The sequence below is a fragment of the Macaca fascicularis genome, chromosome X (genome assembly GCF_037993035.2).
Source record: "Macaca fascicularis isolate 582-1 chromosome X, T2T-MFA8v1.1".
NCBI classification, from domain to species: domain Eukaryota; kingdom Metazoa; phylum Chordata; class Mammalia; order Primates; family Cercopithecidae; genus Macaca; species Macaca fascicularis.
In genome coordinates this window covers 116,206,968-116,351,146 of record NC_088395.1, presented here as the reverse complement: position 1 = coordinate 116,351,146, position 144,179 = coordinate 116,206,968, and the positions used below count along the sequence as shown (strand labels likewise).

The 144,179-nt window shown below is 39.0% G+C and overlaps 2 protein-coding genes and 1 pseudogene across 14 annotated transcripts; 1 reads left to right on the top strand and 2 right to left on the bottom strand.

Moving 5' to 3' along the window:
• Positions 1 to 22,495: 22,495 nt before the first annotated feature.
• Positions 22,496 to 23,018, bottom strand: LOC102133287 (small nuclear ribonucleoprotein Sm D2 pseudogene; annotated as a pseudogene). Its single transcript, XR_012429970.1, has one exon. The product of XR_012429970.1 is annotated as a small nuclear ribonucleoprotein Sm D2 pseudogene (transcript).
• A 7,756-nt stretch (positions 23,019 to 30,774) lies between these two features.
• On the top strand, positions 30,775 to 141,474 carry ACSL4 (acyl-CoA synthetase long chain family member 4). 12 transcript variants are annotated; one of them, XM_065538127.2, is made up of 17 exons: positions 30,775 to 30,915; positions 94,740 to 94,792; positions 99,249 to 99,297; positions 107,290 to 107,818; positions 108,058 to 108,235; positions 109,594 to 109,703; positions 109,828 to 109,966; positions 112,603 to 112,753; positions 112,905 to 113,028; positions 116,803 to 116,874; positions 121,373 to 121,512; positions 122,221 to 122,393; positions 125,094 to 125,168; positions 127,195 to 127,386; positions 128,979 to 129,093; positions 131,064 to 131,221; positions 138,605 to 141,474. In XM_065538127.2, exons 4-17 carry the CDS (start codon positions 107,468 to 107,470, stop codon positions 138,760 to 138,762), a joined length of 2,136 nt encoding a protein of 711 aa, XP_065394199.1. In that variant the 5' UTR covers positions 30,775 to 30,915; positions 94,740 to 94,792; positions 99,249 to 99,297; positions 107,290 to 107,467; the 3' UTR covers positions 138,763 to 141,474. The 12 variants fall into 12 exon arrangements, with proteins under 12 accessions (XP_065394199.1, XP_065394201.1, XP_065394200.1 ...); XM_045384046.3 differs by lacking the exon at positions 30,775 to 30,915 and adding an exon at positions 57,798 to 57,957 and having other exon boundaries at positions 107,582 to 107,818; XM_045384045.3 differs by lacking the exon at positions 30,775 to 30,915 and adding an exon at positions 57,798 to 57,957 and having other exon boundaries at positions 107,579 to 107,818.
• Positions 56,121 to 58,582, bottom strand: LOC107128542 (uncharacterized). Its single transcript, XM_015444025.4, has one exon. It carries the CDS (start codon positions 58,077 to 58,079, stop codon positions 57,324 to 57,326), a length of 756 nt encoding a protein of 251 aa, XP_015299511.3. The 5' UTR covers positions 58,080 to 58,582; the 3' UTR covers positions 56,121 to 57,323.
• Positions 141,475 to 144,179: the final 2,705 nt, after the last annotated feature.

Below are 144,179 nucleotides of genomic sequence, written 5' to 3'. Positions count from 1 at the left end.
TGGGATTACAGGCATGCACCACCACGCCTGGCTAATTTTGTATTTTTAGTAGAGATGTGGTGTCTACATGTTGGTCAGGCTGGTCTCGAACTCCCCACCTCAGGTGATCCGCGTGTCTTGGCCTCCTAAAGTGCTGGGATTACAGGCATGAGCCACCATGCCCGGCAGCTTGTAGAATTCTTTTCCATATATTTATGTTATGTCAAGCCCTTAGGGTAGATAGAGAGGGCGTTACTATTCTAGCCCATAGGTGGATTCTGATGTACAGAATGGTTAAGTAACTTGCCCAAGGTCTACAACTCTGACTCTGGCAAAGCCTCTGCCTGGAAGGAGCCTGCACCTGTTAATCATGACTCTGATACAGATATAAAATAAACATGTGTTAAAGATTTTAATTAACTTATTATTAATGAGAGAGCTTGTAAGATGTTATAACCAGTTCAAAGGAGTAGTCAAAGGTACACATATTTATATGGGATAATGTTGAAGTGAATTTACAAATGGATGGGAAACTGGCTTTTTCCGTGGTGGGGAGAGGAAAGTCAGTTAATTGAACCCACACACCAGACAGAGTTTGTATGCATGTATATGGACAAGAATTATTTTGCGTTACTATCAGTTAACTACAACTTACAGAGTTTTAAAATAACTCAAAGAAAATAAAAGACTGGAATTGGATAACCCAGAAGAATCTGTTCTAAATAATGCATAGTTTCCATTGGGGACACTCAGTAATCTTTTTTGCTTTTTCCAAATTTCCCTATACACTTCAGTTAGACATAAACAGAATACAAATAAGGTAACAGCAAGTAGTACATAATCCCAGGGCTGGAGGTGGGGGTTAGGAATACGTGGCACCAAACTTTGTACTCCCAAGCTGGTCTGGAGCTTGTAAGGAACCTAATTAAGTGTGAGGAAAGCAGTTTAATGTGACAAAGGGTCATTCAGAGAAAACTGCTCTAAGCCAGGCCAGTTTTGAGTTCAAGGAAGGTTCAAAGAAAGGTGAGATTTCCAAGTTGCTAAGTGGTAGATGGTGGTGGGTGCATTTTAGGCTGGCCAATTATATGCCACCCAGATTCAGATCACCATTTAATTAAATTTATTTATAGCACAGCTTTAAAAAAAAAAAAAGAAAAGAAAAAGAAAAAAAAGAAAGGCCAGGCGTGGTGGCTCACACCTGTAATTCCAGCACTTTGGGAGGCTGAGGCAGGCAGATCACCTGAGGTCAGGAGTTCGAGACCAGCCTGACCAACATAGAGAAACCCCGTCTCTACTAAAAATACAAAATTAGCCGGACGTGGTGGTGCATACCTGTAATCCCAGCTACTCGGGAGACTGAGGCAGGAGAATTGCTTGAACCTGGGAGGTGGAGGTTGCAGTGAGCTGAGATCGTGCCACTGCACTCCAGCCTGGGCAACAAAAGTGAAACTCCATCTCAAAAAAAAAAAAAAAAAAAGAAAGTAGTAATTAATTTTATGAGATTAACATGGATACATTTTCCTTACTGCCAGAAACTATAAGTACTAGGTAAGCATAGAAGATGTTTTATTGAGGTCTTAATTAATGGTTTGTACAAACATACACTCATGAAAATTGAATTCATATCCATATATATGAATAGGTAGCTCATCTTTTTAAAGATAATTATGTACTTATATAAGGTGATACAAATATTAATATATAGACTTGGCCTTCCATATAGGTAGCCACCTACATGGTGTGATCGTTAGGGTGATCAAAAGCCTCCCTACTTTCAGATATTCCTTAGTGATCTGTTGTCATTTATGACATTCCCACCATTAATGTTACTTATTTGGGCTAAGAGTTAACTCCAGAAGGCATTTGTTAAAATGCAACAAGATTTTTTTTTAAGAAGATAACAAAAAAGTTGGGGGAAAATGTCTACAATGGGGGCAGAGAGGGCAGGCCTAAGAAGGATGCTATGTAGGCAGCTCTGGAAAGCCCTGGAGGTGCCATGGGAGCCTCTAGGCACCTGGAAGGACTATCAGTGACAGGGAAGGCAGGGAATGAATACTGGAAGCATAAGAAGAAAAACTTGAATGTTCCACAAAATTGTGATGTCCCTACCACAGTATCCAATAATACAAATACATTAAGAATTATTCCAGCCAGGCACCGTTGCTCACACCTATAATCCCAGCACTTTGGGTGACTGAGGCAGGAGGATTGCTTGAGCCCAGGAGCTCAAGACCAGCCTGGGCAAAATGACAAAACCCTGTCTCTACAAAGAATATGAAAATTAGCCAGGCCTGGTGACACGTGCCTGTAGTCCCAGCTACTTGGGAGGCTGAGGTGGGAGGATCTCTTTAGCCCAGGAGGTTGAGGCTGCAGTGAGGTGAGATTGCACGACTACACTGCAGACTGGGTGACAGAGTGAGACCATGTCAAAAAAGAAAAAAAAAATTACTTCATAGAATAACCGAGTTTCACAAAGCCAAGTCACATATTGTATAAGAGACATCTAATTTTCCTAATATTAGTATGTTGTTGAAAAGCATTTGGCTAAGAACTGATGCTCTTGAACCAAAGTTGCAAATCAGGTATTACCAGTAAACAAGAGTGAAAGTGGGAAAACTGGTTTATCACCCAGGGTTAAGGAGCTAAACGCAAATAGCCAAGAGAGATGTTTTTACTGCCATTTGCATCTTCATCATCCTTGGGATTAAAGCAGTCATCAAATACCCGCTGGTGCACTGAGCTGTAGCAAATGAGTAAACACGTGCATGATCTCCTGCCAACATGGGATTTATAATGGTGTTGGCAATTCTGTGGTGGAAGTAGAGTAAACCCATGTAGAATGTGAAAAATTAATAACTTACATTCATTTAGTAAATTACATATTTTAATTGAGTGCAAATAGGAGGGAAAGTGCATTTACCAGAGTTGAGCAAAGGAGCTAGAACAAGGAATTACTGCCACTTTTTCAAGGCTTGTCTTGTGATAGATTTCAAGAGCTGTTTAAATGATGGGAGAAAAAGCTAGTAGAATTGGGTTGGGTGTGCTTTTGTATAATATTCGGAGGTGGGAACTAAATAAATGGTTAAATGACAACTTAGGGGAACCAACATTCCCTTAGACTTGCATGTCCTTGAGGGAATGCACTAGAGGGACGTAGTCTCTCTCCTTGCCCCTCCGTTACATCCTACTGAGTGAAGAAAGACTTATCTGAGTAATGAGTTTTTGAGAATAAATTGAGAATGCTCTGCCATTTTCAAGTAGTCTTTCTAAGAATTTTATTGTGAGGCCGGGCGCAGTGGCTCAAGCCTGTAATCCCAGCACTTTGGGAGGCCGAGACGGGTGGATCATGAGGTCAGGAGATCGAGACCATCCTGGCTAACACGGTGAAACCCCGTCTCTACTAAAAAATACAAAAAAAACTAGCCGGGTGAGGTGGCGGGCGCCTGTAGTCCCAGCTACTCGGGAGGCTGAGGCAGGAGGACGGCGTGAACCCGGGAGGCGGAGCTTGCAGTGAGCTGAGATCCGGCCACTGCACTCCAGCCTGGGAGACAGAGCGAGACTCTTGTCTCAAAAAAAAAAAAAAAAATTTTATTGTGTTCCGCTGTTAGCTTGTGAGGCAGGCCTTAGCTTGTCCCTCTGTTTCCTAATTTTCTCAGAATCTTGTCCCAAATTTCTCAGAGATTAAATTTGGTGAATAGGTGTGTGAGGCTCCCTGATTCAGAGAGGTAAGGGAAGTATTAGAAAGACTGTTGGCTGGGCGCGGTGGCTCAAGCCTGTAATCCCAGCACTTTGGGAGGCCGAGACGGGCGGATGACGAGGTCAGGAGTTCGAGACCATCCTGGCTAACACGGTGAAACCCCGTCTCTACTAAAAAATACAAAAAACTAGCCGGGCGAGGTGGTGGGCGCCTGTAGTCCCAGCTACTCGGGAGGCTGAGGCAGGAGAATGGCGTAAAAACCCGGGAGGCGGAGCTTGCAGTGAGCTGAGATCCGGCCACTGCACTCCACCCTGGGCGACATAGCGAGACTCCGTCTCAAAAAAAAAAAAAAAAAAAAAAAAAAGACCGTTGAGGTTGCACATCTCAGCTACGTCCCCAGTTCAGTTTTATAACTGACATTTTGAGCTGCTATCTGATTCTGGTGTTCGTGTCTCAGTTGCTTTTAAATTAGAAAGAGGAAAGGGGACGTTACTGATCTCTTAAAACCCAACAGAGAAATGAGTAGATTTATCAGAAAGGAGTGGAGACGGCTGATAAGAAAGACAGAAACCCCCCATGAACCTCATGCAGAAGGCCAAATTTCACTATCTTCCATTTTCCTTTCTCCAGTGGTCATCACTAAGATATATTTAGTCCAGTGCTTCCCAAACTATTTTAGTAAAGGAACAGTTTTCCTTTCTTTAAAAGAAAATTCCAATCTGTCATAGACTGATACTTTATTTTAAAAATACAAATAGTTATAAAATGATATTTAATAAAAACCAAACTTGTAAAAATACAAGCTTAATTTTTTTTAATAATTAGGTTCAACAGACAAGAATATTCTGTTACATTGCTATACATTTTTTAAAAATTCTAACTCTCAGTTTCTGACTAATCTCGTCACAGACCAGCAATGGTCTGTAGCACACACTTTTAGTGTGATTGATTTAGTTAATTTAAGTTCACAGAATACTCATCATTGTCCTCTAAAAATGGGGCACAGTGGTTAAGAGTACAGGTTCTACCAACAGACTTTCAATTACCAGTGAATGAGTGGTGAAGTCAATACTTGCCTCATAGGGTTGGTACAAGGATTAAATAGGAATTTGTTTAAAGCACTTGTCTATGTTGAGCCTCTTGTAAGTGTCAATAACTTGTTATTATTCTGGACCAGTATACATGCTGGGAGGTACACTTCTGCTTAATGTTTGTACCTCAGTGGGTACAAATAAATATTTCCATACCCTGTTCTTTAAATGAATCAGATTGTATTATCTTCTAATAATTGGGGCAATTGATCTTTGTGTTTTCTTACACCCAGAAGCTGACCAAATCTGTACAAGTGAACCAAGCAGCTTGAAGACTTTTGCTTTCAAGGCTCTATTGGTTTATCCTTGAGATAGAAACATGACTTTTCCAGCTAAGTTCTAGATTCCACATAAGCTAAATAGTCATAGTCAAAGGTCTAGCCTCAGTAAGATCACTGTCTATGTCTCTGTGAACATTTGCAAAGCTAGTGTTGCTGAATACTGCCTCCTAAAATCTCGGTTATGTTTCCTATATAAGAGAAGAAGGCCTGGAAGGCATTCAAAGTACTGGAAAAACTTGGAGTTGGGAGGGGTGGGTTGAGGGTGCCCTGGAGGCCGGAATGTACCTGCTGAGTTGGATCAGGAAGCAAAGTGTGCCAAATGGCCTTGTAACAGGGTTAAGCAAAGATTTATACTTGTCAGAGACGTGGCTAACTGTTCTAACCTCCACCCCCATCTTGGCGTTTCCTATTATGCAATTTTCTAGTTCCAGCTAAATCCACTTCTTTTGATTGTAAAAAAGGTAATAATAAACCTACACCTGAATGGCATAGAACATTAACCGATTGTTTCCCCATATCAAGCAAACATACTGTTCATTAAGGCAGAGCTCATAAAAATCCAATTCACTCTCACTGTTCTGGTCTGTTCAGGATGTAGGGCCAAAACTGAGGCAGTTTGGGTCACGGGGGGCTGTTTAGATCATTGCCTCCGGCCTCACTAGGGTACTGAGTTTCCTTCTCTGTGGTGAACCGAACTGACTTCACTTTTTCCAGTTTAGTCTGGTAAAGCTACAAGTTTCATGTTCCAAATTTACTTCAAGTTGCTGCAAAGTCTATTCCTGTGTAGTTGTAAAGGGAATACCATGTATTGAGAAAGGCAAACCAAATTTCTCAGAGGTTCAATTTGGTTTTTAGCAGAAGGAGTAGGCTCAACCACATTTGCAGGGGAAGGGGCGGTTGTAAATTCAGAGCATCAACCGGTGATATATTATGTTCATCTCTGAATTTAACAATTATGAGGCCCCATGATTTCCCACCAATGGTGGGTGTGTGCGGGGCAGGGAAGAGGCCATAAAGGCTACTAGAACGGAAGGAAGTTCGTTAGATTGTTATATTAAAAAGTAAGCTGAGTGATGAGTAAGACATCCTTCCACCTCCAGAAACAAGGCCATCCGGCAGGTCCTTGGCAGAATTGAAAATGAAACAAAGTATTAATTCTCGAGTCCTTGTTCAAAGTTAAAAGCTATTTTGTTCCTCATCTAATGAGTAAAAATGATGCATATTTACCTGGAATATAAACTGCAAATGCTTGTCTCACTGTCTTTGGATTTTTTGAAATGAGTAGGGAGGGTTGCTATTTTAACAATTGAAATTCAATGACTCTGCTGCTGTCACCCTCTTGCTGTGTGGTTTATCAAGCATTCGCGTCGAAATGATCCACTTCTTGGTGGGAAGCCTCACCTGGAAAATTGTGCTCTCTGTAGTCACATAATCAAATGTAGTTACAGAGACAATGAGAAATCTTAGAAGATTCGTATGAGGAGGAAGTCAGTCTATTGATAAGACAGAACCAAAGAATTTTCCCCAGGAGGCATCACATTGCCTTGTGTCATTTTCTTTTCTTTTTTTTTTTTTTTGGAGACGGAGTCTCGCTCTGTCGCCCAGGCTGGAGTGCAGTGGCCGGATCTCAGCTCACTGCAAGCTCCGCCTCCCGGGTTCACGCCATTCTCCTGCCTCAGCCTCCCGAGTAGCTGGGACTACAGGCGCCCGCCACCTCGCCCGGCTAGTTTTTTGTATTTTTTTAGTAGAGACGGGGTTTCACCGTGTTAGCCAGGATGGTCTCGATCTCCTGACCTCGTGATCCGCCAGTCTCGGCCTCCCAAAGTGCTGGGATTACAGGCTTGAGCCACCGCGCCCGCCGCCTTGTGTCTTTTTCTAAAACAGCACAGCATAGCAAGCCACTAGTGAATGAGAATATCTTGGTTCTGATTCAGTAGTGTCCTTGGATAGTTTAGGCCGCAGTGAGAAAATACTTGGCTAAAATACTTTTGAAACCTAGAGCTGCTGAGTACACTGTCAAAATCACTAATGTTCCCATGGCATTTAGTCTCCACCTACACCCCAAATTCCATATGCCACAGTGATGCACCTGGCTTTGTTTCTCCCACAACTTAAGTTTTTTGTGGGGGAGATGGGGTTCATTCATTTATGCTTCCTGGTAAGTGGCATTTATTTGTGTGGGAATCCTTTTGGTTAACGTGTGACAATCCCCTGAAGTCTTTCTAGTCTTATTTATTTTTGGTTGTGTGAACGTTCTTAGTAAGGAAGAGTCAATGGTTTTAATACTCCTCTCTCTCTCTCCCTCCACCCCGCCCAGCCGCCCCCCACCCCCAACCGCCACTTCTCTTTTGGGTCTGGATATTCTGAAGTTCTCTGAGAATTAATCCAAAGCAAACTGCCTAGGTGCAGGGTGAGCCCTCTAGATAGGGTAACTATGGTAGAAAGTGTTCCTAAATCTAACTTGACTTCCAGAGGAAATTTAAGAATCTTTTTTTTTTTTTTTTTTTTTTGAGACGGAGTCTCGCTCTGTCGCCCAGGCTGGAGTGCAATGGCCAGATCTCAGCTCACTGCAAGTTCCGCCTCCCAGGTTTACGCCATTCTCAGCCTTTCGAGTAGCTGGGACTACAGGCGCCCGCCACCTCGCCCGGCTAGTTTTTTTTTTTTTTGTATTTTTTAGTAGAGACGAGGTTTCACTGTGTTAGCCAGGATGGTCTGGATCTCCTGACCTCGTGATCCGCCCGTCTCGGTCTCCCAAAGTGCTGGGATTACAGGCTTGAGCCACCGCGCCCGGCCTAAGAATCTTTTCAGCTGTTCTTGGGCCCAAGGATTTGGGATGAGTATATTTAGTGATCTAAAAATGATTGTTGGAAAACAGAGGCTAACCACTATGCTACTTGCATGTACAGAGAAAATATTTTTTGTATTCAACACTTGTATAATGATTTATAGTTTTCATTGTGTTTAAATATTGTATTACTAAATTCCTTCAACCTGTGTGGTGAGGGAGTTGATGATATTCTCACAAGGAAACTAAAGTCAGAAGATTAAATAAGTTCCTCAAATGTAGTATGCCAAACTCTTTCAACTAGAAGGGTGACTTTAGCACAAAATGGAATTTTTTCACATGACTACATGGTACCTGGCAGAACTGAACAGAGAAAGCATTGCCAGAAACCTGAGGTTCAGAGATTTTAATAAGGATTCAAAATTGCCAGAACATTCTCTCTACTCATCTTTATTTTTTCTTTCTCTGCTTGGATTCACTCTGTAGACAGTTTCCCTATATATGGTGAGAAAGATGGTGGGTGGTAGCCTACAGATGTACCCTTACGATTCATGATCAAAGTGAGGGCTACCCTTACTTCAGACACTTTTGGGTAAGACTCAATTTCACTTAGCTTAGATCATGAAATATCTCTCTTGGACCAATAACTGTTTCCTTGGAGGTGCAGTGCTACTGTCACCGGTGGAGGGTATCCAGGTTCTTGGTGTCTTGAACAAAAAATTGGACAAAATGCACAAAAAAACAAGGAAGGAATGAAGGGATTTATTGAAAATGAAAGTACACTCCACAGTACGGGAGCGGGCCTAAGCATAGGGGCTCAAGGGCCCTGTTGCAGAATTTGTAAGAGTTTAAATACCCTCTCGAGGATTCCATTGGTTACTTGGGATATGCCCTATGTAAATGAAGAGGATGAAGTAAAGTTACAAAGTTAACTTGGCCTACGCCCTATGGAGAGGATATTTCCTGTCATAGCTGAAGTGTGAATTGGCCTTATGTTCCCTGCCTCCAGACCCTATTTTCCTGCCTCACTATGGTAGGACCAGGCCTGGATCATGTGCCCACCCTTGTAGTCGGGTAAGGGTGGGTGCACCATGATTGCCAGCTTCACCTAGAAGACAAGGAATGGGGAAAGAGTTATTCAAAGGCAAAGGGATGATGTTACTGGACAAAGAAGAATGTGTGTGAGGTAGGCAAAAACAGCAAGTATTGCAGCCCACTATACCCAAATTCTGGAAAGTCCAGGTGGCTCTTTCTAAAACACCATGCTGAGAGAGAATGAGGTGAAACAAACTGGTCAAACACAAAGGATAGCATTTAAGGAGTTTTAGAAGTTTGTTTTAGAGGTCTTAGTCACTATTTTTGAGAAGTCATGAAGAATAGCTAGACCTAGTGAAATGAAAAGTCTGCATACAACCCGTGATTGAAAAGAGTGATGTTGGGAAAACTAAGAGAGCAGTAGTTCTCAAACATTTTGGTCTAAGGAGTCCTTAATACCCTTAAACATTATTAGGGACCCAAAAGATATTTTGTTTATGTGCTATCACTATCTATATTTATCAAGTTAGAAATTAAAACTAAGACATTTAAAAATATTTAGATTATTTAAAAATAAAAAACAACCCATTGTGTGTTAAATAGTATTTAATGAATAATAATTATAATTTCTTCTGCTTAATCAAGGACATTCTTAAGTGAAACGGCATTTCTTTTTCTGCCAATATGTGGTAATAAAGCACCCAATAACTAGTAGCATAGTTTGGTACCCCTGCCTTAATCCATGCCACAGCACCAGCAGTTTTACCCACCATTGCTTTTTCACCATCAATACAATTACCAACACTCTGGAAAGGCAAATAATATTTTAGCATTATTTTGAAAATAAGTTTGACATCTTCAGCTCCCTAAAAGGGTCATAAGAACCCCCAGGCATTTGTGTACAACATGTCGAGAACCAGAACTGCCGCAGTGGAGATCATCATGTAATTCATTTACCCATAGAGACTAGCATCAAGTACTGGATAGCAGTCAGCCCAGGTTCATATAAAGCAAATCATCCTATGACATTTTTTTTTTTTTTTTTTTTTTGAGATGGTTTTTCCCTCTTGTCGCCCAGGCTAGAGTGCAATGGCACGATCTCGGCTCACTGCAACCTCCGCCTCCCAGGTTCAAGCGTTTCTCTTGCCTCAGCCTCTCCAGTAGCTGGGATTACAGGCGCCTGCCACCACGCCCAGCTAATTTTTGTATTTTTGGTAGAGACGGGGTTTCACCATGTTGGCCAGGCTGGTCTCAAACTCATGACCTCAGGTGATCCGCCTGCCTTGGCCTCCCAAAGTGCTGGGATTACAGGCGTGAGCCACTGCACCCGGCCCATCCTATGACATTTTAATTTTCTTATTTGAAAGAAAAAAATGGACCATGGAGTTAAGAGTGAAATAGTATCATTGTAGTGAAATCACTTTGAAACTGTTTAAAAGTCTTGTTAGGTTTTCACAATCAACATGGAAAAACATTTGTTAATCTTGCAATTCCCTAGAAGTTTTCTGCCCCTTCTAAGAGTTTATAATGTAAGCTAGTCTATATCTACACAGTTCACCACAGGAATAAATCTGTCTAAAAAGCAGATAGCAAAATAAAAGAAAACACCCCAGATTTAAACAATTGAATTAGTATGTCAGATACTCAGATCTGGTTTATTGTCACAGTCCTGTCCATGATACCACCCTCAATAGCAAGTTATAAAGACTTCTCACTATGGACAGCATGAAAGGCCACATCTGTCTGGAAGCCCACATCCCAAAAAAGAGACTATCAGTGGCTCATTATTAATCTGGAATTGGATTGGGCATGGTGGCCCACACCTGTAATCCCAGCACTTTGCGAGGCCAAGGCAGGAGCATTGCTTGAGCCTAGGAGTTCGAGACCAGCCTGGGCAACAAAGTGAGACACTGTCTCTACCAAAAATAGAAAAAAATTAGCCAGGCATAGTGGCACATAGCTGTAGTCCCAGCTACTTGTGAGACTGAGGTGGGAGGATCACTTGATCCCTCAAGCGAGGCTCACTGAGGTTGCAGTGAGCTGTGATTGTGCCACTGCCCTCCGGCCTGGGCGACACGGCAACATCCAGTCTTAAAAAAAAAAAAAATAATAATAATAATCTGGCATGCTGTTTCACAGGCTGAGTTCTGGGGATCTCATATCAAATCCACTCATGATTGCCAAAAAGATATTGATAGAGTAATACACTTGAATGTAGTTTTTATTGTTTTGTTTTTGTTTGTTTGTTTATTTTTGAGACAGAGTTTCCCTCTCGTCACCCAGGCTGGAGTGCAAGGGTGTGATCTCAGCTCACTGCAACCTCCGCCTCCCAGGTTCAAGTGATTCTTCTGCCTCAGCACCCCCAGTAGCTGGGATTACAGGTGTGCGCCATCACACCTGGCTAATTTTTGTATTATTAGTAGAGATGGGGTTTCACCATGTTGGCCAGGCTGGTATCGAACTCCTGACCTCAGGTGATCCACCCACCTCAGCCTCCCAAAGTGCTGGGATTACAGGCATGAACCACTGTGCCCGGCCTGAATGTAGTTCTAACGTGGGTGCCTTGTTAAATTGGGACTGCATTGTGGGAACAGGCCAGGTAACTTTTTAAAAAACAAATCAAACCACTGGACAGAGTTTTGGGACATAAAACTTTTTTTTTTTTTTTAAACGGAGTCTTGCTCTGTCACCAGGCTGGAGTGCAGTGGTGCGATCTCGGCTCACTGCAACCTCTGCCCCCTGGGTTCAAGTGATTCTCCTGCCTCAGACTCCCGAGTAGCTGGGACTACAGGCGCCCACCACCACACCTAGCAGTTTTTTTGTATTTTTAATACAGACATGGTTTCACCTTGTTAGCCAGGATGGTCTCAATCTCCTGACCTCATGATCTGCCTGCCTCAGGCTCCCAAAATGTTGGGATTACAGGCGTAAGCTACCAACCCAGCCAGGACATAGAACTTCTAAAGGCATAACTTTGTAATTAAAGATTTGAGTGTTTATTTGTTCAATGTCTGCTTTTCTCATTCACCACAGTATCCACAGAGCCTGATGTAGAGTAGTGTTCAGTAAATATTTGCTGAATAAATAAAGCATTGATTGCTGCCATGGTCCTTGATAGTCTGACCTGTGCCTATCTTCCCAGCCCCATCTCTCACCATGCTCTGTCTGGACTCCAATCATAGTGACCTTATTTTCATCCCTTGAATGCACCATACTTTCTATTCGAAAAGAACTTATGCTGTTCCCTTTGCTCCAAATAGTTGTTTTATTGTCTAATAGAGCAACTCACTTGTCAGATCTCAGCTCAAGTTTTAGGTTCACGTTTCTCAGGGAAGCCAACCATGAGCTCCATGACTAGAGCCATCCTCCTCTTATAAGCTTTTGCAGGATCGGCCGGGCGCGGTGGCTCAAGCCTGTAATCCCAGCACTTTGGGAGGCCGAGACGGGCGGATCACGAGGTCAGGAGATCGAGACCATCCTGGCTAACACGGTGAAACCCCGTCTCTACTAAAAAATACAAAAAACTAGCCGGGCGCGGTGGCGGGCGCCTGTAGTCCCAACTACTCGGGAGGCTGAGGCAGGAGAATGGTGTGAACCCGGGAGGCGGAGCTTGCAGTGAGCTGAGATCCGGCCACTGCACTCCAGCCTGGGCGGCAGAGCGAGACTCCGTCTCAAAAAAAAAAAAAAAACTTTTGCAGGATCTAGCATAGATACAGGTTTAAGTTTGTTCCTGTGATTATTTGATGTTTATCCCCATCCCTGTCTGATTAGATTGTACGTTAAGTGAAGGCAGGGACTAGATCTGTTTTCACTCTGCCTCATAGATCACAACACAATGCCTGGGGCATAAGTGCTTCACAATTATATGTTAAATGAAGGAGACAATAAACGAAGTTCACTGTTCCCCTGTCATCTAAGGCATCTACTACTACTTGGGATGGGAGAGGAAAAGCATTAAATAACCCATTGTTTATTCTTACATTTCTTGAATTATCCTCATTCCTTATATTCTCCTCCCTAATGTATTTGCTTTCTGTGGTTACTGAGCTTAAGTGGCCATTAGAACCCTAATAGACTAGGATCATTATTTGGAGCAGAGGTGGGCAAACAATGACTCATGGGCCAGCCCATTGCCTGTTTTTGTAAATAAAGTTTCATTAGCTATTCCCATTCATTTACACATTGCTGATGAGTGTTTTCGCCCCATGGCAGCAGAGTTGAGTAGTCACAACAGACATTGTCTGGTCTGTAAAGCCTAAAATATCTCCCATAGGGTTCTTTATAGAAAAAGTTTGCCAACTCCTGATTTACAAAAATGTATGGGTTTTTTGAAAGCCTTGTATCCGTGTTTCCAATATATTTCTGGACTTCCTAGTTATAAACTTAAAATGATCACTGTGTATGAGGGCTTGACACAAAACGATAGTCATTCCATCATTTTCACAAAAGAAGATGTTCTTTGATTTGCAGCCAGAGTTGCCTTTTTTAGACTCTGCAAATTTTGAGTCCCTTGTGCAATAATAGCTAACATTTATTGAGCACTTTCAATTTACCAGGTTCAGTTCTAAGCACCTTACATGAATTACCTCATTTATTCCTCACAACTCCTCTGTGGTATACATTTATTATTATTGCTTTACACATGAAGACAGTAATGAACAGAGAGGTTGTACAGCATGCCAGTGTCACACAGCTTGTGGAAGTTCCTGTGCAGGAATTTGATTTGAGCACTCTGATTCCAGACAGGACCTATGCTCTTAACCATTCCACTATCCTGTTTGTATGAATCCTTTACTTCAAAAGCTCCATCTTATTTCTGATTTCTAAATACAAAAACAGTTTATGTGCTATTGTTTCCAAGTGAGACAACTTAAAGTTTTGGGGTTGGGGGTAAGATATAGAAAGGTTATTAAAATCTCAATGCTTGCCAGAGTGCCAGATACACACACAAAAAATCAATCAACAAATGTCTTTATTGTTGTTAGAAGTGAGTTGATGTCAAGGAGGAAGAGGATGAAGACAAAGAAATCTCTACTAGGAGTTTTGTCTCATCCTAGGTCATTGCCAATGAATGAGGACATAGTTGTAGGTACTGGTTATAGTACTTAGGGATCTGGCTCCCTCTAAGCATGGAAGAAGTAGTAGAAATATCTCAATATTTTAACTACTTATACCTTGTAAACAAAAGCCAGGCAGTAATTAATTAACTATAGAAATAAATAAGTTATACTCCATAGAGGTTAAAAAGAATAGACTGCAAAATCTGACCTATTTTATTCAGCTTTCTCATGTGATTTAACAGACTTCATCAGAACGGTTCTATCACAGCTACATCCACAACAATTGGTTAGCTCTATTTTTTTCTTTCTGTGTTTTTTTCATTGTTCTTATGAGCTCTGGCTAGTTCAGTAGTATACTTATGTTCCTCCATTCTTTTATTCAACAGCTGTTTATCATGTGCCTACTACGTGCCAGGCTATATTATAAGTGCTAAGTATACAGCAGTGGAACAAATCAAACAAAAATATCCTGTTCTTATAAAGCTTACATTCTTGTTGGGACGAAAACTGAAAAACAAATATTAGATGTCAGGTGGTGATTAGTGCTATGCAAAATAATAAAGCAAACCTAAGAGGAGGGAAACAGACACATGGCTGGCAAGTGTTAGGGGTATGTGCTACTTTCTTTAAGATAGGAGTATTTAGGGTAGTTAAATAGGGTAGTTAGAGAAGGCGTCTGCATCATATCTCAGGCCGCTGAGACTCAAATGAAATGAAGGATGTCAGGGGGAATTGATCGCATTCTGAGTGAATAGCAGCAGTACAAAGACATTTGGTTAAGACAGTGCTTGGGTTATTCAAGGAACAGCAAGAAGGCCAAAAAGGCTAAAGCAGAGTGAGGGAAGGTCAAAGATGAGGGCAAAGACATAGTTGGGAACTAGATAATGTAGGGCCCAGTGGGCTAAGTCAAGACCTTTGAATTCACATTACATAAAAAGAATTACATAAAAAGTAATCTTGGTTTTTACATTTTTTGTTGCAGAGCTTCCATTTGTAAACTGGAACACTGATTAATATAACTGCTTATTTAGATATTCTGATACTTACTTTGTAGTGGTAGAAGCAGCTAGCTGGAAAAATAGAACAGGAATTAATACATCAATGGTGTAACGAAGTTATATCAAGACAGACTAGCTCTTGGTGGACGGCTTCCTTTTTGGCATGATAATGTCTGACATTTAAAAAATGCTTTCAAATCTGTGATCTCATCACACTCTCATAACAAACCCAAGAGATAGGGGGGACATGTGGTATTACTGATATTGAAACAGAGAGAGTTTGTATGGCTTACCCAAAGGTCACTCAGCATATGAATCATTATCAGAGGCATAGACTCCTGACTCTGAATGTATTACCCCCTCATCGCCTGCTAAAAGGACTGTTGGGTAATTTTTTGACTCAGAGGTCAAAAGGTTGAATCAACCAAATTATTAGCTCATTCCTCCCTTCCACTTCCCAAGGGCATAAAAGTATGCATTACAGAATGAAGCGAACAAAGGTGGAGGGGAAGCCCTTGCTTTTTCTTTTTCTTTCTCTTTCTTCCAGACAGCCTTTATACTTAGAAAGCATAGCTGTATTCTTAGAGAATGACTGCGCATGTAGGACCACAACCCATCTTGAAGACCATAATAGTGGAGGGGCCATCCCTCTTCCCACCACTGTAGAAGGGTACAGCAGTCACTGTGAGTCCTACTTGTTTTGCTCAATATTCTAACAAGTTAAACCTCTGCTGCCGTATGCTCAATTTACAGTATATTTATGATCATCTTCCTAATGATATTTGGTAAAAAACTAAAGTACTCCTCAAAAATGACACAGTCCCCTTAGACAACTGGAATGCTGATTTAAACAGAGGATAGTTGTTTTTTGGGATGGTGCCAAGTAATTGAGTGACCAAACAAACAAACAAAAATTCAGGGTTTCTGAATTCCAGAAGTAGAGAAATAACCCATGTATTGTTGCAACTCCTTTCACATGAGAAATGCTGGCTTTTCCTAAGGCCAAGTCGTCAATTCTCTCCCATCTCACTCTATACTGTCTCCCTAGCAAGCTCACCCATAACCACAGCTTAATTACCACTGTCATACAGATGAGCCCAATCTATATTTCCATCTCGGACTGCTCCTCTGACCTTTAAGACTGTATATCCAACCATCTACTTGATTTCTCCTGTAGGATGTCTTAAAGCCCCCTCAAACTCAACTCACTCTCCAAACCTGGTACTCTTCCAGCCTTTCTTATATTAGTGGCTTGCCCTACCATTTTGTCTAGTTGTGCTTAGGAGTCTTTTGATACCTCCTGTTCCTCCCCTCAACTTGACACTTGTGTTTTTGCCAAATTCTGCTTATTCTACTTCCTAACAAAATTCATAATCTATCTACTTCTTTCCATCTCCATTATCACTATTGTACCATCACCTCTCACCCGGAGTACTGCAGCATTTCCTAATGTCTACACATATCTACTCTGGCTCCCCTCCAATCTATTCTGATTATAGTCAGAAAGGTCTTTTTGTAAGGAATGCTTTATCATCCTCATACTTAAAACCTGTATGACTTCCCACCACCCTTACAGTAAAACACAAAACTCTTTAATGTGGCCTACAAGGCCCTGTGTGATCTGGCACATGTTTTGTTTCCAACGTCACCTGAAACCCTATTACTATTCACACCACAGCTACATTTATCTCTAAGTTATTCATGTCACCATGCTTCCTCCTGATATGGGGACTTTGCATATTTTGAGCTTTCTTTTTTTCAGATGGAACCATTTCTCCTTTTTTTCTCACCTAACATTTATTCATGCTTCAGATCACATTTTGAGCAATCCCTTCAGGGTAGCTTTGATCCCCCTCACTAGGTCAATCCAGCTGTTATAAAGTATCATAGCACTATCCTATGTCCTTGGAGCACTTGTCACAGTTGCTTTTTACATTAGTTAGTATGATTACTTGATTATGTTTTTTCATTAAAAAAATATTTATTGATCAACACAGGGAGTGGCAGCCTGCATGGAAAGTGCCCTAGCCCTCTTGCTTGTCAGGGGCCACAACGCTAATTCCTTAGCAACCACCTGCCACCCCCACCGCTTATTTTATACAGTCAGGGTCTTGCTCTGTTGCTCACACTGTAATGCAGTGGTGCAAGCATGGCTCACTGAGACATGGCTCACTGCAGCCTCTAACTCTTGGGTTCAAGTGATCCTCCTACCTCCTGAGTAGCTGGAACCACAGGTGCACACCCGGCCCTTTTCTTTTCTTTTCTTTTCTTTTTTTGTAGAGGTCTCCCTATGTTGCTCAGGCTGGTCTCAAACTCCTGGCCTCAAATGATCCTCCCGCCTTAGCCTCCCAAATCACTGGAATTACAGCATGTACCACAATGCTCAGCTTGAAGCCCTTCTTTCTACGTGGCTTTGGGCTTACTCTCTGGAAACATCCAAAGAATAGAGCAATGGGGCTCCTCTGTTATGAGGACTCATTGCTGCCCCTCCAGCCTGCCTACCACTGAGCGCTTCTTGACTTCGGAGAATCAACCTTCCTTCAGAAGGGCTGACCTTCCAAGGGTATGCCAAGGAGCAGCTGACCTCGGAGACTAGCATCCCACTTCCTGATTATTTGATTATCATCTGTCACCTCTCACTAAATTGTGAGTTCCTTGAGAGCAAGAACTCACCATGGTATTCCTAGTGTTTATCACAGTGCTCAGCCCATAGTACACTCATTTCTTTTTTTTTTTTCTTTTTTTTTTTCTTTTTGAGATGGAGTCTCACTTTGTCGCCCAGGCTTGAGTGCAGTGGCACAATCTTGGCTCACTGCAACCTCCACCTCCTGGGTTTAAGCAATTCTCCTGCCTCAGCCTCCCGAGTAGCTGGGATTACAGGCACCTGCCACCTTGCCCGGCTAATGTTTGTATTTTTAGTAGAGACGGGGTTTTGCCATGTTGGCCAGGCTGGTCTCGAACTCCTGAGCTCAGCTTACCCACCCACCTAGGCCTCCCAAAGTGCTGGAATTACAGGCGTGAGCCACCTCACCCAGCCTGCACATAGTACACTCTTAATAGATATATGTTGCATGAATGACTGAACATGTTTAAGGACATTAGGTCAGTAATTGTTTTCTCTGGGAGCAAAGTACTAAAATTTTCAGTTTTCTCAACTTCTTTTTATTTTCCTTCCTTCCTTCCTTCCTTCCTTCCTTCCTTCCTTCCTTCCTTCCTTCCTTCCTTCCTTCCTTCCTTCCTTCCTTCCTCCCTCCCTCCCTCCCTCCCTCCCTCCCTCCCTCTTTTTTCTTTTCTTTCTTTTTTTTGACAGAGTCTTGCTCTGTCACCCAGGCTGGAGAGCAGTGGTGTGATCTCGGTTCACTGCAACTCCGCCTCCAGGGTTCAGGTGATTCTCCTGCCTCAGCCTCCCAAGTTGCTGGGATTCCAGATGCCCACTACCACACCTAGCTAATTGTTTGTATTTTTAGTAGAGATGGGTTTTTGCCATGTTGGCCCGGCTGGTCTTGAACTCCTGACCTCAAGTGATCCTCCCACGTGGGCCTCCCAAAGTGCTGGGATTCCAGGCGTGAGCCATCGCGCCCAGCTATTTTCTCACCTTCTTTAAACCACTGACTGGATTCCATATCCATGTTCAAATAGTTGTGTATATTTTATAACAGTATGTTCTATGATGGTAGAAAAATAGATCTAGTCATGGCTCCCATAAATTTAAATACCAGTTTAAAGAGAGGAATGAATAGAGTTTTGCAACTGGAATTTCTGATGTGAATCTTTGAAAAGAATGTCACCTTATAGTGCCATTAGAATAACTTAAATTTTAACATTTTTCCGTTGTGTTTTGTTTTTCCATTTTGGTTTTCTTTTTTTCTTTTTGAGAGTTTTGTTCTGTCTCCCAGGCCGGAGTGCAGTGGCTCAATCATGGCTCAATGCAGCCTGGACCTCCCAGGCTCGAGCAGTCCTCCCATCTCAGCCTCCTGAGTATCTGGGACCACAGGCGCATGCCACCACACCTGGCTAATATTTTTTTTGTAGAGATGAGGTCTCATTATGTTGTCTGGGCTAGGCTTAAACTCCTGGGCTCAAGCGATTCTCCTACTTCAGCCTCCCAAAATGCAGAGATTACAGGCATGAGCCACCACACCTGGCATTTTTTTTTCTATTTTAAATACATTTTATTGTTTAGGGCAATTTTAGGTTCACAGAAAAATTAAGCAAGAAATTCCAGAGAGTTTCCATATACCCCCTGACCACCCCCAACCCCAGTCTCTCACTATCAACATCATGCACCAGGGTGGTACATTCATTACAATTGATGAAGCTATGCTGACACATCATTATCACCCAGCGTCCATAGTTTACATTAAGGTTCACTCTTGGTTTTGTACGTTCTGTGAGTTTGGACAAAGGTATAATGACATGTACCCACCATTAGCACAGTATACAGAATAGCCTCACTGCCTAAAAATTCTCTGTGCTCTGCCTATTCTTTCCTTCCTCCTCACTATCCCCTGGCAACTATTGGTCTTTTTACTATGTCCATATTTTTTTATTTTCCAAAATGTCATATAGCTGAAATCACACAGAATGTAACCTTTTCAGATTGGCTTCTTTCACTTATCAATATGCATTTAAGTTTCCTCCATGCCTTTTCATGGCTTGATAGCTCATTAGTTTTTAGAGTCAAATAACATTTCATTGTCTAGATTTGCCACAATTCATTTATCCATTCACCTACTGAAGGACATCTTGGTTGCTTTCAAGTTTTAGCAATTGTGAATAAAGCTGCTATAAACATCCATGTGCAGGTTTTATGTGGACAGAAGTTTTCGATCATTTGGGTAAAAGTGAAAGAGCACAAGTGCTGGATTTTATGGTAAGAATATGTTTAGTTTTGTAAAGTGTCTTCCAAAGTGGCTGTACAATTTTGCATTTCCATCAGCAATGATTGAGGGTTCCTGTTGCTCCACATCCTCACCAGCATTTAATGTTGTCAGTGTTCTGGATTCTGGGGATTCCAATAGGAGTGTAGTAGTATCTCATTATTGTTTCAATTTGTATTTCCCTAATGATATAAGATGTGGAACATCTTTTCACATGCTTATTTGCCATCTGTATATCTTCTTTGACTAGGTGTCTGTTCAGGTGTTTTGCCCATTTTTCAGTTGAATTGTTTGTTTTCTTATTGCTCTGTTTTGACAGTTATTTGCATATTTTGGATTACAGTTTTTAAATCAGATACGTTTTTTAGAAATATTTTCTTATAGCCTGTGATGTGTCCTGTCATTCTCTTAACAGTATCTTTTGAGGAGCATACGTTTTTTTATTTTAATGAAATCTCATCTATCAATTATTTCTTTTTTTTTTTTTTTTTTTTTTGAGACGGAGTCTCGCTCTGTCACCCAGGCTGGAGTGCGGTGGCCGGATCTCAGCTCACTGCAAGCTCCGCCTCCCGGGTTCACGCCATTCTCCTGCCTCAGCCTCCCGAGTAGCTGGGACTACAGGCGCCTGCCACCTCGCCCGACTAAGTTTTTGTATTTTTAGTAGAGACGGGGTTTCACTGTGTTAGCCAGGATGGTCTCGATCTCCTGACCTCGTGATCCGCCCGTCTCGGCCTCCCAAAGTGCTGGGATTACAGGCTTGAGCCACCGCGCCCGGCCAATTTCTTTCGTGGACTCCACCTTTGGTGTTGTATCTAAAAGTCATCACCACACCCAAGGTCATCTTGATTTTCTCCTATGTTACCTTCTAGGAGTTTTACACTTTTGCATCTAACGTTTAGCTCTATGATTCATTTTGTGTTAATCTTTATGAAGGGTGTAAGTCTGTGACTAGATTCTGTTTTGTGCATGTGGATGTTCAGTTGTTCACACCATTTTTTTTCTTGTTTTTGTTTTTAAAGGTGGGATCTTGCTCTATTGCCCAGGCTCATCTCAAACTCTTGGGCTCAACCAATCCTCCCTGCCATAGTGCTGGGATTATGGATGTGAGCCACCATGCCCAGCTGAAGCACCATTTGTTGAAAAGACTTTCTTTGCTCAATTGTATTGTCCCTGCCCCTTTGTGAAAGATCAGTTGACCATACTTATGTGAGTCTATTTCTATGCTCTTTATTCTATTCAATTAATCTATTTGTCTTTCTTTTACCAATACCATACCATCGTTTTTTGGTTTTTTTTTTTTTGAGACAGAGTCTTGCTCTGTTGCCCAGGCTGCAGTGCAGTGGCCCGATCTCTGCTCACTGCAACCTCCACCTTCCCGGTTCATGCCATTCTCCTGCCTCAGCCTCCCAAGTAGCTGGGACTGCAGGCACCCGCCACCACGCCTGGCTAATTTTTTGTATTTTCAGTAGAGACAGGGTTTCACCATGTTAGCCAGGATGGTCTCAATCTCCTGACCTCATGATCCTCCCGCCTCAGCCTCCCAAAGTGCTGGGATTACAGGCCTGAGCCACCGCAACTGGCCTACCATACCATCTTAATTACCATAGCTTTATAGTAAGTCTTTTTTTTTTTTTGAGACGGAGTCTCGCTCTGTCGCCCAGGCTGGAGTGCAGTGGCCGGATCTCAGCTCACTGCAAGCTCTGCCTCCCGGGTTTACGCCATTCTCCTGCCTCAGCCTCCCGAGTAGCTGGGACTACAGGCACCCGCCACCTCGCCCGGCTAGTTTTTTTGTATTTTTAGTAGAGACGGGGTTTCACCATGTTAGCCAGGATGGTCTCGATCTCCTGACCTTGTGATCCGCCCGTCTCGGCCTCCCAAAGTGCTGGGATTACAGGCTTGAGCCACCGCACCCGGCCTTATAGTAAGTCTTGAAGTTGGGTAGTGTCAGTACTCCAACTTTGCTCTTCTTCAATACTACGTTGACTATTCTGGGACTTTTGCCTCTCTTTATAAACTTTAGAATCAATTTGCCAATATCTGCAACATAACTCTCCGGGATTTTGATTGGGATTGCATTGAATCTACTCATGAAGTTGTTGGGAAGAACTGATATCTTGACAATATTGAACATGGATTATCCCTCTTATTTAGTTATCTTTCTTTCATCAGAGTTTTTTTTTTATTTTTTTTTTAAGATGGAGTCTCCCTCTGTCTCCCAGGCAGGAGCGCAGTGGCGCGATCTCAGCTCACTGCAACCTCCACCTCCCGGGTTCAAGCAATTCCCTGCCCCAGCCTCCTGAGTAGCTGGGATTACAGGCACCGGCTACCACGCGCAGCGAATTTTTTTGTATTTTTGGTAGAGACGGGGTTTCACCATCTTGGCCAGGCTGGTCTGGAACTCCTGACCTCATGATCCACCTGCCTTGGACTCCCAAAGTGCTGGGGTTACAGGTGTGAGCCACCGCTCCTGGCCTCATCAGAGTTTAATAGCTTTCCTCATATAAATCTTGTACATATTTCACAAGATTTATACCTGCATATTTCATTTTTGAAAATGCTAATGTAAATGGTATTGTGTTTTTATTTCAAGCTCCACGTGTTTATTGCTGGTGTATGGGAAAATGATTGACTCATGTACATTAACCTCATATCCTACAACCTTTCTATAATTGTTTATTAGTTCGAGGACTTTGTTTTTGTTTTGTTTTGTTTTTGTAGTTTCTTTTTTTTTTTTTTTTTAGAAAAAAACCACAGAGCTTTATTATTCTCAACACCAATGGCAACGGTCTTCATAGGACAAGAGAGTGAGTTCTGTCGATGGATAGGCAGCCCCTACTTGCCGGCGATAAGCGGGTTCCGCAGGACCACGATGACTGAGTCCCTGCGCAGGAACATCTTGGAGATGTAGCGGTCTTTGTTGACTGGCTTGGATTTCTTCTTGCCCTTGCCGCTCTTAGGGACCTCAGTCCACATCTCCTTCACGTTCTCCAGCACCATGTTGCAGTGCCTATCGAAGGCCTTCACGCGGCCCAGGAGTTTCTTATTGTTGCGACAGTTGATGAGCACTTGGGTGTTGTTCTTGACTGACTGAGTGAGCACAGAGAGTGGACCCGTGTTAAATTCCTCCTCCTCTCGCTTCTGCAGCTCCTCTGGGGTCATCTCACTCTTGGGCTTGTTGAGGAGGCTCATGATGGTCACTAAGCTCTCCGTTCACCCCCGTTTCCCTGTTTTTGTAGTTTCTTAAGAATTTTCTACATAGATGATCATGTCATCTGCAAACAAAGTTTTATTTCTTCCTTTCCAACTTACATACCTTTTATTTCTTTTTCTTGTTTTATTGCATTAACTAGGACTTCTGATACAATGTTGGAAATAAGTGGTGAGAAAAGATGTCTTTGTTCCATATCTTTGCAAACAAGCTTCTAGTTTCTCATCATAAACTATGATGTTAGTTGTAGGTTTTTTGTTAGCTGTAGGTTTTTGTAGATGTCCTTTATCAAGCTGAGGAAGTTTTCCTCTATTCCTATTCTGCTGAGAGTTTTTTTTTAAATAATGAATGGGTGTTGGATTTTATTAATTGCTTTCTCTCCATTTGTTGATATAATTATGAGACTTTTCTTTTTTGCTTGTTGATGTAATGGATCACATTGATTGATTTTTCAAATGTTGAACCATCCCTGTACAGCTGGTATATCCCACTTGTTCGTGGTGCATAGTTTTTCAAAAATTCTTTGTTGGATTTGATTTGGTGAAATTTTGTTGAGGATTTTTGCATCTATGTTCATGAGAGATGTTGGTTGTTGTTTTATTTTCTTTTAATGGCTTTGTCTGATTCTGGTATTAGGGAAGAGCTGGCCTCATAGAATGAGTTAGGAAGTATTCCTTCTGCTTCTATATTCTGAAAGATATTGTAGATAATTTGTATAATTTCTTTCTTAAATGTTTGGTAGAATTCACCTTGATAGAATTTACCATCTGTGCCTGGTGCTTTCTGTTGTGGAAGGTTATTAATTATTGATTCAATTTCTTTAATAGATTAAGAAATTCTCTATTCTTATTTAGATTGTCTATTTCTTCTTGTGTGAGTTTCGGCAGATTGTATCTTTCAAGGGATTGCTCTATTTCACCAAGGTTCTCGAATAATTTTTTCATAGTATTTCTTTATTATCTTTTTTTTTGAGACAGCGTCTTACTGTCATTCAGGCCAGAGGGCAGTGGTGTGACCATAGCAGACTTGAAATCCTGGGCTCAAGTGATCCTCCTGTCTTAGCTTCCTAGGTAGCTGGGACTACAGATGCGTGCCACCACACCTGGCTTTTTTTTTTTTTTTTTTTTGGTAGAAACAAGGTCTCTATTGCCCAGGCTGATCTCAAACTCCTGGCTTCAAGTGATTCTTCTGCCTCAGCCTCCTAAATGCTGTGATTACAGGTGTAAGCTAAAATACTTGACCTCTCTTATTATCATTTTAATGTCCATGGGATCTTTAGTGATGGTTCCTCTTTCATTTCTGATCCTAGTAATTTGTGTCATCTTTTTTATCTTGGTTTACCTGCAAGGACGTTTATTAATTTTATTGGTCTTTTCAATGAGCCAGCTTTTTGGTTTTGTTGATTTTCTTTATTGATTTCCTGTTTTCAATGTTATTGATTTCTGGTCTGTCATTATTTCTTTTATTCTGTGTACTTTGGATTTAATTTGTTCTTCATTTTCTAGTTTCCTTAGGTGCAAGCTTGGATAATTGCTTTTAGATTATTCTTCTTTTCTAATATACATATGTAATGCAATAAACTTCCCTCTAAGTACATTGCTGGATTGTGCACATTTTAATAGTTGTATTTTCATTTCCATTTAGTTGACAATATTATTAAGTTTCTTTTGAGATTTCTTCTTTAGCCCATGTGTTATTTAGAAGTGTGTTGTTTGATCTCCAAATATTTTGAATATTCAGGTTATCTTTCAGTTATTGATGTTTAATTTCATTGTGGTCTGAGAGAACACGGTGAATGATTTCGATTTTTTAAAAAACGTAATGTGTGTTTTATAGCTAGAATGTGATGTATGTTTCAATTTAGCTTGAGAAGAATGTGTATTATGCTGTTGTTGGATGAAATCATTTATAGATGTCAGTTATAACCAATTGATTGATGGTGCTGTTGAGTTCAGCTATGTCCTTAATGATTTTTTGCCTGCTGCATGTGTCCATTTCTGATGGAGGGGTGTTGAAGTTTCCAACTATAATAGTGGGTTTCTCTGTTTATCCTTGTAATTCTATAAATTTTTGCCTCATTTATGTTAATACTCTGTTATTAGACAAATGCGCATTAAGGATTGTTATTCTTCCTGAAGATTGACCCCTTTTATCATTATGCAATGCCCCTTTGTATCCCTGATAATTTTTCTTGCTCTGTAGTCTGCTCGTCTGTAATTAAGATAGCTTCTCAAGACTTTTGATTAGTGTTAGCTTGGTATATCTTTCTCTATCCCTTCACTTTGAATCTATGTGTGTCTTTATATTTATAACCGACATATTGTAGAAATAATCTAACTGGGTCTTGTTTTTTTGACTCATTCTTACAATTTCTGTTATTTAATTGGTATACTTAGATAATTGACATTTAAAATCACTATTGATTAATCATCTGGGTTAATATCTGCCATATGTATTACTGTTTTCTCTTTGTTGCCCTTTTTATTTGTTTCTGGTTTTGTCCTCTATCCTTTTCCTGCCACTTTTGGTTTTAATTGAGTATTTTATATGATCCAATTTTCTTTCTTCTCTTGGCATATCAATTATACATTTTTTGGAGCTTTCTTAGTGGTTGCCTTAGAGTTTGCAATATACTTTTACAATTAATTCAAGTCACATTCAAATAACATTTCACTAATTCACATGTAGTGCAAGTACTTTACAATGAATTATCCCTATTTCTTCCCTCTTGTCCCTTGCATTATTACTATCATTTATTTCACTAATACACAAGTGTACGTAACTATATATCTATACACACATAAATGTGCATATGTAATCTAACCCTTGTTGCTCTTATTATTTTGAACAACTATTACCTGCTAAATCAATTAAAAATCAGTAAATAAAAGTTTTCCTTTACTTTTATTTATTTCATCTCTAATGCTTTTTATTTCCTTATATAGATCCAAGTTTCTGATGTATATACTTTTCTTTCCCTCTGAAGAACCTTTAAAACTTTATTTATTTATTTATTTTCTTTGAGACAGTATTGTGCTGTCACCCAGGCTGGAGTGCAGTGGTGCGAGCTTGGCTCACTGCAACCTCCACTTCCTGGGTTCAAGCAATTCTCGTGCCTCAGCCTCCCAAGTAACTGGGATTACAGCCATGTGCCACCACACGTGGCTAATTTTTGCATATATATAGACACATATTTATACACAAAAAATATATATATTGTGTGTGTGTCTATATATATATATATATATATATATGTATTTTAGTAGAAACAGTGTTATGCCATGTTGTCCAGGTTTGTTTTGAATTCCTGACCTCAGGTGATCTACCTGCTTTGGCCTCCTGAAGTACTGAGATTACAGCCACGAGCCACCATCCCCCAGCCTAAACCTTTTTTTTTTTTTTTTTTACAAATCACTTTCAACAAATTTTCCCAATGTTTTCTTGTCTGCAAAAGTCATTATTTATCCTGCACTTTTGAAGAAACTTTTTACAGGATACTTAATTCTAGGTTGGTTTTTTTTTTCCTCTCAACACTTTAAATATTTAACTCCACTCTTCTTGCTTGTATAGTTTCTTAGAAAATCAGGCAGCGGGGCACAGTGGCTCACACCTGTAATCCCAACACTTTGGGAGGCCGAGGCAGGTGGATCACGGGGTCAGGAGTTCGAGACCAGCCTGGCCAATATGGTGAAACCCCATCTCTACTAAAGAATATAAAAATTAGCCCAGCGTGGTGGTGTGTGCCTGTAGTCCCAGCTATTTAGGCGGCTGAGGCAGGAGAATCACTTGAACCCGGGAGGTGGAGGTTGCAGTGAGCTGAGATGGCGCCACTGCACTGCAGCCTGGGCACCAGAGTGAGACTCCATTGAAAAAAAAGAAAGAAAGAAAATCAGATGTCATTCTTATCTTCACTTCTCTATAGGTAAGATGTTTTTCCCTCTGTCTTCTTTTAAGCATTTTTCTTTATCTTTGATTTCCTGATAGTATATGCCTAGGTGTAGTTTTTTGTTGTTGTTGTTTTTGTTTTTAAATATTTATCCTGCCTGACATTCTCTGAGCTTCCTGGGTCTGTGGGATGGAGTTTGACATTAATTTAGGAAAATTCTTAGTCATTATTCCCTCAAATAGTTTCTGTTCCTTTCCCTTTTACTTCTCCTTGTTGTAGAAAGGGTCTTCTAAAAGTTCATGGAAAGTGTATATTATGAAAAACTATATATGACTTAAAAATTTTTGCACCAAACTAAAGTCATCCTAACTTGTTCTAACATGTCTGAACAGGTTCTAGTTTGAAGAACTAAGAAGAATAAGACGTCGGTTTGAAAACAGCCTCTATTAGAACATTATGAATTCTGCTCAAATTGAAGCAAGAACCAACATTAAATTTGTGATGAAACTCGGGTGGAATAATGGTGGTATCACTGATGTTTTATGAAAAGTTTACAGGGACAATGCCCCAAAGAAATCATCAGTTAACAAATGGATAACTCATTTTCAAAAGGGAGATTATATTGAAGATGATCATGCAGCAGCAGATTATCCACATCAATTTGTGAGGAAAAAATTCACTTTGTCGTGTCCTAATTGAAGAGGACCAACGATAAACAGCAGAAACAATAGCCAACACCATAGACATCTCAATTGGTTCAGCATACACAGTTCTGACTGAAAAATTAAAGGTGAGCAAACTTTCCACTTGACGAGTGTTGAAACCACTGCACCCAGATCAGCTTCAGCCAAGAGCAGAACTTTCGATGGAGATTGTATTATGTTTCTTAAAAATTATTTTTAATTATTGTAGGTACATAGTAGGTGTACATATTTATAGGGTACATGAGATATTTTGATACAGGCATATAATAAGTAATAATCACATCGTGGAGAATGGGGTATCCATCCTCTCAAGCTCAATTGAAATTTTTTTTTGACATTTTCATCATATACTTTAATCTCTTCATTTTACAAATGAGGAGAATGCATTGCCTATGGTCTCATAGCAAAGTGATGACTAGGTTGGGACTAGAATCAGTAAAGGTTGGGACTAGAACCAGGTGTTTCAACTAGTCTCGTATGTGTCCAAGTGCACCATACTTGGTGGTTTTGAATTCTTAGAGCTGAGTCTTGTGTGGTTAGGGGGTCATGTGCAACTTCGCTAGTAGGGAGTTCGCTTCTTAAAAACTTTTTTTTTTCAGCTCGCCACACATCTAAATATTTCGTGATGAGATACTTTGAAAGGGTAAGTCTGGCTCCATGAATGTCCCATCTGTATAGCTGCGAAGTATCCTGATTTAGAAGGGTCCTGGGCTCTGGCTCTGTTTACTTTTTTGTTTGTTTGTTTGTTTGTTTTTTTAATTATACTTTAAGTTCTGGGGTACATGTGCAGAACGCGCAGTTTTGTTACATAGGTATACATGTGTCATGTTGGTTTGCTGTACCCATCAACCCATCACCTACATTAGGTGTTTCTCCTAACGCTATCCCTGCCCTAGCCTCCCAGCCCCCGACAGGCCCTGGTGTGTGATGTTCCCCTCCCTGTGTCCATGTGTTCTCATTGTTCAACTCCCACTTATGAGTGAGAACATGCGTTGTTTGGTTTTCTGTTCTTGTGTCAATTTGCTGTGAAATTTTAAATAAGTGGGATCAAGATCCTGAAGCATGTCTTTGAAGAATTGTAACAGGAGATGAAACATGGCTTTACCAGTATGATCCTGAAGACAAAGCACAATCATAGCAACGTCTACCAAGAAGTGGAAGTGGTCCAGTCAAAGCAAAAGCAGACTAGTCAAGAGCAAAGGTCATGGCAACGGGTTTTGGAGATGGTAAAAGCGTTTTGCTTGTTGACTTTTTGGAGGGCCAAGAGACAATAACATCTACTTATTATGAGAGTGTTTTAAGAAAGTTAGCCTAAGCTTTGGCAGAAAAACTCCCGGGAAAACTTCACCAGAGAGTTTTTCTTCACCAGAACAATGCTCCTGCTCATTCCTCTCATCAAATAAGGGCAATTTTGTGAAGGCTTTGATGGGAAAACATTAGGCGTCCACCTTACAGCCCTGATTTGGCTCCCTCTGACTTCTTTTTGTTTCCTAATTTTACAAATTCTTTAAATGGCACCTATTTTTTTCTTCTGTTAGTTATATAAAAAAGACTACATTGACATAACCAAATTCCCAGGGCCCTCAGGGATAGACTAGATAGCTGGTATTATTGCTTATAAAAGTGTCTGGACATTGACAGAACTTGTATTGAGAAATAAAGTTTATGTATTTTTATTTTTATCTTAAAAATTGTTTTACACAGGGTCCTGCTTTGTTGCCTAGGCTGGCGTGCAGTCGTGCATTCAAAGCTCAATTAAGCTTCAAACCCTTGGGCTCAAGCAGTTCTCCTTCCTCAGCTTTCTGAGTAATTACTACTATACGCATGCACCATCACCCCTGGCTTTTTAAAAAAAATTTCTTTTGTAGATATGGGTCTTGCTATGCTGCCTATTTTTATCTCTTAATTCTATTTTTTCCACAAACTTGTTGAAGTCTTCTTGTATTTCTGTTATGCATATGCTATATCTTTGTTTCTTTTTTTTTTTTTTTTTTTTTTGAGACGGAGTCTGGCTCTGTCGCCCAGGCTGGAGTGCAGTGGCTGGATCTCAGCTCACTGCAAGCTCCGCCTCCCGGGTTTGCGCCATTCTCCTGCCTCAGCCTCCCGAGTAGCTGGGACTACAGGCGCCCGCCACCTCGCCCGGCTAGTTTTTTGTATTTTTTAGTAGAGACGGGGTTTCACTGTGTTAGCCAGGATGGTCTCGATCTCCTGACCTCGTGTTCCGCCCGTCTCGGCCTCCCAAAGTGCTGGGATTACAGGCTTGAGCCACCGCGCCCGGCCGCTATATCTTTGTTTCATAGTTCTTGGACATTCTGTTTCTTTTTTTCATTTTTTTTCTTTGCTTTTCAGTTTTGAAAGTTTCTATTGACATATACTCAAGCTCAGAGACTCTTTTCTCAGCTGTGTGCAGTCTACGAATGTGTCCAATAAAAATATTCTTCATTTCTGTTACAGTGTTTTGATCTTTACCATTTCTTTTTTTATTCTTTCTTAGAATTTCCATATCTCTGCTTACATTACTCAGCTGTTCTTGTGCATTATCTACTTTTTAAATTAGAGCCCTTATCACATTAATCATACATAGTTTCTTTGAATCTACCAACTGATAATTCCAACTTCCCTTCCATGTATGAGTCTGGTTCTAATGCTTGCTCTGTCTTTCAAAGTGTATTTTTTTTGTTTTTTAGTATGCCTTATAATTTTTTGTTGAAAACTGGTCATGATGTACAGGTACTGGGTGAAAGAAACTGTTCAATAGGCCTTTAGTGATATGGTGCTAAGGTTTTGGGAGAGGGGAAGCATTCTATAATTTTATAATTAGGTCTCACTATTTTAGTGATGCTGTGCCCCTGGACTCTAGACTTCAAAAGTGCCTCTCTGTGTCCTCCCTTCCCCCTACCTTAGATGGGACAGAATGGCTGGAGGGGACTGGAGCTGAAGTTGGGTATTTCCCTTCCTACAGGCAGAAGGCTAGAGCAGACTGGAGTTGGCCATTTCCCTTCAGCCAGGTCAGTTAGGCTCTGATGAAACCCCAATAGGTTAAGTTCCGGTAAAATAGATTCTCTTGATGGCAGGCCTTGTTAAGAACAGAATGCTCTGGCATATTTCAAAATAATTACTTTCCTCTGGCTACTTGAAACCCTAAGGAGTTCTTCTCTGATCTTTACTGTGAGAACCTGGTAGAACTCCCAGGAGGTAAAACAAAGAAGTTTTCAGCTCACAGGCTTGTCCACACTGAGCCTCCAACAATTCATCAATTACAGTCTAGGCTTTCCTACCCTGTGCTGGTTCCTGTGGATGTTTCTGCTCAGGTAAGTTGTGATTCTCTGGATTCCCCTGCCTGTCTCTCCAATTCTGGGGGCAGCAGTTTGCACTGTGACCTTACTTCCCTGACAGATGTAAGAAGAGTTGTTGATTTTTCAGTTTGTTCGGTTTTTTACTTATTTTTAGGATGGAATGGCAACTTCTAAGCTCCTTACATACTGGACAGGAAACCAGAAATGTCTGTTGGGTTTTTAATGGCACTTTTCAATGTAGATGTTATCTCTGCAACTCTTAGATAAACATTTAAAACACAAAAGAAAGTAATCTGATCTGTGTTAAAATGTGAATTGCTTACTGAAATATTGGCAAGGTAGAAAGGCACTTAATTGTGCACTAACTGTCAATAGATTAAATAGCTATTACTCTCCATAGGCAAAGGTTAAGTTTTTTTGTAAGAAAAGAATTTCAACATCAATGGGTGGAGCATATAATAGTGGTTTGCTTTCAGAATACAGAGACAAAACATTACTTTTTATGTTTACCCAAGTTTTACATCATCATCTGTTCCTTTTGTATTATTCAAAGAGACACTATGGGTAGAGACCTCCGCATGTGAAAGAGTGACTGAAGAGTCTCATTAGTGATGCAGCCCTCTCTATACCAGCGTGCGTAAAAACATCCAGTAATCATTTTTGTGGTTTTTCAGGGTTTAGAGCTCTGAAGTTCTGTTGCAACTTGCAGACTGTCTCTCCCAAACTTCCTTATCATTCTTCCCTGACAAGAATCCTCTGCTCCTTTTAGTCTAGTTTCTGGACTCTTCCCAATGTGCCCTCTTTATTCCCAGTCTCTACCCTTGCTCATATTGTTTTTTCTTCCAAGGATGCATTCTGCCCTGCTCTGTGCCATCCAGTTCAAATCCAGACTTCTCTGTGAAACCCTCCACTATTCTGGCCTTTTTGGACTTATCTTGACTCTTCTAGTCTGCTCCACAGCATTTAGCCTTTTTGTTTTGTTGTATGGCTTCCTTTGTCTTATGTATTCAGAGCCTGTCTCCTCAATAAGAGATTATATCTTGTCTCTTTCATATGCCCCACAGCATTTAGTACAGTGGAAGGCACATAGCAGCTTTTGCTTGTTGATGACTTGCTTAATTGTTGTCTGACACATTGGAGTGTTTACTGCTATGGATGTCTGAAATTCTATAGTTATGAAAAAATTGTCAAAACTTTGCTTTACTTTGACTGTATGGCATTTTCTTGGGGATAGGGGCTACCTGTATATAGTTACCCAACTTGTGCTTGCTATGTGAAAATTGTTGGAATGGGTATCAAAACTATTATAATTCCACTTACCTTCATTCAAAGACTTTTCCGGTTTGTCATTTGATTTTTTAAAATTATTTTTTATTTTTGTGAGGACATAGTAGGTGTATATACTTATGGGTTACATGAGATATTTTGATATAGGTATGCAATCCATAATAATCACATAAGGATAAATGGGGTATCCGTCACGTCAGGCATTTATCTTTTGTGTGACAAACAATCTAATTATATTCTTTTTTTTTTTCCTTTTGAGAGGGAGTTTCACTTTTTGATGCCGAAGCTGGAGTGCAGTAGTACAATCTCGGCTCACTGCAACCTCCACCTCCCAGGTTCAAGTGATTCTCCTGTCTCAGCCTCCCGAGTAGCTGGGATTACAGGTGCCAGCCACCATGCTCGGCAAATTTTTGTATTTTTAATAGAGACGGGTTTCACCATGTTGGCCAGGCTGGTCTTGAACTCCTGACCTCAAGAGATCCACCCGCCTCGGCCTCCCAAAGTGCTGGGATTACCAGTGTGAGCCACCGCACCCGGCCTATATTCTTTTACTTATTTTAAAATGTTCAATTAAATTATTATTGACTGTAGTCACCCTATTGTGCTGTCAAATACTAGTTCTTATTCATTCTTTCTAACTTTTTTTTGTACCCATTAGCTATCCCCACTTTGCACCCTCTAATCCCCCCACCACCTATCCCAGCCTTTGGTAACCACCCTCTTGTCTTTCTGAGCCTGGCTTATTTCACTTAACATAATGACCTCCAGTTCCATTCATGTTGTTGCAAATGGCAGAATCTCATTCCCCCTTTTTTTTTTTTTTTTTGACTGACTAGTACTCTATTGTGTATAGGTACCACATTTTCTTTATTCATTCATCTGTTGATGGATGCTTAGATTGCTTCCAAGTCTTGGCTATTGTGAACAGTATACCAACAAGCATAGGAGTGCAGGTATCTCTTTGATATACTGATGTCCTTTCTTTTGGATATATATCTAGCAGTGGGATTGCTGGATCTTGAGGAACTTCGAAACTATTCTCCATAGTGGTTATTTTAATTTACATTCCTACCAACAGTGCATGAGGGTTCCCTTTTCTCCACATCCTCGCCAAAATTTGTTATTGCCTGTCTTTTGGATTTAAGCCATTTTAACTGGGGGAGATAATATCTCATTGTAGTTCTGATTTGTATTTCTCTGATGATCAATGATATTGAGCACCTTTTCATATGCCTGTTTGCCATTTGTATGTCTTCTTTTGAGAAATGTCTACTCAAATCTTTTGCCAATTTTTTAATCGAATTATTAGATTTTTTCCTATAGAGATGTTTGAGCTCCTTATATATTCTGGTTATTAATCCCTCGTGAGATGGGTAGTTTACAAACATTTTCTACCATTCTGTGGGTTGTTTCTTTACTTTGTTGACTGTTTCTTTTACCATGCAGAAGCTTTTTAACTTGATGTGATTCCATTTGTCCATTTTTGCTTTGGTTGCCTGTGCTTGTGGGGTATTACTCAAGAAATCTTTGCCAACTCCAAATGTCCTGGAGATTTTCTTGTAGTAGTTTCATAATTTGAGGTCTTAGATTTAAGTCTTTAATTCATTTTGATTTGATTTTTGTATATGGTGATTTTTGTATATGGTGAGAGATGTGGTGAGAGTTTTTTTCTTTTGCATGTGGATATCCAGTTTTCACAACATCATTTATTGAAGAGACTGTCTATTCCTTAATGTATGTTCTTGTCACCTTTGTTGAAAATGAGTTCACTGTAGATGTACGGATTTGTTTCTGAGTTCTCTGTCCTGTTCCGTTAGTCTATGTGCCCATTTTTATGCCATTAGCATGCTGTTTTTGTTACTGTAGCTCTGTAGTATAATTAGAAGTCAGGTAATGTGATTCCTCTAGTTTTATTCTTCTTGCTCAGGATAGCTTTGGCTATTTTAGGTCTTTTGTGGTTCCATATACATTTTAAGATTTTTTTAAAAATTTCTGTTAAGAATGTAATTGGTATTTTGATCAAGATCCCATTGAATCTGTAGATTGCTTTGAGTAATATGGACATTTTAACAATATTGATTCTTCCAATCCGTGAACATGGAATATTTTTCCATTTTTTTGGTGTCCTCTTCAAAGGACATTTTAAAATGATGAAACATTTCTTTCATCAGCGTTTCATAGTTTTCATTGCAGAGATCTTTCACTTCTTTGGTTAAGTCCTAGATATCTTGTTTTATTTGTGGCTATTCCAAATGAGATTATTTTCTTGATGTCTTTTTCCAGCTGTTCACTGTTGGCATACAGAAATGCTACTGAGTTTTGTATGTTGATTTTGTATCATGCATCTCTTCTAAATTTATCAGTTCTAACAGTTTTTTTTTGTGTGTGGAGTCTTCAGTTTTTTCCAAATATAAGATCATATCATCTGCAAACAAATATAATTTGACTTCTTCCTCTCTCATTTGGATACCCTTTATTTCTTTCTCCTATGTAATTACTATAGCTAGGACTTTCAGTTCTGTGTTGAATAACAGTTGTAAAAGTAGGCATCCTTGCTTTGTTCCAGATCTTAGAGGAAAGGCTTTCATTTTTTTCCCCTATTCAATTTGATACGAGCAGTGGGTCTGTCATACATGGCTTTTATTGTGTTGAGGTATATTCCTTCTATACCCCATTTGTTGGGGGTTTTATCAAGAAGGAATGTTGAATTTTATCAAATGCTTTTTCACCATCAATTGAAACGATGGTATGGTTTTTGTCCTTCATTCTGTTGATATGATGTATCACATTGATTGATTTGCATATGATGAACCATCCTTGAATCCCAGGGATAAATCCTACTTGGTCCTGATGAATGATCTTCTTTATGCATTGTATTGTTAAATCTGATTTGCTAATATTTTGTTGAGGATTTTTGCATTAATATTCATCAGCTATTGGCCTGTAGTTTTATTTTTTGGATGTACTTTTGTCTGTTTTTGGTATCAGGGTAATACTGACTTCATAGAATGAGTTTAGAAGTATTCTCTCCTTTTCTATTTTTCAACATGGTTTGAGTAGGATTGGTGTTATTTCTTCTTTAAGTGTTTAGTAGAATTCAGCAGTGAAGCCATCACGTCCCAGGCTTTTCTTAAGTGGGAAACATTTTATTGCAGCGTCAATCTCTTTACTTGTTATTGGTCTACTCAGGTTTTGGATTTCTTCATGGTTCAATCTACGTAGGTTATGTGTGTCTAGGAGTTTATCCATTTCTTCTAGGTTTTATAATTTATTGCCATATAGATGCTCATAGTAGTCTCTAATGAGCATAGTAGTCATTAATGAATTTCTGCCGTATCAGTTGTACTGTCTACTTTTCAATTTAGGATTATATTGACTTGGGCCTCTGCTCTTTTTTTTCTCTCTTTTCTTCACTCTTTTTTAGTATGGCTAAAAGTTTGTCAGTTTTGTCTTTTCAAAAAACCAACTTTTCACTTCCTTGATTTTTTGTATTTTTTTGTTTTAATTTCATTTATTTATCTTCTGGTCTTTATTATTTTCTTCTAATGGGCTTGCTTTGCTCTTGCTTTTCTACTTCTTTGAGATGCACTGTTAGGTTGTTTATTTGAAGTTTTCCTATTTTTTTTTTTGATGTAGTTTATATTGCTATAAACTTTCCTCTTAGTACTGCTTTGGTTGTATCCCATAGGTGTTGGTATACTATGTCTCCATTATCATTTGTTTCAATACATTTTTGATTCCATTATTAACTTCCTCATTGACTCATTGGTAATTCAGTAACATATTATCTAATTTCCATATGTTTGTATAGTTTCCAAAGTTCCTCTCATTATTAATTGATTTCTAGTTTTATTCCATTGTGGCCAGAGAAGATGCTTGATATGCTTTCAATTTTCTTGAAATTTTAAAGACTTATTTTGTGGCCTAACATATGGCCTATCCTTGAGAATGTTCTATGTGGTGAGGAGAAAAATGTGTATTCTGCAGCCATTGGATGAAGCGTTCTGTAAATATCTATTAGGTTGGTTTGGCCTACTGTACAAATTAAGTTTGATCTTTCTTTGTTGATTTTCTGTCTGGATGATCTGTCCAATGCTGAAAGTGGGTTGTTGAAGTCTCCAGCTATTTATGTATTGGGGTCTGTCTTTCATTTTAGCTCTAATAAAATTTGCTTTGTATATCTGGGTGCTCTGGTGTTGAATGCATATGTATTTACAACTGTTATATCCTCTTGGTGAATTGACTTTTGTCATTAGACAATGACCCTCCTTGTCTCTTTTTATAGTTTTTTGTCTTGAAATCTATTTTATCTGGTATAAACAGAGTGACTCTTGCTCTTTCTTGGTTTCCATTTGCATGGAATATCTCTGTCCATCCCTTTATTTTCAGTTTATATGTGTCTTTATAGGTGAAGAGTATTCCTTGTAGGCAGCAGATAGTTGGTTCTTATTTTTTTTTTCATCCATTCAGCCACTCTATATGGTTTTGTTTTGTTTTGTTTTTTTGAGACTGTCACCCAGGCTGGAGTGCACTGGCACAATTTTGGCTCACTGCAGATTCAGCCTCCTGGGTTCAAGTGATTCTCCTGTCTCAGCCTCCCCAGTAACTGGGATTATAGGTAACCGCCACCACACCCAGCTAATTGTTTGTATTTTTACTAGAGATGGGGTTTCACCATGTTGACCAAACTGGTCTCGAACACCTGACCTCAAGTGATCTGCCCACCTTGGCCTCCAAAAGTGCTGGGATTACAGGCATGAGCCACCACACCCGGCAACTCTATGTGTTTTCATTGGAGGGTTTAGTCTATTTCCATTCAGTGTTATTATTGATAAGTAAGGACTTACTCCTGCCACTTTGTTATTTGTTTTCTGCTTGTGTGGTGGCATTATCTTCCTTCCTTCCTTCCCACCTTTCTTTTTTCTGAAAGTAATTTTCTCTGGTGGTATGTTTTAATTTATTGCTTTTTTATTTTTTATGTGTCCGTTATAGGTTTTTTGATATGAGGTTACCATGAGGCTTGAAAACAACATTTTAAAACCCATTATTTTAAACTGATGAGAACTTAACTCTGCAAAAACAAAGTAGCAAACAAAGAGAAAACTAACAAAAACTCTACACTTTAACATCGTCTCCCTCTCCTACTTTTTCAGTTTTTTTTTGTTTTTTGTTTTTATTTTGTGGTGATATTTGTTCAATTTGTTGTTCCTGTGGGAAAGACAATTGCTGGATAATTTTTTTTTTTTGAGATAGGGTCTTGGTCTGTCACCCAGGCTGCCGTGCAGTGGCACGACCATGGCTCTTTGCAACCTCCACCTCCCAGGCTCAAGTGATCCTCCCACCTCAGCCTCCTAAGCAGTTGGGACTACAGGTGCATGCCACCACGCTCAGCTAATTTTTGTATTTTTTTTTTTTTTTGTAGAGATGGGGTTTCACTATGTTGCCCAGGTTGGTATCGAACTCCTGAGCTCAAGCAATCCACCCACCTTGGCCTCCCAAAATGCTGGGATTACATGCATGAGCCATCACACCTGGCCTAATTGCTGGAGAATTCTATTCAGCCCTCTTGCTCTGCCTCCCAACAAGGATTTCTTAAAGGCAATGGTTGGCCAGGTGCAGTGGCTCACGCCTGTAATCCCAGCACTTTGGGAGGCCAAGGCAGGTAGATCACCTCAGGTCAGGAGTTTGAGACCAGCCTAGCCAACATGGCGAAACCCTGTCTCTACTAAAAATACAAAAAGAGTAGTTGGGTGTGATGGCACATGCCTGTAGTCCCAGCTACTCGAGAGGTTGAGGTGGGAGAATTGCTTGAGCCCGGGAGGCGGAGGTTGTGGTGAGCCGAGATTGCGCCATTGCACTCCAGCCTGGGCGACAAGAGCGAAACTCATTAAAAAAAAAAAAAAAAAAAAAAAAAGCAGTGGTCATGTAGCTATTAAAGAAACCTGACATTCAACTCTGATGACCTTTGGATTCATGTTGCTTTAACACTATTTCTGCTTACCTAAATCTCCTCACACATTGAGTCTATAACTTTGGTTTCCTGCTTTGTCTAGAAAGTAAGATTTGGCAATAGTGTTCCGTTGCCTATCTACAGGAATATCTTAGGGTGCTATTTTAAATTTCCATGATATGGACTGGTACATGACCTCAGTAGTAACTATATTTATTTTCTGGATCCTTTGCACATCATCTTGTGAATATTTTCCATGGCACATAGTCAGTCTACAAGAGTACTTAGATCTCATATAAACTCATTTTAATTGAAAGGCAGATTGGAAGCTTAGTCCAAAGACCAATTTGTAAGTTTCTTGTTGGGTTATTAGCTTTTGTAGCCAAAGATAAAACTGAACTTACTATGCAATCTTCTTTCACTTCCTTAGTAATGGGGAAAATGTTCAAGATGCCAACATCTGTGTCCTAACTAATCATGTTATTATGGAATATTAAGTGGATCTTAAATGAATCTTTAAATTCTTAGGCAACAAGACGTGGCTACAGTCCAAGAAATTTGTCTTTCTAAATCTTTTGTTAGTTGGTAATATAGTCTAAATGTCTTGGTGTTCATTGAATTTTTTTCTGTACTTGCCACATGCAGAGAACATGAGTGTCTATTTTTCCATATTAACTAAAGAGTACAAAGAAAAATAGAAAAGGAGCAAGATAATTATTGTAGTTATCTGGGATACAAAAGTCTGGATTTTCAGCAAAGAGTAATGGTCTGAAGAGACCTATTTTCTTTTTTTTTTTTTTTTTTTTTTTTTTTTTTTTGAGACGGAGTCTCGCTCTGTCGCCCAGGCTGGAGTGCAGTGGCGCGATCTCGGCTCACTGCAAGCTCCGCCTCCCGGGTTCACGCCATTCTCCTGCCTCAGCCTCCCGAGTAGCTGGGACTACAGGCGCCCACAACCGCGCCCGGCTAATTTTTTGTATTTTTAGTAGAGACGGGGTTTCACCATGGTCTCGATCTCCTGACCTTGTGATCCGCCCGCCTCGGCCTCCCAAAGTGCTGGGATTACAGGCGTGAGCCACCGCGCCCGGCCTAAGAGACCTATTTTCTTTCTTTTCTTTTGAGACGGAATCTTGCTCCGTTGCCCAGGCTGCAGTGCAGTGGCGTGATCTCGGCTCACTGAAAGCTCTGCCTCCCGGGTTCATGCCATTTTTTTTTTTTTTTTTTTTTTGTATTTTTAGTAGAGACAGGGTTTCACCGTGTTAGCTAGGATGGTCTCGATCTCCTGATCTCGTGATCCGCCCACCTCAGCCTCCCAAAGTGCTGGGATTATAGGCGTGAGCCACTGTGCCCAGCCGAAGAGGCCTATTTTCACAGAAAGAAACACTGGTTATTGAAAGGAGCATGTGGCTCCCTGTGGTAAGTGTTTTTAAAAGGATATTTAGAGGCTACCAAGGGGGATAAAGTAAAAATAAGCTACATTACTTTTCTGAAGGAGGAGTATCCTTGTTAACTTAGGGGTAACTAAGGAAGGCTAACTCTAGGGAACTTCCAGAGAATGAGCCTATAGCCACTTACTATGCTGTTAGACAAGATTGCTCAAAGGACTCTCAGTGGAAACTATAATAGTGTGTCTTTAGACCTGGGAGGTAAATGATGGCTTAGGTATGGAGTAGTATTCTTCTAAGATGGAGACAGGTTTAAGAAATCTCAGATCTTATTAGAATTGAATCCTAGAAAACAAAAATTATATAACCCAAATATTCCAGATTTTTCCTGCTGGTAAGATGAGATCACATGTACACTTGTATCCAAATTTCATCAGCTGCAAGCCCTCACCTGCTCACAGAGGAATTTAAAACCCTTCCAAGGACGCTCTAGTTATTTCTGGCTGTTTTCAGAAGAGTTGTTTGCCACATGTGTTTGTAACAAGTTCACTTACATTCTTTTTTTTTTTTTTTTTTTTTTTTTGAGACGGAGTCTCGCTTTGTTGCCCAGGCTGGAGTGCAGTGGCGCGGTCTCGGCTCACTGCAACCTCCGCCTCCCAGGTTCAAGCCATTCTCCTGGCTCAGCCTCCAAGTAGCTGGGACTACAGGCGCCCGCCACCTCGCCCGGCTAATTTTTTGTATTTTTGGTAGAGACGGGGTTTCACCGTGTTAGCCAGGATGGTCTCGATCTCCCGACCTCGTGATCCGCCCGCCTCGGCCTCCCAAAGTGCTGGGATTACAGGCGTGAGCCACCGCGCCCGGCCACTTATACTCCAGCCTGCTAGCCAAAGCACCTTATCACTGCCTCTGCTGCAGATGCCCTTTGTGCAAACAGCATTGTCTGTGTCAAGGGTACTGGCTCCCTATTTTCACAAAGTTTCCAGTCCTTGAGGTACTGGGATCTAGGCCTGTCACCCAACGCTACAATAATTTTCTAACTTTGTACTTAAACAGCATTATTTCAGCCCAGAACCACATAAAGTCCTTCAAGAAAAGACTCCCTCAGCTTTGGCCATATACCCTTCTCCCCCACCAGGCCTCAAATCCAAAGATTCAGCCATAGCACCAGCACTCTACCTTACCTTCTTTTCTTTCCAGCTTTCATTCTCTTTTTCTGTGTGCTCCAGCAAATAACAACAAATGAAAACCAAGTTATCACTCCTTCAGCCCAACCCCCAGTCTCCATGTATATGAACTTATGCAAATAGATAAAAGAAGGGATGGGGGAAGTGTCATCTAATTTCTCTCGGACAAGGTTCTGGCACTACCTTCCTTCAGCCCAGCCAAGACACTGCCACACATATAATAAAACATAGGCTGTGTTTCTATTAGAGCTGGGTGGGAATAGGAACAGCAATTCAGAGGAAGGAAATAGTGGTGTAAAAGGAACCATCACTTCAGAAAGAGGATTACACTTTGAAAACATTAGTGGCGGCCGGGCGCGGTGGCTCACGCCTATAATCCCCACACTTTGGGAGGCCAAGGTGGGTGGATCACAAGGTCAGGAGTTTGAGACCAGCCTCACCAACATGGTGAAACCCTGTCTCTGCTAAAAATACAAAAATTAGCTGGGGCGTGGTGGTGCGTGCCTGTAATCCCAGCTACTCAGGGGGCTGAGGCAGAAGAATCGCTTGAACTCGGGAGGTGGAGGTTGCAGTGAGCTGAGATGGTACCATTGCACTCTAGCCTGGGTGACAGAGCGAGACTCCGTCTCAAAATAAAAAAAAATTAAAATAAATTACGTTAGTGGCTCCACTTGTCTTTCTTTTTACTGGTATCTTTAATTTTTTCAGGTTTAATTTCAAGATTGGGTCAAATTCTTTTGTTCCTTCATATTTAGACCCAGAAGAAGGCAGAAATTGATATTCATGGCTGAACAACTACTAGGTAAAAATTTTTTAAATCACAAAATGCTATGGAAAGTGACTGACAGTGTTGGTTTTGGCAGACCATTTCTCCTTAAAATAATTATATTTCATATCTGCAGCTGAAGCCTCTGTTCCATATATTGGTGGAATATCTTTTCAGGGCAAAGCACTCTTAATATTAAGACAGTATCACTCTTGAACTGAAGTTTTTGCAACACTGATGAAGTGCAAGTAGCCCTTTTTATTGTAATCACAATATGCAGATTTTCAAGCTGAAAAAAGTAGTTGAACTATTACCTCATGTCTTGAAGTAGAAGAATTTACAGACTTGATTTGTTAGATAGCATTACCTATGAGGGAAATGACATTGAACTCCACTTCAGTTGGTATGTAGTGAATAGACAGATAAAAGTGGAGAGGAGGAAAGTTCTAGAAGCTGTGGGTGAGAACAAAGGAGATCTTAAAATCATAAGAATTCTTGAATATTAAGAGTTGCTGACAACATAGAGGAGAGCTGGGAGTTAGTAAAAATATTGTAAAAGGTGGAAAGTGTTATAATGAGAAAGCAAATGTCTAGATTGACCTAGAACAGTGATTCTTAACTGAAGGAGATTTTGCTCCCTAGGGGAAGTTTGGCAATATCTGAAGACATTTAAAAAATAAACTTAAAAAAATTTTACAGTATTTTAGAGTTACAAAAAAAGTTGCAAACATAGTACAAACACTTGCCTATATCTTGACTCAGTTTCTCCTATTGTTAACGTCTTACGTTGGTATGATGTGTTGTTACAAGGAACAGATATTGACACATTATTAACTAAAATTTATACTTTATTTCGGTGTCCTTAGTTGGTACTTAATGTCCTTTTTCTGTTTCAGGACCCCATCCAAGAAACCACATTGTATTTAGCTAGACTTCTCTTGGCTATAACAGTTTCTCAGACTTTCTTTGTTTTTGATGACATTGACAGTTTTGAGGAGTACTGATTAGGTATTTTGTAGAATATCTTTTAGTTAGGATTTGTCTAATGTTATTATTTCGCTCTGTTGCCCAGGCTGGAGTGGAGTGGGATGATCTCGGCTCACTGCAAACTATGCCTTCTGGGTTTAAGGGATTCTCCTGCCTCAGCCCCCTAGTAGCTGGGAGTACAGGCACCCACCACCACGGCCGGCTAATTTTTGTATTTTTAGTAGAGACGGGGTTATGCCATGTTGGCCAGGCTGGTCTGGAACTCCTGACCTCAGGTGATCCGCCCGCTTCAGCCTCACAAAGTGCTGGGATTATAGGTGTGAGCCACCACACCCGGCCAATTTGTCTAATGTTATTCTGATATGGTATTTGAGGGGAGGCACTATAGAGGTGAACTGCCATTCTCATTATATCATATCTAAGACTATCAACATGACATCACTGATGATGTTAATCTTGGCCACTTATTCAAGGTAGCGTTTGTGGGATTTTTTTTTTTTTTTTTTTTTGAGACAGAGTCTTGCTCTGTCGACCAGGCTGGAGTGTAATGGTGTGATCTCGGCCCACTGCAACCTCTGCCTCCTGGGTTCAACCGATTCTCCTGTCTCAGCCTCCCCAGTAGCAGGGATTATAAGCATGTGCCACCATACCTGACTAATTTTTGTATTTTTATTAGAGGTGGGGTTTCACCATGTTGGCCAGGCTGGTCTCGAACTCCTGACCTCAGGTGATCTGCCCACTTTGGCCTCCCAAAGTGCTGGGATTACAGGCGTGAGCCACTGCACCTGGCCAAAGTTTCTTCATTGTAAAGTTATTTTCCTGCCTTTCCATACTATACTCTTTGAAAACAAGTCAGTATGTGCAGCCTTTACTCAAAGGGTGAGGAATTATGTACTACCTCCTTGAGGGAAGTGTATCTACATAAATTACTTAGAATTCTTCTCTGTGGGAAATTTGTATCTTCTCCCATATCTATTCATTGAGCCATCATTTCTTTACATCAGTATGGACTCCTGGATATTCTTTTCTTTTTTTTTTTTTGAGACGGAGTCTTGCTCTGTCACCCAGGCTGGAGTGCAGTGGTGCAATCTCGGCTGGATATTCTTTACAAACATTTTTTTATTTTTGCAAAAGGACTGGAGAGGGTGCTTCTGGCATCCTGTGGGCAGAGACCAGGGATGCTGCTCAATATCCTATAATGCACAGGACAGATCCTCACAAAAATAATTATCTGGCCCCAAATGCCAATAGTTCCCGAGAGTCTCTGACTACTCTCTCTGCTACTCTCACAGTCTCATACTCTGTTAGGAGGTGCTGCTTATGGAAATGCAACTCTAAGTTTATAATTGAAGTCAGTGAATAAAAGTTGTGTTTTCAGAAAACTTGGTTGGAATTTAGAAAATGAATAATTCTTTTGGTGTTCTGTAGACATCCAGTAGGAGGTTTTGTCTCTTTAAGGCTCTGTATAAACAAAATGAGCTGCAAAGTTGAGGCAGCTACCCAGACTACTCAAATCCAGTGGTATCCTCCACCTACCACCCTGTTATTGAAGAAAAGTTTTGGCTCAGTGTGTACAGATTGGCAGTCGGTATTGGAAGAATTTACTGAATATTTACTTAACACCAGTGTATGTGTTCCAGAGGCTGAGGAATCAGGAGAGGCTTTGGATTGAAGCTGGAGGTGGGAAAGGCAAAATTAAAAAGAAAATGCCACTTCCTTCAAAGTCTACCTCCCTACATGGCATCTATTCACTTTCCTGCCTCGTATTAGAACAATTGCACTCTACCGAGGTCGATTTTGCTTCTATAAGACATTTGGCAATCTCTAGACATGTTTCTGGTGGTCACAGCCTTGGAGAGGGATGCTACTAATATTTAGCAGGTAGATATCAGGGGTGCTGTTAAACATTCTGCAACGTACAGGGAAGCTCCTCCCCAAATTATCCAGCCCAAATGTCAATAGTGCCAAGTTTGAGAAACCTTGGACTAGAAGGAAAAGAAAACAATCTTTCAGTTTGATCAAATTAATTTCTGACAACCAAAGGGAAGTATATGTCTTGGTATATCCCCTCTTAAATGTGTGTGTGTGTTGTTTGTGTTTCACCAATCCCTTTTATCTACTGCTTTGACCAGATTACTCTTGGTGTTGTAAACATTGCAGAGCATAGGTGTACTTAAATAAAATCACACTTTTTACCCTGGACTATACTACCCTGAAAAACCAGTCCCTCCTCACCTCTCTGACTTCTTTCCATGTCACCTCTGCCCTTAGTTCTCTAGTTCTCTATGATCCGTCCGTCCAGTTGTACAAGGCCCAAGCCCAGACTGGCTTTATGACTTTTGCTCTTGATGATCCCCCCCTTTTTTTTTTTTTTGAGACAGAGTAGTGGTCGGTCTTGTTGCCCAGGCTGGAGTGCAATGGCGTGATTTTGGCTCACTGCAACCTCCGCCTCCCGGGTTCAAGCGATTTTCCTGCCTCAGTCTCCCAAGTGGCTGGGATTATAGGCATGAACCACCACACCTGGCTAATTTTGTAATTTTAGTAGAGACAGGGTTTCACTATGTTGATCAGACTGATCTGGAACTCCTGACCCCAGGTGATCCACCCACCTCAGCCTCCCAAAGTGCTGGGATTGTGGGCGTGAGCCACCATATCTAGCTCTTGATGATCCTTCTAACTAGACCATTCTTCCCCTGACCTGGGCCTGACTGGGTCCCTTTTATTATTCACATCTTAGCTCAAATGTTGACTTGGCAGCTAGGTCTTTCCAAATCACCCTATTTAAAGTACACCTTAAGGCTAGGCAAGGTGGTTCATGCCTGTAATCCCAGTAGTTTGGGAGGCTGAGGCTGCTGGATCACTTGAGGTCAGGAGTTCGAGACCAGCCTGGCTAGCCTGGTGAAACCTCGTCTCTACTAAAAATATAAAAATTAGCAGGGCATGGTGGCACATGCCTGTAATCCCAGCTACTTGGGAGGTGGAGGCAGGAGGGTTGCTTGACCTGGGAGGCGGAGGTTGCAGTGAGCCAAGATTGCACCACTGCACTCCAGCCTGGGTGACGGAGCAAGACTGTGTCTCACATAAATACATAAATAAGTAAATAAAATAAATAAAAATAAAAAAATACACCTTGAGGCTGGTCCAAAGATAGTAATTTATCTCAATTGATTGTTCACAGTCAGTTACAGATCAAACTCCTTGTTCTACTCTTTCACACCTTCTCACTACTACACTAGACTAAAAGAAAAAAAAAGTACAGCTTTACACAAAAATGCACTTTTAATTTCATAGTCACGTTTTATGTTGTCTATGACACATCATTTTCTGAAGTTATCTCATTTGGTTGCCTTATACATCAACATATAAGCTCCCTACGGGAAGTGACCTGTCTCTTGAGTTTGGCACCATATCTGTGTTCCCCACTCCCAGCTGGTCACAAAGTCACAGTTAAATAAATATTTGTTGAATGACTGTATGAATGAGTTTGAGGTAAAGATTTAAAATTTCTTGAAATTCTAAATTTGTGGAACACATTTCTTGTTATTGTTATTTCCTTAGCCTCTTAAAAATGGAAATTTGGGGGCCGGACACGGTGGCTCACGCCTGTAATCTCAGCACTTTGGGAGGCCAAGGAGGGCAGATTATGAGGTCAGGAGATCGAGACCAGCCTGGCCAACATGGTGAAACCCTGTCTCTACTAAAAATACAAAAAATTAGCCAGGCATGGTAGCGGGCACCTGTAATCCCAGTTACTCGGGAGGCTGAGGCAGGAGAATCGCTTGAACCCCGGAGGCGGAGGTTGCAGTGAGCCGAGAACGCACCCACTGCCCTCCAGCCTGGGCGGCAGAGTAAGACTCCGTCTAAAAAAAAAAAATTCTTAGAAAATTAGCCAAGTTAAATGAGTGAGAAAAATACCTCATAACTCTTCAAACCTAAGTTTTACCCCAAGGGAACTTGGTCTACTCCGTTTTATTTTCTGAGATACTATTTTCTGCAGTATCTTCTCTAATGCTTCATTACATGAACTTTTGAATATTGAAAGTTTAGAATCTTTTGCTTCATTGTTTCGATGCAGTTTATTTCTTTTTAATAATAATTTGAGGTGAAATTCAAATAACAAAATTAACCATTTTCAAGTGAACGATTTACTGGTATTTAGGACAGTCACAATGTTGTGCAACCACCACCTCTATCTAGTTTCAAAGCATTTCCATCTCTCCAAAATAAAACTCCTTATCCACTAAGCAATGTCTTCCCTCTCCTTAGCTCCTGGCATCCACTATTCTGCGTTGTGTCTCTACGAATTTATTTTGGAGACTTCGTTTAAATGGAATAGTACAATAAGAGATGTTTTGTGTGTGGCTTCTTTTAAATAACATATTATTTTCTTTTTTTCTTTCTTTCTTTTTTTTTTTTTTGAGACGGAGTCTTGCTCTGTTGCCCAGGCTGGAGCACAGTGGGTGGTCTCGGCTCAGTGCAACCTCCGCCTCCCAGGTTCAAGTGATTCTCCTGCCTCAGCCTCCTGAGTAACTGGGATTACAGGCACGTGCCACCACACCTGGCTATTTTTTTTTTGTTTTTTGTTTTTTGTATTTTTGGTAGAGGTGGGGTTTTGCCATGTTGGCCAGGCTGGTCTCGAACTCCTGACCTCAGGTGAACCACCTGCCTCGGCCTCCTAAAGTGCTGGGATTACAGGTGTGAGCCACTGCGCCTGGCCTAATGTACTATTTTCAAGTTTCATCTATGTTGTAGCGTGTATCAGTACTTCATTCCTTTTTATGGATGAAAAAATTCCATTGTATAGATGTACCAAATTTATTTGTCGAGTTATATACTGATGGTCATTTGGAGTGTTCCACCTTTTGGCTTTTGTAAATAGTGCTGCTATGAACGTGAGTGTACATATATTTGAGTACTTGTTTTCAATTTTTTTTTTTTTTGGACAGAGTCTTGCTCTGTCACCCAGGTTAGAGTGCAGTGGCACAATCTCAGCTCACTGCAACCTCTGCCTCCTGGGTTCAAGCGATTCTCATGCCTCAGCCTTCTGAGCAGCTGGGATTACAGGCGTGTGCCACCACACCTAGTTTTTTTTTTTTTTTAATTTTAAAAAAAATTTTTAGTAGAAATGGTGTCTGCCTTGTTGCCCAGGCTGGGCTCGAACTCCTGGTCTCAAGCAATCTACCTGCCTTGGCCTCTCAAAGTGCTGGGATTACAGGCATGATCCACCACGCCCAGCCTCAATTATTTCGGGTATATACTTAGGAGTAGAATTGTTGGGTTATTAGTAACTCTATGTTTAACTTTTTGAGGAACCGAAGTGTTTTCCACAACAGCCGCACCACTCTGCATTCCCACCAGCAATGTAGGAGGATTCCAATTTCTCCATATTCTTGCTAACACTTGTTATTTTCCAGTGTTTTTTTAAAAAAATTATCATTATAGCCATAAGCGGGTATGGAGTGATACTTAATTGTGATTTTGATTTGCCTTTCCCTAATGTCTAGTAATGCTGAGCATCTTTTCATGTGTTTCGTGGTCATTTTTAATGTAGCTTATTTCTTACATTTGGGTATTTCTGAACTTTTACAGCTTCTGTTATATAGTACAGAAGATGGAAAGATCAGAAGCAAACAAGAATGAGAAAGCTGTTTTTACAAAATTATGTTTGTCAAATGCCCCAAATGTCTTCCCGGCCCTAATCCCTGAGAGTGTTACATTTTCTGTTACAATGGGAAGTTCCTTTCTGATATCAAGTCTACAGGCTTGGAATATTTGCTGATATAGTTAAATGAAATAGCAATAATGTCATAAAAGTGGCAGACGGGCCAGGCACGGTGGCTCACGCCTGTAATCCCAGCACTTTGGGAGGCTGAGGCAGGCGAATCACCTGAGGTCAGGAATTCGAAACCAGCCTGGCCAACATGGCGAAACCCCATCTCTACTAAAAATACAAAAATTAGCCAGGCGTGGTGGCGGGCGACTGTAATCCCAGCTACTCCGGAGGCTGAGGCAGGAGAATCGCTTGAACCCAAGAGGCAGAGGTTGCAGTGAGCCGAGATCACACCCTTGCACTCCAGCCTGGGCGACAGAGGGAGACTCCATCTCAAAAACCAAATGAACAAACAAAAAGTGGCAGATAGGAAATAAGAAAAGCAAGCTATCAACTCCATCAGCACGTTGGGTAAGGAGGAGTTTGCAACCTGGAGTGGACGTTTGTTGAGGGGTAGATTAAGCACATCCAGATGATAACAAATGTATTAGAAAAGTTTAGATTGGTTTCCGTAACAAATGATGTAAAGGAGAAGAAATAGTCTTTCTCTTCAAAAATTCCAGTTGCTTCCTCAGACATATTCCATCTTTTCCTGTTTTCCTTAGATATTCCTGTTGATTTTTTAATCCAAGCGAATCAGGGTAATTTAGTAAGTGTGGTTATGATAATTTTGTTTATGGTTATATTGTAAAATCTCTAGAAAATGGTATGAGGTCAGTATCAGTGTCAGTGTGGGGTGATCACTGAACTGAGAGTCAGGAGATCTGTGTTGCAGTCCCCAGTTCAGAAATAACAAGTTTTGTAACCTTGGGTAAATTATTTAACCTCTTGGAGCCCCAGTTTCCTCATTTTTAAATAAATAAATGACTGGCCTTTTGATGATCTTTAAAGTTCTTTATTGCTCTATCATTCTATTTGAAAAGTTCCTGTGTTAGGTACTTCAAATTTCACAGGCAAATGCATATCCTTTCTTTGTTTACATTTACAGAAAGTAAAACTGTTGCCTTGATCAAACCTGTATCATGAAAATAGTTTTTTTTTTTTTTTTTAAACAAAGAGGCCCAAGGACACAGTCTTCGAAGTGCTGAAGCCATGCACCTCTTTGTGTACTGGCTAAGTGCCTGGGTACACTTGTACATGTGATGATCTGCCCTCTGCCCTGAGGTTTCTTAATCTAGGTTTTGCAATGTGTGTCATAGATGTTTGTTTTTCAAACATGGTGCAACGGGCTCAGACAGGACATAGCACTGCCTCCTATTCAGTGGCTAAAACACTTTTCATCTTCTGCATTTTTCCAATCTTTCATGCTGTAACTTCTGTGATGATCTCAAATGAGGACACTTTGACTTTCACTTAATCTGATGACGCATTTTATTTTCTACAGGAAGGTACTGGGTTTTGAAACTCCCCCCTTTGTTTTTCCATTTGTAGCAAAAGTCATAATAAATGGTGAGGTCATTCTGCCCTGCCACTATAGGGGTTTTCTTCTAACATAGGCCCCAGTGAGCTCTGGGTCATCTCATTGCCACAAGAGTACAACTGGCAACTTTAGTCTATGATGAGGAGTCAGGAGTTTAAGATCTACCTGGGAAAAATTATGTTGCATTTAGGTACAGCACAGCATGAGTTTGTTCATAATCCTGGGATTAATACAAAAAGTCAATGGAAAGAGAAAGGCTAGCAATCTCAGATGAATGTTGCTGATAGGGTCGATACATTAGTATTTTTTTTTTTTTTTCAATTTTAGAGGTTTTCTCATCTTGAACACTGTAGCAGATAAAGGCTCTATTAAAGTTCACTATCAGATGACTTTGTCAGGGAACTGATCTGATCTGGATTATCTGAAAATCTGATTTTGATATTTTTATTACCCCATGGCTATTTCTTTTCTCTTAATTTACAAATGTACTTTGCATCAGTGCTTTCCTTTGTATCTGTATTTAGTCTTTCTTTCAGTCTTAGGTTAACTTAATTTTTTTTTAAATAGCAACTTCTGCAACGCTGGGAAACAAGGTATAGTATGGGGTATGGATAAGGGAGGTATGATTGAAGCTGAAGGGCCTTTTTTTTTTTTTTTTTTTTTTTTTGAGACAGAGTCTCCCTCTGTCGCCCGGGCTGGAGTGTGATCTCCCTCACTGCAAGCTCCGCCTCCTGGGTTCACGCCATTCCCCTGTCTCAGCCTCCTGAGTAGCTGGGACTACAGGTGCCTGTCATCACGCCTGGCTAATTTTTTTTTTTTTTTTTGTATTTTTAATAGAGGCGGGGTTTCTTCGTGTTAGCCAGGATGGTCTCGATCTCCTGACCTCGTGATCCTCCCACCTCGGCCTCCCAAAGTGCTGGGATTACAGGCATGAGCCACCACACCTGGCTGAAGCTGCAGGGTCTTTTAAGGTTAATGTGTTCTGTTCAATTAAGCTGTCTTTCCTCCCTCTTTTTTTCCCAATAGAATGTTAAAATAGTCTCCTGCAAAAAAACCTCCCCAATTTCAAATACCAAACAAAAGAAATGACCTCTCTCTCTACCCAGAATCAAACCCAGGGTGAACTTCTCCCAAGAGAAGACATTTATAGCAAATACCTTGAGAGTGAATCACAGATTTTAAGAAATTCATTTTTAGCTATTATATGTATCTAATACAGACTGTCTCTATACAGGCAGCTCCCAGAATCTGTGGCTCACCTCAGCTCTTTCTTTCCTTTCTTCCTCCTTTCTTCCTTTCTTCTTCCTCTCTTCCTCTCTTCTTCTTCTTCCTCCTCCTCTCCCCTCCTCTCTTCTCCCCTCCCCTCCCCTCCTCTCTCCTCCTCCTCGTCCTCCTCCTCCTCCTCCTCCTTCTTCTTCCTTCTTCCTTCTTCTTCTTCTCTCTCTCTCTCTCTTTTGGCCAGGGTCTCACAGTGTTGCCCAGGCTGCTGTCTTCTTCTTCTTTTCTTCTTCTCCTCCTCCTCCTTCTCCTTCTCCTTTTCCTTCTTCTTCTTCTCTCTTTTTTCTCTCTCTCTCTTTTGGCCAGGGTCTCACAGTGTTGCCCAGGCTGCTGGAGTGCAGTGATGTGGTCATAGGTCATTGTAACCTGGAACTCCAGGGCTCAAGGGATCTTCCTGCCTCAGCCTCCCAGAGTACCTGGGACTCCAGGTGCATGCTGCCACACCCAATTAATAGTTTTTTTTTTTTTTTTTTTTTTTTAGAGATGACATATCACTATGTTGCCCAGGATGATTTTGAACTCCTGGACTCAAGTGATCCTCCCGCCCCAGCTTCCCAAGTAGCTGGGACTTCAAGCATGGGCCATCACACCTGGTCTTAACCTCAACTTTTTACAAGCTTGTTTCAATGGTATCTATGAAATAGTTCAACAAATCTAATTTTGTTGCCAAAAGGCAATAATTTAGGTATGATGATCTAGAACAGCTTAGGAATTGGTCCTCCCTAAGACTATACTCTCTTTATTGAGCCATGGTGCAAATAGGCTCTATGTGAAGGTTTCCGAATTCTCTGTAGCTGTACATGACTGTACATAGACTAAATACATTCCTGAAAGGCTATTTGTAAAGCAAATTTTCCTTCAGTAAGGCTCATTTTTCTACTGATTGTCTCTTTATTCTTATTTATATTACAAAAGAAGTGCCTAGTCACTTCACCTCTTTTGCTCAAATAGAAGTATATAAAGAAGTCTCTGATCCCTTTCTGTAGAGATAACAACTGTTCATTATCTAGTATAGACCTTTCCAGATGTTTGCTGCACACACGTACTGTGACATATACTTATTTTTTTTTCAAAATGAGAATGAATTATGTGTACGAACTGCATATTGCTCTTATTCGCTTAATAATATATCACAAACATCATTTCATGTCATTATGTTTGCATATAGATATTTAAATAATTGTGCCTCATTCTTTTTTTTTTTTTTTTTTAACCTAACGCAGTATTCTATAGTATGGATATACCATAAGGTATTAACCATATTCCTATTAATGAACACTTGAGATTTTTGATTAATTTTTCACTATTAAAATAATACTCTGGTTACTATTCCTGTGCATATATCTTTGTGTATTTGTTCAAGTTTCTCTGTATAATAGAGCCCTGTACATGAAAATGTCAAAGAGTATATGCATTTTAAATTTTAAAAGATACTGCCACATTGTCTTTTTAAAAAGGCCAGGCTGGGTGCAGTGGTTCACGCCTGTCATCTCAGCACTTTGGGAGGCCGAGGCAGGTGGATCACCTGAGTTCCGAGTTCGACAGCAGCCTGGCCAACGTGGTGAAACCCCATCTCTACTAAAAATACAAAAGTTAGCTGGGTGTGGTAGCGGGCACCTATTGTAATTCCAGCTACTCAGGAGGCTGAGGCATGAGAATCTCTTGAACCCGGGAGGCAGAGGTTGCAGTGAGCTGAGGTCGTGCCGCTGCACTCCAGCCTGGGCGAGAGTGCAAGACTCTGTCTCAAAAATAAATAAAATAAAATAAAGGGACCAAAACTATTTACACTCCTACTTAGAATATATGAGTGCAGGCCGGGCGTGGTGGCTCACGCCTGTAATCCCAGCACTTTGGGAGGCCCAGGCAGGCGGATCACGAGGTTGGGAGATTGAGACCATCCTGGCTGACATTGTGAAACCCTGTCTCTACTAAAAATACAAAAAATTAGCCGGGCGTGGTGGTGGGCACCTGTAGTCCCAGCTACTGGGCAGGCTGAGGCAGGAGAATGGCGTGAACCTGGGAGGCGGAGCTTACAGTGAGCCGAGATGGCGCCACTGCACTTCAGCCTGGGTGACAGGGTGAGACTCCATCTTGAAAAAAAAAAAAAAGAATATATGAGTGCAAGTTTCTTCATATTCTTGCCAAAATTGAATATTATCAATCTAAAAATCTTACCAACTTGAAGGGGAAATAAAATATATTTAATAACCTTTTATATCTATTTCTAAAAGTAATAATTATTCATTCAAACATATTGTTAAAAAATGTTTTATTTGAATAACAGTAACTTGGCTTGTACCATGTGCCATGTAGGATCCAAGTGAAGCAGACAGTTTTATTACAGAATTTTGGTTTGAAGAGGGATGCTTTGAATAAATATCCAAAGGTTTAATCAGTCCAATAGTCCCAGTGGGACTATTCACTCGGTCTGAGTGAAATAGTCCCATAATTATTTAAGTATAATGATGGGGTTTGTCTATTTCATAGAAGGCATTAGCAATAGGAATATTTGTAGGATTGGCTGGGTGCGGTGGCTCACGCCTGTAATCCCAGCACTTTGGGAGGCCGAGGCGGGCGGATCACAAGGTCAGGAGATCGAGACCACGGTGAAACCTCGTCTCCACTAAAAATACAAAAAAAATTAGCCGGGCGCGGTGGCGGGCGCCTGTAGTCCCAGCTACTCAGGAGGCTGAGGCAGGAGAATGGCATGATCCCGGGGGGCGGAGCTTGCAGTGAGCTGAGATCGTGCCACTGCACTCCAGCCTGGGGAACAGAGGGAGACTCCCTCTCAAAAAAAAAAAAAAAAAAAAAAAAAAAAAAATATATATATATATATATATATATTTGTAGGATTGATGGGAATGGGGATTAACTTGGAGGTCAGATAGTGATTTAGTGAATGAAGTGGCTGTAGACCACTTCTCAAGGAATTTGTCCTTAGCTGTAAAGAAAGTCACTGAATAAATAGGAGAATCTGGAGAAAGATTTTTCTGGTTCTAGCTTCCTTTTTCTCATCTGTGAAATGAAGAGGTTGAACTTGGTGATTAATAGCCATCATTTTATACACCCTTGTCATAAATCAGGAATTTTATAGGCATGATTTCATTCCCTCAGAAGAGTCTTATGAATGAGGTACCATTATTATCCCCAATTTACAGAAGAGGCTGAGGCTCAGGAAAATGTTACATAACTTGGTCTAGAGTGGTTGGCTTAAGTCCAAACCCATATGGTTTCCATCCTGCTACTCTGCATCTAAGTAGCTTCCCAGCACTAACAGTGGAAGATTTTGAGTAAGGGACACATTAAAATTTTGTTATTTTACTGGTCTTTTTAAAAATAGGACATATTGGAAGCTTTTTGTATCTTAAAGGGAAAGGATAACAAAGAGACATTTAAGGCAAGTTATGATATCGATGACCTATCTTTTTTCATAATATTACTGGGCTAGAATCACTACAGAGAGTGGGCAAAAATATACGAAAAGCAACGTTCTTACAGATTCAACGACAACCACAGCAGATTTTTCGCATACTTATGGCCTTATGGATAATAAAAATATTTTGTTATTTTTGATCCTTTATAGGAAGGTTGCACAAACAATTTCAAGGATAACTGTGGAGGATTTTATTTAGGGGGGGTTGGAGTTATCTTTAAAAAGGACAAATAAGGAGTTTCATGAGAGAAACTGAAATTAAGTTCCATTAAAATCCTGCTGTGATTTTGACGTGGACCACAATGTCCTGATGGATTAATTTCCAAAGACTTGACTCCATACAATACTGTGTCTTCCTATCTGGGTGCATTAGATGTCTGTTTGTTTTGGTGTTTCCATTAATTTAAAAACCTGAAAAATGTGCCAGAATGAAAAGAAATAGTTATTTTGAAAAAACAAATCGTTTCTCAAAAATAACATTTAGATGTAGCTACTATGCCTTTGATCATTTTTTAAAGGAGTGGCTTAGGTTATTATTTATGTTCACAGTGAGATCATCTTCTGCCTAGGTTTCTGATTTCACTGGTTGTTTAACACAAGCCACTAAAGACAATATTTGGCCTGGTTGTTGGGTCTGCCAAAAATAAGGTTTGTTAATGACAAAATCTAACACAACTTGTCAATGCAAATATTATTATGAAGTCCTGCTGCTTGTATTTGGACCGCAAGAGAAAATTATTATTATTCTACAAACCCGTGAAGTTTAACACGCAAAGGCTTGTTACACAGTCAATGAAGAACAGTTGTTTTTTGCCCTTCCATAAATAACTAATGCCAAGAGCAGCCTGGCTATCTGTTTCAGCTTCTTGTTACAGAATAATAAAACAGGCAAGGCCTAAATATCAGTGCCTCTTAACAGAGCTGTCCTTTAAATTCTGTTTAGCTTCTAACAGACTAATTCTCATGCTTTTAGTACTTACGACATTGTATTTTGAATCTGTCAATTGCATTGTACATTTCCCTAACTCTTCCATTTCCATACGTTTATCTACTCCATTTCCAATTGGTTTGGTAGTTCTGGGTAGGACTCATTACAGAGGCAGCTTGATGTAGCGGCAAGCACCCTGGTCTAGGAGTCATAAGCAGTGTAGTAGGAAATTCAGGCTGTTACTAGTTAGTTGTGTGACTGGACAAGACACTTAACCTGCATCTATTTCTTCATCTGTGAAATAGGGATAATAATACCCTATCTTCCTAATAAACAGCGTTGCAAATGTTCTCTTTAAAATGTCAGACAGCTGCTTGGGAAATATTTTGCTCCTGGGCAGTAATTTCTGGAAGGTTTCTGATGACAAGAAATTAAGCAAGGTTTGTTTTGACTCTGAAAAAGGAAAGCTGGAAATAGCGTGGTTATACTTGGTTTCCTTTTTGGAGATATAGTTCTTCTTTCCTCTTCAACTTGGGTGCAGTTAAATGGGGAAGAAGGTGAGATGTGGTAGGTGATGAAGACAGCCAGAACTGTACACACTAACGAATAGTTTAAGTAATAAGAAATCTTGAAAATCCAAGTAGCTTCTTGGTCTGATAAACATACTTATATGTATATCATACACACATTCGTATACCGAAAAACGGATAGTTCAGGCTATAGTGATTTCTTTCCTTTATGTCTTGTAGAGCTGGAGGAACTTCAGTAAGCTGAAGACTGTTCAGAGGAAATTACCTAATTGAAAATGTCTGGGCTAAGAGACTGACAATAAAGGAAACTGGCAAAAGTACTCTTTAATTACAAGTTCTTTTTCATCTTCATCCAACACATTGATTTATGTGCTACGCTGGGTTTGTATTATGTCTATATTTTAATTCCACAAGTAGACACTAACTTTGTTGAGAGCAGCGATATTCATTTCTTCAATTTCATTTGTGTTAAGCCAACTGTAGGTGATAGTGCTCTGTACATCATAGTTACCTGAAAAATGATTGCTGATTTCTGGTATTGAAACAAGATTTCATAAAATAAACAATGCAATTAAACTAGTTGTTTGAAGTACTGAACTTGGTAGGTCAATCTTCAAAAAGGAAGCTACACGACTGTCTTAGCAATATTTATAGGTATATTTTATGTAAGTAGGTAGGTTTCTTGGAAATTGAAATGGTAATATGGCTTTAGAGTAGTAACACACAAAAACTGTAGCTCTGTGCTCTCAGCTAACCACTTTTAGTATCACCTGGACTGCTTATTAAAAATTCAAATTTCTTATCCCTACCCAGATCAGAATAAAAATACCGGGGGGTTGTAGCTCCAGGTACCTACATTTTAACAAGCACCCCAGATAATTGTGATGCACACTGAAGTTTAAGAACTACTCTAGCCTGTAATCTCAGGTGGTAAGGCATTTTATATATACATATATATACACACACACATATATACACACATATACACACACACAAGCAGAAATGGTAATTCTATGGGAAAATGGAAATCAGCAGGTGAAGTGAAATGTCGATTGCCATCAGGAACAGGAAACTAGTTCACCATTACACATCAGGGAACTGGAAGAATTCTTGAGATTTAATTTTTTGGGTGATATATTCTTGGCAGTTTATCAGGGCTCATTTGCAATTATGGTCTTTCCCTTTTGAAGCCCTCAGATAGTTCGCTGGAATTTTAATTTTAATGGCAATTTCTTGCATCTATTGTAACAGCATTCGTATGACCAGCTTATAAGCAATGATCAGGGCTAGTAAGATGTCACAGAGCTGCGGTGACTTTTCCTTATCAGTTGGGGGTTGTTTTGCCATGAAACCATCGTGGAAATGGAAAGACAACGTGAAAATCCTGCGTCCTTGTGATATTTCATCAGTGGGAGTCAGCGGGGATCTTAACGCAGTGAGAGGCAAGATAAATGGATGAGAGGCATCAGCTCAGGCTTACAAGAGCAAGATGTTTTTAGTCAGAGTGTTTAAGATAGCTCTCTAAACTTGGAGCAGTGAAATACAAAAACGAGTGTCTTTTGAGGGCAGCTGGAAGATGACCCGAGGGGAACTTTTATCCTGGGGTGGAGTCCTGCGAAGCAAGCCGCAGGTGAGGGCGTGGGCCAGTCCTGCGCCTCACTGCTATTAGGCGCAAGGACATTCGGAAACACACTCAACGACACCAGCAGCGAGCCTGACAGAAGCGGCTCGCCAGCGGGAGCAACAACTTGAGGCGAGCCGTTAGCCGCCTCGCCTTCCTCGCAGCACCCCTCCCTCTCCCCGGGAAGCCCGTTCGGCTCCGCCTTTTCGGCTGACGTCCCGGGCGAGCGGGGGCGGGCGCGTGGGTGGGCCGAGCCGTCTGCAGCCAGCGATTCGGCTGGCTCTGCCACACCACCGCGCGCCCCCGCTCCGCCCGCCCCTCCGGGCGCGTCTTTTCCGGGATCGCGCTGAGCCCCGCCTCCGCCGGCTGTCCGGGTGCGCGCGCGCCGCTGCGGCTTTTTCTCTGGCCTCCACGGCGCGCTCCTCCTCGTCCCAGCGCTAGCGGGCACGCGGTTCCTTTTTGCGAGCTTCCCGAGTGCCAGGCGCCAGCCGGCTGCGAAGACGCGGTGGGCCGCCCCTCCGGTGAGTATCCCTGGCTGGGGAGGCTGCGGCCCCGGCACCCTTGCCCTGTCGGTACCAGGGCCCCATCTCCAGGGTGGGGACTGGCGTACCTCACCTGAGCCGGGAGGAGGTTGGGTGGGCATTGCAGCTGCTGGAATCGGCTCGCTTTTTTTCTTGAGCTAGGGCTATCTATCCGCTCGCCTCCGCTGGGGCCGGGAAGATTCCCTAGGTTACAGTAACCTCCTGTGATGGAGTCTGGGGTCCTCGGAACCCCAGCCTGCCTCTTCCTGCCGCTCACCGCATCCCGAGGGCTAGAAGTCATCTTCCTGATCGGGGTAGTAGGTTTTGCCACGGCCCTTTCCAGAGGAGACCATGAAGTGCTTGCTAGACCTCCAAACGACCTTTAGGATGCCCCTAAACCTCAACTCCATTTTGTCCCCTCCCAGTCACTCTGTTAAAGAGGGCCAGGGAGTCTCTCTAGCCCTAGGCATCCGCCCTCTCGAATTTGAGGGATGCCCTCGCTTCCGATATCTTCCTTGCTTCCAATATCTTCCTAGCTTCCGTAGGATTAGGTATGTTAGAAAACAGCTGGATCCTGGCGACGCGTGCTTTCCTTCCTTCCCCCACCCCCGTTCTTTCTGTCTACATCCCTGCCTTCAGTGGGTGCTATATATTTAGTATGAGCTTTATTCACTTCCTCTTCCTCTCGTTTGAGTGCCCGAAAGAACTGTGGCTGATGTCTATAGACATAGAAAAATCTAGGAGAATATGATTCATTGTCTAACCCCATCAAGGGGTTACATATTTTAAATAAGACGTCATTTCTCCTCTTCACTCCAGCATCTCCTCCTTCAAAGGCATTTTTCACCCTCTTGAAATTAATTTGCTCTATTAGCTCTTTTCACCTAAAAAAAAGGTCAACCGTCGCCCTGAGAAACAACAGTGAGATGCAAAATAAGGGTAAAATGGCATTGAAATGAATCCCTTTGAAAAAGTAAGCGGTTTGCTTTATTAGTTAATGGTCTCATCAGCGCTTCAGTTTCCTCTTCTGCAAAAATCAGTCTGTTGAACTAGAGCATAACTAAGGTTCCTTCTAGTGTTTTGATTCTAGGACCTCTAAATTCATGCAGGCTGCGTAATGCAAATTTAACCTGATTAAAGCCTTACTTCTCATAGTTGCTTGTCACTTTAGTTTTTCTTTTATTTTGTCTCTAACAAGAAAGACTTTTAAATATTCTTGATACATAAGACAGCAGGTGAAGATTCAATGATGGTACTGCCATTGAGCATATCAATCAAGATTTTAATAATGTAAGGCCTCTTCCTTAAATTGTAAAATAGCTCATCTTTTGATTGAAACTGCTAAAGTGTAAGACATGTAAGATTCCTGTTAGAATTAACACTCTGCCATTTAGGTGGGGGAATGAAACATTAAACTGTCAGTATACTTGTACCTTAGAATAAAGTACCTTATTGTCCTGATATAAGAAATAATTTGACAACTAAAAATCCATGGAAGGTGTAATACAGCAATTGAAAGCTTGAGTAAATTCAGTTTTGTGGGTTTTTTTTTTTTTTTTTTTTGGAAAACCCCCTATTTAAAAACACAAGTGATTTAGATTAAGATATTTCTTTCAGTATTTTTGGTAGGGGTGAGATGGGTGAAGAAACAAGAGTCTTGTTCAATTCAAAGACAAGAGAAATGAATTGGAACTCTGAAGAGGCTCAGGTTCTAGACCCAGCTCTAGTTAGATATATAACCTTGAACAAGTCACTTCACCTCTCTTAGTGTTTGCGTCTGTAAAATAAGTGTCTTTATGGCTGTTGAAATGATCCACAAGTCCCCCAATTTGAATGATATATTCTTAAAATGAATATATATGACAAATATATATGTATACACACACGTATATAATGCCATTTGCATTAAGGCTGTCATAAATCCTGTTATACCCGTTGAGTAGAATGTTTTTCTCAAAGGTTTGTGTATAGTGGTTTCAATTTAGGTATACTTAGTTCTTAATTCATCCTGATTAAATAAATTATTATATGTGAAAATCTGTAAACTCAGAAGCATTTTACAAATGTTGGGTATTACGTTAATTTCTGCTTACAAGTGAAATGTGTGTTATACAGCACTATTTTTTAAACGTCCATGGCTTTTAGAAATTTGTAAGGGAATGGCTAGGTGCGGTGGCTCACGCCTGTAATCCCAGCACTTTGGGAGGCCGAGGCAGGTGGATCACGAGGTCAGGAGATGAGACCATCCTGGCTAACACTGAAACCCCGTCTCTACTAAAAATACAAAAAATTAGCTGGGCGTGGTGGTGGGTGCCTGTAGTCCCAGCTACTTGGGAAGCTGAGGCAGGAGAATGGCGTGAACCCAGGAGGCCGAGCTTGCAGTGACCCGAGATCGCGCCACTGCACTCATATACTGCCTTACAACTGTAATTGGCTAGGAACTTTAAAAGCATATGTGGGCATCTCATTCATTTATTAATTCATTCAACTGTCTTCTTCCTTCATCTGTCACTTATGTCAGGCCCTCAGTACATGATGGTTAAGAAGACAAACCCTATTCTATGAGTTTATACTTTGGGCTGATGGAGATGGTTGTGAGGCATGTGGAGAGACAGATGTACATGCAGTTTATTTTTATTAAAAAGAACAACAGTCAAATCAAGGACAAACAAAATTCTGGAGAAGTTAAGGCTCCATAGGGAAGGAAGATAAGATTCTATTGTAGCCTGTAGACTCTTTGACATTACCTTTTTCTCCATCCTTTCACTTTCAATTGCTGAGCCTTTAGCAAAAGTAAAAGCTTTGTTTTTCCACTTCTACCATTGGCTGGTCTTATATACTCTTTCCCTTTTAACTTTTTATTTTGAGATACTTGTAGATTCACATACAGTTGTAAGAAATAATACGCTTTATCTAATTTCCCCCAATAGTAATCTCATGCATAAGTATAGTGTAACATCACAACTACAAAATGGAAATAGATACAATCCATCAACCTTACTTAGATTTCGTCAGCTTTAATGCAGTCATTTGCATGTGTGTATTTAATTCTACATAATGTTATCACGTGTATATTCATATAAGTACCACCACAGTCAAGATACAGAACAATTGCATCACCACAAGGATCCTTTTTGTTGTCTTTTTATAGATGTAGCCATCTCCCTTCTTCATCCCTGACTCCTGGCAACCACTGATCTGTTTTTCATGTCCATAATTTTGTCATTTCAAAAATGCTTATATAAATGAAATCACATAGTATATAACCTTTGGAGACTGGCTTTACTTCACTCAGCATAATTCCTTGGAGATTAGTTCAAGGAATGTACCCTTTATCAATGGCTTGTTCCTTTCCATTGCCGAGTGGTATTCCATAATATGGATTTACTGCAGTTTGTTTACCAGTCACCTGTTGAAGGGCATCTGATGTTTCCAGGGTTTTTGTTTGTTTTACTTATTTATTTATTTATTTATTTATTTATTGCCTGTTTTGAATAAAGCTCATATGAACAGTTGTCTACAGGATTTTGTATGAACATAAATTTCTGTTTCTGAAATGCCCAAGAGTGTACTTCTTGGGTGGTATAGCACTTGCATGTTTAATTTTCTAAGGAACTGCCAAACCATTTTCCAGAGTGGCTGTACCATTTTACATTCCCACCAGGAATGTGTGAATGCTCCTCATCCTTGACAGCATTTGGTGGTGTTACTATTTTTTATTTTAGCCATTTTTATAGGTGTGTAGTAATATATCCTCCTAGTTTTAATTTGCACTTTTCTGATGGCTAATGATGTTGATCATCTTTCCATGTGTTTATTTGCCATCTCTGTATCTTCAGTGAAATGTCGGTTCATGTCTTTTGTCCATTTTCTATTTGGATTTTTTTTTTTAACCTGGTGAGTTTTAAGAGTTTTTTATTCTTTTTTTTTTTTTTTTTTTTTTGAGACGGAGTCTCGCTCTGTTGCCCAGGCTGGAGTGCAGTGGCGCGATCTCGGCTAACTGCAAGCTCCACCTCCCGAGTTCTTGCCATTCTCCTGCCTCAGCCTCCCGAGTAACTGGTACTACAGACACCCGCCACCACGCCTGGCCAATTTTTTTTTTTTTTTTTTTAGTAGCGACAGGGTTTCACCGTGTTAGCCAGGATAGTCTCGATCTCCTGACCTCGTGATCCACCCGCCTCGGCCTCCCAAAGTGCTAGGATTACAGGCGTGAGCCACTGCGCCTGGCCTTTTTATTCTTAATACTAATCATTTGTCAGGTAGTGGTTTGAAAATATGTTCTCCCAGTCCGTAGCTTGTCTTTCCAACCTCTTCACAGGGAATTTCACAGAGCAAAAGGCTTTAATTTGGATGAGGTCCAGTTTTAATTTTTCCTCTATGGACTGTGCTTTTGGTGTCAAGATATCTTATGAACTTTTGTTGTTTAATTTTATTCCTTTCTGTTCTGTATAACATCCATTATTTCTGCAAGCTACTTGAGTATTTTCTCTTTCAACAATTTTAGAGCTCAAATATATTCTGTGAACAAGTGGCCTTAATGGCTTAGAATGTCAATACATATTCACACATGCTCTCACTATATTAAAATGGCTGCCTTAAAAATATAATGTCTACCTCACCAGGCTGTCAAATGAAACATTAAAATTTGTATTTTAAAATTAAATAGATGCATGATATGCTAAAGAGGTTTTTGGTCTCACTTTCTTTTTTTTTTTTTTTTTTTTTTTTTTTTTTTTTTGAGACGGAGTCTCGCTCTGTCGCCCGGGCTGGAGTGCAGTGGCCGGATCTCAGCTCACTGCAAGCTCCGCCTCCCGGGTTTACGCCATTCTCCTGCCTCAGCCTCCCGAGTAGCTGGGACTACAGGCGCCGCCACCTCGCCCGGCTAGTTTTTTGTATTTTTTAGTAGACACGGGGTTTCACCGTGTTAGCCAGGATAGTCTCGATCTCCTGACCTCGTGATCCACCCGTCTCGGCCTCCCAAAGTGCTGGGATTACAGGCTTGAGCCACCGCGCCCGGCTGGTCTCACTTTCTAAATTAAAAATATTTTGGCAAAGCTGTATCATTTTCCATCAAGGATTTTGGTAAGTAATCCAAAAAACAAATTTGTGTTCTTATTTAAATGCAAAGTCTACTTCTGCATTTTCAGTAGTGAAGTTATGATTCATGACCATGTATTTAGCACTCTTTTCTACTCACTGTTGATTATGAGAATAATGAATAAAAGATCATTGTATTTGACTGTCTAGACTGCATTTTTCCTTTTATAGCAGCTACATAACACTCATTGTAACTGTTTTTTGAAATAAGTATTAGGTTCAAGGTGATTACAGTTTTATATTTTGAAAAATGTATGTGCTCATATGAGAAGGACTTATAGGAAAAGGTTAGTGATTAATTTTGAGAATATTCATTTCTGTAAGGCAGTACTGAAATCATTATTTGTCCCTTCAGTGTTACTATATTTACTCAAATACGTGTGCAATGAGGGAAGTAGATTCTTATTTGAAAAAGATAAAACATTGGTGTAAGGCAGGAGCTGGCAAAATACTGCCTGTGGACAAATCCTGCCCACCACCCGTTTTTGTAAATAAACTTCTCTTGGAATATAGCCACATCCATTCATTTATGTATTTTCTGGCCGCATTCACAATACAACATCAGAGCTGAAAAATAGACCTTATGGTCTGTGAAGCCAATTTTCTCTCTGGACCTTTATAGAAAAAGTTTGCTGACCCCAGAGATGAGGTAACCTTATAAATTGTTGATTTACACACACACACACACACACACACACACACACACACAATTTAACAAACTATCCTGACTTTTTATATCTTCTGGTTCCATTTCTAGGTGATACTGTGATTCAGGAGAGTGCATTCATTTTCTTTACTAAGTCTCCAAAGCACTGTGTTCTAGGAGCAGCAATAAGGAATGCACAGAGAATTGAGACGGTTGATTTGTTGTTAAGTGTGGGTTATTTAAATGTGAATGTAAATTTACATGTGTGGCAACCAGTAAGCTGCAGATAGACTAATATGCAGTCTATGATGTCTTTTGGAGACCCTGTTGTGAGCCATAGCGGTAATGAGAGAGCCAGGCATAGTCATGTTTTTGCTCCTGAAACTGCTATGTGATCCTTAACTACATAGTAGTAAGAGCCTATCAAACTGAACTTAGACTGTTGGTTTATTATTTTGTTTGTACAACTTCCTTTCTTATAACTAAGCAGTTGACACTTTAGTTCTTTTAAGTGTTCTAAGTGTGATGCTGAAAATGGAAGTTGAGTAAAGACAGGTGGCTGTGTATTTAGAAAGTAATACATCTCCATCTCTCATCATACATAAAAATAACTTAAGGACATATTTTAAAAATCTAAGTATATATTAAAAAAAAATCTTCTGGAAAGCGTGAGACATCATAACCCAGTTAAAAAGACAAGTGATGGCCGGGCCCTGTGGCTCACGCCTTTGGGAGGCCAAGGTGGGAAGATTGCTTGAGCCCAGAAGTCTGGGCAACATAGTGAGACCCTGTCTTTACAGAAAAAAAAAAAAAAAAAAAAAGGCCAGGCATAGTGGCATGTGCCTGTAGTCTTTGCTACTCCAGAGGCTGAAGTGGGAGGATCCCTTGAGCCTGGGAGGTCAAGGCTGCAGAGAGCTATGATTGCACCACTGCACTCTGGCTTGGGTGATAGAGTGAGACCCTGTCTCAAAAATAAATAAATAAATAAATAAAAATGAAAAAGCTTCTACATATGCAGTAGAAGCTTTAATTGACCTCCACTGACTCACCACATTGAATAATTTTTATTTCCTTTGTAAAATACAGTATACACTGAATACTTGGTATTAGTTGGTGGATCTCCAGTACTCCAGTGTGCTTGTGTACCTACCAGTACAGTAAATTTTTTTTGTTACTAAACCTGTATATGTTGGTTGTATTTGTTTGTTTGTTTGTTTTTGAGATGGAGTTTCGCTCTTGTTGCCCAGGCTGGAGTGCAATGGTGCAATCTCAGCTCACTGCAACCTCCGCCTCCCAGGTTCAAGCAATTCTCCTGCCTTAGCCTCCCGAGTAGCTGGGATTATAGGTGCCCACCACTATGCCTGGCTAATTTTTTTTTTTGTATTTTTAGTAGAGATGGGGTTTTGCCATGTTGGCCAGGCTGGTCTTGAACTCCTGACCTCAGGTGATCCACCTGCCTCGGCCTCCCAAAATGCTGGGATTACAGGCGTGAGCCACCGCGCCCGGCCATCTAAAAGGGTTTTATACTCACATTACTTTTCAAATGTAAAATCAATGGGCCTGGAGTTAGAGAAAAAGGTCTTGGCCTCTTGGCCCTATATGGAAAGTTTGAGGCTGGCATGGTTGCTCATGCCTGAAATCCCAACATTTTTGGGGGCCAAAGCAGGAGGATTGCTTGAAGCCAGTTCAAGACCAGCCTGAGCAACATAGCAAGATCCTGTCTCAAAAAAAAAAAAAAAAAAAAAAAAAAATTAGCTGGGCGTGGTAGCACACACCTGTAGTCCCAGTGACTCAGGAGGCTGAGACAGGAGGATTGATTGAGGCCAGGAGTTCAAGGTCACAGTGAGTCATGATCACATCACTGCATTCCAGCCTGGGAGACAGAGTGAGATCCTGTCTTTAAATAAAAAAACAAAACAAAAACAAACAAACAAAAGACCCAGGTCAGGTACAGTGGGTCACGCCTATAATCCCAGCACTTTGGAAGGCCAAGGCAGGCAGATCTCTCGAGGCCAGGAGTTTGAGACCAGCTTGGGCAACATGGTGAAACCCCATCTCTACAGAAAATTGTTGTTACTATTTTTTGAGACGGTGTCTTGCTCTGTCACCCAGGCTGGAGTGCAGTGGCGTGATCTCGGCTCACTACAACCTCTGCCTCACAGATTCAAGCGATTCTCCTGCCTCAGCCACCCGAGTAGCTGGGATTACAGGTGCTCACCACCACACCTGGCTAATTTTTGTATTTTTAGTAGAGATGAGGTTTTGTCATGTTGGTCAGGCTGGTCTCAAACTCCTGACCTCAAGTGATCTGCCTGCCTCAGCTTCCCAAAGTACTGGGACTACAGGCGTGAGCCACCATGCCTGACCCAAAAAATACAAAAAATTAGTTGGGCATGGTGGCGTGTACCTATGGTTCCAACTACTGGGGAAGCTGAGGTGGGAGGATTGCTTAAGTCCAGTAGGTGGAGGTTGTAGGGAACCGTGATCACTCACGTCACTGCATTCCACCCTGGGTGACAGAGGAGACCTTGTCTCAAAAAAACAAAAACAAAAATTAGCCAGGCATAGTGATGCACACCTGTAGTCCCAGCTGCTTGGGAGGCTGAGGCAGGAGGATAGCTTGTGCCCGGGAGGCAGAGGTTGCAGCGAGCCAAGGTCACGCCACTGCATTCCAGCCTGGGCAACAGAGCAAAACCCTGTCTCAGAAACAAACAAACAAAACAAACAAAAAAGCCCCCCCAAAATAAATCAAAACCATACACACAAAATGTTTGGTGAATGAGTGTATATATATACACCACTGATGAAGGTGAAATGTTTGCCATACATATTTTTTATGATCGTTTACCTGAAATTAACCCTTTAAATTATGTAACCAATTGTTCCAAATCACATTAGATAAAAAGGGTTTCTACTGCATAATATACATAATAGAGAAAGAGCTCCTACAGATCAATAAGAGAAAGGTACCCACTACAAAAAGCAAAAAGTGGCAGAAGATTATACGTGGGCATTTCCTAGGAAAATAAGTACTGGTGAATAAAAAAGAAAAGATGTTCAAATTCACTCTGGTTATTAGGGAAATGTAAACCATTTTTCACCAGACAAATTGGCAAGAACTTAATATAATATCCACTTTTAACAAATAGGCATTCACATACACTGTTAATGAGAGTTCACATGTATAACTCTTTGCTGAAGAATACCAAAATCATCTCATTTTTAAATGTGCATACATTTTGACCCAATAGTTTTATTAGAAAACAATTCTAGGGAAATATCACATGTGTATAAATCTATGTATAAGGTTTCGATGCAGTGAAACTGTAACTGAAAATTTGGCAGTATCCTAAATAGCCATCAGTACGGGAATAATTCAAATAATGATACATTATACTGTGGAATACCATTGAGCTATTAAATAAAAAAAGGAGAAAAGCCTTTCGGTTAGACCCATATACACTGACATAGGAGTTCCAAAGTATGCTGTTAAGCAGGGGAAGAGAGGGGGAGGGAGTCAAAGAACTGTTGTATACCATAATTCCACTTATCTAAAAATAAACCCTCATCATATGTATGGGTAATACAAAACAATCTGATTGATACACATCAAGAGTAATTATCCCTAGAGGAAAAGGGAATGGTGTTAGAGGAGGGCAGTATAGTTTTACTTTTTCCCTATACAGTTCTATATTATATGTTATAATTTACAATAACTATTTTGATAGTAGGTATGCAGATTACCAATATGAAAGATTTGCACACTGGAGGATGCTTATTATAGGATTCCTTCATTCTACAACAACACTGTACTATAAATGTAATTAAGCCTTGTACTGAACACTCAGGTTTTTTAAAAACATGACGTTTTCTGCTATCGATGAAGTACTATTGGTATTTTCTAAATTTTTGAAACCAAAAATATAAAAAAGAATAAAAGCAGTAATTTCATACCCAGAGACATCCATTGTCAACTTTTTGGTATATATGCTTGTGCTTATATGTATGGACACTTGCATGCACATGTGCACACATATATCACCTTTCTACAAAAATGGGTTTTTACTGTACATACTGATTTGTAACTTGCTTCTTTAACTCGACACTATATTGTGAGCATCTTGCAGGATCAGTAACTCCAAGTAAGTGAAAAAGACTTTTTTGGGAAAAGACCAACATCGTGCCATGTAAATATAGTGTTTTAGTTAAAATAACTGGTTTCTAGGACAAACCATAATTAAAAAAAAAAAAAAAAGTCATGGTCACCAAAGTAAATAACCAAGGATTTTTAAAGTCTTTAATGTTGAATTAGTTCAGTTCTGTTTTGAATTTAACTATGAACGTGTTATTTATATTGTAGTTACCAATGACGATGTAAAAGTGCAGTGTATTAAAATATCATTAGGAAGCTTTTTTGGGTGGAGTTTGATTTTAACGAAGAATTAAAAACTGAACCTGAATGGTTATTTTTGTTCAAAGAAAAACCAACTGCTGTGGCTAGTTTTTGGTAGAGGTGTGTGTAGTTGTATTCTTTTACAACTTATAAAAGTAAAGAAAATCTAGGTATCTGTAGCAACATTAATCTTTTTCTATGGTATCTCAGTTTGTAGTTTATCAAATTGATTGTTAGGAGAACTGTGTCAGATAATTAAGTTTGATTTGGGCAAGTATGTATGCTACTTTCTCTTGTTATCTAGAAGTATTTGTTAAACAAATTTGCTGAAGACCCATTATAACTTCCTCTGGGTTTATGCTGTAGGATTTAGAGGTGAAAACATCTTACATTTGTTGAAGGCTTTTTGTTACTTATGACTTTCCATGAATTCAACAGTGCCTTTTACAGAAGAAGATTCTACCTGGTAGACAATGGTGTTAATGTGAAAGCCCAACATAGCTATACTCAGGTTTTTGTTATGATGATTGAAACAGTGTCCCTATTCTCCAAAGCCATTTAGGCCTTTTTGGAATTGATTTCACAGTACAGGGGATTTTAGGTGCTAATCAAGTTAGCAGATTTTAAAGGGAATCAGGATAGAGTTTCTCTATTTCTCACTTGATTAATGAGAGGGCATGTGAGATTAAACTTTTAGAGAGGTATTGAAAATGTTAATGGTGGATTCTTGTGGTAGTAGTTATGAGGTTAATGCAGTGGGGAGGTATGGTGAAATACCTGTTTTTTTTTTTTTTTTTTTGACAGAGTCTTGCTCTGTCACCCAGGCTGGAGTGCAGTGGCGGGATCTCGCCTCACTGCAACCTCTGCCTCCCAGGTTCAAGCGGTCCTCCTGCCTCAGCCTCCCGAGTAGCTGGGACTACAGGCGTGTGCTACCACACCTGGCTAATTTTTGTATTTTTAGTAGAGATGGGGTTTCGCCGTGTTGGCCCAGCTGGTCTCGAACTCCTTATCTCAGGTGATCCACCCACCTCGGTCTCCCAAAGTGCTGGGATTATAGGCATGAGCCACCACACCTGGCCCCTGTTTTTTCTTAGGTATTCTGTTTTATTACCTTTAATGTGGACTGAAAGTGTTTTAATACTATAAATAATGATAGGGTTTTGAAGGACCAACTCTCCTGCGGATACCTGAATGATGCTTTATCAAAGAAAACCTGGAGAAATAGACAGAGCTGCCACTGCTAAGATGGTGAAAATTCACTGTGCTCAGGATATGTTAGTAATTTCTGCTTTTCAAATGAACTGAAAACTGAAAACTTCCCTCAGTCAGGAGACAGGAACTTGGTGAATGAGGATAAGATTCAGTCATGGTTTTGAGAAGAAAAAGAAGAACTAGCACTAATACCGCATGGCATGAATCCAAGTAAAAGATCCTGTGTTCCACATGACCACTGAAGATACTAAGTTGAGAAGCAGCTTCAAAGAATAGTTGAAAAATCACAACTTTACTGAAGGGTAGAACTGGGCAGAAGTAGCTGTAGCAATTGTTAGATGAATATGTTTCAGACAGTAGAAAAGAGAAGAGAAGGCCTAGGATAATGATATTTCTTCACCTGGAACCACGGAAACTTTCCAAATTTGGTCAACAGTCAATAGCATGGTTAGTCTAGGATGGTTTAAAGTCTTTAGTGGAATATTTGGGGTTCAGAAAGTGTCAGGAACTAAGGTAAGACCCATTTCAGAAGGCATCGGGGTCCCTTCTATACCCAGACAATTCCTTATAGGAATAAGTTAGAATTTCTGTGAAGCAAGTTGTTTCCATAACGTGGAAACTACAAAAGGCAGGGCTCAGGCACACAGTATTGGTAAATTATAGCAATCCGTAGATGGGAAGCTATGTAGTTTTTTTATTTACTCAAGTAGAAATGTGAATATTAGCATATTCATTCAAATAGAGTTACATGTTATAAACTTTTTTTTTTTTTTTTTTGAGACGGAGTCTTGCTCTGTAGCCCGGGCTGGAGTGCAGTGGCCGGATCTCAGCTCACTGCAAGCTCCGCCTCCCGGGTTTACGCCATTCTCCTGCCTCAGCCTCCGGAGTAGCTGGGACTACAGGCGCCCGCCACCTCGCCCGGCTAGTTTTTTGTATTTTTAGTAGAGACGGGGTTTCACGGTGTTAGCCAGGATGGTCTCGATCTCCTGACCTCGTGATCCGCCCGTCTCGGCCTCCCAAAGTGCTGGGATTACAGGCTTGAGCCACCGCGCCCGGCCCATGTTATAAACTTTTAAGCAAAATGACTGACCTAAGTATGTTATACAGCTCAGATTTCCGCCCAGAAAATTTTCGACTATTTTACTGAGATTTTATTTTTTAGTGTCAAGTATTAAGGCCAGGGTTTTTATGTGGAAGAAGTTTTTTAAAAATTTATATACACATTGACTTAATTTTAACATCCTCTTGATCATCAAGAGATTAAGTATTAAAATGTTTGTGGGAAGGTAGCTTTTTTTTGAGGCAGAGTCTCTCTCTGTTGCCTAGGCTGGAGTGCAGTGGCGCGATTTCGGCTCACTGCAATCTCTGCCTCCTGGGTTCAAGTGATTCTCCTGCCTCAGCCTCCTGAGTAGCTGGGATTACAGGCCTGTGCTACTACGCCCAGCTAATTTTTGTATTTTTAGTAGAAGAGTGGTTTCACCATGCTGGCCAGGCTGGTTACAAACTCCTGACCTCAAGTGATCTACCTGCCTTGGCCTTCCAAAGTGCTGGGATTACAAGTCTGTGCCACTGTGCCTGGCCAGGAAAGTAGCTTTTTTGTTTGTTTGTTTGTTTTCTGTGAGACGGAGTTTTGCTCTTGTTGCCCAGGCTGGAGTGCAATGGCGCAATCTCAGCTCATCGCAACCTCTGCCTCCCAGGTGCAAGCAATTCTCTTGCTTCAGCCTCCTGAGTAGCTGGGATTACAGGCATGTGCCGCCACACCCGGCTAATTTTATATTTTTAGTAGAGACAGGGTTTCTCCATGTTGCTCAGGCTGGTCTCGAACTCCTGACCTCAGGTGATCCGTCCACCTCAGCCTCCCAAAGTGCTAGGATTACAGGCATGAGCCACCGCGCCCGGTGGAAAGTAGCTTTTTAAAGGAAACATTCCCCCAAAGAATTTACTTCATTACATGTGGTATCCCTTAAAGTACAGACTGTTTCAGAAGAGACAGTAGCAGAATGAAAACTTTCATGGTGAATTCCCGACCTTCTTTTTTATTCCTGTTTTGAAATGGAGTTCCCCATCATCACCATTACAGCTCAGCCATATCTTTGCATTTCTTTGTGGACTTGGTTAGAACTGAATGATTGATTTTCAGCGCGAGGAGTACAAAATAGGGGAGTTGACACTTGCACCAGCCCTGACAGCTGTCTTGAATCCTAGCTCAGTAGGGGTCACTCTTAAGCTGCCGTAGGCGTAACAACTTTTACATAGGTGGCACTTCTGGCACTTTGGAGAACATTCTAATGGTGGGATAGTTCCTTAACCCCTGTCTTATCTCTGTGGTACCCTCCATCTATGCCATTGTTGTTTGGTTACATAAAATGTTTCTGTGGAGTGATTGGCCTATGATTGCAGTGACAATATTTAGTAAAACAGAAGATTTGTTCCTAACACACATTTTACAGAGCTGATCTTTTTATTGAAAAACCCCTAACCCTAAAGACCATGCTTTTTTGTTTGTTTGTTTGTTTGTTCGTTAGCCTCATAGGGATAAAGTGCTTCCTTATAATCTTGTTTCCAGTTGTCTTCAACTGAGGAAGTCTATTGACTGTCTTCCTACACCCCCTTTGATTGAAGGATCACCTTGTTTAGGGCCCTGCCAGCTTAAAAGAGGAGGTGGATGCCATACTAGCATATTACCAAAGATGAGGAGGAGTGGCAGTGAACTTAGTCTATAGCCAGAGTGTACATTGAGTTTTAAAAACCAAGAATCTGAGATCTAGTCTCTACTTAAGAGACATATTTAAACAACAAATTGTAGACTATGGGATTTCTTTTCTTTTTTCTTGAGACCGGGTTTCACTTCTGTCACCCAAGTGCAGTGGTGTGACCTCGGCTCACTGCAACCTCCACCTTCTGGGCCCAAGTGATCCTCCCACATCAGCATCCTAAGTATGGGGACCACAAGTGCGCGCTACCATGCCCAGTTAATTTTTGTATTTTTTGTAGACACAGGGTTTTGCCATGCTGCTCAGGCAGGTCTCCAACTCGTGAGCTCAAGCAGTTTACCTCCCTCAGTCTCCCAAAATGTTGGGATTACAGGAGTGAGCCACTGCACTTGGCTGACTATGGAATTTCTTAAGCTGAGTAGTATATTGAGAAGTCTGCAGTATTTCATTTGATGATCAGTCTCCAGTGAAGATTTGCAAAATTGAGTCAAAACTGAATTTGTCTTTCTTTTTCAAAGTTGGGATTATTGTTATATAACACTTACCTGTTACCTTAATGACTTCAGTGAGATGTAAGCAACACGTTTTGAAGCAGCTGACTTTGGGTGAAACAATTATTTTTCAACCTGGAGTTGATTTCTCCAATTTTGCATCATTCCCAGCAAATTGTAACATTAAGGTCATATCATTTGTCCAGTCTTTTCTAAATGCTGTAATGTTTTGTCATGAAATCATGGGAAAATGTTACTTTTGCATTGTGAGGAGTGAGTAGGAATTTGTTTAGGACAGAAAACCAGATCTTAGAATTGTGGACTTTGCTTATGACGTCTGCCTCTTTAGTTAAAATCAAAGTTGCACAGTTACCTGTTTGAGTTGCATAAAACTGTTCTGTGGAATGATCCTCTAAACCATGGTTGTCCAACCTTTTGGCTTCCCTGGACCACGTTTGCAGAATTGTCTTGGGCTACACATAAAATATGCTAACACTAATGATAACTCATGAGCTTAAAAAAAAAAAAAAAAAAGGTGTGTACATAATTTTCACAGTATCTACCACCAGAGATAAGCAAAAAAGTCCTCGCATTCAAAGGGTTGGACACGACTGTGAGTATAAACTATTGGCAATTGTGTCGAGTTTGATTTTTGTCCAGGATTGGGGACATGTCCTGCTATCGCCGGACCATTTTTTTTCCCTTGCTCTTACTAGTACTGCCCCATTGCTGCTGAAAGAGCAGGGTGCTGTCTGGGCTTGGCACAAGGCTCTGAACCTCAATGTCATTCCCTTCTAGTTTCAGGTATTAGCAGCCCTGAAAACTATAAGATGGGGCTGTTGAAAGCATTTTGGTATTAATCTTTTCTTGTTCTTTTTTTTTTTTTTTTTTTTTTTGAGATGGAGTTTTGTTCTTGTCACCCAGGCTGGCGTGCAATGGCGCTATCTCGGCTCACTGCAACCTCCACCTCCTGAGTTCAAGCAATTCTCCTGCCTCAGCCTCCCTAGCAGCTGGGATTACAGGTGCCCACCACCACGCCCAGCTAATTTTTTGTATTTTTAGTAGAGATGGGGTTTCACCATGTTAGTCAGGCTGGTCTTAAACTACTGACCTTAGGTGATTCGCACGCCTTGGCCTCCCAAAGTGCTGAGATTACAGGCGTGAGCCAATCTTTTCTTATTCTTAAAAAAAAATCTGGCTTGTAAGACACGGTCACATAGCCATCAATCAGAGTTAAAGATGTATGGTAAGAGAGAACAGTTTTGTTTTCAAAACTGCCCTCTGTGTTGGCCTTAGTTTTGTCTTTGATGAAAAAGCAAACTACCTTCTTATATTTTATTGCTATTCATATTGGTTGCAGCTGCTTCAGGGAGGATTGAATTACTGCCTAGTTTAAAGGTGCTATATCTTAAATAATCATAGAAATAGCTGCAAAAGGATATCTTAAAGGTACATTACATTGCAGATGCAACAGAAGCTAAATGCATTAGGATACATGGGCAATATCTACTAGTAGGAAATATCAACACTGTTAGGATTACAGCAGTTTTCTTGGCTGACCTTTGTATGGGGATACATAACTCTCCTTCCTTAAATAGTATTTCATTGAGATGGGAAAAAAGACTCCTGCTCTGCTTGGGCTTTTTTAGTGCTCTGGCTCTTCTCTTTAAATCTGTTCTTAGAGTTCTTGTTTTGGCACCATGCAAAAGTGCCTTATACTGAGGCATTTTAAGTACTTAAAGAATGAAACTTCCATTGGCTGTGTTACACAGTGGAACTAACCTATTCCAAACTTTACACTTGCTGGAGTATTATAACCAGACAGCAGCAGTGTTGTTTGTAACAGCTGGCTAGTCTGTAGATGAAATTGATCAAGATGTTTTAGTTTCTCAGTTGGTGCTTTTCGACTCTGTATTTTTCTTCCTCTGTTCTTTCAGAACCTCACTTTCATCCTTTGGCTTTGCATACTATACTCTTCCTTGCCCCAATATTTGAAGGAAGTTTTTAAATAACATTCATTTTCTTTTTTTTTTTTTTTTTTTTTTTGGAGACGGAGTCTCGCTCTGTTGCCCAGGCTGGAGTGCAGTGGCCGGATCTCAGCTCACTGCAAGCTCCGCCTCCCGGGTCTACGCCATTCTCCTGCCTCAGCCTCCCGAGTAGCTGGGACTACAGGCGCCCACCACCTCGCCCGGCTAGTTTTTTGTATTTTTTAGTAGAGACGGGGTTTCACTGTGTTAGCCAGGATGGTCTCGATCTCCTGACCTCGTGATCCGCCTGTCTCGGCCTCCCAAAGTGCTGGGATTACAGGCTTGAGCCACCGCGCCCGGCCATAACATTCATTTTCAAAGCAAGCCAGGTGATACCTAAGTAGTAACAGGTATAACTGGTTAATTCCAGAGGGTAACTATTATTTTTAACTTTTAAAAAGCATATAATTGTCAGGTTGGGCAATTATTATAGGGTTGAGGATTGCCTCGTGTGTGACCTTCCTTTCCTATTCTATCTACATGTCTAGTTCTCTCTGTTAGTCTACTGTCCACTTAAAATATCAGTTGAACGGTAAGCTCCACAAGGGCAGGGCATAGTATATACTTACTGAGTATTTCTTGAACAAACGCATGCACATGTACCTGTAACTACCCAGGGTTTAGGAAACTAGATTTTTAAAAATATTTTGAAGGAAAAGGGTTGTTACTGGCTATACTTAACTTTTAATTTTTTCTCTCCTTAAATCAACATGTTATTCTTCAGCAATGATGTTTACAAAACCAAATAAAACAGAGAATTAATCGTTTCCCACTTCAGGGAGTCTGTACCCAGTGGGGTGACGTCACTGTCATATTTAGGAGAGGCCAGATGATATAATTGCCTTTATAACTTTCTGTTGCAATTTAAAAGAGCATAGTGACTTACTACCAGAAAAGGTTTGTGCCACCGTATTCTCGCTTATATGTAGGGACCACTTAACCAGATGGATACTTTTGTTTAGATTTTTTAAAAGTTTTAGTTTCATGCCCTCTAGATTTTAAAAATATGATCTTATTATATGATTTATTTTTTTGATCTCTCTATGTATATATTTTTTTCTTTTTTTTGAGATGTAGTCGGAGTGCAGTGGCATGATCTCAGCTCACTGCAACCTCAGCCTCTCGGGTTCAAGTGATCCTTCTGCCTCAACCTCCCAAGTAGCTGGAATTACAAGTGTGCACCACCACGCCTGGCTAATTTTTGTATTTTTAGTAGAAACAGGGTTTCACCTTGTTGACCAGGCTGGTCTCGAACTCCTGACCTCAGGCGATCCTCCCACCTCACCCTCCCAAAATGCTGGGATTGTAAGCATGAGCCGCTGTGCATGGCCTCTTTTATAATTTTAAATTACAGAAAATTTGTTTAAGATAGTTCAGAGGTCCCGTGTAATGTGCACCCAGCTTCCCCTAATGTTAACATTTTATGTAACACTAGTGTGATACTATTGACTAAACTAAAGAATTTATTTGGATTTCCCTTGTTTCTCTACCAAAATCTTTTTCTTTGGTTTCAGAATTCAAAATTATTATACATGTTTATTTTAGAAAATGTATGTTTATAAAAGTGTAAAACAAAATACAGTAATCTTCCTACCCAGAGACAACTACTGATATTTTTAGTATATATCCCTCATTCCTTTTTTTTTTTTTTTTTTTTTGAGATGGAGTCTTGCTCTGTTGCCCAGGCTGGAGTACAGTGGTATCATCTTGGCTCACTGCAACCTCCATCTCCCAGGTTCAAGCGATTCTCCTGTCTCAGCCTCCTGAGTAGCTGGGATTACAGGCTTGTGCCACCATTCCTGGCTAATTTTTTGTATTTTTAGTAGAGGTGGGGTTTCACCATGTTGGCCAGATTGGTCTCGAACTCCTGACCTCAGGTGATCTGCCCACCTCGGCTTCCCAAAGTGCTGGGATTATAGGCATGAGCCACCACACCTGGCCCTTCCGTACTTTTTTACATGGAGAATATAAATCCATTCCCCCCAAAACTGTTGAGATTTCCCTAAAAGACAGGTTTCAAACCTATTTCATGTACTGTTTTGCATTTTGCTTTTTTTTTTTTTTTTGAGATGGGTTCTTACTCTATCACCTGGGCTAAAGTGCGGTAGCACAATCATAGCTCACTGCAACTTCGACCTCCCCAGGCTCAAGTGATTCTCCCACCTTAGCCTCCCAAGTAGCTAGGACTACAGGCACTCATCACCACACCCGGCTAATTTTTTTTTAGTGTTTTTTGGTAGAGATGGGATTTTGCCATGTTGCCCAGGCTGGTCTCGAACTCCTGAGCTCAAGGGATTCCCCACCCCACCCACCTCAGCCTCCCAGAGTGCTAGGATTTGAGGCGTGAGCCACCACACCTGACCCACATTTTGCTTTTTTAATACTTAATATAGCATTTAGTTTTTTTGTGAACCTCTTGCCATGTTTGCTGTTTTTAATACATGTAGTTACATAGTCATAGGTTGTTTAATGACAGTGACATGTTCTGAGAAATGGGTTGTTAGGCAATTTCATCACTGTGAACATTATAGAGCGTACTTACAGAAACCTAGATGGTATAGCCAACTGTGCACCAAGACTGTATGGTACAGCCTATTGCTCTTCGGCTACAAACCTGTGCAGCATGTGACTGTATTGAATACTGTAGGCAGTTATAACACAGTGCTCAGTATTTATGTATCTAAATATATCTAAACATAGAAAAGGTACTATAAAACAGTATAAAAGATCATAAAATGGTCCAGCTGTATAGGGTGCTTAGCACTAATGGAGCTTGCAGGACTGGAAGTTGCTCTGGGTGAGTCAGTGAATGAGTGGTGACTGACTGTGAATGCCTAAGACATTACTGTACACCACTGTAGACTTTATAAATACTGTACACTTATGCTACACTAAATTTATAAAAGAATTTTTTAGTAATAAGCCTTAGCTTACTATAACCTTTTTAGTTTATAAACTTTAAAATTTTTTTGACTTTTTGATTTTTTTATAACATTTAGCTTAAAACACAAACACACTGTACAGCTGTACAAAAATATTTTTTTCTTTATGTCCTTATTCTATAAGCATTTTTATATTTTTAAAATTGATTTTTTTTCTCTTTAAACTTCTGTGTTAAAACTAAGACACAGTCTAAAACAACAACAACAAAGAAAACTAAGACACAATCACAAACATTAGCCGAGGCCTATACAGGGTCAGGATCATCAGTATCACTGTCTTTCACCTCCACATCTTGTGCCACTGGAAGGTCTTTAAGGGCAGTAACATGCATGCAGCTGTCATCTCCTCTAAGAAGAGTGTCTTCTTCTGGAATGCCTCCTCGAGGACCTGCCTGAGGCGCTTCTTGAGAAGGTGTCATTCTTTTCAGAAATATTGATACATCCATGGTGGTTTGCTAGATTTGTTCCTTTTTTTTTTTTTTTTTATCATAGATATTCATGAATAATGTGCTCTGCTGTGACTTCACTAGTCTACAGGAATTTTTCAGCTCCATTATATTCTTATGAGACTACTGTATATGCAGTCTGTCATTGACTGAAACATTACTGTGTGGTGCATGACTGTAGTTTATTCGCTATTTTTAGATATTTTGTTGTTTCCATCTCTTTGCTCAGTTAATTCTTCATGATTTTAAGTAAAAGGCCAACTGTATGTGTCTTCTCAATCTTTTCCTCCCTAACAAATGAGAAATATGACAGTCATCATTACAGTGGCTCAATAAGCCAGTGATTCTAAATATATGTATATTATGTTGAACCACTTGAAATTGCCTTTTTTTTTTTTTTTTTTTGTCTGTAGCAAATTTTTTACTATTGGCAATTTTATGTGGTTCAACCTAATAGCTTAAAAAAGCTTTCTAGGTTATTCTGACCACCCTGCACCCCTGTCCCATCTCTCACTTCCCTGAGAATCTGCACTTAGAATAGTGAGCTGTTTCTGAAGCCTTTGGACTAGGCAACAATGTTGACAAACTCACCTTCCAGGAGTCTCTGATAAACACAACATCCTGAAGACATATCCTTGCGTTGATGACATACGCAGAGAACTTTAACTATAGTGACTTGCATCTGTGTGTCAATACAATGGAGATAGACTTCTGAGTTTTCACCTAAGCTCTGCAAGAGAGCCTGATGTTCCTCTATCCTGGTTCCATGTCTGTAGTGACTAGCTAAGGACAGTGGTGCCACCCAGTGGCACGTTGTAGACAAGCTGCTGATGTTGCTCTAGCACTCTTCACTGTATCAAAATTCTTCTTTTCTTTCCCATCCCTTTCCCTTCCCTTCTTCCCTTCTTCCTTCCCTCCCTCCCTCCTTTTTTCCCTACCTCCCTTCCTCCCTCCCTCCCTTCTTCTCTCCCTTTCTTCCCTTCCCCTTCTCCCTTCTCTCCTCCTTCCCTCCCCTTCTTCCTTTTTGTTTTCTTTCTTTTCTCAGAGTCTCACTCTGTCGCCCAGGCTGGAGTGCGGTGGCGCAATCTCGGCTCACTGCACCCTTCACCTCCCAGGCTCAAGCGATCTTCCCACCTCAGCCTCTGGAGTAGCTGAGACTACAGTCATGTGCCACCACGGCCTGCAAATTTTTGTAGAGACAAGGTTTCCCCATGTTGCCCAGGCCAGTCTCAAACCCCTGAGCTCAAATGATCCGCCCACCTCAGCCTCTTGAGTAGCTGGGACTACAGGCACCTGCCATGGCACCTGGCTTTCTTTTTCTTTCTTGTATGCTCTTCCACATTCATGGTCTCACTTTCCTTTTATTTTCCCCACCTGTGCCACTGGTATTTATGCGCTTCATTTTGGCCAGCTGATAATATTCAGGGAGCTACACTAGCCACATAATTTTGCTGTGACACCCTTATTTTAATAAAGCTTTGGAATATAGGATGTGAAATAATAAGTATAAACACCCTGAACACACTATCACTTACTCTGCTTATGAAGTCATGGTTCTTACCCAGAATTGGCATCAAGTTTGTTCTTGGTCAGAATATGGCACTTCTTGGCCAGGCATGGTGGCTCACCTCTGTAATCCCAGCACTTTGGGAGGCTGAGGTGGGAGGGTCACTTGAGCCCAGAAGTTTGAGACCAGTCTGGGCAACATGGTGAGACTCTGTCTCTACAAAATTTTTAAAAACGAACCAGGCATGATGGTGAGTGCCTGTAGTCCCAGCTACTCAGGAGGCTGAGGCGGGAAGCTTGCTTGATCCCAGGAATTTGAGGCTTCAGTGAGCTGCGATTGTGCCACTGTGCCACAGCCTGGGCAACAGAGCAGGACCCCATTTCTTTAAAAAAAAAATGCCACTTCTCCTGTTCAATGGTGAGACTCCTAATATATGAGAGGAGGCTCTCCTATGTATTTCAAATGTGGAGAGGCATATACTTCTACTCAGATTGAAAGACTTAGCTTGGAAATCCTTTTTTGGTTTCCTTTCTACATAATGTGACTTGTTATTTCATTCCAACTTAATTCCAAAAATATTTATTCAGCACCTACTGTGAACCAGTACTGTGCTAGGCCCCAGGTATTACAGTGGTTATCAAGACAGACATGACCTCTGCCTCTAAGGAGCTTACAGCCTAGCAGGGGAACAGAAACTTAGACAAGTTTAAGTGCTATTCTGTAGAGTACTTTGAGGTCAAATAGTAGAGGCACCTCATATAACAGGAGGTCAAGGAAGGCTTTCTACATATTTCATTTAAATGAAGACCTAAAGGGAAGCAAGAAAAGGCAGAAGAGAATGTTACTGGCAGAGGGAAAAACATGTGCTAGAAGCAGAGATGAGAGATTAAGCTTGATGCTTTTGAGAAATTAAAAGAAGTTCAAGTTCATAATGGCTAGAGCTGTAAGATCAACTCATTTAAGCCTCATGACAGTACCTGTAAGTAATAATATTATGCCCTCCATTTTTACGGTTGTGGCAAATGAGGAAAAGATGTTAAATATTTTGCCCTAGGTCATCCGTCTCTAGTAAAGTGGCACAGCCAGGATTTGAACCCAGGTCATCTGGCTGTAGTATATTGGCTCCTAACTACCATACTGGATTGCCTCTCAGCTGGGGCATAGTCTTCCTTAGTAAATGGAATGGTCTGTCTGGTACTACATATCATAAAACGAGCTGGAGCTTATAGGATCTGGATTAGTTTAGAAATACAGGTTTGCTTGAGTCTTTTATTCTTGATTGGGAATGAACTGCTTCATTTGATATGCAACTCTGAGGCTACTGACACATATTTTCCAGAAAATCATAGATGGGAAATTATAACTGGTTACATATTTTATTACAAAAATAAAATTAGTGTGAAATATGTATTTCCTGCAAGGCTAAGGTTTTTGTTTGATTATTAAAGTTAACTTGGCAATATCCTTTTCTCTTATTTTTAAAGTTAGTTAGGCTGAGTGCAGTGGCTCATGCCTGTAATCCCAACCCTTTGGGAAACCAAGGCCAGAGGATCACTTGAGCCCAGAAGTTTAATACCAGCGTGGTTAAGATAGTGAGATGCTTACTCTACAAAAATAAAAAAAGTAAATTAGCCGGATGCAGTGGTGAGTTCCTAAGTCCTAGTTATAGGAGGCTAAGGCAGGAGAATCCCCTGAGTCCAGAAGTTCAAGGCAGCAGTAAGCTGTGATTGTACCACTGTACTCCAGCCTGGGTAACAAAGCAAGACTCCATCTCTAAAAAAAGAAATAAAAAATTAAAAAATAAAGTTAGTTAAAGGGTGAATGTAACTTATTAAATAGGACTATAATTTTTTTAAAGTCACAAATTAAATACCTATACACGGAGATATTTTCTTACAATGCATGTGATTTATCCTATTTGTGTTTAAGATACAAGTGTGTTTTTTGTGAGATGAGAAATTGACTTCAGTTTGAAGTCATCAGTTAAGGTGTTAATCTAGATTTTAGAAATTAGATTATAAATGTTGCACATAAACTAAGATTGTAGTAATTTGATATCATTGAAACACTTGGAATAAAGAGTCTTGTGTGTATGTGATTAATGGTGTGCAGCTGGTGCTTTCATTTACTTGCCCATCGTATATGACTGTGGATTCAAACAGGAGTTTTTACTTGGAAGTGTTTTTCCAGGAGTGAAGGTTGGCTTCTGCTAATATACCCATGCCATACCTATACTGCCTTGTTCTCTGTGGGACGAAAGTTAGGATACAACTAGGGTCATCATTAGGATATTTTTGCAAAAGAAAGAGGGATTTGATAATTATGCTGGGACAACCACAGGACAGTCCTTGGAAAGCTGGGAAATGTGTTCACCTTTATTTTATTTTATTTTATATTTTATTTTATTTTTTGAGACAGTTTTACTCTTGTTGCCCAGGCTGGAGTGCAATGGCCTGATCTTGGCTCACTGCAACCTCTGCCTCCCGGGTTCAAGCGATTCTCCTGCCTCAGCCTCCCGAGTAGAGGGGATTACAGGCATGCACCACCAGGCCCAGCTAATTTTGTGTTTTTAGTAGAAATGGGTTTTCTCTGTGTTGGTCAGGCTGGTCTTGAACTGCCGACCTCAGGTGATCTGCCTGCTGCGGCCTCCCAAAGTGCTGGGATTACAGGCGTGAGCCACCACACCCGGCCTTGCCTTCATTTTAACCAGTTTATCTGGGGATCAAGTTTGTGACTCTAGCTTCAGAAGTACTGGCTCAACACTGTTTAGTGAACCATCAACGACAGAGGGATTTCCCTTTGGAGTAAAAATGTTAATTTTTGAGTAAATATTCTATTGTATTATTATACTTGAATTGTATGCATAGCAGCTGTATTCTTTTTATACTTTCTAGCATTGTGAACTCCATGCTGCCAGACCGTGCTGGGGTTATTACAGGACACATTTGTAGATGTGTGGGCCTTACAGGAAGTGAAATTACCTAATGATACTTTACCACTGCTTGAAACATTTTGAAATAAAAACTTTTGAGAGAAAGAAATGATTCAGCCTTTTCTGCCTCCTACTTTTTGAAATCAGTTAGTACACATTTGTAATGTGATAGCACCGTTGATTGGAATGTCTGAAGCTAGACGGGTAAGATGATATCCTCTGAAGTTTGAGTATTTGGCCCCAGAACCAGGTTGTAAAGAAGAGAGTACTGATGGAAAGCTCACTTCTGAAATACCCTCCTTTCACAGGCCCTCTGATCACCCGTGTGGAAAGTAGCCCTCTGGGTCTACTAATCACAGACATCAAAGGAATGATACTCATTTGCTTCCTTTTGCTTAAGTTACCTTCTCCTGGGGCAGGCTTCATTTCCTGTAGGGGACTAATTCTGGTCAGTTGAAAAACATTTTCACTATGGGGCAGAAGGTTGCAAGTATGGCATGGTACCTATTCAATCTCGTGCAGATATAATCTGGCATTTGAGTTCTCATTTGTTTTGTTTTAATAGGATAAGTAAGTAGAACTCTTAGCTTTAAAGAAATTATACTTTCATCTGTGCAGAACCCGTCATGATTGTCTGGCTTTTTGATACTGTCTGTTCACTTGCTATTACAGGTTGAGTATCCCTTATCCAAAATGCCTGGGGCCAGAAGTGTTTGGATTTTGGAATTTTTCAGGTTTTGGAGTATTTGCATTATATACTGACTGGTTGAGCATCCCTAATCCAAAAGTCTGAAGTAGTCCAATGAGAATGTCCTTTGTGTCATGTTGGTGCTCACAAAGTTTCAGATTTTGGAGCATTTCAGATTTTGGATTTTTAGATTAGGGAGACTCAGCTTGTACTAGTCAATTTTTGTTAGTCACGTTTTGACATAGGGGACCACAAGGATGCTTAGCTTCAGAAAACAGTTAACCATGGTAGTTATAGTAAGGAAGAAAACCCTCATTTTATTTAGCTTATATATTATATTACATGAGCAAAAGAAGAGTTTATTTTGCTTTGAGCCTAATTTAAAAACAGAAGAGTCTAACCTGCTTTCCTTAGTACAGGTAAATCCAACTTTTAGCTCCTTTTACAGTATTACTTTGCCACTTGAGTAGGGCTAAACACCTTTTGGACCATATTCATTGTTACTATCAATACAGAGACGCACGTTAGAATTAATTGAAAGGCTGGTGCTATATTTTCTACTTTATTATTAAATGATAAAAGTGACATTCACTGTAGAAGTTTTAGAAAATGTAGGGAAATTATAAGGATAAAACTAAAAATAATCTCTAGGTGGGCACAGTGGCTCATGCCTATAATCCCATCACTTTGGGAGGCTGAGGCAGATGGATCGCTTGAGCCCAGGATTTGGAGACCAGCCTGGGCAATATGGTAAAATACTGTCTCTACCAGAAATACAAAAAATTAGCATGTGGTGGCGCATGCCTGTCGTCCCAGCTACTCAGGAGGCTGAGGTGGAAGGATGGCTTGAGCTTCCAAGAGGTCGAGGCTGCAGTGAGCCGAGATTGCACCACTGCTTTCCAGCGTGGGTAACAGAGCAAGACCTTGTCTCTATAAAAAAAAAAATCACCTGTAATTCTACAATCTAGAGATTGACATTTTGGTTTATAGCCTACATAAATTTGAGGAAGTTGATCTTGAGTATGAAGTTTCATCTTAAACCAATTTTACTTCATATATCTTAAACATTTTCTCATACTCTTAAATCTGGCAATACTGCATTTGATGGCTGTATAGTATTTGATCACATGGATACATTATTTTACCAATCTCCTATTGGGCATTTGAAGTTGTTCCTATTTTTTTTTCTGTTATCTGTACCACCATGATGACTGTCCTCTATTTTTTGTGTGAATCTCTAATGATTTCCTTTAGGATAGGGGTCCCCAACTCCCAGACCACGGACCTGTACTGGTCCATGGCCTCTTAGGAGCTGTGCTGCATAGCAGGAGGTGAGCGACAAGTGAGCATTTCTGCCTGAGCTCCACCATTGGTCCCTGGTGCCCAAAAGTTTGGGAACTGCAGCTTTAGGATATTCCCAGAAATAGAAAGTGAAATTACAAGTGCAGGAAGTGTAACTGAAGGCCTGTTGTCACATATTGCCAAGTTGTTTTCTATTTAGCATGTACTAATTTCTACTTCTGTCAACAGTATATAAAGTGCCTTTTTGTATACTTTTGGCAGCACTGAGTAATTTCTTTATTCTTAATTGGCACTAGTTTTTATGGACCCCCAGCGCATTGCTATCTGTTTTAGTAAATAAAAGTTATTCATGGCAGAAATGAAAGTAAGGATGCAATATTATAAGTAGTAGTCCTGCAAGGAACTGGTAACCCCAGCTGGTACTTTGAGAATTGTCTAAACGGACCATATTTTAACTCTAAGAGTCTGCGTTTCTAAAAATATATTTTTCGTTTCTGAAATACTTTATCAGTCTCTAATGTAGAGGAAAGTGCTAATTTTTTCTCCTAAAATTATAATTCCATATGTACTTTCTGCTCATAATGTTAGGCATTTCTCTGTGTGTAAGACTTATGTTTTTGTCATTTTAAACAAAAACAAAACATACCTTCTGGCAAAAATTGTACAAATTTTGTGGGAAGTCTTGATTGTTACACAGGAGTACTTTCTGGTTAAGAACACTTAAGGTAACAAACAACTTCTTCAAGTATTGTTCAGGTCTCTAGTATTTTAATGAATGCCTTGTAAATTCAGATTCATCCATGTATCAACACACTTGTTGACTAAACTTGGAAGGGAGGGAGAGTTGTGGTAAGGTCAGTGTTTGCTGTTATGTAATCTGTTTGTCCAAAATATTTAAAAATCAGTATCATAAGATTCTTGATTCTGAGTCAAGAATTACCAGTGTGACAGCAATTTTCATATATTGAAAGTTTTTTCCCCAGTAGTTGTTTCATAATAATCAAGCTGTTTCTTAGGTGTGGACCTAAAAAAGCATGATCTGTTGATTTTTATGACTTTGAAAAATTCTAACTTAAATGCAATTGATATATTGAGAGCTCATAAAGAGAATGTGCTTTCACTGTTGATACCACTGCTAATTTAATTCTAGGTAACTGAAAGAATAGGAATGGTGTACTTTCTTGCTGCTTTTTCATATTCTTACATTCATCTTTTATCTAATCTCAAGATAATCTTAAGAGTAAAGCTGTAATTATAACTGATTAGAAAGAATTTCCTAATTTTAGTATAGAGGGAAGTACAAAGGGTGCTTTCTTAATGTTCCAGAAAGCAGACCCTATTTTAGCTTCTTAGTCATGGAGTAGGGGGAACTGTTTCTTTCTTTTTAAAATTATTTACAGTTATCGTTATGTTCAGTTTTTAAAATTCTTACAACACTCTGTGAGGAAGGTAAAGAGTAGATTAATAAATTTTAACGTCAACCTTGTACTTCACTCCATAATTTATTTGTGTCATAGTAAGTTATTTTAAGCTAGTATATACCCCTATTCAAAAGTCAAGATTTAAATATTATTGCTAAAAAGTAAGTGGGGCCTGGCACGGTGGCTCACGCCTGTAATTCTAACACTTTGGGAGGCTGAGGCGGGCGGATCACCTGATGTTGGGAGTTCGAGACCAGCTTGACCAACATGGAGAAACCCCGTCTCTACTAAAAATACAAAATTAGCCAGGCTGGTGTCGCATGCCTGTAATCCTGGCTAATCGGGAGGCTGAGGCAGGAGAATCGCTTGAGTCCGGGAGGTGGAGGTTGTGGTGAGCCAAGATCGTGCCGTTGCACTCCAGCCTGGGCAACAAGAGTGAAACTCCACTTCTCAGAAAAAAAAAAAAAAAAGGAATTTTCTGGCGTTTAAAAAACTTTCTATTTGTCATTAAATATGAGGGATGGGTGGGGTTGTCGTTAAAAAAAATAAATAAATAACAACACTTTCCCAAAAGGTACATATTTAAACTGAATTTCAAAGCTGAGATAAAAAGTATGGCTCAGAAACTGGAGATTTCAATTAAGCCTCAGGTAAAGGAAGCAAATAGGCAGAATAAACCACACAGACAAAATGTCAAACCAAGCAATGTTTGTCTTTGAGCATCTTCCATTTCTTATTTTAGTAGGCATCTCACTGGTTCCCTGTGTCTTTTACCCTGCTCTTTGTCACTGGTAGCAGAACAAACTAAACTTCCTTAAGCAAAACTGTCCTAAGCAATGTATACTGCAGAGACTTCCTAAAGAGAGATGGATGGATTCATTTGGAAACCTCTGTGTGCACACTCTAATTTGTATTCATTTTTCCTTGAAGAATGATTACACCTATATAATTAAAAAGTTGCCTTTGAAAACTATTGGCACGAAAAATGGACAATAATTAACCACCCATCCCTCATTTTTAAAAACCATTTTATTGTGGTATGATTGACATAAAAAGCTGTAAAAATGGAATGTAAACAACTTGGAGAGAATAATCACCACAATCTATGCCATAAACCCATCCATCACCTCCAAAAGTTTCCTTCTGCCGTCTTTTGTATTGTTATTTGTGTGTATGTGTGATAAAAACACTTAACATAAGATTTACCCTATTAGCAAATTTTAAAATACACAATGCAATATTGTTAAGTATAGGCACTATGCTGTACAGTAGATCTCTGGGACTTTTTCATCTTTCTTATGAAACTTTGTATCATTTGACTAATACCATCCTGTTTCTCCCTCTACCCAGCCCCTGGTCACCCTGGTTTCTGCTCCCTGCTGCTTTGAGTTTGACTATTTTAGTTTCCTCCTATAAATGGTATAATGTAGTATTTGTCCTTCTGTGTCTAGCTTATTTCACTTAGCATAGTGTCCTCCAGGTTTGCCCAAGAGAAGAGTTTCTTTTTTAGAGACAGGCTCATTATCTTCACTTTAAAGCCCATTTTGGTTCTAAGAGTCTACAACTTGGTATGTCAGGAGTGAAATTTGTGTGCTTGCAGTTCATTAGGCACTTGATAGATCTACATCAGTATTTATATATCTCCATACTAATGACAGGGGAGAATTTATGTAACAAAATGAATGATAATAGAATTATTAGCTAAGATTGGAATATTTCTCTTGGCATTCAAACTAGACTCTGTCTTTGAGTTTAGATGAAGAGAATGGGTCTAGGATAAATAAGCATTGCTTATTTGCTTTAGTTTTTACCTTACTTAGATAAGAAAAATAAAAATAAATAAACTGCTTCAAAATGGATAAAGTGAAAACTATCAGAATACTGCATATTTATCTATGCAAAGAAATATGACTGTTGTCATGGATATGTAATTTGGTGTCTCAAGCAAGAAGGCATCAGAGAATGTGAATATGGCATAGTTTATAAGATCTTTGACCTAGTATTCATACTTCTAAGAAATGCGAGGGAATAATTTTATAGTCTTGACGTGCGAAAACGACCCAGAAGCCATAAAGGAGATACATTTTACTACTAAAAACTAAAAAACAGACAACAACAACAAAAAAACCCACAATATTTATCCAAAACAAGCACTCAAAACAGAGAAAAGCTATAATGGAGAAAATATTTGCAATATCTCAAAGGGCTTATTTCCTTAATATACAAAGGGCTCTTATGAATCATAAAAAAAAAATGAAAAACCAAGTTGAATATGGGCAAGGAACTTGAGCAAGTAATTTGTATAAGAAATTCAGACATAGTGAATTTTTTTTTTTTTTTTTTTTTTTTTTGAGATGGAGTCTCGCTCTGCAGTGATGCGATCTCAGCTCCCTGCTACCTCCACCTCCTGGGTTCAACCAATTCTCCTGCCTCAGCCTCCTGAATAGCTGGGATTACAGATGCCTGCCACCACACCTGGCTAATGTTTGTATTTTTGGTAGAGACAGGGTTTCACCATGTTGGCCAGGCTGGTCTCAAACTCCTGACCTCAAGTGTTCTGCCCGCCTCGGCCTCCCAAAGTGCTGGGATTACGGCATGAGCCACCGTATCCAGCCAGTGAAATATTTTCATATGTTCATTGGCTAATAGTGAAAAGCAAAAAGTTAAGACAATGTTTTTGGTATCTGTCAAACAGTTCAATCTAGTATTGGAGGAGGTATGGGGAAATGGGCATATTAATATACTGCTGGTGGGAATATGAAATAGTATACTCTTTTTTAGAAGGCATGTTTACATTTTTATAAAAAAAATTTTAGACTTACAATAGAGTTGCAAAAATTATACACCATTTCCATGGGACCTTTACCCAATTTCCCCTAATGTTAACATGTTACACAATTATAGTATAATTATAAAAACTAAAAATGTTCCTAATCTGGGTTAATCTAATGTTTTTTCATGATTTGATTGAGATTATGCAATTCGGGCAAGAATACCACAAAAGTGATGCTGTGTTCTTCTCAGTGAATCAAGCTAGGGCTTACATGATATAGATGCACCTTATTACTGGTGATGGTAAGTAACTCTGATCACCTAGTTAAGATGGTATCAACTGTGTTTTTCTACAGTAATGTTATTATTTTCCCTTTTGCAATGAAGTAATATCAATACACTTTTTATTAATACATATTTGGGGGAGATACTTTGAGACCATGTAATGTCCAGTTTCAGCTTTTGCTCACCAGCATTAGCATTCACTGATGGATTTTGCCTGTAGTAATTATTCCTGTGGTGCTCTAATGGAGATTTTCTATTTCCTTTATTCCTTCTACATTTATTAGAATTTTTCTGTAAGGATGATTAGTCTCTTCTCCCTCATTTACTTATTCAGTCGTTCATTTATATTAGTATGGACTCATGGATATTATTTTATTCTGTGGGATATAATCTAGTATTACTGTTATTTGTTGCCCAGGTTGTGTTAATACCAGCTTTGGCCATTGGGAGCTCTTTTTGGGTTGACCCCTGTGTCCTTTTCACATGACCCCATTTAAAAAAATTCAGCCCTCCTTTATTCCTTGGCACCAGATGACACTAACTTCATCTTGACTATTTCCTGCCTCAGACCTGGAATCAACTGCTCCAAAGAGCTCTGGTTCCTTTTCTTAGAGAATTGTATTTGGAACCCAAGATCTGTGTGCTAGATATGCTCATTGCTATTGGGGTATCACTGCTTCTAGGCCTGGAGGGCAATTTTTAATAGACTAAATATAAAATCATACCCTTTTGAATCAGCAATTCTGCTAGATATAAACCCTCTAGAATCACTAGCATAAGTATATTGATAGGGATGTTCATTGTGATCTTTCGAATGATCAGAAATTAGAAAAACCCCAAATGTCTGCCAACAGAGAATATGGGTTGACTTAATTGTGATGTGGTCATATAATCAATGGAATGCCATGGAATGGTTAAAAAGTAGATCTGTGTATTCTGCCATGGAAAGACATGTAAGAGAGTCAGTTTTTTGTTTTATTTTTCTTTTTGAGACAGAGGTTTGCTGTTGCAACCTCCGCCTCCTGGGCTTGAGTGATTCTCCTGCGTCAGCCTCCCGAGTAGCTGGGATTACAGGCGCCCACCACCATGCTCGACTAATTTTGTTTTTGTATTTTTAGTAGAGATGGGGTTTCACCATGTTGGCCAGGCTGGTCTCGAACTCCTGATCTCATGTGATCCACCCACCTCGGCCTCCGAAAGTGCTGGGATTATAGGTGTGAGCCACTGCACCTGGCCCAGTGTTTTGTTTTTTAAAGCAAGTTGCAGACATGTATAGATGGTATGATTCAATTTTTGTTTAAAAATTTTATGTGTTGGCCAGGCGAGGTGGCTCATGCCTGTAATCCCAGCGTTTTGGGAGGCCGAGGTGGGTGGTTCACTTGAGGTCAGGAGTTCAAGACCAGCCTGTCCAATATGGTGAAACCCTGTCTCTACTCAAAATACAAAAATTAGCTGGGCACTGTGGTGTACGCCTGTAGTCCCATCTACTCAGAAGGCTGATGCAGGAGAATCTCTTGGACCTGGGAAGTGGAAGTTGCAGTGAGCCGAGATCATGCCACTGCACTCCAGTCTGGGTGACAGAGTGAGACTCCAGCATCTCAAAAAAAAAAAAAATGTATGTGTGTATTAGAATATGCTTAGAAAAAGGGCTTCAAAGTTACCCACCAAACATAAAAGCTGTTATTTCTAGGTGGTTGGATAAAAAAGGACACTTTCACTTCATTTGATATATTTTGTAATGTTTGAATATTTTTATTTTATTGTTTGTTTATTTATTTATTTATTTTGAGACGGAGTCTCACTCTGTCAGCCAGGCTAGAGTGCAGTGGTGTGATCTCAGCTCACTGCAACCTCCGCCTCCCGGGTTCAAGTAGTTCTCCTGCCTCAGCCTCCTGAGTAGCTAGAATTATAGGCATCCACCACCACGCTGGCTAATTTTTGTATTTTTAGGAGAGGCGGGGTTTCACCATGTTGGTCAGGCTGGTCTCGAACTCCTGACCTTGTGATCTGCCTGCCTCAGCCTCCCAAAGTGCTGGGATTACAGGCGTGAGCCACTGCGCCTGGCTCACATATATTCTTAAGGGGAAAAGAAAAGTTTCTCCCACAGCTTAGCCTGTGAGCGACACCTTCCGTAGTTTGGCTTACTACAGTTTTTTAGTACTGTTTTTAATGAGTCATTTTCTTGTTCCTTTATGGTTTTTAAAATAAATTTTAAGTATACAATTTTTATTTTTGAACATTTTGGAAGACACTAAATCAGCAGAAAAAACCCAAAATATATGCAAATATTAAAACAATTCACCTCTAATCCTACCACCTAGCAATAACTGTTAGTATTTGAAATACATTTTGCTAATTTTTCTATGAATATGTAACACTCAAATATATGTATGTATGTAGAATGGAGTCATACATACTGTTTTTGACCTGTATTATTTCTTGATAACAACATTTCTAAACATTGAAATGTATTTTAGTATGGCAGTTTTAATCTACTATTTACCAATATGTGATTTATGTATACTTATCTAAAATAAGACTTATCAAGGACCATTGCGTAGAGAATTGTTTTGAAAAGGACTTGGCCAGAATTTACTTTTAGATTTGAACATTAAGTGCTAATATTTTTATATTTCTTAATATTTTTTTTTTCTTTTTGTTTTGGAGACCGAGTCACTCTGTCACCCAGGCTGGAGTGCAGTGGTGTGATCTTGACTCCCAGGTTCAAGCGATTCTCCTGCCGCAGCCTTCCCAGTAGCTGGGTTATAGGCATGCACCACCACACCCAGCATATTTTTGTATTTTTAGTAGAGACAGGGTTTTGCCATGTTGGCCACGCTGGTCTCAAACTCCTGACCTCAGGTCATCTGCCCACCTTAGCCTCCCAAAGTACTGAGATAACAGGCATCAGCCACCACCCCTGGCCAAAAGCTTTCTTAATATTTTTCCACTGTTTTCTGAAACATTCTATTTTAAACTTATTAAGATCGATTTTTGAGACATTAAGTACAGGACGATGATTTTTCGTGCTTGAAACATTTCCAACAGATGCTATCACAAGTTTAGTATTGACTTTGCTTGTGGAAGAATGTTTTCAAAATATTGGTTAAGAGACCAACTTATTTGCAGAGAGGGCTAGAGCCAAACACATTAATGATTTGTTTTTAAGTCTGTCCCCAGATATGAAGGTTGTCTGAAATTGAACACTGCCTTGTATTTTTATCAGTTTTTACTTTTTTTATATCACTTTTTGCTGTCCTATTAGCTGCATGGACTTCGTTTTGCTCACTGGCATTTGGTGAGTTGGGCTTTTTCAGTGCTGCCTTCTTTTCTAATGGTAAGATAATAAACTCTTGATGCTGTATTATCTCTTTTTTCTTTTTTTAATGCCACCATGTTACTGTTAGGTTGAAAATAAACAATATATGCTTCAGTCTGTTAACAATTTGCTAGGCTAAGACTTTCTAACTTTCTTATGTTACAAAAACCTTGCGTATGTCTGAAGTGAAAGAGTCTGAAGTTTGTTTTACAGTTTTAGCTAAATCATCCCAATTCCTGATCGTCTGTAAATGCAACCCGCATGGTGGTAATCTGCCTAGTTTTTTTATATTAAATTGTTTCTTCAATTTGTTTTAATATAATGACTTTAACAGGGAGGTGCTATTTTGTAGGAGGAGACTAGGAGAGAGGAGAGTGCAGGATCAGTTTTTCTGTTGTGTAGAACTAAATTAGGCTAGGTTACAAAATGTGATTTGGTTTCCTTTTCTTTCCTGGGTAGCTGCTACTTTCTTTCATTTTTTTGTGATGAAAGAAATGGCTTTTAAGGTGATAGGCATTGAGAAAAATTACTTCCTTAGCATTAGAGAACCTCTGAGAGTTGCTTCTCCTGCTCAGCCAATTTGGGGCTACGAGAATGGAGATGAGTAGAAGGTTTAAGCTGGGGCTCTCATCCAGCTTGGAGAATTCCCTGACACTCTCTAGTACCAAGGGTCAAGAGTTGACTATCCTTTGCAAATATTTATTTATGGAGTTATTTTCCAAATTAAGCAAACTAGCAGATAGTTTTGTGTTTTCCCTTATCCCTCTCCCTTGCAACTTCCACCTTTAGATCTTTAGATGATTTTATAGAAGGATGGGTGTTTTTTTTTTTTGTCATTTATTTTTAAGTTATTGGAATTATCTATGGGGGAAATGTGTATGTTTTTATATAGAAGTATGAAGTTTTTCTTTCCCAACATTCTCCTTGTGAGCTCTTTGGATCTTATTTTAATATAAGTGCCCCGCCCCCCCCCCCCCCTTCAATGGCCAGTGTTAGCCTTCTGGAAGAAAAATAAGAACATATGAAATGGCATGACTTCTGTTTATAAGTAGTTTTAACTATTTGTGTTAAGACATATACTGATGCTGTCCCTGGTAACCCCTCAACAAAAGTAGATTGTGGATATTAACATAAAGTTGAAAGTAGTTCACTGTTAGTAACTAGTCTTTGTTAGTAATAGGCTTGGGTATAAATCATTCTTTCCTTCATCTCTTTAATAGTAGCAAGGAGAAAATTAACTGTCTGAATTAACACCAGCTAGTTAGTGTGATGATTACAGTTATGTGGATGTTTGTATGACTTCCATGGAGGCATCTAGACTAAAAAAACAAAAAAAAAAAAACTCGAAGGGTTATTCTTGTTACGTAATCATATGCAAGTAGTAGTGAATACTGCTGGATGGAATAAAGCCTCAGTTATTTAGAGTATAGCATCATGCCCAGGGAGCCCCAGCTCTGTAGAAAGCAATATCAAATTACTGAAGGGCCTTATTTTACTATTCCAAGTATTCAGATGGTAACTAGTTTATTCCTGCATTGTCCAAAATAGGTCAAACCCCAACCCTAAACTGACAAACATTTCTGATGTATATATCTTTTTCCTTTTCTTTTCTTTCCTTCCTTCCTTCCTTCCTTCCTTCCTTCCTTCCTTCCTTCCTTCCTTCCTTCCTTCCTTCCTTCCTTCCTTTTTCTTTTTCTTTTTCTTTTTCTTTTTCTTTTTCTTTTTCTTTTTTTTAAGACAGGATCTCACTCTGGTTACACAGTCTGGAGTGCAGTGGTGCAATCTTGGCTCATTGAAGCCTTGACCTCCCAGACTCAGGTGATCCTCTCACTTCAGCCTCCTAAGTAGTTGGGACTACAGGCATGCACCACCATGTTCGACTAATTATTTGTATTTTTAGTAGAGATGGGGATTTGCCATTTTTCCCAGACTGGTTTTGAACTCTTGGATTCAAGGAATCTGCCTGCCTTGGTCTCCCAGGGTGCTGGGATTATAGGTATGAGCCACCATTGCCTGGCCCTTTTGGTGTATATCTTGAAAAATGTCACAAAAATGGTGTGTTTACAGACTGAAAGAAGATGGAAATATATTTAGGTTTCTACTTAGACCAGTGTCGTATTTGTATTTGGGAAGGAACCTTGTGTTGTTTCGAGGAACTTACTCGTTTTTGGTTTCGATGGGAGAATAGATGCCTGCAGTCATCTGCGTGTGGGGATGGCTGTCTTGTGTGACTGACTAGTTTGCTGTGGTCAGACATTGTCTCTGTGTCTGAACATGGCTTTGGTCCTGACCATGGGGGATTCAGAGATACAAATAAAACCGTTAAGAACATGACTCTTGCTTCTTGTCATTTTTCCATAGAGTTTCAACTACTGTTACTTAGAGTCTGGCTCAGTTACTTTCTGAGATTGTAATAGCACTAATTCTAGTCAGACACTCATCTCTAGTCATTTCTTGCTTTTCCTTTAGTAAAAAGGAAAAGCTTACGAGCTAAGGTGCGCAGATAATGTGAATAAGCACTCAATATTTCTTTTAAAGGGGTACTTTTCTCATGTCATTGTACTCATAAATGCTGTCTCTTACTGCAGATTGAAATCACAGAAGATATTCGTGTTCTTCTTAAGAGAAAAAGAGGACATTTGTAAGTATTTGTCCTTTAGAAATTCTAAATGTGTAATTTTATTAGCTTTTTGAGAAAAGTAAGTGACCATACTAATGGGCATCTTGACTCTTATAGAGGAAAAACTCCACCAATATTTATGATTGTGTTTAAAAAGGCACTATTTTATACAGCAAAATAGGAAAACATTTTACCCTGTGCAGCTTCTAAAATTTTAACCATTTGCCACTCATTTGTAAAAGAGCAAGTGGTAATTAAAATCCAAGCAACATCTTTCTATTTGAGTCCTACCCAAAACTGGATCAGAGATTAGAGTTCCAGTTCTGACTACTGAGGCTTATAGAATATGTGTCTTTGGTAAACTACTTAGTCTCTCATTATCTCAGTTGCCTTATCTTTAAAATGGGTTTAATAGTAAGTACACAATCAGGGTTTCATTATTATTATTATTATTATTATCGTTGTTGTTGAGACAGAGTCTCGCTCTGTCTTCCAGGCTTGAGTGTAGTGGTGCCATCTCAGCTCACTGCAACCTCCGCCTCCCCCTCCCGAGTAGCTGGGGTTAGAGACACATGCCACCATGCCCAGCTTTTTTTTAAAATATTTTTAGCAGAGATGGGGTTTCACCATGCTGCCCAGGCTGGTCTTGAACTCCTGGCCTCAAGTGATTATCCCACCTCCGCCTTCCAAAGTGCTGGATTATAGGCGTGAGCCACCGCACCTGTCCTCAGTGGTTCGTTATTGTTGATGAAGTTACATCCATAGCAGTTTATGCTTGCCCTGATGCATTGAAGCTTATTGTTTTTTGTTGTTGTTGTTGTTTGTTTTTTGCCCCAAGATGGAGTCTTGCTCTGTCACCCAGACTGGAGTGCAGTGGCATGATCTCGGCTTACTGCAGCCTCTGCCTCCTGGGTTCAAGCAATTCTCCTGCCTTAGCCTCCTGAATAGCTGAGATTATAAGTGCCCACCACGGCGCCTTGCTAATTTTTGTATTTTTACTAGAGCAGGGGTTTCACCATGTTGGCCAGGCTGGTCTGAAACTTCTGACCTTGTGATTCGTCCACCTCGGCCTCCCAAAGTGCTGGGATTACAGGCGTGAACCACCATACCAACCTGAAGCTTATTCTTTGAGAGACAGCCACAATGTGTACCTGCGCCAAAGCTTATTGAAGAATAAACTTCAATGTGTTGGGGCAAGTATACATAGAGGCTGTCTCTCAAACTGATTTAAGTGTATTTCTGATCTTCATAAATTTTTAAGTAGATGTTTCGTTGAGGCATCTATTCTAGACTACAATATGGAGTAAAAGAAATACAACAGAGCACATAAAATTAAAATCATAGTGTTTGAGGCTTGGACTTTGAAATTTACCTATTCCTATAATCCCCAATTATCGACTTTTAGACCAGTGCTGGTTAGTGAAAACATTTTCACTGGTCCATGGTGAAGTGAGAAAAATAAGGACAGAAGATCATGAGTTTTTAAAAGCTAAACATTTTCACTTTAAAGGAGTGCTTCTTACGGAATATATCTTTCTAATTTAGGGGAATTAAACATGTTCTTTATCTCGTGAAATGATGGTGATAATAAATGGTAGGGCTTTAAAAAAATTCATGCTCGGCAAAACAACAACAACAACTTGGTAGCTCTGTGTCATTTCCCCCTACGATTCTTCTTTCTTTTACATTTTTTACTGTTTTGTGATATCTTAAAATATGAACCCAACTTCTCATTTTACAGATGAGGAAACAGACATTGAGAGGTTAATTTGTTCCAGGTCTTACAGCTCAGCAGCTTGTGAACCACGACTAAAACCCTATGTGTGATACTGTCTCTCTGGAATTCCTGGTCTTCTGAAAATTGCTTTCATTTTAATAGGTTATAAATTTGAAACTGAAGATATAGTAGTTCTTATGTGCTAATAACTATTTTTGATTTCCAAGTATAAAGAAATTCAAAAGACCATGTTCTTGTATAGCTAAGTGCTGAAGTCCACTGATTAGCCTGCATTAGAAGAATCTTAAACATGGCCAAAGATTTTTATCAGCAGATCAGAATTAGCTGTCACCGAATTCAGCTACTTAGGTGTTACATGCTCCCCAATGACTGACAAAGAAGTTAAAATATCAGTAAAGTTATTATTTCCTTTTGGAAGTTGACAGACTGTACTGCCACTGTGAAGAGTGTAGTATTCAAACTTCTATAGTTAATTTAACTACAGAAAGTACTGTTTTCTCTCTCACAGATACACACCCACACACACACATACATATTTATACCAATCAATCTGCAGCCCATCTAGATTTGGAAGGGAAAAAACTACCAAGGTGAAGAGTAGAAGTTACCAGAAACATTGGCATGAACATATCTGGCCAGTTGTTCTGTTCAGGAGATTGCAGATAGTACTCTGTGACACTTTGGAGGCTCCCCATTAATTGCCGTTGTCTGAACTTTCCCAAAGTATGTTTCAAAATGGAAATAATTAACTTCCTTATCACCCTTGTCTCACTCATCTTACTGAAACATAAGCCAGATAAACAAATGAATGTGGAGGGAGAGAACAGATTGAAATGTATTCCCAATCCTAATGCGGAGACATTAACTCTAGGGGTACTTTTCCATGGCTTCTTATATTTGGCTTTGTGTGACTTACTTCTTTACGTAGGAATTCTTTAATTTCTGAAATGTCAGACATACTCAAAATGAAATGCTAATAAGGATAAAATGCATTTTTGAATTACCTGCTGTCTTTAGAATATGTGTCCTTCTGTTCTTTACTACGGCTAATATGTGAGCGTTGACTATATGGCCATAAAATTTCAATATCCAGCAGATTATTGAATAATCTTTGAGTTCTTTAATTAGAATCACTTCTGAGATCCATTTAATACTGAAAAGCAGAATGAGTTTTTTGTTTTTTTAATCACGATACAATTTTGTATTATGGTAGTCAGGCAGCTGAATTATAGTCATTTATTTGGCCATTTTATAAGAAATGGTTTAAGACTACATTGTTGCATAATTTATTAACAGTCTGACATATTGGAAAGAACATTCACAAACTAACCTATTAAACTGGTTCCTCCTCTAGCAGATGGGGAGGGCAGATCATGTGGCAAAAAAGGGCATAGTTGTAAAATTCTCCCTGTAACATGAAGATATTCCTATGGGAAATACTACTGCTGCTTAAAGACTTTTTTGGAACCTACACTCATGGTTGAAAGCCCTAAGTTGTATTACTTTATTATAATAAATATGTAAGATTACAGGAAATAGATGTATACCCTATAGATATTTTGTATATTCTTCACTTGAAGAAAACACATTTGTTATAAAAGTTAACTTTAAAGTTAAATTCTATAACCCAATTATTTTTAGTTAACTTCTGTTAAAATCATCTATATATCCCAACAAAGAAAAAGCACCCAGTAAATTGAAGACTTTGTAGATAAAATTAAGTCTCCACTGTGGTACAATGGGCAGTTTAATTTAGCAGCAAGGTTTTGTGTACAGGGACCTGCAGCAGTTACTCTTCAGCATCAGTTGGACAACATTAACATTGTCATTGTGCTATCTGCTGCCCTTCTACAGCACTGAACCATTTGTATTGCTCTCTAAACACATATCACCCAGAACTTAGTTTTTGTCCCTTTTTCATTATGTTTAATAAAGTTTGATTATAGCATCATGCTTAGCCAGCAGGTGCCACTTCTAGCCTGATTTATCCTCAAGATTCCTTAGATGTAAGCTTTGGATTAAATTATTTACAACCAGTTATTGGATTAAATTGTATACAACCAATTCCCAGCTTTAGAAATCTACATTTTAAAAAATCAAGTATATCTTGATCACTTGAAATGAGGAATAGATGTATAATTATACACAGTGTAGGTGAAGTGTGTAGGCAGCAGCATTGACTCCTAGAGCTCCTCATTTTGACATATACAGATAGGATACCGATTATAACATCCTATGACCTAGAAACAACATTATCTGATGCATGCTGGGGATCTTCTTAAGGCATGATGGGAGGGAACTCACTGTAGAGCATTAAAAGTATCTTCAACATGGCAGCTGAGGTGCTTTCTTTGCTGGGAAAAGCTGCAAAGAGACTGGCAGAATGGCGAATTCAGGAGTTAATACCTCTCCAGGTGATGAAGTAAACAGGTTCAGTTTATCTTGTGAGAGACGCACCCAAAGATCAGTCATAATTGTGAAAAGCTTTCAGTCAACCTAGCCAGGCACAGGTGTAATGTGTTGGTATACAGCATCTATATAGTATCTTAGGTTTTGTTTTGCTTTTCTTGGTTTTAAAATGTATTTATTGTAATTACTGTGTATTTGAGTTTAAGGTTCGATTGCACAAGTTATTTTATATTGAATAGACTGCTTGTTATTTGCAATATAACAATCTGAATCAGATGAGACAAGTGCTATAATGATACATGTATTTTACATGATTATTTCATCTTGCAGACTGATGAAAGATCTTGTTAGCAACTCTTAATGCCTTTATTTTCTTAAGGTATTGTCATTCTCTAAGTTTTAATGTTAAAGTATAAAGTTAATTGTAATGTCTCTTGTAAAGTTGGATTTCATTTACAAAGTGAAACCATTCTTAACCTAGTAGTTGAGCTTTCTCTTGTATATTTTACAATCATTCCAAAAACAATTTGGAAGTTTTTAATAGTGTGTGAAAGAAAGTAAGATTTTAAGGAAGCACTCCGCCCCTTTACAAAAGTCTTTGTGGTGCAACATCTATTTAGAAATATGATCTTTTAAAGTACAGCAGATATTCTTATCTGTTTAATCTCTTGGAGCTTTTATAATTGTTTCCTGATTTAATGTTTACTAGTTACAACTAATCTGTTTCAGAAGGCAAATTGTCTTTTTATTTGGTGTTTAAATTACTCTTAAATAATGTATAACTTGAAAATGAAACTTTAAAAAAGTAGCACTTATATTGTTAATTGTTGATTTTCAAATTGATTTAAAAACTATTGTAAGATCTTATATCAAGGACAAAGTTAATTTGTCACTACTGTATGTTTCAACGTGGCAGATGCATGGATCCTTGCTTGGTTTAGTTCATTTTCTAAAACTTTTGAAAAAATGTCTTGGCATTAACCAACTGCAGTTCAGTAGTTTTTCTCTTTCATTCTCAAATTGGTGTTGTGTCACATGCTTCTGGGTAAGACGATTTCTTCTTTTAAATTCAGACTTTAATTAATATGTAGTGTCTGTTTACTTTGTGTACTAGAGCTTAATGTATCACTAATGCTTTTTGTGTTTAACCTATCTTGGAGTGTTTGAAGTAACTGGAATGAAATACTTATTAAATCTCACCTCAGAACAAAAATATAAAATTGAATCTGATTTTCACTAAAACTTCTAGTACTTACTGGACATCTAGACAGCCCCCGCCCCCAAACAAAATGTCTTAGGATATAGGACAGATCATTGCTCAAAATTGTTGCCAGTATTTCTTCATACCCAAAGTCTGTCACTCTCACTTATTTAGATTATACCAGTATGACTAGGATCACAGACAACTGAGCTAAAAACATGGACTTTAAAATCAAATCGACCTGGGTTCAAATCTCTACTCAGCTGTGCTATCTTGGGCAACTTAATCTCTCTGAGTCTGTTATATCTTTAAAATGAAGGTACTACCTCAAAGGAGTTTTCTGAAGGATTAAATGAGATAATAGATCTGAAGGACTTAGCATAGTACCTAGCCTGTAGTAAATGCTCAGTACCTGGTTATTACTATGATTCCCATATGGAATGGTGAAGTTCAACAGGAGCAATTAACTATCCAGTGACTGAAGATAATGCCCTGCCTTTTTCTGGCTGACATACAAATACATGATCTCAAGGAAGCGCCAAAGTCCACGTCCTCCTAATGGTGGGATAGCAGTATCACTCTTCATACATGGAAGGACAGCATACCTTTGTGAAAAGTATCAGTGAAGATGCACATAGTGCAAATTGTGTAATCTTCATGCTTTTATAACACCAATCTTTTTCCTCTGTGCAACAGGCAGTTTTTCCAGTTTCATATTTTCTATTAAGCAACTAACAACACATTCAAGTTTATTTTAATTACCAGGGATTTTAAGAGTATAGTATTTCCTAGGATGTTGACATGGACAAGTAATTGTTTTTAAGATGATTAAAGTTAGCTACCTTCATGCTATTATACTTGCATATATTTTTACCTTATAGATTCAGAAGAATTCCGGTACATTCTTAATTCAGTAAACAGTTTGAAGCTAACACATGGAGGCACTGTTCCAGTCACAGATTCAGCATCACATGAGACAAACTCTCTGCCTTGTGAAGCTTATATTCTACTGGGGGCATAGACAGTAAACATGAAAAATAAAACATGGTATATTAGTGAAAAGTACTGTGGACAAAAAATAATGCAAGTAAGGGACATAAAGTGTGGGGAGTCCAATTTTAAAAGAAGGTGGTTGGAGAAATGCCTCACTGAGAAGGTGTTCTTTGAGTAAAGAAAAAAAAAAGAAGCAAGAGAATAAGCTATGTAGGTGTCTTGGAAGAACATTCCAGGCAGAGGGAACATCAAGTACAAAGGCCATGAGGCAGGAACAAATGGGATTGCAGAACAGTGTTCCAGGGAAAGCGTACTGGGAGGTGAAGTCATAACCTTGGGGTAGGGGAAAGATTATATAGTCTTACAGGTTATAGTAAGGACTTTAGCTTATATTCTGGGTGAGTCATATGGGAATTCTTTAAAAGATTTTGAGCAGAGGAATGGTATGATCTAACTTACATTTTGAGAATAGTACTGTGTCTTCTGAGTTGAGAATTTATTGTGGGGGTATGAGGTGGAAGCAGGGAGACTAGATCGGCTCTGCCATTTATCCACTTGAGAGATGATAGTGGCTTAAACCAGGATGGTAACAGTGGAGGTGGTGAGAAGTAGTTGAATTAGATTCAACTGTTTTGTAAGTCAAACCATTAGGATTTGCTGATAAATTGCCTGTGGAATGTGTGAGAAAGAGGGGGGGGGGGAAAAGGGTGAATCTAAGGTTTTTGGTCAAAGCAAGTGGAATATATAGAGATGGGCAAGACTGGGTGAGATAGGATTGTGGAAAGATGATCTCAGTTTTAAACACGCTAAGTTTGAGGTATTTAACTGACATCTAAGTGGATCTGTTGAGGAAACAGTTGAATATACAAATATAGTGTTTAAGGCAGACTTCCAGGCTTGAGGGAGAAATTTGGAAGTCATCACAACATATATGTGGTATTTAAAATTGTGAGGTTCGAAGACCAAGCCCCATACCATTTAAAGGCCAGGAATATGAGGAAGAAGCAGGGGGGAAAAAAAAAAGACCGAAAAGGAATAGCCAGGGAAGTAGGAAGAAAACCTGAAGAATATGGTCTCCTGGAAGCTAAGTGAAGAAGTTTAAAGCAGAAGAGGGCTCAGCTGTGTTAAAGGCTGCCAGTGGGTCAAGGAAGAAGAGAACTGAGCTTTAATTGACCTCTGGATCTAATAGCATGGAAGTCATTGGAGACCCTGATGAGGAGAACAAGTTTATAGAGTGGTAGGAGACATAAGCCTGATTGTAGTAGGTTCAAGAGAGAATAGGAGAGAACTGGGAGACAGAGAGCCATAGACATGTCTTTCAAGGAATGCCAAAGAGATAGAAAATAAATGGGCTATAGCTGAAAAGAAGATGCAAGGGAGGGAATGATTTTTAAGATGAAAGAAATAACAGCTGGTTATGATGCTGAAGGGAATAGTTCAGAAGAGCAGGGAAAATTAATGAGGAAGGGAGAGAGGGAAGAATTGGTAGAGTAGCACTTCCATGTCCTTATAAAGACAGGGTGTAATGCACAAGTGAAGGGGTTGGCCTCAGCTTGGAGCATCAGCAGTTCATCCATAGTCACAGGAGAGAAAAACAGCATGTGGCCACAGATGTGATTAGGTGGGTAGATGTAGCAGTGAGAGTCTGTGGAAATTCTCTTTGGATTGTTGCTGTTTTTTCTGCAGAATGGGTCAGCTGCTGAGAATGAGTCTGGATGAGGAATGTTGGTGGTCTGAAGAGAGTAAAGTATGAAATCCAGAGGAGTGGGCCAGTGAGTGGACTAGTGCAGTGTGGTCTCTCTGCATCAGGGAGAGGCCATTTGAGGTAGCAATCACAAGTTTAAAGTGAGACATTCAGCACAGTTGTGTGTTTCTCACAGCAAATTCAGCTGCATAGGTATAGGTACAGATTAGGTGGAGAATTGGATAGGATAGAACCAGGCTGTGGTTAAGATGATTAAGTACAACCAAGTGAGGGCGTGGCAAGAGAGATGAGAGTATTTATCAGGGACCAAGCATGATTAGCTATGGAATTTAAGAGGAAGAAGACAAAGGTTTCTCCCAAAAGCACTATAAAGGAGGTAATATAAGCAGTATTCCTGTTTTACAAATGAAGCCACTAATATAGACCTTTCTTTTTTAAATTACACTTTTAAGTTCTGGGATACATGTGCAGAATGTGCAGGTTTGTTACATACGTATACATGTGCCATGGTGGTTTGCTGCACCCATCAACTCGTCACCTACATTAGGTATTTCTCCTAATGCTATCCCTCCCCTAGCCCCCCACTCCCTGACAGGCCCCCGTGTGTGATGTTCCCCTCCCTGTGTCCATGTGTTCTCATTGTTCAACTCCCACTTATGAGTAAGAGTATGCAGTGTTTGATTTTCTGTTCCTGTGTTTGTTTGCTGAGAATGATGGTTTCCAGCTTCATCCATCTCCCTGCAAAGGACATGAACTCATTCTTTTTTGTGGCTGCATAGAACCACATTTTAAACCCAGATCTGTGAGCCTAGAAAATTTTTGTTGTTTCTCTTATGAGACATTATATTCTGCCTAATGATGGGTACGATGCTCAGCATCATACCCTTACCACCTACTCTTTTTTTTTTTGAAGTAAAATGAAATGTTTAAATGTTTTTTGAAATGAATTTATCAATAGACTGAGTATAACACCTGACAAGGAAGTATTATAGTTTATGATGATAGGCAAAACTGGGCAGAGGCTGGCTAGTGTACTTGAAAGAGCACTGGGTGCTCGATTTGTGCTCTACCATTCATTTGCTTCTCTGTAAGATGAGGGATCAGACAGTATCAGTTGTTCAAATATTCAGCTGAACTGGAAGTTCCAAGGAGTACCTTTAGGGGCTGTCATAGCCTCCCCTACCAGAGCAGCTATGCTTTTTGCTTTCATCTACACTTGTGTTTTTATATAAGATTCTATTCAAATGGATGACCCATGACCCCCTCACTACCTGCAGAAAGAATTTGAAAACCTCTAGACTAAATGATCTCTCTGGTTTCTTCTCACCTGAATGTTCTTTGAGCTTTGCCTACTGTGTGTGTGTGTGTGTGTGTGTGTGTGTGTGTGCGTGCAATGTGTGTATGTCTGTACTAACCATTATGAGGATTACCTAGTAAGCATTTCTCTTTCTCCAAGACTTAAGGCAAATATGTATAAAAGATTAAATTTATGTAACATCAATAACTAAAAAACACACAGTGCAGTTTAAATCCAACTAAAGTATAGGCTCTTCAAAAGCTATTTTCTATTTCTTTATATATCTTCAGCCTTAAGTCTGAAGAGTTCTCAATTGAGGATAAGGTGGTACTCACCCCTTAGGGGCATTTTATAAATCTGAAGACATGCTTTTATGTCTGCTAATATTGTCTCTGAGAATGTATGTTTCGAAACAACTATTTTTTAAAATTTTAAATTAGTTTCTTTATGGTACTCTTTTATAGTACCAGTAAGAAATTATTTTTTAAAAATGGTGTGTTGGTAGATTATGACTATCCTTTGATGTTTATGAAGAGGTATCACAAAATATTTGTCATAAGAAAGAGGTATTGGGTTTGATATGGTTGAGAACTACTGGTCTATGTTCTATACTAAGGCACCCAGAAGCTTGGAAGTGATGGTAGTATAATCATATATCAGATTGAATGGTAGATACTGCTAATGATGTGTGAAATTAGAAAAATTAAAGATTGTTCTGGACTTGGGTAGCCATGAAATCTTCAGTAGGAGGAGAGGATTGTTAGAGGGGATCTTACATTCAGCACTATGATTAAACACTTGACATGACACACCTTATCTTGAAGAAATGAATGTCTCTTGTCCAAGAGACTGAGAAAGTACTTTCCAGGTAGGGTATATCATAGAATTTAAAGCTGGAATGGCCCTAAGAATCACCTAGGCCAGACATTTTTAGTTCAGGATTGTTGCCCTTTGAAGTTCATGGATGGATTTCAAGGAACTTGTGAATCACTTGAAATTGTGTCTATCATTTAGCATGTCTTTCTGAGGGGAATTGGGTTCCTAGTTCTCATTCTCAAAAAGGCCCATCATCTCTAAGAGGTTAAGGCCTACTGATCTAGTGTGGTCCCAGATTCAGACAGATGGTTTGCTCAAGGTTACACAGCCAGTTAGGGGCAGAGATGAGGACTGACACCCAGTGACTTCTAGTTTCTTGCTGATTTCACTATACTCAGCTAAACTACATGAACAAAGGCACAGGCAGGATTAAGCTACGATTTTATATTAGATGGCATAAAAACAATCAACTAGCCTGGGGTCAATTGAATTAAGTCTGTCAGTCTGTTTCTACAAAAGTTGCGGAAGGTTGGGCTTCAGTTTGTCTCTGCAAAGTGAACTAATATTTTGATTTTTCTTGTTGAAATATGCTACGACTCACCAAAGTAGCTTTCTCAGTTGAAGGTAAACTCTTTGAAAAATATTCCTATTCTTAGGCCGGGTGTGATGGCCCCCGCCTGTAATCCCAGCACTTTGGGAGGCCATCGAGGGCAGATCACTTGAGCCCAGGATTTTGAGAACAGCCTGAGCAGCATGGCGAAACCCCATCTCTACAAAAAATGCAAAAACACTAGCCAGGCATGGTGATATTAGCACATCTGTGTTCCCAGCTGCCCGGGAGGCTGAGGTGGGAAGGATCTTTTGAGCCCTGGAGGCAGAGGTTGCAGTGAGCTGAGATCACACCACTGCACTCCAGCCTGTGTGACAAAATGAGAGCTTGTCTCAAAAAAAAAAAAAAAAAAAGCAAAATTACTATTTTTGAGCCTGTTTCCGTAGTTTCTTTCCAATGGCACTGTTTTTCTAACCTGCAGCAGCCCCCAGCTTTCTGCGTAATCCAATCAAAATTACTTTGCCTAATTTGTTAAATCTTGTAACTACCGTAGCATATTTAGTCAAGTGTATTTAGCATATTTAGTGTATGCTGTGCCCCAGTCAGACTAGTGTCCTTGCTATTGGTACTTCCTATTCTCCCAAAGTCCTTTCATTCCCACCTTCGTATCTTTTTTCGTACAGTCCCTAAGCCTGGAATGCCTTCCATTCCTCTTTCATTTCTAGATGCCCAACATAAGGTCCAGCTTAAATCTAATCTCCACAACGCCTCTCCTAGTTACTCTTGGCCATTTTGCACTTTCTGTGAACTCCTTTTGCGTTTATTGCTTATACTACTGCCTATACTGCATGTGGTAGTTATGTATTAGTTATGTATTACCACAAGGCTTTTCAGTGGAAGTGCTTTAGTGGTCACCTTGGGAGTTGGGATTCAGGGAATTCTGGTGCAGGACTCTAGACATCCCCAAACCCTGTTTTGGCCAGAGCAACTCCACTTTTTAGTGTTATATATGGGCAGTTTGCAGTAGTGTTTATTAGAAGAGATGGTTTAGTTGCACCCCCTGTCCCCATGCCCCCAAACAGTTTCAAAAACACTGGATCTATCTTGTGTGATAGTTGACTCATAAATGTTAACTTATAATGGCCAAGGGCCAGGAATTAATACAACTTCAGACTTGTATTACCACTCCTAGGCAGCTGGTGCAGTTTTGAGCACAAAGTGGACATACAGGAAATGATTTTACAACTGTATTGATCCCATATGGGAAACAGGAGATAGTAAATAGCATTACCTGAGAAATGTACCTTAATGAAGAACTCAGAATAATGTTTCTGGGTTGACCTTTGAGAAGTAAATCTAAGTTGGTAGTTTCTGCCCCCCACCCCCCGCCTTTGGATATAAACTTAACACTATTTAAAGATGTCTAGTTTACATGCACATGTTTAAGAAAAATCTCATTGGCATACCCTATTCTACCACAGTTTTGCCAGACTTAAATATCATATTCATGCATTTGCGTAAGCATTAAGGTTGTTGTTCAACTCACAGAATGATATGCAGAGTACCACTACATCTAGAAATCTGGAAAAAATTAAATTCAGAAGTTGATGTGCTCAAAGACATTTATGTCAATAATGATTACAAATGGAAAATGCCAGCCTTTCAGACCAGTTATTTCAGCTTTCTGTAATTAATTGTGTAAACTAATAAAGACCTGAGTATTTAAATCAATTGTGCTATCAACTTGTTAATACTCTTTTTTTTTTTTTTTCTCCTGCTCTCTGCTTGATTCATTGTCATCACCTACAGGCGTACTTTATTGTCGGCTTCCAAAGATTACTAACTTATCTGTATCACTGAGATTGAACTGCCTTGGCTGTACTGCTATTCTTACTGCTGCTTCTATTATTGCCTTCTTCAGCAAAATAAGGCTTTCAAAAGCCAAAGAATAACAAGAAATAAGCACCATTTTAGAAGCCTTTCCACTATGAAACTTAAGCTAAATGTACTCACCATTATTTTGCTGCCTGTCCACTTGTTAATAACAATATACAGTGCCCTTATATTTATTCCATGGTATTTTCTTACCAATGCCAAGAAGAAAAACGCTATGGCAAAGAGAATAAAAGCTAAGCCCACTTCAGACAAACCTGGAAGTCCATATCGCTCTGTCACACACTTCGACTCACTAGCTGTAATAGACATCCCTGGAGCAGATACTCTGGATAAATTATTTGACCATGCTGTATCCAAGTTTGGGAAGAAGGACAGCCTTGGGACCAGGGAAATCCTAAGTGAAGAAAATGAAATGCAGCCAAATGGAAAAGTTTTTAAGAAGGTAAAGTATTTTGGTGCTTTTCATTTATGTTTTAAAGAGTAAGACACATTTGTTTTATTATAAATGGAGTGCGTTTTAAATATGCTGGCATTCTATTATAGTGCTGTGTAAAACTACTCAGAAGCCGTTCGTAGCTTCTTTATGTTCACTTAAGAGCATTTTTAGAGTTTTATGCTTTGGATAGTATTTTAATTGCTTGTTTGAATATACTAATATTAGGGAATGCATCACTTTAACAGTTAATTCTTGGGAATTATAAATGGATGAACTACCTTGAAGTGAACTGCAGAGTGAATAACTTTGGTAGTGGACTCACTGCACTGGGACTAAAACCAAAGAACACCATTGCCATCTTCTGTGAGACCAGGGCCGAGTGGATGATTGCAGCACAGACCTGCTTTAAGTACAACTTTCCTCGTAAGTGCCTTGTGTTTTTGGAGCGGGGAGAGAAGAGTCTTTGCTTGCATGTGAAAATTGTTTTGAGATGCTTCTGTTTTCAGAGTAGGTGTTGTTTAGCCATTTTACACGGAAATTACGTCCACAATACATTTTGTAATATTGCGGCTAAAAGATATCTGATAGCTGCTGTTAAATATAACTTGTAAGAACTAATATGGGAATTGGCAGCTTTAAGGGATATGATTTACACTTTTATTTTCCAATTGGAAATGAATTGTACCTGAAAGAGTTGGAGTTTGGGGGTATTTTTCAGGGATGAAAAATATACTCTGTACAAAGAGTAATGATTAAAAGAACAAAAAACCATTTCTTAGGATAATTCAAGTTCATTGCTACACTTCGAGACCTCTTATTTGACTTATTCCAGTTTACATGTGAAATATGCATGTGACAACTGGAATTGGCATTAGCTATGTTAGAAAGTAAAATTGAGTATGTTTCTAATACTCAAGCGTTTGTTGTTGCCACTGTTTAAGAAGTAAACAATGTATTGTTCCATACTAAGTACTCCATTGTTTGTTGAATGAAATATAATACTGTAGGGTAGGAGTGAAGAACTTAAATTTCAAACAAAAAATAGATAATATGAAAATGATCCCCTATGTACCCATTACCCACTTTCAACGATCAACAGCTTGTGAAAAGTGGCTATTTTTAACCACGTTGTTTCTAGTTAACAATCTAGAGCTGAATTTTCAGTTCTTTCTAAGTTTAGCAAATGTCCTTTGATTCCAACTGATCTTGGTTTAAGTTTATGTTATCTCTGGTGGCTCCTAAGGAGTAGATCTCCTTGATCTCTCTAATTAAGGTGTGGAGGTCACCAATCACATTGGACATTGGACTCACTAAAGCAGCTTCTTAGAAGGAGTAAGGACATTATCTGTGGCTGATCTTATGACTTAAGATCCTCAAGATTTTCAAGGACTTATCCATTCTTTGGAGGCTATGGCCAATGAAAGTGTGTATCAAGAGGAAGCCCTAGCTGGGCCAGTCTGACCTGAATTAAGAGTTCAGCCAGTACCAATTGGCCTTGAGCATCTTAATTGACAGATTTTTGATCAGCTGTGGCAGTGCGAGTGTTTCTGGGTTTCTTCAGGTTTAGGAAGTGAGAGTTCTGGGAATTTGTAAGGAAAACTTTGGGCTCCGAGGGAGTTTGAAGCAAGGTTAAAGGATGGTGACAGAGACTATGAAATCAAATTAAAATACACAATGTCTTTGTGTCTCTAAGTGTACCTATTATTAAAGACTGACTTCAATAATATCCATTTCTAATAGATGTTTATTACTTAATATTTCTGTTTATTTTTATTATGTAGTTGTGACTTTATATGCCACACTTGGCAAAGAAGCAGTAGTTCATGGGCTAAATGAATCTGAGGCTTCCTATCTGATTACCAGTGTTGAACTTCTGGAAAGTAAACTTAAGGTAAATATGAAATTTTCTTTTAATTCATGGTTGCATTGTCTGGCAGGACAGAAAAATATTCAGTAAGTGAATTTTTGTTGCAGGCTCAAATTTAATAGCTGGTTTTTTTCTTTCTGCCTAACAGACTGCATTGTTAGATATCAGTTGTGTAAAACATATCATTTATGTGGACAATAAGACTATCAATAAAGCAGAGTACCCGGAAGGTTTTGAGATTCACAGCATGCAATCAGTAGAAGAGTTGGGATCCAACCCAGAAAACTGTAAGTACAGCAGTAGAAACAATTTTATTTACCTATTCCAGGTTAGTTATTTCGGTAGGTTAGGGAAACAAGTGATATACCTATTCCAGGTTAGTTATTTCGGTAGGTTAGGGAAACAAGTGATATGAGTAAATCCACAAAAGTTCTTTGACTGAAAAAAAAAAAGTTTAAAACTCTTTAAAAACCATCAAGACCATATATGATTAAGATTTTCCCTCCATTTCTCCTCAAAAAAAGTAAGTTAGTAAATTTCACTAAATGGTTGAGATGTAATCAGTGGTTCAGACTTTATGGCAGTTGCTGCCAAATGTTTCTTCATTTTTTAAATAACCCACTATAACCTTCCAATTTGGGCCTCATAAAAGAAAAATATTTCAGGCCTTCCATTCAGTAAACTTTCTGAAATAAATGCTTAATGCTAGTTATCTTAAGGATGTTTCAGAGGATGCAAAACTGTTTACCAAGATTAATGCTTGGATGTATTTTACCACTGAAGTGGTAGTTGGTATTTCATTTAAAGCAAGTAAGTGTACCTTGTAGCAAAATGTCAGTTGGCCATCAGGGCAGAGAGTTGAGGAAATTAATACTCCATTTGAAGAGTTTTCTTATCATGTTTAATGCGATGGTCATAATACCATACTATAATGAGGGAAAGGATACATTTTTGCAGGAGAAAATGTTGGTCGAACCACTACTCAGCTTCTGAACATTTTACTGTTAGAGAATGAACATGCGTTTATAACAACAGGTATGGATTATAGCTTTCTGCCATGTGTCCAGAATGGCAGAGAGTCTGAGGTTTTACCCTGCTTGCTGGCAAACAGATGAGCCTGCAAAACTTCTTGGGGCCATAGACTTTTGGGTCTGAGATGAGGGACAGTTTTTTACTCACAACAATAGCAGTAGCCAGAGTATCATATCAACATTTGTGTCATAAGAGAGGAACTCTGAGCTTAAAGAACCTGAATATCTTATTATCTTATTGTACTGGACAGTAAGCATGCCTGCTGTTTGCTCTGGGGAGAGACACTATCTCTTTGCAAATATCCTTGTAAAGATAGTCTGGAACAAAGTCAATGTCTCTGCTTGCAAGATGTGTGGAACATGAGACCCATAGAGAATTATTTCTCTACACTAGGTTGACCCTGTAAGACTGGGATAAACTTGACTGAAAAGTCCTGATTGGTAGGGATCAGTTGCAGTTCTGCTGATTCACCAAAGGGTGTTGGTAGCAAACTAAGGGGTCAGCAGTCTTCATAATTTTGTGTGAGCAATAATGTAATAGGTCACATATCCCGCTTAGTTCTACTCATCTCTGCAATAGATAGGATACATATGTTTTTGTGGTACAGGCAGTTATTATGATGCCACTTTTTTGCATATTTACTTAAAAGTGGGCAGAAGCAAAGTATCACATTATGTGCTTAGATTAAGAATTTAGCTACTGCTGTTGCTTTGGTTAATCATCAGAGGAAATATGCAGTCCTTATTTGCTTGGTTTATAAACTATGACTGTATCTTTAAAAAGCCTTAAAATTAGCCAGTTTAAGTGTAACTATCTTTGTTTCAGTGGTATAGCTCACTGTTTTAAAATAATTTTATTTTAATGTGTATAAAAATGTAAATAATTTGTGTAAAGATTTTAAAATCTGATAATCCTGTTAAACTTGTATTTAATTCTGATGATATATCTGTGGCTTCTTAGCCACTTTGGTATATTCTTGGAAGGAAAAGTGGTTACTAGGTTAGCACTATACACTGTCTTGAAAGTGGAAGCTCCAGGGTGCTGTTTAAAACTTATCACCTTTGAATTTTAGCATTGGAATCACCTTAAAGATCAGATCCAGTGGTTTTCAATCAGGGGCATATATGAGAATCACTTGTGGAGCTTCGTTCTATCCCAGACATATTGAATCTGAATTTTCAGAAAGGGGGTTCAGAAATAGTATTTTATTTAAGTTCTGCAGGTGATTCTGATACCCACTAGTGGTTAGTAACCACAATCTGTCCAACTGTCTTATTTTAGAGATGAGAAACTGAGGCCTAAGAAGTTTATACACAATACTCTGTCCTCCTGATACTCCAAAGTCCCAGAAATCTTTCTACGACATTGCTCTGTATACAACACTGTGGAGAGGCAAAGCACAGACAGGGATTAGGTTAAACATCCAGAAAATGGGCCAAATTGAGTCCAAAATGCTCACTGTAACCAGAATTTGATAAACATTTTTGTTTTCTAGCCCAGGCTGGAGCACAGTGGTATGACCATAGATCACTATATCCTCAACCTGCTAGGCTCACCCAGTCCTCTTGCCTCATCCTCTTGAGTAGCAAGGACTGCAGGTGCATGCCACTGCATCCAGCTAACTTTTTTAGTTTTTGTAGAGACAGAGTCTTGCTATGTTGACCAGGCTGGTCTCGAAATCCAGGGCTCAAGGGGTCCATCCTCCCACCTTGGCCTCTCAAAGTACTAGGATTACAGGCATGAGCCACCTCACCCAGCTCATTTTGATGATTTAAAGCAAATACTGTCTATTGATAGTTTATCATTATGCAAAATCTAAATATCGTATTATTGTTTAGTAATTTAACTTTTGAACTGAAGTAAATGTGGTGTTTTTCATTCATTCATTTAGTGGGCATTCCTCCAAGTAGACCAACGCCTTCAGACATGGCCATTGTTATGTATACTAGTGGTTCTACTGGCCGACCTAAGGGAGTGATGATGCATCATAGCAATTTGATAGCTGGAATGACAGGCCAATGTGAAAGAATACCTGGACTGGGGTAAGATAGTTCTTTAACTTTCTTCTTAGAAATCAGAGTTCATGTTCAGCATTCTCTAAACTCTATATATTAAAATGATAAAGGTCTTGGTATTTCTAACTTCAAATGCCTTTTCAAGAATGGTTAAAATATTTCTCTTATTTTGTTTTAGACCAAAGGACACATATATTGGCTACTTGCCTTTGGCTCATGTGCTAGAACTGACAGCAGAGATATCTTGCTTTACCTATGGCTGCAGGATTGGATATTCTTCTCCACTTACACTCTCTGACCAGGTGACAAACTTTTCATATTGGCATGATTATATGATGCTGCATAGTTCGGCTGAGAACATAATACTAGGACACGAGATATTTTAATTCAGCTAAAGCTTTCTCCTTGACATCAAAATAGCTTCCGTGAACAATATGTAGCTATAGGAAATTACCCTGTGGATGTGTTAGCATTGCTTTAGCTATATATTTTTAAATTATTTCTTTTTTCTTTTCTTTTGCTCTGTCGCCTAGACTGGAGTGCAATGGTATGATCTTGGCTCACTGCAACCTTTGTCTCTCGGGTTCAAGCGATTCTCCTGCCTCAGCCTCCGGAGTAGTTGGGACTACAGGCGCCCACCACCACGCCCTGCTATTTTTTTGTATTTTTAGTAGAGATGGGGTTTCACCATGTTGACCAGGCTAGTCTCGAACTCCTGACCTCCAGTGATCCGCCCGTCTCAGCCTCCCAAAGTGCTGGGATTACAGGTGTGAGCCACTGCGCCCAGCCTTACAATTATTTCAGAATGAATAACTATTTTTATCTTTCTCTACTAGATTTTTACTCTTGAGAACTATGATAGAGAATATAAATACAGTGAGCCTTTTTGACACACTACCCAGGAGCATTGGTGGGTTTTCTGGGAGGATATATGTTAGGGTTTTGGCCCAGTTTTTCTGAGATTTTTCTGGAGCAGTGCTGTCTGATACAGTAGCCACTAGGCAGATATTTAAATAAAAATTAAGTAAAATTGAAAAAAAAAATTCATTTGCTTTAGCCATATTTCAAGCGCTCAATAGCTATGTGTGACCAATGGCTACCATATTAGGCAGCAAAGATAAAGAATATTTTTATCATCACAGAAAGTTCTATTGGTAAGGGCTGAGGCATCTCCAAAGGTAGTCTCAGCTCACCATACTAAGTTAGGATTCTTCCTTCTTCCTGTAGTTCATAGCAGAAATCCCAACAATGGGTGGGGCTAACTCATATATGTTATACCCATTTGAAATTACACACCTAATACTATTGTCCACAGTTCTGTTTTATGTCTTCTTTGGAATAGTTGCTGTAGAAAAGCTTCAACCAGGCATAGGGGGAAAAAAAAAGCCACTAAAGAAGCTGTGGGGTTCTGGATGCTGAAAGATAAAGCGAGTATAGGTAGGAATGACTTGTCTATATGTGGCTCTGCTCCTTCAACACTGGGGGCCCAGCTGTTGTTTTTCAGACGCCCCGCCCCCCCACCCCCGGCAATGCTGCCTTTTGTTTGAGTCTCCATGGAGCATGGAGTTGGTAAGATATGTCCTTGGTGTTCACAGTTAGAAATTGTAATACTTTATTTGTAGAAATACCATTTTAGGGAAAGGCTAGATAGGTTGTATACTATTAAAACAAAAAATGTTAAATAGTTTTTTTTTGAACTTGAGATTCTAGTCACCTTTTTTTGTGTTTTTTTTTTTTATGTATGACTCAAAGTGCACAAATATTAAGTGTACTGCTTGATTAGATTTAATAAGTATATATACATATAGACCTCTGTGATCATCACCATCTAGATTAGGAAAACAAAGAACATTTTCAATACCCGTGAATGTCCCTTGTGTCCCCTCCTAGTCATTACCACATTGGATTCTCTTTGAAAGAAGAATCCAGCCTCCTTTTAAAGTGGCTTTTTCTGTGAGAAAGCATTCTGTTCCAAACAACTCCTAGGTTTTTACTTTAAGAAACACAATCTTTGTATGACAGGGTGCTGCTGTGTTTGACTATACCACTCAGCTATAAATTCACACTTAAAATCTGCTAGAATAGTAATGGAATGAATAAATACACTATCCAGTTGATAAACAGAACTTGACCTAGTAAAATCAAAGTAGACCTATCAATAAGACTGAGGCTTAAACTCTAAAAAAAATTTAGTAAAATCTCTGATGATTATGTTTTATTGTCATGGGTTTTTCTTACGCTCAGAGACATTATCAAAATGTAGAAAACATTTCAGTAAACTTTGAGTATAATTTTTTTTCCCTTTGTGAATTTGGAAGCTGGGACTAGCCACTCTTTGATTTTTCACTGCCTTTCTGAGAACAATAGCCTCAGTGTGGGAAAGGAGGGACAGTTGGAGTCTGTTGCTGGTCTGACTTAATTCTTGCTGTCTCTTAGGCTAAGCTAGTACATTAGAAGCCTGTTCAATAAAATTCACACCTACTTTTTAAATGAACTATTGTAAAGACTCTCAATCTTTAGGAATCTAAAACACAGGAACTTCCCTCACATAGGAAATCAGAAGGACGCAGGAGACTAGAAGCACCACATTTGGAGCCAACTGATGAGAGCAATATTGTCATAACCAGGATTACTATGATCACAAGAAGACGAAATAACTGATAAAATTACTAAGTAAAAAAAACAAAGAAGGGCTTCTTGTGGCTTCTGCTATCCCAGAACTGCTCTCTGTAGCAAGAACTGGTCAATAGCATGCAGAGGGCAACTCTGACCTGAAGGACATGAGAGCCCATTTTGTCTCTGCAGAGCAGCCCTCCTGTGTGTGGCGTACCTGGTTTCTGTGTAGGTTTCCACTTGCAAATTTGCACATCCTTGCACACACGTAAAACAAGTTATTTTATCTCCTTTATCCATATTAAAGAAAAGTAGGAGAAAGGCAACTTAGTTCTATCAGGAGAACCATCCTCTATATGGCCAAGCTGGTAGTTCTTATGGATCACACTGCTTAACAGCTGGTTTTCTTCTTTCCTGTATTAGCAATGGCTAACGTGTGACAAACACCTAAACTTGCAGGCTAATAACTGTGTTATAGCAGATTTTTATTTTTATCTTGCTTTTTCAGTGGGTTACTTTATCAACTTTTCTACCAACTGATCTAACATTTGAAATACCAAATTGTATTTATGTGTATAAGAAAGAAAGATAAAAAGAGAATATGTGCACATTTATGTATATATATGTGTATCTCTACTTTGTCCCTGGCAGTGTTCTCTGTATCTTACCAACTAGGGTATTACCAAATTAGAGTTTCAGTATGATGTTAATTGATGTTCATAGTGGTTTTCCTTTTTTTTTTTTTTTTGAGATGTAGTCTCGCTCTGTCGCCCAGGCTGGAGTGCAGTGGCCAGATCTCAGCTCACTGCAAGCTCTACCTCCCGGGATTACGCCATTCTCTTGCCTCAGCCTCCTGAGTAGCTGGGACTACAGGCGCCCGCCACCTCACCCGGCTAGTTTTTTTGTATTTTTTAGTAGAGACGGGGTTTCACCGTGTTAGCCAGGATGGTCTCGATCTCCTGACCTCGTGATCCGCCTGTCTCGGCCTCCCAAAGTGCTGGGATTACAGGCTTGAGCCACCACGCCCGGCCATATAGTCGTGTCTTTAAGATGTGGCTTTGCCTATTGGTTAATCAAAGAAAGTTAAAATCACCTTCAATTTTGTTTTAGTGTTATATCTGTCTTAATCCATTTTTTTTTGAAAATGTAGTAGTAGTCTGTGCTGTATTTGATAGTGTGCTATTAATAAGAATGTTTGATTCATCAAAATATCCCATTCTCTTCTTATCCTGGATCAAGGTTTCTCCTCTAAGGAAGGTGAAATGTGCTAGAAGCAGTTATCTGTAGCACTAAAGTACTTACACTTGAGACTTGTAGGTTATGATAGTTGTTAACAGATAATCACAGCGCAATAACAGCTCAAATTCCATGTGTAACTTCTATATTTGTTATTAATACTTGAATTACAACATGTTTTGTTAAGGTTGGTTTTCCTGATCATATTTACTTTTTCTTTAATGTAGTCCAGCAAAATTAAAAAAGGAAGCAAAGGAGACTGTACTGTACTGAAGCCCACACTTATGGCTGCTGTTCCGGTGAGTACAGAATATGAATATGAGCATAAGAGGATCGTTTATTTAATTTATTGCTCGTACTTGGACCTTTTAAAAAGTAATACTCTTAGATATGTCTACATTTTAAAATAATTTTACCTTGTTGAAATCATAGCAAATATGTTCATTAAAATCTTAGGTACCGTACTGGGGAAGACAAAATGGCAAGCTTTTGAAATGTATGCCTGTTTGAGTTTGCTGATACATGAAAATTAGGTGATGAAAATGACCTAGTTCAGATTACCTACTGTGAGAATTGGCCAGACCATTTTAAGATAGAACATACTCTAAAGACCATCTTGTTTAATCTCTTAATTTAAAAAATGAGGAAACTTTAAGCCATCCTAGGGAGCTGAAGAATCATATACAAGGTCGAGGATCTAAGCCCTCCCAACCCTCTTACGGTGATTAAGTAAACTGAAAATTGGAGAGAGCTCCCAAAGGAAAAATGTTTAATTCTATATATTCAGAATCCTCATGTGAAATACTGCCTTAAAAACAAAAAACAACAAGATGTTACATTTTATAGCCTTGTAATGATGAATTTTGAAACATTTAACACCATGTTTCAGATTTGTGTAATCAAATATCTTCTAGCTTTTTTATGCTTCAGAAACTCCAGAAAGACTGTGTGTCGCTACTGCTTATATTATGATCAGACTTGAAATCTTATCCCAGTATCTTTCACAGAATTACTTTGGTATATGGAAAGTCTGAGATTAGATAAGAAAGTATTCAGTCCAGATTTTTCTGAGAATTACAGATGGAAGATACTTTATGGTCGTTTTAGCTTCTAATTGCAAAATTACCAAATAACAAAGAAGTAGAATAGGTCAGAGAAGACTTTGCCTTTTTATTTAGAGGTTCTGTATAATTCATAAAGTTTTCAAACAGAAAGAAGAGGCTTCTGACTAAAACCACAATATAAAGTTGCTAATAATAGCTAGTGCAGTGCTTCCTATGTGCTAGGTAGGCACTGTGCGAAATGCCTTAGATAAATGATCTCACTTAATTCTAAGACTGCGAGGTGGGCCCTGTTACCCCTATCTTACAAAGAAGGAAAGTTGCCCCAAAGCCACACAGCTCATAGGTGATGGAATCAATGTTTGAACTCCACCAATCTGATACTGGTGGAGTATCAGTCTACCAGTCTTCTTAACCACTATGGCTGTCTATTTAGGACTGTTGTATGTTCTTGTTATTATTTCATTTTGGAAAACAATACATTGGCTTTATTATCTAGCATACAGAATTCCGTAGCAAACCTTATCAGATAACATAGGAAGAGGTAAGGGCTGAGGTGTTAAAGAAGTAATCTCCAGTAATGGGATGGCTGGGTCAAATGGTATTTCTAGTTCTAGATCCCTGAGGAATCGCCACACTGTCTTCCGCAATGGTTGAATTAGTTTACAGTCCCACCAACAGTGTAAAAGTGTCCCTATTTCTCCACATCCTCTCCAGCACCTGTTGTTTCCTGACTTTTTAATGATCACTATTCTAACTGGTGTAAAGACACATGCACACGAATGTTTATTGTGGCACTATTCACAATAGCAAAGACTTGGAACCAACCCAAATGTCCATCAGTGACAGACTGGATTAAGAAAGTGTGGCACATATACACCATGGAATACTGTGCAGCCATAAAAAAAGGATGAGTTCGTGTCCTTTGTAGGGACATGGATGAAGCTTGGAAACCATTCTCAGCACACTATCGCAAGGACAAAAAACCAAACACTGCGTGTTCTCACTCATAGATGGGAATTGAACAATGAGAACACTTGGACACGGGAAGGGGAACGTCACACACTGGGGCCTGTTGTGCGGTGCAGGGATGGAGGAGCTATAGCATTAGGAGATATACCTAATGTAAGTGACTAGTTAATGGGTGCAGCACACCAACATGGCACATGTATACATATGTAACAAACCTGCGTATTGTGCACATGTACCCTAGAACTTAAAGTATAATAAAAAAAATAAATAATAAAAAGAAGTGATCCCCGATTTTGGGCCTGAAGGATAAGCACAGTTAACACATAGGCTGCTTATCCTCTAACTGCCCGTTGTCTGTTCTTCCCTGCTTTACTTTGTGTCTTGAGGGGCTACGTTCTATGCACGAATTACCAGTGCGTCCTTGCCTTATGACTTCTGGTTGGGTTCGGCCAATTGGAGGCCCTCATGAGAGATCAGAGGGCAGAAAGAGAGAGAGTCTGCACACTTATTACCTTTGCTCCTTTCCTGCTGGGCTGCAAATTTTAGCAGTTGTCAGGAGACCCTGTTGGTTAGTCTCCTTCCCATTGTTTGTAACCAGGTCTTTCCCATGGCTAGAGTCCTCATCCAGGTTCCAATGACACTTTTCTTATTTCTTGAGGCCTTGAGATAGTAAATGGTCTCCTATGTTGCTAGTCCAATGGCACCTCATCAAATATTATCGGGTTTCCTTTTTAGCTCCTCCTATTTCTCCAGAAATAGGCCATTTAAAAGAAATACACTTTTTATTGAGAATTATTTTTGGTAGAGTCTGTTATTTGAGTTTGTTTCTTTCCTGGGTCAGAATGAAAGATTGATTGAATACTATAACATTCACAATGAGAATTCAGAATAAGTCACTACTTATCAGCTGTGGCTCCATTGAACATCATGTAATGTTAGGTTGAGATAAAGGGTGACTTAATGTGCTAACCATAAACTCTGCCAACATGTTACAACTGTGTTATGTTCCTTACTCATCAAGGCCTTGCCTAAGTCTATGATTAGTACCCAGTGCTGGAAAGAACAGTAGACATGGTTCTCACACATCTGTCTCATTCCCAAGCCCCTGCCCCCGCTCCCCTCCCCCCACCCCACCCCCCTTTTTAAAGATCTCATATGCTTTTTAAGAAGGATGGTTACAGGATGTTCAAGTCCTGCTAGGGAATGATTGGGGATTCTGTCACAGATGTAGAGAAATATTTCAGTTATATAGTAGTGACTCCTCTTGTGGAAATGGAGAAAACAATATTGTACCATGCTTGAGTGCTATGTAATGGTAACTTTTTTTTTTTTTTTTTGAGACAGAGTCTTGCTCTATCACCCAGGCTAGAGTGCAGTGGTGTGATATCGGCTCACTGCAACCTCCGCCTCCCAGGTTCAAGCGATTCTCCTGCCTCAGCCTCCTGAGTAGCTGGGATTACAGGCGCCTGCCACCGCGCCCGGCTAATTTTTGTATTTTTAGTAGAGACGGGGTTTCACCATCTTGGCCAGGCTGGTCTCGAACTCCTGACCTCACGATTCACCCGCCTGGGCCTCCCAAAGTGCTGGGATTACAGGCGTGAGCCACCGCGCCTGACCTGTGGTAACCTTTTTAAGGGATGGTTCTGCTGTCTTCATTTGTGAGTGGCTCTGTTCTAATATTAAAAGAACTGCCCATTAAGTTATTCATTATAGCATACCTTAATTTGTACTGATAATTGATATTTTAAGTATTTGGAAACATGTATTTATAAACAGGTGTGCTTTATGTAATAATTCTTGTTAATTTGTGTTAAATAATTTCAAGATAACATCATTTAGTGGTAGTCTGGGCTCTTTGGTTTTTTGTTTGTTTTGTATTAACCTTGGAGTCAATATATCTTAAACCTGGTCCTACCTCCAGTTTTTCAAGTTTGTATGAGCAAGAATCATGTTCTTTGCTTCTGTTAAAATGTAATAGAAATGCTTAAACTATAGATACTTAGGATTTTAAGAAACTAATGCTTTCTGCTACGCTGTAAGAAGATTACAAAGTTGTAGTAAAAAAAGAGAAAAGCATCATGAATAGATTCAACATAGGTATTTTGGTACTGTTTGACAATAAGTGAATATATTGTAACAAAGAGATTTCTTTTTTTTTTTTTTTTTTTTTTTTTTTTTTTTTTTGGTGACAGCTGAGTAAATTCTCTAAACTCGAGCTAACATTTCTTAAAAATGTAGATTAACTTGGCCAGGTGCGGTGGCTCACGCCTGTAATCCCAGCACTTTGGGAGGCCAAGGCGGGCGGATCACGAGGTCAGGGAATCGAGACCAGCCTGGCTAACACAGCAAAACCCTGTTCTACTAAAAATACAAAAAATTTAGCTGGGTGTGGTGGTGGGGGCCAGTAGTCCCAGCTACTGGGGAGGCTGAGGCAGGAGAATGGCATGAACCCAGGAGGTGGAGCTTGCAGTGAGCCGAGATCCTGCCACTGTACTCCAGCCTGGGCAACACAGTGAGACTCCATCTCAAAAAAAAAAAAAAAAATTAGATTAACTTAATGTATAGAACTAAAGAAACCCCTATAGCTGTCCTTAGTCTTTTTGAAGTAGTGAACAAGTAGTCAGTGAAATTAATTATATAATTAAAGAAACAAATATGTCCATTATGCTAATGACTTTTACCCAAGATGTTGCAAGTAAGGTATCTTCAACTAAAGACTGTCTCCATTCTTTTCAGATTATTGAATATTTTGTTTAACTTTCAGGAAATCATGGATAGAATTTATAAGAATGTTATGAGCAAAGTCCAAGAGATGAATTATATTCAGAAAACTCTGTTCAAGATAGGATATGATTACAAATTGGAACAGATCAAAAAGGGATATGATGCACCTCTTTGCAATCTGTAAGTACATTTCATAGGCTCTGTGGTTTGAGCCTTTAAATTTTTTTATGGTTTTAAATCCAGAAGATGAATAAATATATGGAAACTTAATTCATTTGAATATCACCACCATGATCATAAGGTTGAATTTCTCTTTTATTCTAAGTCTTACTGTTCATACAGCAAGCAGAGGACTCTGATCTTGGCAATTTAACAGATTTTAATAATTGAGTATATATTTAAGATTTATTTATAAAATTTAGTCTCATGAAGAAAACCTAAAATAGACTTTTGAATCAAGACACTTGAGCTTAAAAAATGTCATTTCTAACTAAAAAAGTGACCTTCATTGCATGAAGGTTTCTGATTTATTGTATTCATAAAATAGTGTTGTAAGTGTATGAACATAACCGTTATTTTAAATGTGACACTGAGGAGTGGGGATGGGGAAGCATTTTTTATTGGAAGCGAGATAACATAAGTGATCATTTACTTGTGTCAGCATAGTTTCCCGATACTGCACATTATCTTTCTTCATTTTTAAAGAGTTTTTTCTGGCATTTTTTCAAGGCGTTACTGGTTGTTGCCTTGTTAACCTCTCATTCTCACCGTGATTCTGACATTGAGATGTTCAACCAGTTGAGGAATCTTTCCCAGAGCTTATCAATTAGTGCGTTGCCAAGAATAATGTATGCGTACATTAAAATCATTTATCCTCCGTTTATCAAGGTTACTGTTTAAAAAGGTGAAGGCTCTGCTGGGAGGGAATGTCCGCATGATGCTGTCTGGAGGGGCCCCGCTATCTCCTCAGACACACCGATTCATGAATGTCTGCTTCTGCTGCCCGATTGGCCAGGGTTATGGACTGACAGAATCATGTGGTGCTGGGACAGTTACTGAGGGTAAGCATTATTAATGTGGTAAATATTCTGTATCAGATGCTACTAATAAAATATATTTGCATTACCTTTGGAAACCATGGTAACTTTAAAATACCTCTTAACTAATACCAGATTCATTGCAACTTTAAAATACCTCTTAACTAATATCAGATTCATGGCAAATCAATGTAGTTTTAGTTTATGAATTCTTAGTTATAAGTATCATGTGGACCCTTTAATTTTAAGCCTTACAACTTTTTTTTTTTTTTTGAGTCGGAGTTTCACTCTTGTTGCCCAGGCTGGAGTGCAATGGCATGATCTTGGCTCACTGCAACCTCCACCTCCGGGTTCAAACGATTCTCCTGCCTCAGCCTCCCAAGTAGCTGGGATTACAGGCGTGTGCCACCACGCCCGGCTAATTTTTGTATTTTTAGATGGGGTTTCACCATGTTGACCAGGCTGCTCTCGAACTCCTGACCTCAGGTGATCTTCCCGCCTTGGCCTCCCAAAGTGCTGGGATTACAGGCGGTAAGCCACCATGCCCGGTCGCCTTATAAATATTTATGCCACAGTCAGTCCTCAAAATCCTGTCACCCTGGTTCTTTAGTCTTCTTTCTATAAATGATCGCTTCTTTGGAGAACCATACTATTAAAAATGAAGTATCACTTTTATGCTCCCCCTTAAATCTGTGTTCCTGTCCTGACTTCTTTGCTTTCCTGTTTGTTATTTTTCAACAGCCTAAAGCGAATTTTCCCAACCTTGACAATGTTCAGATTTTGAATCCGATGATTCTTTGTTGTTGAGGACTCTTGTATGCATTGCAGGATATTTAGTTGCCAAAGCAGATATTTATGGGCTCACCCCAGCTGTGACAATGAAACGTATCCCCAAACATTGCCAGATATCCCCTGGGGGGCAAAATCACTTTAGGTTGAGAAACACTGGGGTATAGAAATTGTATTTTTGGATAATCTTATTTTCACTTTAAACTCATTGTGTCCAAAATCAATGCCATTATTCTAAACTGTCTCTCTATTGACAAATTATTTGTTTGTGTGAGTGGTATCACCATCCTTAAAGTCATTCCAGGTATCAGTTTTGAAGTCATCTGATTGCTTATTTTAAAATATCTTTAAATGTCATCAGATCATTCCTTCATTAGGTTTCTCCTTTCCCTCCATACCACCTTTGTCGTCCAACATTTTATTGCTCCATTCTGCTCTGACCTAAAACCCCCCCCCCCCTTTTTTTTTTTTTTTTGGAGACAGAGTCTTGCTCTGTCACCCAGGCTGGAGTGCAGTGGCACAATCTCAGCTCACTGCAACCTCCGCCTCCCAGGTTCAAGCAATTCTCTTCCCTTAGCCTCCTGAGTAGCTGGGACTACAGGCATGCGCCACCACACCCAGCTAAGTTTTGTATTTTTAGTAGAGGCGGGGTTTCACCATGTTGGCCAGGCTGGTCTCGAATTTCTGACCTCAGGTGATCCACCCACCTCAGCTTCCCAGAGTACTAGGATTACAGGCATGAGCCACTGCGCCTGGCCTGACCTAACAGCCTTTTAACAGCTGTGTCTGCCTACATTACATCACTTCTAATGTATCCTGTATCCTTCTATTAGATACATCCACCTCACCCACTGCTTGATATCTGATGTATCAAATCTAAACACCTCTTTACCTAGCTTTCAGGACATCTTTAATCTGATGCTAGTGTACTTATCCAACATCATTTTCCATTATTCCCCACATATAAACATGCCTGGCTCTTCTCTCCAGACCAGCCAATCTTCTTACTGTTTCTCATGAAGGCATTCTTGGTCTCACTGCTCTGTATTTTCTTTACCCTTCTCTTGGAATGTCCTTTTTGCTAATTGATCACAACCATCTTTTAATGCCCACTTTTCAATAATGTCTTTCCCAACTACTTCATTTTACATTGATTGTTTGAGTCTCTAAGCTGCTATTGTGCTCACCTTCAGTGCCATGCAGTTTAGTATTTAAATGTTCTCTGAATTGTTTCACATGCATTTCTTCCCAGTTCATTCCTAAGGTCATTGAGTGCAGGGTCTTCTTATGTCTCCTGTGTTTTCTTCACAACAGTTAATATAATGCTGTTTACATAATAGGCTGTCCATAAATATTTGTTTATTGCTAGCAATAATCACAAATTGCAAAGGGATATCATCATCATCATGATGTTTGATAACAATAGCTAGCATCTTTTGAAAGATTAGCTTGTGCCAAGAAGTGTTAAGCATTGTCCATGTATCATCTCATTTAATCCTCACAGCACATCCCTGTATGAAGTAGCTTTTGTTACTATCTCCATTTCATAGATGAGGAAGTGGAGGCTTAGAGAGGCTAAGTTACTTGTCCATGTTACACAGCCAGTGAGTGGTAGAGCAGGAATTCCGATTAAAATCTATGTTACGACAATCTTAGGTAGATAACGGTGGAGCCATCTCTCCTCCTTTAACAGATCTTTGTACTTAATTACATAAAATATAACCATGAAAAGCAAAAATGATGTAACAACAATGGAATCCATCGCACTATTGAAATGGAGTTGAAATACTGAAAAGTGATCACACTTTCCACTCCTTCTTTTGTCATTTTTCTGACTCTGGCTCTAACTCTAATATTCCCAGTACATTGGTACAAATCTGTACATTGGTACATACATGTGGTATGTTAATCTCTCTGTTACTTTTTCCCTCACAGTAACTGACTATACTACTGGAAGAGTTGGAGCCCCTCTTATTTGCTGTGAAATTAAGCTAAAAGACTGGCAGGAAGGTAAGAATTTTATGAAAAGCTCTAGTGATTCAAGATATGCTGAAAATTACTGTCAGCTTTATGACTTTCATTTCGTTAAAGTATGGGGAAGCAAATAATTCTCTGCTGGTTTGCTATTGCCTGTCCCCATGCGTTCTTTTTCCTTAGTGATATCTTTAGGTTCCCAAGAGGAAAATAAAATCTCTAGAATCTAGGATTAATGATTCTGAGCTTGACAATACTTGAAGGTAAAGAGAAAAAAAATTCTTACTGGAGCTTTCTGGGTTTAGAGAAGGTGAGGATCCTTGAAACTTGACTTTACTAGTGAGAATGTTTGGGCTGAGAAAGAAACCCCAGATTTTTAGGGGATAGAATGATGGGTTGCAAACATATACCAACTTCTTAGATCTTGACCCCAGAAAAGATTTTCATAGTTGAGACTCAACTGTCCAGCTATTTGTATAGTTTAATTTTTATATGTGCCTGCAGAGACAAGCCACTTAGAAGAAACCTAGAGATATTGGTGATCATCCTTTCTATAAATTAGCTGAAGGCAAATATCAACCAGTCTTCTTAATGAAAGTTACTAAACATACACAGTAACTACAATAAAGTAGATTGTTAAATAAAACAAATAATTAACAGCCTAGCCATGTCAGATAAAGGAATAATAATTAAAATGCTTAAGATTTTAAAAGAGAATATTTACCTTAGGATGGAACCACAGACTAAAAATTTAAAGTACAATTTACCTTGTAGGACGTAACCCTTAGGTTGTCTAAACCCTAAGAAAATGAATGCGTTTTTATCTAACATAAACTTTAAGTTTCTAAAGCATTTTTTTATTATGTGTGTTATTGTCAGTGCTCTATGAGCAAATGACTATTTGTTTTTTAAAAACACATTTTAAAAAGCCAGTTGCATTCCCAAGAGTTTTACACCTTGAGACTTAGTCTTCCCTTCTTCCATGGTAATGGCATTCCAATTTTACCATGAAAATCTGAAGAAAATAGTATGTGTGTATGTGTTTTGGACATCAACATCAGAATTATTTTATTAGGTAGGTTTTTATTTGTTAGGCAGTGGAATCACAGAAATGTTTAAAGGCAAAAATCTCCTCGACAAGTTTTACTATAATTTTTATTTTCTGATTTCCTGGTACTGGGCCTTAATGTCAGTTTTGGGGAGTAGGTCCATTGTTGAACATGTATTTGGAGTTTTCCTTGCTATGAAGTCTCTGGCTTTATACTGTAGGAATGATCTCAGTTTTTTTTTTTTGTTTGTTTGTTTGTTTTTACATACAATGGGTTTTATCATGTTGAAATATTGGAATAGTTTTATCAGAGCAGCTAGCAGCTGAAAGGAACCCTGATTTTAATCCTTTTATGACACAAAATCTAATCTATATCTTAGTTTACAAATTTAGATTTTTGTATATTTTCCTTAAAGTAAGCCTCCTTCAGTAATACAGAGGTAATGAGTAGTGATAAAATATATTAGTAGTTATTGTCAATTAGTTTAGTGTTTGAACTTTTAAAGTCATGACTGGCCGCAGGTAAAATTAATACAGTTTTCTTCCTGTTTCCCATAGTCCCCCCTTTCCCTCTCACTTTATGGTGCTACCATTTTTGGGTACTTCATGTTTTTTTTTTGGTTAAAACCTCCTTAGAAAAAATTTGAAATGCATTGATATCAGTATGTTAGTAATTTACGTATAACAGCTTCAAGTGTTACTCTTCCTGGGGGTGATTTTATCTTAACAGAGCTCTATGAACACTAAGCTCTAATGGTGTTCTAAGTGTGAAATGTTATGGTATGGGAAGGTTTGAGATGGGTGATTGTTGGTAGTGATTATCATTGAGCCTTTCTTGGTGTTTTTAAAATCACAGTCACCCAGTATCCTCATGTAAATCTTAGTAAATATAAACTAATGTTCTCTCATAAAGTGGTATAAAATTTGATCAGCAGAAAAATACTAACATACAAGCTTTAAGAATTAATGAAATTTGTTGTAGAATAATAACTAATTTACTTTTATGATTTCCAGGCGGTTATACAATTAATGACAAGCCAAACCCCAGAGGTGAAATCGTAATTGGTGGACAGAACATCTCCATGGGATATTTTAAAAATGAAGAGAAAACAGCAGAGGATTATTCTGTGGATGAAAATGGACAAAGGTGGTTTTGCACTGGTGATATTGGAGAATTCCATCCCGATGGATGTTTACAGATTATAGGTCAGAATGTTTTCTTTTTATGGTTTTCTTTAGTTTTATAACTTCAATATATATGAAAGGTAGTATTGATCAGTCATTAATAAAGTTGGTGGTTCCATTAGTTCAAACTCTGGACAAGTTATTTAACTTATGTATGAGCTTCTCCATCAGCAAAACAGGGACAATACCAACCTTATAGGGCTGTTGTTAAGATTAAATGAGTTGATAGATGTAAAAATTCTAAACAGAGCCTGAACCTTAGTGTAAGTACTAGCAGCACTAGCCACAGCAACATTGAGTGTAGAGAGAATGGACAGGGAAATAGCAAATTGGTAATGAGAAAACAAAAAGAGCTCAGAGGAGGTCTTTCTTGGTCAACCACATGTGATTTTATATAACTATTTCCTGTAACATACTCTATGCTAGGCCTTCCTCACTCTTTACCTCTCCACCCATGGGGCAGCATGGGCTCATTTTTTTTTTTTTTACTGTTGGCTATTTATATGGGTCTAACTAGGCCTGAACCTTAGAAAATTAGTATCAATCCTTAGCACTAGTCGGTTCTGAGAATGTCAGTTACTTTGGCATTGTCCTTATTGAGTCTACTGAAGTGGACCTTTATGTTCAAAAAATGACTCCAAAATGGGCTGAATGTGCTGTTCACTTGGATGAGGCAGAAGTTAAAACTTGCTGATGAGGACCACTCAGCAGGATCCCAGTCAGGTCTTTTTTAAGACATAGAGTTTCGTCACCTATATCCAGTGACTGATTTCAATCCATTGCTGGACCTCACGATATCTGACCTGAATATAGTTAGAGATTTCCTGGGAAAATTGGTTCTTCATCTAGAAATTTGATCTGCTGGGGAAATTCCTAGGAACCGTGGTTCAGTTGAGAAACAATAAGCTTATTTTCCCCTTGTTCCTTAATTGCACTGGAATCAAAGGTTATTTCTGTAGACTGGGTTCCCAGGCTATGGGTAGGCAAATCAGCACTCATACGAAGGTTCCAAGGCCATGTGATGATTATTCAAGCTGTGCCATCCTGTACTAGCACTTTCTTAGAGAACTGTCATTTTAACAAGATAATGTCAAAAGTGGAAAAGGAGAATTAACATGTGTTAAATGTGTTCTATATGCCAGACATTGTGGGATATATCTGTATGAGGTAGGCATCATTATTCTGATAAAACTTGAGGATTAGGAGGTTAACTGACATGCCCAGGATCACTTAGCTAGTATCAGGCAGAGTTACCATTAAAATCGAATGTTCCAAAGTCCTAGTTCCTTCTATTAAATTGATTATAATATTTAAGATTATAATAAGATGCTAAAGCTTTGGGTATAAGGTGTAACTTTTAGCCAATACTTATTTAACTAGGCATTTTCTTTTTAACTGGTGTGTATGGGCAAGCATTATATATATGCAGTTTTTGCCATTTTAAAAGTAATGGCAAAAACCACAATTACTTTTGCACCAACCTAGTAATAATTTTAGAAGAAGTAGTTTTGTAAATAACAATTAAGGCAATGATATTCAAAGAAGACAGTCAGAATTGCATATACCTTAGTAAAACAAACTATGGCTGACTTAACATTCTTTATGACTTACAGATCGTAAGAAAGATCTAGTGAAGTTACAAGCAGGAGAATATGTATCTCTTGGGAAAGTAGAAGCTGCACTGAAGAATTGTCCACTTATTGACAACATCTGTGCTTTTGCCAAAAGGTAACTTTCCAAAGTTGTATTTTTTGTTTCATAAGTCAAAAGATATTTAGAAAATAATGTGATTGCGTATTATCATAAGGGTAACATAGACTCCTCTTAGAATTTTCATCAGATCTGGGGAATTGTACATTTATGAAAGTTATTGAATCAACAGCTCGAAGATCATTTGAGATAACTCAGACATGTTAACTATGTTTTTGGACACCTGCATCTTGCTAAATACTTAGCTATGCGACAAGTTATTTCGTTTAACATCCGTGACAACTGAGACTTAGCATAAGTAATTTTGCCAAAAAAAGTAACACAACTACTACATGTTGAGATGGATTTTGAACCCAAGTTTTTCTAAATCAAAAGCCTGAGACTGAGCCATTTTCTTTATATGTTGATATGTCTTATTTTTATGGATTTTATTCTTTTTTAAAAATTGTAATTGTGGTAAAAAGCATATAGCATAAGATTTACCATCTTAACAGTTTCTAAATGTACAGTTCAGTAGTGTTGTGTATATTTACATTGGCGTGCAGCCAATCTCCAGACCTTTTTTTCTTGTAAAATGGAAACTCTATACCCATTAAACAACAACTCCCATTCCTCCTCCCTCCTTCCCCTGGGAACCACCATTCTACTTTCTGTTTCTATGAATATGACTTCTCTAGAAATCTCACATAAGTAGAATGATACAGTGATTGGCTTAATTCCCTTAGTATAATGTCCTCAAGGATTATCCATATTATAGTACATGTCAGAATTTCCTTCATTTTAAAGGCTTAACAATATTCCATTGTATCCATTAATGTATTTTGTTTATATATTCATTGTCAGTGCACATTTTGGTTGCTACCCCCTCTTGGCTGTTGTGAGTAATGCTTCTAGGAAAATGGGTATGCAAATATCTCTTTGAGATCCTGCTTTCAATTATGTGGATAGATACCTAGATGTGGAATTGCTGGATCATATGACAGTTCTATTTTTAATTTTTTAAGGAAGAGCAATACTGTTTTCCATAGCAACAGCACCATTTTTACATTCCTGCAACAGTACACAAACATTCTAGTTCCTCCACTTCTTCATTAGCACTTGTTTGTTTTATATAGTAGTCATCCTCATGGATGTGAGGGGATATTTTGTTTTGGTTTTGATTTGCATTTTCCTAATGATTAGTGCCACTGAGCACCTTTTCCTGTGATTGTTGGCCATTCATATATTATCTCTGGAGAAATGTCTATTCAAGTTCTTTGTTCATTATTTAATTGAGCTGTTTGTTTTTTTGTTATTGAATTATGGAAATTATATATTCTGTTTATTAACCCCTTATCAGATATATGATTTGCAAATCTTTTTTTCTATTCCATAGATTGTCTTTTTACTCTGCTGATTGAGTCTTTTGATACACACAAGTTTTTAATTTTGATGCAGTCCCAGTTATCTGTTTTTGCTTTTGTTGCCTTTGCTTTTGGTGTCACATCCAAGAAATATTGCCAAATCTATTCTCATAAAGTGTTTCTTGTGTTTTTTTTTTCCTAGCAGTTTTATAGTTTTATTAGATTGGTGCAAAATAATTTCAGTTTTTGCCATTAAATGTCAATTACTTTTTCACCAACTTAATAGCTCTTCAATGTTTAGATTTTTGATCCATTTTGAGCTAATTTTTGTATATGTTGTAAGGTAAAGGTTCACCTTCATTCATTGCATGTGGATATCCAGTTTTCCCAGTACCATTTGTTGACGAGACTGTCCTTTCCTCATTGAGTGGTCTTAACACCCTTGTCGAAGATCATTTCTCCATAGATACAAGGGTTTACTTCTATTTTCTCTATTCCATTGGTCTGTATGTCTGTCTTTATCCTGGTACTATGGGTTTTATTGTTTCCTAATGAAACTTTATCTGTACTGTACTGTTTCATTGACTAATTTATGAATAACTTTTCTCAATGCTTTCATTTCTATTTTATTTTCTATTTTTTTAGTGACCAGTCCTATGTGATCAGTTTTGTGGTTCCTAATCAGAAAAGGTTGACACTCTTGGCACAACAGAAAGGGGTAGAAGGAACTTGGGTTGATATCTGCAATAATCCTGCTATGGAAGCTGAAATACTGAAAGAAATTCGAGAAGCTGCAAATGCCAGTAAGTAAGAAATTGCTAGACTGGTGTAGTCCCTAAAAGTCATCTAATGATGTCTTTTGCATTAGGCTCTTCAAGATGTTCGCTTTAATAATAAAATACAGGATTTTAAGAAACCTGTTTCTTAAATATGTATAATGGATTTCCATGTTGGAAGGATCCTTCAGTGTCGTATGGTAAAATAACCCATCTAGTTCTTTATTGCATGTTTCAACATCTTTCCCAAAGTGGTCATCTAGCCTGTGTTTGGAATGGTCCATCTTTGGGTAGATCTGTTATATAAATCTACTTTGTGTCTGCAAAGCAGAAATTAATAACTCTAAGTTTAGTAAATAGTGTTATAACCATGATTATGCTTTGTGTGTATACTTTGGCTCTGTAAATGGACTGTCTCAGATGGTACGTTAATAACCAATTGGAGAAAATCTGCTTATATAGTATATGCCAGGAATTGTGTTACACACTAGGAATACAGAAAGTAGTAAGACTCATTTCTTGCTCTCATGTAGTTCATTATCAGGTGAGAGCGGCACATGAGAGAGACAACAATCTTAACAGCAATAGAGAGATGAACGGAGAATCATGGTACCACAGATGGGGGTGCCTAACCTACTTGGGAGGACATGAAAGAGATGTCACTTAAGCTTATTCTTAAGGGTTAATTAGAAGTTAACTAGGTTGGGCATTCTAGGCCAAGAAGCAACATGAGTAAAGGCAAATAGGTATGAAAAGGATGATGTGTGCAGGGAACTTCAAGGTGTCTGGTGTTACTGGTACAGTACAAAGTATGAGGTAAGGCTGTAGAGGTTGGCAGAGGCCAAGTTGTGTAGTACCTTCTATGCTGTGTTCAGAAATTTGGATGTAATCCTGTAGGCAGTGAGGAGCCATTGGCAGGTTTGACTAGGTTAGTGGTGTGGTCAGGTTTGCATTTTGGAGAGATGCAGTCACTCTGGAGGCCGTGCTGAAGATGAATTTGAGGGGGACTGGACTGAGGCAGAAGGCCAGTTGAAGAGGACTGTAGGAGATACCTAGACTGGGGGGTGGTGAGTAATGAAGGCCGGAAGCAGGGAATCAGGAAACGTTTATGAAGCAAAATTGGCACACTTTAATTATTAATTGGATAATGTAGATAAAGGAAAAGAGGAGTCTAGGATAGCCCCCAGATTTGTAGCTGAAGCAACAAGGTAAATACTACTACTGGTTGAGCTAGAAAATACAAGAGGAAGAGCCAGCATATACAAGAAGATGATGAGGTCAGTATGGGACACACATAGTTTGAAACATCTTTTGGATAATCAAAGTTAAAATGCCCAGCAGGCAGTTGTGTATAGTCCAAATTTTATTGGGAGAGGCCTGGACTATACTATAGACTCAGGGATAATTGAAACCATGAAAGAAGATGAGCCAACCTTGGGCGAGATTGTAAAGGGAGAACAGGAGGCTGCAGATGGGTCTCTGGATAACACCAGCATATAAGGAATGGATGAAGAAAGAGATGTGTGTGGGAAGCATGATTGGCAAGATGCCAGGAGAGCAATGCCCATGCAGAGCACTGCTAAGAGAGTTTCAGGAAAGAGAGTAATCAGCAGTTTAACATTAGCAGAAAGGACTGACAAAGCTTATTGGAACATTGATTGGAAAATTAAAGAGATTAAAAATTAACGCTCAAGTTCAATAGTAGGCTTTTTTCCCCCTTTTTCCCAACAAGGGATTCCATTTTTTTTTTTAAGTTTCAATGTTGTCAATATAACAAGTATATATCGTTTTAAAAATATCAGTATTATGGACTTGCAACAAAAAGCAGCCCATATTGTATCCCTCTTTTCCCCAAGTCTCATCTGTCTTCAACTTTAGTTTTTTTTTTAAAGTTTCTGGCATTCGTCTCCATTTTTCTAAAGAAAATGGTTATATTGCTCCTTCTTGAATTTCTCATTTATGATGTTGTAGACTTTTATGGACCACTAACCATAGAAGATGATTTACCTTTCTTATTACCATTCTCCTCCCCTTCCCCACCACACTTTTTCTTTTCCAATATATAGTACAATTCGCATTTTATCCCCAGGTTTCCGTTATGACTATGAAAATATTCACAGCTGAATTACATAGTGTTTTATGATTATATTTCCTTTCTTGGACAATTTTTTGTGTTTCCCTGGATCTTAAAATTTCCTCTCTTCATTAGTTTTTTGTATACCTATTCTTAACTCTTCCTCTAAACTCTGATAAAATTGTAAAAATTCTCCCTAATACAGGAAAGGATAGTGTGTCTGTATTTTTGTTTTCAGAGACATACTTCTTAGAGCCCTTTATCCTTGTACTGAAATTTAGACTATTTGCTCCCCAAGGCTTCCCTTTACTATCGTCCTGGGAATTTCCTTTGCTTCTCTCCTATGTTGGATCCTGTTTCCTGGATCTCATATCTGTCTTTTTCCTGGTTTACTTGCCAGTTTGGGTAGAGCACATCCTTCAGCAGCTTCCTGAGAAAGGTGCATGGGAGGTAAATTCTTGAGACTGTGCTTGCATGTCTGAATATGTTTTTATTCTGTCCTCACCCTTGAGATGTGTCTTGGCATAGCTTAGAATGATAAATTCTAAATCATTTTTCCTGAACACTTTGCAGACTTGGCTTTGTTGTCTTCCAACTCCAGTGTTGCATCTTGATTCCCATTCCTTTGTGTATGATCTATTTTATCTCTCGTAGCTTTCAGAGTCATTATGTTAATTTCTGGTGTTTTGATAGTTCATAATGATGTATCTTGGTGTGGGTCTTTGATCATTTATCATTGCGCATACTTGGGGTGGGCCCTTTCAGTATGGAGATCTCTGCCCTTCAGTTCTGGGAATTGTTAATTTATCTTTTGTTTGTTCATTTGCTTTTTTCCCCATAATTCCCCCCACCCTGTATGTCTGTTTCTGGGACTACTTTTATATGGCTGTTGGACTTCCAGCTTTCATCCTCTAATTTTATTATCCTTTTTAAAATTGTTTATTTCTCTTCTTGTTTTATATTCTGGCAGAGTCTCTCAACTTTATCATCTCTTCTGTCTACTGAATTTCCAATTTCCAATATCAGAATTTTAATTTTCAAGAGCTTGTTCCTGTCCTCTCAGTGTTCCTTTTAATAGCACCCTGTTGCTCTTTCATGGATGCAGTCAATGCATTGTCTCTTATTCCTCTGAGGATACTAAAAGGAATCTTTTAATGCAGTTTTCCTCTCCTCTCCTGTTATTGTCTCTTTTACCTCCAAGTTGCACTTTATGCTTGCTTTGGTCATTGAGTTGCAAGTGTCTGCTGATCCTTGTATGTCCGTATTTAAGAACCAGGTACTAAAAAACTGTTTGGAAAGCTTACTGGGCTTCACTGAAAAGGCATTCCAATGTTAGTGTCTTTTTCTCTTAAGTCATTCTATTTCTCCAAAGGAGATTTCTCCAGTCTCTTGCCCGGTGATATTAGCCTGACTGCCAGAATTCTGGTACCCAAAAGAGGTAAAGGAGTTACTGGGGGGATGGAAGAGCAGTGGTTCTCACCCTCACTGAATCTTTCTCTTTTCAGCTTTACTCCCTCCTTCTGTTGTACCTAATGTCCTTGAGTCCCGAGTCTTTGCTTCAGTTTTTCCAAAAAGTAGACCTGCCTACAAATGGCTTTGGGAAGAGCAGCACAGGGTGAGGGAGAACTATTCTCTAAACAGGCTGGAGCCCGGTGCTGCTGTTTCCAGCTTTACCCCTCATCTCTATCTTCAGAAACACAGGCTTAGAGGGCACTTGCCCAGGCTCTACTGTGAGGGCAGTTTGCTGCTTGTTGGCAACCTCTTTTGTTGGTAGTTGCTTTGGATCCCTCAGCCTTAATTACCAAAAATTCCTTTGCTTTTTGTCTTCTAAGATTTTGTTGCACTTTCTCATTCAGTGCCCTTTTTCTCTTGTTTCACTTTTTGCCTGGTGGTTAATACCTTTTTCATTTTTAAATTATTCTAAACAATTTAAATTCTTTTTTAGGCAGAACAGAGAAAAACTGTATACTCTTCATGTTCTGTTGGAAGCTCTTAACCTAGTTTTAACCCATTGTTTTTCTCTTACAAATAAAAATATCATTTTTTTCTGATTATAGGTTATCTATACTCATTATAAAATATTGGACAACAGAATATTATAAAGAAGGAAGTCAAAATCACTTGAGAGTAGTTTATCTTTGGGTGGTGAGATTACATTTTGGTATATATACTTAACCTGTCAACATAATCAAAGTTTTTCTATGTCAGTAAATAGAAAATTACAGTATCATTTTAAATACTAAATAGTCCCAGTACATAAATAGCCATTTAAAGTCCCTGTTATATTTTTAGGTGAGTTTCACCTTCTTCCCCATCACTGTAAACAAATATAACACGAATCTTGTATACTCAATTATTTTCTTATATGATTATTTTCTTAGTGTGAATTCCTAGAAACAGAATTTCTGAGTCAAAGAGAATATATATTTTAAAGACTTTTTTCCTCATTGCCAAATTGCTGCCTCTCCCCAAGAAAACTGAACCGGTTTATATTCCGATCAGAGATACATGAATATACCTATTTCCCTAACTCTGGACTCCTATTATTTTTATTTATTAAAAATATTAACTACTTAGGTTCCATTTGGGATTAAAAATATAGTTTGTAGTAATAGTTTTTCTATCCGAAAACTAATTTCTCCCCAAGAATAATTTTCTGAATTCTAGATACTGTAAAGTTTTAAATGACAATTGCCTATTAACATAAAATTGAAAAAGCTTATTTATTTTATACCTATAAAAACAGTGTAACATAATATTTCCTTCTTCAAGATAGTTTTGTTATATTATTGACATAACACACTTTCATATTAATGACACCAAGCTCCCAGAACCTTTTTTGATACAAAGCCTGATTTGCCTTCAATATAGTATTCCCAAAAATAAATAGTATTTTCTTTAAGTATTTAAGTATAGCATTTCAAATATAGTATTTTCTTTAAATATAGTATTTCAAGAAATATATAGTATTTCAACCAAAAGGCTAACCATCAGAGGTGCACTGTCGTTATTCTTAGCCATCCTCTGAATATATTAATGGATTAGAATGTGACTTGAATAATTTTCCATTGCATATTTAATTGTGTAAAAGCAACAATGGGGGAAGTCAAGCTGTATCCCACTTTGTTAGAAGGCAGAATAAAATCCTAGGACCCACTAGGTCCTCATAACGTTCCTGTGCTTGGAGTGAGGCATGTAACTCATGATTTGGATAATGAGTGGTAATCATGAGCTAAATGTATAAATCATAAGCCTTTTGTGCCACAAAGGATTTATCTTGCCAACATTTTGCAAATTATAATTTCGGAGACTTATGCAAAAAAGTGTAAAATAGTTTTGATTATATTCAGCAAATCTGTCGGAAGTTATACATCTTTCATAGCAGGCCTCTTCATATTTTAAGTATAATTGTGTGAGGTATACATAGTATCATAAGAATGCAAAATACTTGTTTTTGGGTGATTTGAGCGACTTCCAATGGCTATGAAAATCGATATTTGCTGCCACCTGCAGGTCACGTTTCATAATGTTGTAGTTAATTCAGATAAAAATGCCACATTTTTGTTGGTTTTGTTTGTTTTTCCTTCCCCTAACCTTTCTCACTTGTTGGCAATTTATTCTATTTACGGGAAACTGTGATAGCCCATTGCTTCCTATGGCTTGGGGTATTAGATAATGTTTAGGAATTTTCAAGATGAAACCTCTATAGCTGTCTTTATTTCTTTGGCTTTAAAGCAGGAATTTAAATAGAAAGATTGTTTTCAGCCTGCTTTCATTTGCTTGTGTGCAACTGAAATAATGTGCTTGCCTTGTCCCAATCTTGTCAGTGTTTCTGGACTAGTACCTAGGTATGTAAGAAAAGTAAAATGAAATAAAAAATTGGGGGGCCAAATCTATACCTGAGAATTTAACTGTTTACTTGAGTTCTAAATGTGACCTTGGGAGCAGATAGGCTTATTTTATGAACCTCTGTGTAATTGAGCTGTACTTTATTAACAGAGTAGACTTGGTTAATTCAAGCAAGTTTTATGTTCCTTTATGACCTATTCAGGCATTATTTGTAGGAAGTTGGTTCTAAGTTAGATTTAAAAGATATTTTCATACTCAACTTTATATTTTTCTGTCATTTTAGTGAGAAACTCACTAGTTCAACCAACCTTTCATAAAACAGACTAGTACTAGAAAAGAACTTCGGTGAATGTGAGTTCTTTGTGCTTGCCACTGAAACCAAATCATTTCTAAAGTCATCTAGGCTATTTTTTAGTAGTTTTTAAAAATGTGCCAATGTTTGCTTCTTGGCAATTGCTGTTTTAAATAATCACATAAAACAAGGCTCATCTATTGATTAACATTACTGTTAATAGGCCTCCATAATTTAAAGAATTACCCTTGTAGTCATAATAAATAACTTGATGGCATATAATTTATGGAATTTGAAAGTATTAATACTACATTAATTATCTTTATGTCCTTCCTTATATTTTTTCCAATATGTATTAGGTTGTCTAACTCAAATACAATATTCATTGCATCAGTTTTATACCATTTAAATATATGAAATTCACAATCCCCTTTTTTATCTGTATTTGAATATATACTAAAATTTATAAAGAATATTTGTCTAGAGAATTTTCTGTAGAATGAATTAATAAACTTGTATGTATTTATGGAGGGCTCTCAACCCTATGGATGGCAGTGAAAAAATCAAAGACCTTGCTTTTATGGAGCTTACATTTTACCTCCATGGCGAGACAAATATATAATATGTTGGGTGGTGATAACTACTTTGAACAAAGCATAGTGTTAAGAAGATATAGAGAGACAAAGGTACTTCTCTTTTGTTATGAGTGATCAGGGAAGTCCTCTCTGGGGAGGTAGCATTTGAGCAGACATACAGATAAAGTATGGAAGTGACACACAACTGTATTGAGAAAGACCATCTCAGGCAAATATAAAGTCTCTGAAGAGGAAGATGTGTGTGTTTGTGTGTGTGTGTGTGTGTGTGTGTGTGTGTGTGTGTGTGTGTGTGTATAATGTGTATATGCATGTATATTAAAAACCACATAGACTAAAACTATCCAACTGAAACAACTTATGTATACTTTGAGAAATATGAAATGAAATTGTAAGGTAGAAGTAGCATTAGTAAACTATCTAGTATACCATTAAATAAATTTGTGGTGATTGGTGATTCAGCACCTGAATCATCTAGGTAAATCCTGAAAAACTCATATTTTATTAATTGTTTCTCCTTCCCCTTCTTTCCCTGTCCCCACTCCTTTCTCCTCTCTTTCCCCCCGTCTCCTTTTCTCCCATCTTTTCCCTTCTAATTTCAGTGAAATTGGAGCGATTTGAAATTCCAATCAAGGTTCGATTAAGCCCAGAGCCATGGACCCCTGAAACTGGTTTGGTAACTGATGCTTTCAAACTGAAAAGGAAGGAGCTGAAGAACCATTACCTCAAAGACATTGAACGAATGTATGGGGGCAAATAAAATGCTCTCTTATTGACAGTTGTGCAGGAGGTAGCCTGGTGGTTTTTCACTTCTAGAATATTAAGCCTTTGTTGAGCTGTTAGAATGTAAGGTATATCATTCTAAAGATACAGTAAAAAGAAAACAAAACCAAAAGTTATTAAAATTGTTGTCCAGTTTACTTTAACTTAGTTTTGCATAGTTCTAGTGCAGCTGAAATTGAAAAGTTATTTCCCTTTAGCTGTGTTATTATAGAGCAGAAATTCTGTTTTTAAAAATTAGCCTAAGATATACTTGTTTTTGTAAAGAAAAATATTTAATGTTGAACAAAATAAATCGGAGTTGGAGTAGAATGTAGTTTGAGGAAATTCGCAGCTTCCAATGCCTCTTGTCTTCCTATTTCAGAAGAAGTTTAAATATTAAGCATGACAGAAAATATGTATTAACACTACTCAAAGCAAAAGTGCTACAGGGCTTTAAAATTCTCTTCCAACCATTTATCTTAAAGGAAAAATTCAATAGTAATATAATACACAAAATCAAATAATACCTTAGAAGGTATTAAGATTATAATTGTTGCATAGGTTAGATATAGAGTCATTGTAATGTTGTGAATAATTACAGTGCCTAAAGTAAGAATAAAACAACATATACAACACCAAAAAATATCTAGTAATATATTTAAAGGGAAATTGAGCTGCTTTTTTGAAACTTTGAGATCTAAAAAATAACTGTAATTATTTGAATGACTTAAGAGGAAAGTACATTGTTTGAAATGCTGAAAATTGCCTTTCTGTGTTTATTCAAACTGAAAAGCTGAGACCAAGAGCAAAATGACAGGAAGGTAAAAAGTTAACAGGCAAACATTTTCTCTTAGAAAAGATGATAAAATCGTAAGTATTTGGAATTAGAACCCTTGCACAGCACTGAACCTGGGAAAGAGATTTAAACTCTGAATTTATCTTTGATAACAGGGATTGCTTTTAAAATGTACATGTAGTAAATTACATTTGTAATTTAAGGTCTGTTTGCTGTTGCTGATTTGATTCTTGATCAGTAGTTTGCATTTCAGGAAGCCTTTCATTTTGCTTTAATTTTAGCAAAGCGGGTTATAATGAATGACTTCCCCAATATCTTGCTTGAACTTACAGGTGATTAACTTGGATGAGTTTTGGGAAGTTAAAGGGAAGAAAACACTGTTACCATTTTTTCCTGTTTGGGAAGAGCTTAGAAACTGGAAATACTAGATTTGGGAGAAGGGCAGAGTTACTTGATAAGGGACTGATGTTTGTGCAGTAACTTGGGAGTGTGGTTTCTTTTTGAATCTTTAATTAAAACCTGGGATTATATATCCCTGATAAATATTCACACTTGAACCATAGTTACTGTAAAACACAAAAAATCTTAATACTGTTACTCTTTGCACTTTTTCTTAATCATTTTATATATATATGCATATATACATATATATATGTGTGTGTGTGTGACTTGCTTATGTTGTTTTGTACAGATGTGGGCCACCATTGCAACAAAATAAATTCTTTTTGCTCTAAAATATTTATAAAGAAAATACTTAAATGTTATGCATATGGTGGTAATAAGGGAAAAATCAAGTATTATAAACAAGAATGAAGGTTTTTGTAAAGATTTCTGTTCAGTGTTTTGCAAGGTAAAATTTTAGGCAAGTTTTCCCTGGAGTTATGTGTATGTGAGTATTCTCATTCTTCCCAACTTGCCTTTGAAGAGTGAAAAACCATTATCATCAAGTAGACTACTATTCAGCTTTTATTCCTGCCCTGCTGTTTACCCATTAAGAATGAGTTTCTTAGACTTTTCCAATATGTGATTTTTTTTTCCCATTTAGAATGGTGATTTTAAATGTGTGAGTGCATGCACTGTCTTATCTCAGATATTTGCACCCTCGCTCCGTCCCCGACTCCCAAAAGCTGGAACACTGCCAACTGATCTGTTACATAGGTCCTGTAGAAACACATCATTAACACTTAAGGTTGGGTGCTGCTAATTCTTTGCAAAAATCCAAACATTGTTAAGGGACCAGGGAGATGCCACTACCCCTTGATTTTCCATCCAAAAATATACATGTTTATGTAAGCAAATCTTTCCATATTCATAGTGACTTTTCAAGTATTTAAGACTAAAGATTTTGATCTCACATTTTTATACTGTTTAAATTGCTCACAATTATTACATATATGTCAGCCATCAAATAAAGTTGTACTTTAAAAATTTACTACAATATGGACATTTCTAAGTCAAACACTTGTGACTTTTGCTTTAATTCCGTGAATGTTCCTGCCTCCTTGATATTTGTATTTATTCTTTTTTTTCTCTAGAGTGGAGGGTATAATTGTGTGATATTTCAGAAATATAGATAAATGATTCAAAAAGTCACAGTTAAGGAGATTCATGTTTCTTTGATCATGAATAACTGATTAGTGATTCTTGCCTATATTTTCCTGATAGCATATGACAAATGTTTCTAAGGTAACAAGATGAGAACAGATAAAGATTGTGTGGTGTTTTGGATTTGGAGAGAAATATTTTAATTTTTAAATGCAGTTACAAATTATAATGTATTCATATTTGTACTTTCTGTTAAAATGCACGATTGCAGAATTGTTGAGATTTTGTGTTTATTCTTGATGAAAAGCTTTGTTCTTGTTTTTAAGTTTGCACTCAAATCTTAAGAAATAAATTCACCCATGTTATCAAGCCAATTTGTACTTCATTATGCATTGAGAGAAAATCTCCAAGTCTGAAGATTATTAGCCAACGTTTTAAACATATATTTTTAAAGTACTCATCTCCAAGTTTGTGGAATTGCATTAAGCAGTTAAACAGGCTTGTATAGTCCCATCCTTTAGTTCAGAGTATTTGAATCCCAAACTGTTACTTTGATCCAGTCAATAGAGTAAAACCCCTTTGTAACACTGATACTTTGGGACAAAACATGGATTGTCAGTAGGTGCTACCAAATTATAACTGCTACTTTTAGGCTAATTAATATTTTAGAGAGAAATTAATTTGAGTTATATGAGGGTGTGTATAAAATGGCATTAAGAACTCTATTTCCTGGCTTTGCCACTGTAGTTTTTGGCAAATTGATTAACATTTTGGAGCTGCATTTCTTCATCTGGAAAAATTGGGTTGATAGGATCTGCCTAATAGGATTGTTGTGAGAGTTAAAATGTAAGGTGTTTAGAAAAATAGCTTATGCTAGCTATTGTTATCATAATTATTATTGTATCTAGACACTATTCATCAGTCAGGTTGTTTAAAGTATTGACTAGCATACTCAGGGCCTTCAAGAACTGACTTCCCCTGAAGATTTTGTGAAAAAAGTTCTAGATCTAGAGGTCAGGAGACCTGGGTTTATTGACACCAGCTTTGTAACCATGGGCCAATCTCATAACCTTAGCCTTAGCCTCAGTTTCTTCTTCCCATTAAAAACACACACACACACACACACGCTTCAAAAATGATGCCTTTTGCAAAAAGGGAAACACAAATGACAGAAGAAATAGGGAACACGATAGTCCTTATGGTCCATCATGTCTAGCTTTAGTATTGTGATCTTACTGTTCTAAGCTCTGTTTTCTTAAATGATGCCCTAGGTTCTGAGTTTCCTATAGGGCTGTGAGACTATGGATCACAAGAAGTTGAGGATTCTACTAGGTATAAGGAGTCTGTGACTCTTATTTTTTAATTATTTATGTATTTTTGTCTTGAGATAGGGTCTCACTCTGTCACCCAGGCTGGAGTACAGTGGCTCCATCATAGCTCACTGCAGCCTTGAACTCTCCTGGGCTCAAGCAATCCTCTCACTTTAGCCGCTGAAGTAGCTGGGACTACAGGCACGCACCAGCATGCCCAGCTAATCAATTTTTTTTTTTTTTTTAGAGATGGGGTCTCGCTATGTTGCCCAGGCTGGTCTTGAACTCCTGGCATCAAGCAATCCTCCCACCTCAGCCACCCAAAGCGCTGGAATTACAGATGTGAGCCACAGTGCCTGACCCTTATGTTTTTAAAAATTTTAATCAGGGTTTTGCACACATAATGTAAAGGAGTGCTTCCAAACTTCTTTTTATTGTGATCCACAATGCTGTACACACATTTTATGAAAATATTTTGTGAAAAAACAATACTAATGAGGTGCACACTGGTTTTCTATTCTATTTCATTTACTTAAATGTTGGCTGTGACTCACTAAATTGATTTAATTACCCTGTAAAATAGTGCTGCTCAGTAGAACTTTCTGTGAAGTTGAAAAGATTCAGTATCGGCACTATCCACTGTAGTGCATGTGGCCGTGGATCATTTAAAATGTGGTTATTATTGGCCATGCCCGGTGGCTCGCACTTGCAATCCCAGCACTTTGGAAGTCCAAGATGGGAGGATCGCTTGAGGCCAAGAGTTTGAGACGAGCCTGGTCAGCATAGTGGGACCCCAGCTCTAAAAAAATAAATAAATAAAAATAAAATAACAAAAATTTAAAAGATCTTTTAAAAAATAAAATGTGGTTAGTATGACTGAGGACCTGGATTTTTATTTTTATGTCCATGTTGGACAGCATCACTCCAGAGAGATTGTAAGTCACGGTTTGAAAAGCACAGGTTTAAAGGCAGCTGTTACACAAAGTCGCTGAAAAACAGCTATCCACTGCCTTCATCCTCCCCATTTCCTCTGCCTCAGAGGCAACCACTTTTAACTCTTAGTTGATTATTTTGGTATTTACCCTCTTGTATCTAAATAACATGCTTGTATCCCTGCTTCTTAATTTTATCAACTTTTCAGTGTACACAGGGACACTTCTCATCCTCTCAATATAAATGCATAGTTGGATCAATAAGTCTTTACATTATAATAACTGCTATTCAGAGCTGAAAAGTAGTGGGAAAACAATGATTCATTTTCTTCTGCACTTTTAAACCACTGGAACTAATAATTGTCTTTCATTTGCTTGGTTTTCTATGCACTTACTGCTAATTCTACCGCAGGCTCTGCAACTAATTGCTTAAATCTCTCTCGACTTCCAGATAACAAGAATTCTAACAATTTCATCTGGAAAAAAATCTCTCCTAGAACCAGATCATTTGCCCTCCTTTCCCTGGTGCAGGGTCTCATCCTGAGACTTCCCTTTACCTTCGTCATGTGTTCGATCTCCTGTTTTCTGTATCCCATGTCTTTTTCTTACTTGGATTATCACTTCTCCTTGATAGAATACATTCTACAGTACCTTACTGAGAAGGGATAAATGGGAAATAATTGGAGACCTTAACTGATAATTTGGTTGGGTATAGGATTGAAAATTTCCTCTCCATGTTGAAAGCATTATTCCACTGTCAATAAGCTTTCCATCTTCTCTCTCCAACAGGAACTTCCCATTCTAGTTCCCTTCCTTCCTTCCTTCCTTCCTT

Excerpts from the sequence above, each read along its gene's own strand:
- LOC107128542 (XM_015444025.4), bottom strand. The coding sequence starts at position 58,079 with ATGCCCACCCAACCTCCTCCCGGCTCAGGTGAGGTACGCCAGTCCCCA.
- ACSL4 (XM_065538127.2), top strand. The coding sequence starts at position 107,468 with ATGAAACTTAAGCTAAATGTACTCACCATTATTTTGCTGCCTGTCCAC. Across the intron at positions 109,704-109,827 it reads TTCTGGAAAGTAAACTTAAG|ACTGCATTGTTAGATATCAG; the intron begins GTAAATATGAAA and ends TCTGCCTAACAG. Across the intron at positions 113,029-116,802 it reads CACTTACACTCTCTGACCAG|TCCAGCAAAATTAAAAAAGG; the intron begins GTGACAAACTTT and ends TCTTTAATGTAG.